Source organism: Capra hircus, chromosome 5 (assembly GCF_001704415.2).
Source record: "Capra hircus breed San Clemente chromosome 5, ASM170441v1, whole genome shotgun sequence".
NCBI lineage: Eukaryota > Metazoa > Chordata > Mammalia > Artiodactyla > Bovidae > Capra > Capra hircus.
The window spans coordinates 87,123,696-87,245,591 of NC_030812.1; the positions used below are offsets into that span (position 1 = coordinate 87,123,696).

The following is a 121,896-nucleotide window of genomic DNA, read 5'->3' on the forward strand; positions in this document are numbered from 1 at the left end:
CCCAATATGCAAGGGGCTATTTTCTCCCTAAAGGTTAAGGTGTACATTTTTCTTTGGAAAATTAGTAGTGTAATTCTGGTAGACTGAACTTTGGTACAGTAAGAATTGGGTCTTAAAATTATTACTTTTTTTTTTTTTTTAATATAAGCAGGCAGAAAGTTCAGAATTCCTCAAACCCAGAGTTTAGGATAGTTCCGAACTAGAATCCCCCACGATTTCACAAACCCACAGAAAGGGAAGAATTTCATAATGCCTGTAAGTCTGACACAGCAATTCTGTTTGCATCAAAATGGTTGAAAGGTAAAAGGTCAGATTTGAAGGCAAATGTTAGTCTCCGGGGGGAAGTGTATTGGAGTGAATTGTCATTGGAGCAGTTAGTGGATAACTTGCATCAAGGGTGAAATCTGAACCAAGAGAAGGAAAGATTTTTTTAAAAACCATGTCAGAGATAAATGCTTATCCTTCCCCCACCCCCAACAGTGGCTGTGTGGAGTGGAGTGAATGTGGCAGGCGTTTCTCTCCAGGACCTGAATCCAGAAATGGGAACAGACAGTGACAGTGAAAATTGGAAGGAAGTGCATAAGATGGTGGTGGAGAGGTAAACGGGGCGAGGGGGCTTGATTTAAGACAATTAATACCGTCTTGGACAAAATCGAGAACACTTTCTATGGCTGCCTATTCAGATAAACTTTTTCCAAAATTCTGTTTTCCTCTTTTTAAAAAAAATTTACTCTTTTTTTTGTTTGAGGGAGAGTGGTTTTTTTCCCTTTTTTTTTCATTTGTTAATTATTTTTTTCTTTCAGATAGACTCAGCATAGCAAATATGCAGCTATTATCGTCTTAAAAAGGCAAGACTGACTACACTGGTCAAACTTGCTATGCTAGTGCCCCTAGGGAAAACAAATATTTTTCCAGAGAAATTCTGTTGTAATAGGAGTGAAACATGGAATTCACCGATGACAAAGGTGGCTTATTTAGAAAAGTAAACCTAGGCACTGTTGTGTCATAATTGACTAAAATAATATTACTGATTGATTGTCAATAGTTTTCAAGCTATTAGCAATCAGTAGCTCGAACATTGATTCAGTGTCTCTCCACAGTCAACCGAGGATGTCCCCTTTCCCCTGTTTTTTAAAACTGCCTTTTGTGACTAACCATTCTCTCTATGGCCCTCATATTTGTCATAAAATAAAGTATCATTTTGGGCCAGAGTAAAGACTGTGGGATTAGATTGAAATTATGGGTCTTTTGACACTGTATAATATTGGGAAGCCATTTAACTTTTAAGCTGAATCTCAGTTTTCTCCTCTACAAAGTCTTAAGGTGTTTTTAAGTGTAACTGTTTTCTCAAATATGGAATCGTTTCATTTAGTTCAATTTTAAAGACTTTTTTTTCCCCCAAGAATTTGACCTGTATATGGAGAAAAAGGATCTTTAAAAAGTTGAAAGGGTTCTTAGGATTTCATTAAGATAAACCCAGTGTAACTCACCCAAGGTCTTTTAATTAGTGATAGATTGCATTAAATCCCATTTTTCTAGTACTCAGTTACTCCTGCTACCTAATTCTCAAGTACAAGTGCCTTTGTGGGTTCAGAGTGTATATAATTTGTGCTCAGATGTCTGCAAGGTTTTGACATCACTTTGCTCATAACTTAGTTGGTCATAGTATTTTAGGTGACAGTGATTAGTGGCCTCAAAAGGACCTGAAAATCAAGGTGAAATTTGTTCTTTGAATGTGAATATGAAGGTTCTTTTACTTTCATTGTTCCCTGATTTTATTAATATCTTTGGAAATATTTGTGTTTATAAATAAGATTGGTTGCAAAATGTACATGCTACCACTATGATTTTTAAAATGGCTATTTATACAATAAACTACTTAAATTTGTCAAAGCATTTACATAGTACCAACCATGTAGTTTTAAAGTTTTAAATATTTTACATATATATTAACTCATTTAACAAACTTATGAAGCAGATACCATTGTTACCCTTATTTTACAGAAGTGGACCCTGAGATAGGTAGTCTAAATAATGTTCTCAGGATGACAGAGTTAAGAGACAGCAGGAATCAAACCACCAAAGCATCTGGTCAATTATCTCCTTTATGATTTTTTTTTTCTCTTAGTGCCTATGAAGTCATCAAGCTGAAAGGATATACCAACTGGGCTATTGGATTAAGTGTGGCCGATCTTATTGAATCCATGTTGAAAAATCTATCCAGGATTCACCCAGTGTCAACAATGGTGAAGGTAAACTGTTACAAAATATTAGGTGGTTTCTCATTGAGTATTCCATAAGTAGATTAATTTTAAGAAGGATGAGATAATGTCTCAGTCCACAGTTATTTTTCATCTCAGAATTTTATGGAAACTTTACTCATTTCTATCAGAAGTTTAGGCCAAAAGAGCAAAAGTTTATAGAAGCTGAGACATCAGATGCGTTTTTATAATTCCCCTTTGTATAATGTGCCAAATTAAATATTAACTCTGAGTCTTATTCAGCATATTCTTAGATGATCGTTTGAATAAGTTTAATAATTTCATTTCAAGTTGGTGTATTATAAACTATAGCTTGGCTTGGATGTATGTAGCACTTATACCTTAGCAAATTTAGTTTAATTCAGAAGTTATGGAACAGTTAAGTAGGAATTGATTATTTTTAAATAAAACTGAGATAACTGACTCATTTTCTGCAAGTCAACAGCAGGAGTGAAAAAGTAAGGGAGAAAATGCAGTAGACTGAAAGAAACAGAAGAGGAAAATACAGAACTATTAGGGGATAAATCATGGTATCAGATGTTTTCAGGTGTTTTTTTTGTTATTGTTGTTTGGCTTTTGATAGTATAGCAAAAAAAAATAAAGCAAGTATGGCAAAATTGGATAATTGCCGAGTCCATATATAAAAATTTGTTTATTGCCCCCACTTTTGTGTATGTACAAAAACTTTCAGAGCTAATTTAAGAAAATATAAAACTCCCTTGATTAACATACTAAAATAATTGCGTAATTAAATTGATCCTGTGAGTAAATTACTTAATACAAACCAGTACAGTGTTTGGGGAATTGTGTTTTTTTTTTCCCCCACAGCAATTCTTGAGTATTCCAAGAATCTTGCCTTTGTGTGACTTCCAGTTACTTTCCTGGACCTTGTAGGTCAACTACTACCTAAAATCTTCTACTTAACTAAAGAATTTTCAGGATACTTAAAATTTCATGAAAAAAAGCTCAATAAGAACCATATTTGAATGTGATTCAATTTGAAGACATACAAGCAGAGAGGTGTCAATAAGTTTGATAGAGTACTTAAAAATTCTAGTTTTTTCATAGTGTCTATTTGTATATTCTATATATAAAATCAAATTTGAAATACAAATATTAAAGATAGATAGGCCTGTTGGTGATAAAAACTAAAGAAGGAGTTTATGCTTATCAAATTTCCTGCAAGTTGTCCTGTTCAACCCCAGGACCTGCGATTGGTCATTCTTACCCGTGGTTTCATTTCTTAATCTTAGTGCTTTTCTTGTTCTGGCAGGGCATGTATGGCATTGAGAATGAAGTCTTCCTGAGCCTTCCATGTATCCTGAATGCTCGAGGGTTAACCAGTGTTATCAACCAGAAGCTGAAGGATGAAGAGGTTGCCCAACTCAAGAAAAGTGCAGATACCCTCTGGGGCATCCAAAAGGACCTAAAGGACCTGTGACTTCTGGCTGCAAGGCTGTAGAAACTTAAAACTACAATTTGATTAACCACGAGCCTTTAGTTTGCGTCCATGTACATGGAGCACAGTTCGCTTTTGTCTTCCTAAGTCTGTGAATCTGGGCTCCCAGAATCAAAGCCCATGCTTGCTTTAATACTTGCAAGACGAGTCCTTGAACAAATAAAATAAACCACCTAGCGTAGTGTGCTCCTGTCTCTCGAATTCTTTAATTTCTAAAAGATTTCCATCTGTTTCTCTTTTTTAAATAGTTCTTCCCCCATATCATAAATTTTCCTTAAATTCTGTCATCTACATTTCATCCTGTACTTCTTCCATCAAATAGCACTACAATTCTTTGTCACAACATGTGCTGTGATTTTGTTGTCCTAAGAATATGTTACCACTTTTTTGTTTCAGTTATTTTAAATTTACTTGGCTGTGTCAGATCTTAACCATGACATGCAAGGTCATTATTGTGTCGTGCCGGATCTTTTGGTGCAGCACACAGACTCTAGTTGTGGCTCACGGGTTTAACTGCCCCGTAGCATGTGGATCTTAGTTCCCCCACCAGGGATTGAACCTTCATTCCCTATATTGTAAGGCAAATTCTTAACCATTGGACTGCCAGGGAAGTCTCAAGGATTTTTTTTTTTTTTTTTTTTTGGAGTTTGGTTTCACAGCAAAATTGATGCAGAGATTTCCTATTAACACTTGTCCTTGTGTTTATGGGAAATCTGTCTATGAATATATGTATATGAACACATTCATAGCTGCCCCTCTTATCAGCATCGCTCAGAGTGGTGTATTTGTTACAGTCAATGAACTAACATTGCTGTGACATCCAAAGCCCATCATTTACATTACGGTTCAGTCTTGGTATGCATTCTGTGGGCCTGGTCAAACATAAAGTGACATGTATCCAGTATTTTCACAGCCCTGAAAATACTGAGGGTACCATTTTAGGTTTACCACTGAAGAAAGAACCAATGGATGACATTTACAAAGAAGCCCATTTTATTTCTCAAAGGAAAAGCCTCTAAAACTGCTTTCTAAAATTGGGATTAACTTTGCTACAGTTGGTTCAGTTTGATAATGAAAAATGAAAGTGGGCTGAATTATTCACATCCAGGCTACTGGGAGACAGCTTAATAGAGGGGTCAGGAGGGAGCCTTAATGCAGACTTCCTTTAAAAAATAGTCTACATGTAATATCTAGGGGTCACTTTTTGTAGTGTTAAAAGCATGGAATTTGTTATCACGTAAACCTGGATTTCATTGATTAACTGCAGTTTGGGGCAAGTTATCTTCTTAACCACCCCTAAGCCTCAATTTTCTCACCTATGAAGTAGTGGTAATAATGGTACCTCTTCAATAAGATATATGAATTAAATGAGAAAATGTAAAACTTAAAGCACAATGCTTGAGTCTAATAGTATTTTAGTGCTTACTGTTATAAGTGAGTTCAGTTCAGTTCAGTCACTCGGTCTGTCCAACTCTTTGCAACCCTATGAACAGCACTCCAGGCCTCCCTGTCCAACTCCCAGAGTTCACCCAAACTCATGTCCGTTGAGTCGATGATGCCATCCAACCATCTCATCCTCTGTAGTACCCTTCTGCCTTCAGTCTTTCCCAGCATCAGGGTCTTCTCAAATGAGTCAGCTCTTGGCATTAGGCAGCCAAAGTGATTTACATATATATAACATGTATACAATATATATGATTTACATATATATTAATAACTCATTAAAGTCATCCTAAGCTGGCTTAAAACTCAACATTTGAAAAATGAAGATAATGGCATCAGGTCCCATCACTTCATGGCAAATAGATGGGGGAAAAATAGGAACAGTGACAGACTTCTTGGGGTGCAAAATCACTACGGATGGTCACTACAGCCATGAAATTAAAAGATGCTTGCTCCTTGGAAGAAAAACTATGGCAAACCTAGGCAGCATACTAAAAAGCAGAGACCTTAGTTTGCCAACAAATGTCCATCTAGTCAAAGCTATGGCTTTTCCAGTCATGTACAGATGTGAATTGGACCATAAAGCTGAGCTGAGAAGAATTGATGCTTTTGAACTCTGGTGTTGGAGAAGACTTGAGAGTCCCTTGGACTGAAAGGAGATCCAGCCAGTCCATCCTAAAGGAAATCAGTTCTGAATACTCATTGGAAGGACTGATGCTGAAGGTGAAGCTCGAATACTTTGGCCACCTGATGTGAAGAACTGACTCACTTGAAAAGACTCTGATGCTAGGAAAGATTGAAGGCAAGAGGAGAAGGGGACGACAGAGGATGAGATAGTTGGATGACATCACTGACTCGCTGGACATGAGTTTGAGTAACCTCTAGGAGTTGGTGATGGACAGGGATGCATGGCGTGCTGCAATCCATGAGGTTATAAAGAGTCAGACATGACTGAGCAGCTGAACTGAGCCATAAGGTAGTGTTTCTGCACCTTGGCACTATAATTTGGGGCTGGAATATTCTGTATTGTGGGAAAGTCTTCCCTGGTAGCTCATTCGGTAAAGAATCTGCCTGCAGTGCAGGAGACCTGGTTCCATCCCTGAGTAAGGAATATCCTCTGGAAAAGGAAAGGGCAAACCACTCCAGTATCCTTGCCTGGAAGATCCCATGGACAGAGAGCGTGGTGGGCTGCAGTCCATGGGTTGTAAAGAGTTGGGCACGAATGAGCAACTAACACACAGTGCATCATAGGATGTTTCCTAGCATCTGTGGCATCTACCCTCTTGATGCCAGTTACACACCCCTCTCCCCGGTTTTGTCAACCCAAAATGTCTGCAGACGTCAAATTTCTCCTGGGAGCAAAATCACCCCTGGTTGAGAACCACTGCTCTAAAGTATTTGATCCTCCTTTTACAGATAAACAGACACACAGAGAGTCACACAGCTGCTAAGTCGTTAAAGTTGTTGCTGAACCAAGAAAGACACCAGGATACTTAGTCTCCGGAGGAGAAGAATTCAAGCCGGGGCCAGAGACGAGGCTTGATTGCTCAGAGTTTGGTGTAATAGAGATTTATTAAAGTATAAAAGGGATAGAGAAAGCTTCTGACATAAAGATCAGAAAAGGGCAGAAAGACTACCTCCTAGCTAGTGTTAGCAATGGAGTTACATACTTTTTAATTACTTATTCAGTTCAGTTCAGTTCAGTCACTCAGTCGTGTCTGACTCTGCGACCCCAAGAATCCCAGCATACCAGGCGTCCCTATCCATCACCAACTCCTGGAGTCTACTCAAACTCATATCCATCGAGTCGGTCATATCATCCAGCCATCTCATCCTCTGGCGTCCCCTTCTCCTCCTGTCCCTAATCCCTCCCAGCATCAGGGTCTTTTCCATGAGTCAACCCTTCGTATCAGGTGGCCAAAGTATTGGAGTTTCAGCTTCAGCATCAGTCCTTCCAATGAACACCCAAGACTGATCTTTAGAATGGACTGGTTGGAGCTCCCTGCAGGCCAAAGAACTCTCAAGAGTTTTCTCCAACACCACAGTTCAAAAGCATCAATTCTTCAGCGGCTCAGCTTTCTTCACAGTCCAACTCTCACATCCATACATGACCACTGGAAAAACCATAGCCTTGACTAGACGGACCTTAGTCAGCAAAGTAATGTCTCTGCTTTTGAATATGCTATCTACATTGGTCATAACTTTCCTTCCAAGGAGTAAGCGTCTTTTAATTTCATGGCTGCAATCACCATCTGCAGTGATTTTTGGAGCCCCCAAAAAATAAAGTCTGACACTCCTTCCACTTTTTCCCCATCTATTTGCCATGAAGTGATGGGACCAGATGCCATGATCTTTGTTTTCTGAATGTTGAGTTTTAAGCCAACTTTTTCACTCTCCTCTTTCACTTTCATCAAGAGGCTCTTTAGTTCCTCTTCACTTTCTGCCATAAGGGTAGTATCATCTGCATATCTGAGGTTATTGAGATTTCTCCCAGCAATCTTGATTCCAGCTGTGCTTCTTCTAGCCCAGCGTTTCTCATGATGTACTCTGCAAAGAAGTTAAATAAGCAGGGTGACAATATACAGCCTTGACGTACTCCTTTTCCTATTTGGAACCAGTCTGTTGTTCCATGTCCAGTTCTAACTGTTGCTTCCTGGCCTGCATACAGATTTCTCAAGAGGCAGGTCAGGTGGTCTGGTATTCCCATCTCTTTCAGAATTTTCCACAGTTTATTGTGATCCACACAGTCAAAGGCTTCGGCATAGTCAAGAAAGCAGAAATAGATGTTTTTCTGGCACTCTCTTGCTTTTTCCATGATCCAGCAGATGTTGGCAATTTGATCTCTGGTTCCTCTGCCTTTTCTAAAACCAGCTTGAACATCTGGAAGTTCACGATTCACATATTGCTGAAGCCTGGCTTGGAGAATTTTGAGCATTACTTTACTAGCGTGTGAGATGAGTGCAATTGTGTGGTAGTTTGAGCATTCTTTGACATTGCCTTTCTTTGGGATTGGAATGAAAACTGACCTTTTCCAGTCCTGTGGCCACTGCTGAGTTTTCCAAATTTGCTGGCATATTGAGTACAGCAGTTTCGTCATCTTCCAGGATTTGAAATAGCTCAACTGGAAATCCATCACCTCCACTAGCTTTGTTCATAGTGATGCTTCCTAAGGCCCCCTTGACTTCACATTCCAGGATGTCTGGCTCTAGGTGAGTGATCACACCATCATGATTATCTTGGTCATGAAGCTCTTTTTTGTACAGTTCTTCTGTGTATTCTTGCCACCTCTTCTGAATATCTTCTGCTTCTGTTAGGTCCATACCATTTCTGTCCTTTATCGAGCCCATCTTTGCATAAAAATTTCCCTTGATATCTCTAATTTTCTTGACGAGATCTCTAATCTTTCCCATTCTGTTGTTTTCCTTTTTTTTTTTTTTGCATTGATCACTGCAGAAGGCTTTCTTATCTCTTCTTGCTATTCTTTGGAACTCTGCATTCAGATGCTTATATCTTTCCTTTTCTCCTTTGCTTTTCACTTCTCTTCTTTTCACAGCTATTTGTAAAGGCCTCCTCAGACAGCCATTTTGCTTTTTTGCATTTCTTTTCCATAGGGATGGTCTTGATCCCTGTCTGCTATACAATGTCACGAACCTCTGTCCATAGTTCATCAGGCACTCTGTCTATCAGATCTAGTCCTTTAAATCTATTTCTCACTTCCACTGTATAATCATAAGGGATTTGATTTAGGTCATACCTGAATGGTCTAGTGGTTTTCCCCACTTTCTTCAATTTAAGTCTGAATTTGGCAATAAGGATTTCATGATCTGAGCCACAGTCAGTTCCCAGTCTTGTTTTTGCTGACTGTATAGAGCTTCTCCGTCTTTGGCTGCAAAGAATATAATCAATCTGATTTCGGTGTTGACCATCTGGTGATATCCATGTGTAGAGTTATCTCTTGTGTTGTTGGAAGAGGGTTTTGCTATGACTAGTGCGTTCTCTTGGCAAAACTCTATTAGCTTTTGTCTGACTTCATTCCATATTCCAAGGCCAAATTTGCCTGTTATTCCAGGTGTTTCTTGACTTCCTACTTTTGCATTCCAGTTCTCTATAATGAAAAGGACATTTTGGGGGTATGTTATTTCTAAAAGGTCTTGTAGGTCTTCATAGAACCATTCAGCTTCTTCAGCATTACTGGTTGGTGTTGCAAGAGGGCATCAGAGGGCAGACACACTGAAACCATAATCACAGAAAACTAGCCAATCTGATCACATGGACCACAGCCTGTCTAACTTAATGAAACTAAGCCATGCCATGTGGGGCCACCCAAGATGGAAGGGTCATGGTGGAGAGGTCTGACAGAATGTGGTCCCCTGGACAAGGGAATGGCAAACCACTTCAGTATTCTTGCCTTGAGAACCCCATAAACAGTATGAAAAGGCAAAATGATAAGATACTGAAAGAGGAACTCCCCAGGTCAGTAGGTGCCCAATATGCTACTGGAGATCAGTGGAGAAATAACTCCAGAAAGAATGAAGGGATGGAGCCAAAGCAAAAACAATACCCAGCTGTGAATGGGACTGGTGATATAAGCTAGATCTGATGCTGTAAAAAAGCAATATTGCATAGGAACCTGGAATGTTAGGTCCATGAATCAAGGCAAATTGGAAGTGGTCAAACAGGAGATGGCAAGAGTGAATGTCAACATTCTAGGAATCAGTGAACTAAAATGGACTGGAATGGGTGAATTTAACTCAGATGACCATTAAATCTGCTACTGTGGGCAGGAATCCCTTAGAAGAAATGGAGTAGCCATCATGGTCAACAAGAGTCCAAAATGCAGTACTTGGATGCAATCTCAAAAACGACAGAATGATCTCTTAATTACTTATTACAGTGAATCAAAAGAATGTTTGGAGGTTGTAAAGACCGTGCTAGACCCACTCCCATAATTTACATTTTAAGATAACAGGATTAGCCAGGTTTTTTCCAGAAACTGTCCTCAAGAGTGATACATTATTGTTATATAATCCTAAGGAATGCAGAGGAAAAAAAAAAGGTTGTCCTTTCCTCCTCCTTGAGAATTCCAGACTCCTCTCTCCTTGGGGACTCCTGGACTTCTTATCAACCTGCCTAGGAATTGACTGTCTCAGTAGCAGAGTTGAGGTTCAGCCTAAGCACCACAGCTTCTTAATCTGTCCTGTGCTACTATTGTTATAAATATTAACACTTTTTGTTACATTTTTGTATCTTTAACATAAAATAATGTCAAAATCATTGTTTCATTTAATGTTCCAGCATACTATGAGGATGTTCCTTTTTTTTTTTAATTTGGTATAATATATTTACCAATTTGCATGTGTTCACTATTCTTGCATCCTAGGGATAACTCCAACTGACAATGTCTTTTTTGTTTTTTGTTTGTTTGTTTGTTTTTGTTTTGACTTTCAACATTAACATTTTATTATGCGGGGACATCAAATGTCACTTGTAATTTACATATATTTGAAGAAATTAACAGGTTATATGTATCTGTACCTGGATCAAGATACCAACCTTGAAACATAGCAGAATTTTTACAGAAAGGGAGTCTAAACCACAGGTACCAAGTATAATTCTCAGGTCACATTTTTTAAATGATTCAATTTTTAAATGACTCAATCTGCTGAACAGAACAGGATACTATACTCAACATTTTGCAATAATCTATAAAAGAAAAGAAACTGAAAAATACATACCTGAATTACTATGGTATATGAAGCTCAATGCAGTACTGTAAATCAACCATACTTCAATTTTTTAAAATGACAATCAGGATGATAATCATATCTAGCTAGATATAGGAGAAAGTTTATTTTAATTTGTAATTCATTGTTCCAATTTATTTGTGAATACTAAATTTACAGCAAGACAATGGTTCCCAAGCTTGCATTTCATAGACCAGTTTAAAATTTTGTAAACTTCGCCAGGGACAGAAATGAGTCTTTGTGTGGAGGGAGATCCAGGGCCTCAACATGGCCAGATAAAGACATGGAGGGGAAAAAAGACCATGTATTCTTACCATTATACAGAAGAACAGATATTTTAATGCCAAAAGAACGAAAACATCGCAATCAAATTTATCAGCTGTCCTGCACCATGAGCAGAAAAGCAAAACCCTTGCTTTGGAGGAGCCAAGAGCTGGAAGAAGTCTGGGTCTTTGGAGTTCATGGAGCTGCTGCTCTTCTGGCTACAGACTGCCTGCTTCCAACTTGCTTTTGCCTGAGGAAACAAACGCCTATTGCTGTTATTTTGGGTGTGTGTCTCAGCAGCCAAATTTAATTTAGTAACATATTCTGTAAGACTTTATTGGGAAAATCACCATAAGGCAAAGCACCTGCTAGCAAATAACTTTTAAAAAATCTATTTATTTATTTCTGGCAGCACTGGGTCTTCATTGCTGTGTGTGGGCTTTCTCCACTTGCAGCGAGCAGGGACTACTCTCTAGCTGCAGTGCTTGGCCTTCTCATCACTGTGGCCTCTCTTGTTGTGGAGCATGGGCTCTAGGCCTCGCAGCCATGAGTATTTGCGGTGCAGGGGCCCAGCTGCCCTGAGGCATTGGGAATCTTCCCAGAGCAGAGGTCAAACCCATGTCCTCTGCATCAGCAGGTGGACCCACAATCACTGGACCATCAGGAAAGTCCAGAAAATAACCTTGTATTTAATGGAAGAGATAGATATGAATGATAAATAGCAAAACAAGGTGCAATAAAATCAAGGAAAATAATTGAGTCTTCACTTGTGCAGTCAGAGCTCTTTGGTGGTTGTTTCTCTGGGGAAACAAAAATGGAATTGCTAAGATTCCTTAAGAATAGAGTAGATCACCAGTGAGCCCCTGACTAGTTAATATATAGACTAAGGAATACCCTGGTGCTGGGAAAGATTGAAGGCAGGAGGAGAAGGGGACGACAGAGGATGAGATGGTTGGGTAGCATCAACGACTCAATGGACATGAGTTTGAGTAAACTCCAAGAGTTGGTGATGGGCAGGGAGACCTGGCGTGCTGCAGTCCATGGGGTCGCAAAGAGTCGGACACAACTGAGCAACTGAACTGACCTAAACTGATTCCACAGGTCAGTATCCAAAATGTAAAACTCATGGACTGTTTGGGACTGACATTGATAATTTACCCAAAAAGCTAATTTTGTCTCATATAATGTTAACATTGGAAATGACCTTGGCTCAAGCATTTCTGAAGCCACTGAGACCCGTGTGCTAATCTGATTTACCTAAATGTGACCAAACTAGTTTATGGAGCTGATCGATCAGTTACTGATCTTTCAAACTAGCTAAAACAAAACAGAAAAGAGGGATGATTTATTGGTGCACCCAACTGAAAAGCGTAGAAGTGGAACTGACATTAAGCAAGATTATATTCAGAAACAAAAAAATGTTTCCAGAATATTCAAGGTTTTCTCCAACCCTCTAACTTTTCTCTCCTTAGTATATGTGTTTTGATTTTGAGATTCTGTGTGGTGGTAAAAGTTCAGTCTCATGTAATCTCCAATGAGATCTAGTTGGAAACTACCTACTGCCTTCCTAGAAACATCAGGAAATATCTCATTGTATCCTACTCTCACTGAGTCAAATGCACATCCCTGGGCCTATCTCCATGGCCTAGAAGATGCTGTGCTCACACTGACTAATGACTTTGTTTTTCTGGAACCAAAGCCCATGAAAGCTGAGAGTGATAGAGGGAAGTGTATGAGGAGAGATTTAAGATATTCTTACCAGACATTGAGGGAAAATAGATGGCAAATGATAAAAACAATAGATGTCAAATCTCAACACCTAATCTGTGATCTTTTCCAACACCCTATTTTATTGCCTAGTATTACTGTCCTCCTGGAGAAGGCAATGGCACCCCGCTCCAGTACTCTTGCTGGAAAACCCCATGGACGGAGGAGCCTGGTAGGCTGCAGTCCATGGGGTCGCTAAGAGTTGGACACGACTGAGCGACTTCACTTTCACTTTTCACTGTCATGCATTGGAGAAGGAAATGGCAACCCACTCCAATGTTCTTGCCTGGAGAACCCCAGGGACGGGGGAGCCTGGTGGGCTGCCGTCTATGGGATCGCACAGAGCTGGACACGACTGAAGCAACTTAGCAGCAGCGCTGTCCTCCAATAGCTAACGTGAGCTTCCCAGGTGATACTAGTGGTAAAGAATCACCAGTGCAGGAGACGTAAGAGACATGGGTTCAATCCCTGGGTCGGGAAGATCTCCTGGAGGAGGAAATGGCAACCTGCTCCTGTATTCTTGTCTGGAAAATTCCATGGGCAGAGGAGCCTGGTGTGCTAGAATCCATGGGGTCACAAATAGTCGGATATGACTGAGAGACTGAAGCAGCAATAGCCAATGTAAGAAGTGCTTTCAGTTATATCTGAATTCTGCCTTAGTGAGGGTTTTTTGTTTTGGTTTGGTTTTTGTTTTTTTTTTAGGTCAATGGCAGATCTTATAAGGTGAAACTACGACATTTTCCACTGTAATGTCTGACTCAACCTGGTTTCTATTTTTATTGGAGCTCCCACATAGAAACACTAGAGATTACTTTAGAAAACTGAAAGATCAAAGGAAAGTAGGAATTCTGCACTATTTTGGCACAAACAGGTCTATGTGAATAAAATTAAGGCAAAAATTAAAAGAAGAAGCCATACAACACTAACTTAGCCAAGAAACACATGTTTATTGAGTGTTTATTTAGCATACATAGCTTTTAGTTGTCATGGTGAAAGTCAAAAGACAAAGTCCACATCTAAGGGAAATGAAACATACAGAAGTGTAATGATTTGTGTGTTTAGTATAGTACACAGAAAATTACACTTGGGTCCAAATGTCACACTTGCAGAGGAAGTCTTGGCTCTTACTCAAGTCCATGTGATCACAATGTCATATTCTTCCATTTAAGTTGTAGTGAATAAGGACGTAAATGTAGGAAATGAGTCCCCCAAATTGTCAAAACCTACACATGTACATTATTATGATAAAGCCACAGTACAGTGGTAAAACCCCAAGTGCCGTGACAGTTCTTAAAAGTAAATCTCAGTGGACTAAGAGATACTTTATTTAGATAATAAGATTTAGATAACTGGAAAAAATGATGCAAAACTCAACAGCATGACTGGAAAAAATGTTATAAACATGCCCCACACCCTAAAACATGACAATCTGTAAATGAATCAAAGATTTAAATGCAGAAAGAAAAAAACATGTGTGGTCTAAAAGAAAATAGTACATTCCTTTATTACCTTGGCTTGGGAGGACCTTTCTAATTAAGTCTCCAAATCTAGAGTCATTTAAGAAAATATTGGTCCAATTCAACCACAGAATGAAAGAAAAACCTGATTGGAAATACAATGCAAACAAAGTCAAAAACCAACATGCTGGGGAAAAATATCAACTAAAGTCTCAGGCAAATGGTTAATATCTCTAATGTATGTGGACTTCTTAGAATTTGATGTGTTAAATGCCATAGGAAAAGAATCAAAGATAAGCGTGAACAGTACACAAAAAATTAAAAAATTACTATGAAATATGTGAAAACATTCTCAGCTTCATTTAAGAAGTTCAGATTAGGGACTTCCCTGGTGGTCCAGTGGTTAAGAATCAGCCTTCCAATGCAGGGGATGCAGGTTTGAGCCTTTGTCAGGGAATGAAGACCCCGCATGTCAGGGCAACTAAGCCTGAGCACTGCAGCGAGAGTCTGAACACTCTAGAGCCAGTGTCCCTAACAAGATGAGGCTCCCCACGAGGCTTAGCTAGAGTCTGAGCACTCTAGAGCCAGTGTCCCTAACAAGGTGAGGCTCCCTCACGAGGCTTAGCTAGAGAGAGCCGGTGCACCACAATGAAGACCCAGAACAGCCAAACATTTCTTTTAAAGAAGTGCGGGTTAAAAGTAAACTGATACACCACTTTTCACCTATGAGGAAAAATCCCAATGTTTGCTCACACTCTGTAATAATAACATGCCTATAGGGTGGGGAAGTGGACCTCATATACTGCTGGAAGGAGCATGAATTGATATAACACTTATGAAGGGCAATTGAGCAACGTCAATCAGGTTGTAAAAAGGAATGACTTTGATTCAGAAGGTCTGGTTTTAAACTTAATCCTGCTTGTTAGCACAAGAAGGACACAATGTATATGTTAGTTTACTCAGGCAACATTGTCTATTTTAGCAAAAGATGGGAAACAATTGAAGTATCTATCAATGGAGGACTATTAGAGTATACCCTTCCACTCAACGGAATATTATTCTACTGTGCAAATGAATCAGCATCCTCTCCACATATCAATACAAGAAGATGGATTGATAGGTGAAAATAGCTTGCAGAAAAATGGAGGGAACAAAAGGACATATTTGATATTGAGTATATGTACATTAAGAAACTGTAAGGGAGAGAGGTAAATTAGGAGTGTGGGATTAACATAAACACACTGCCATATATAAAATTGGTAAACCACAAGGACCTACTGTATAGCACAGGGAACTGTGATCACTATGTTGCAATAACCTAAACTGGAAAATAATCTGGAAAACAGTACATATAATGGAAGCACTTTACAGTACAGTTGGAACTAAGGCAGCATTTTTCAGTGTTTATTTATTTGGCTGCCTTCAGTCCTGGCTGTGGCACGAGGGCTCTTTCACAGCAGTGAATGGACTCTTTAGCTGTGGTGCACAGACTCAGTAGTTGGGGCTCCCAGGCTTAGTTTCTCCATGGCATGTGGGTTCTTAGTTCCCCAACCAGGGATCGAACCTGTGTCCCCTGCATTGCGAGGTGGATTCTTAACCACTGAACCACTACGGAAGTCCCAACATTGTAAATTAACTATACTTCAATTTTTAAAAAAGCTGTAAGGTTATTAAAAAATATCCTATGTATCTTTACAGTTAACTGGTAATGGTTGGGGATGGGGAGAGGGGCTGTGGTAAGACCTGGACATATGAAAGAGTATTTTATGGTATAATTTTTATACTTTCATGGCAAAGAGTCAGACACGACTGAGCGACTGAACTGAACTCAACTGATGGCTTTTGAACCAGATGAATGTATTGTTGATTAAAGTGAATTAAAGTTTTTAAAATAAAAAATGGTTAAAATTGGTTTCAATGTTAAAAAAATACAGCAAAGACATTAAAATCTTCAGAAATTTTTATAAATTAATGTTGTCTTATGTTTTCGTCTTTTCTCCAGCCTCCTACACTGTGGGAAAATAGCAAGAATAAGATCATATTTTTGTAAAACTTTTAATTTTGTATTACGGTGTAGTCAATTACAATTGGAGAAGGAAATGGCAACCCACTCCAGTACTCTTGCCTGGAAAATTCCATGGACAGAGCAGCCTGATAGGCTACAGTCCATGAGGTCGAAAACAGTCGGACACGATTGAGCGACTTCAATGTCAATGTCAATGTAGTCAATTAACCAAAAATGTTGTGATAGTTTCAGGGAAACAGAGAAAGGACTCAACCATACAGATACATGGATCCATTCTCTCCCAAACCCTCCTCCCACCCAGGCTGCCGCATAACTTGAGCAGAGTTCCATGGCTATACAGCAGGTCCTTGTTGGTTCTCCATTTTAAAGAAAGCAGTGTATACATGTCCCTCCAAGCTCCCTAACTATCCATTCCCCCTATCTCTGCCCCCAGCAAGCATAAACTCAAAGAACAATATGATCTTTTATTAAGTGTTCTTTACAAACATTCTGAGGTCTCTAGTGATTTTTTTTTCGTAGTGTTCTTGCCTAGTTCATAAAGTAAAACAAGCCATAACACTCAGGTCACTAGATTGTAGGAGCTGTTTGCTATTGTTTATAGAAGTCAGAGTTCACAAAGCTTTTTCTAGATCTGTCAATTTTCTTTGGGAAATTTTTGAGATTCTACAGAACATAAGGTATTTTAATTGTAAGACAAGTTATAAGCAGTGTTATAAGACAAATTCTGTGTCTCCTTTCAAGCCCATGGAACAGGCTCATTTTGAATAGACACTGTTTTTCAGAGTCTAGCGTTGAGACCCTTGTTTTCTTATTTCTAGATTAATAGAGCTAATGGTTAAAAGAACCACTGTTCTCTTTAAATATTCTGTATTACTTTATCTACGCTCAGATAATAAAGAACAAATTTTATCATCTTAAGTTAATAGATTTAACTGAATGATATGGAGGAAAAATGAATTCTAACATCCTTAGAAGACAGATTTAATTTAATTTGAAACAACCAAGAAATTTTACTATTTAGAGATCAGAGAAATAAAACATATATGTGTATATTGATATGACATTTTAATGTTTAGCCTAAGGCATACAACACTACATGTGTGTTCAAATGTTACACTTCCAAAGCCACGGATCTTCTACTTCACATCCATGTGATGAGGTTATTCTGAGATAAATCTGGTTTGGGGTGAAAGTAGCTTTCTAAGAAATATAGAAAATCCTGAGGTTTTTAGAAGGGTTAAATACACAGGGAGTTTTCCCTCCAAGGGAAAAAAAATTCAAACAGAAGGTGATGACAGCTCACTTTTCAGGTTATCTCTTGTTTATTCTACTGGCATGGTATTTGGCCGCCTGCTTTACCAAACATTCAAGGTTGCCGGGCACGTCCTCTTAGCCATGAGGAACTAGCTAGCTGGCTGACAATTATGACACCCACCTGATAGCAGGCAGCTGGTGCTTTCAATTCCTGTTGAAGACGTACGTGGTCATTTCTAATCAATTACATAATTCTAGAACAATGCAAGGATATTTTTAACAGTAGACAAAAATAACACACATATATTAGCCAAGGGCTTTACAAGGAAACATCATGAGCTTACTTAAAATTTAAAGATTTATTGCATTTTGTTTCTAGCTCTAAAAATAATGTGAGGGAGGGGAGATGGGAGAGGGGAGATGGGAGTGCTAAAAAATTTGTGCAAAAAGCTTTACACAAGCAGGATGAATGTTAGTTCACTTGTATATTTACAGGACAGATTTTTAGTTTAAAAGGCCTATTTTATACACAAATATTATATCTATGTCCATTCCATACAGATACATACAAGACATGTATGTTTTTTCTGTATGTTAATTTTGGACACCTTGCAAACTCAGTAATATATTTACATCTCAGCTTTAAATTCAGTTCCATTCAGTTCAGTTGCTCAGTCGAGTCCGATTCTTTACAACCCCATGGACTACAGCAAGTCAAGTTTCCCTGTCCATCACCAACTCCTGGAGCTTGCTCAAACTCATTTTAAAGTAGATGCCTATTAAATGGTTTCCTCCATGTTTCAACCGGAGAAGGCAATGGCACCCAACTCCAGTATTCTTGCCTGGAAAACCCCATGGATGGAGGAGCCTGGTAGGCTGCAGTCAGTCCATGGGGTCGCTAAGAGTCGGACACGACTGAGCGACTTCACTTTTGCTTTTCACTTTCATGCATTGAAGAAGGAAATGGCAACCCACTCCAGAGTTCTTGCCTGGAGAATCCCAGGGACGGGGGAGCCTGGTGGGCTGCCGTCTCTGGGGTCGCACAGAGTTGGACACGACTGAAGCGACTTAGCAGCAGCAGCAGCAGCATGTTTCAACCCATACACTAGTCAGATCTTTTAAACAGTCAGATCTTTAAAATTTTAATAGTAATAATGTCTTTGAATATTCTAAAGCATTTAAAAGAGAAAAAAATCTGCTAAGAAATTGGTTTTGCTTTTTATTTTGTAAGCATCAAGAATGGAATGAGAGATGATGCCTTGTTTTATGTGGACATATTTAAGGTTAAATTATACTGCAAGGAATTTTGTCTATGATAGTAGCCAGTTTTCACTTTAGTCCTGAATATCTTTTATCCTCATTCTTATTTTCTTTTCAATCCTACTTCAGAATTGTGCTACCTTCACACTATTGTATGGATCACTGTAAGCCATGTGAAAAAAGGTCTAAAAAACATGTCTAAACATGCCTAAAAACTGTATACTTTAAATAAGTCAAACTACACAAAGAACAGTAACAAGAAAAATCTTCAGACTTTTATTGACTGTCATGTTCCAGACATTGTGCTAGGGGCTGAGAATTAAAGGTGAAAACAGCACAATCCCACCTTTAACCATCTTATAAGAGAAGAAATAGAGGCAAACACGAAGCTGCTATAAAATACAATATGATAAAGTAGCCAGGGATACACAGGGCATTAAAGAAACAGCTGGACCAAGGCTTTCTGAAGCTTCACTTTCCTAAGTTTTCCTTAGATATTCTTCCTTAAGGGATATCTTGAGGTTACTCAGAGGTGCTGGCTGGGGGCCCAGAATGAGCAGCCCTCAGACTATTCCTGGCAAAGGGGACAGTAACTGCCCAGGGAGAGAATCAGGTCTGGGGGTTTTGAAATGCAGCCTGATAGCCCTGGAGCATCAGATTCTAGGTTGTGCGTGTTAGATGGTGAGGCTGGGGCAGGTGAGGGAAGGTGGCTATTTCACAGAGATTCCACTACTAAAAGTGGCCCCAAAACACGGCATCGACAGCTGGTGCTGACATTGTGGAGCCCTGTACCAAGGTCACAAGACAAAAGTCTCCAGCATTGATTGAGCCCCATAACAACCGTTGCCATGAGTCTCCTGATCTAAACCGGTCAGTTCCCTGACTTTAGCACCCTAACAAATCACTTACTGCCACCCTTCCAGCAGGCATTTTCTTTGTCTCGAGGCTATAAAAATTAGCTACCAGCCCTTGAAAAGTGTGGGTTCTCCCTTGAGCCAGCCCACTGTTTTAATGGCGTCTCCTGCTCTAATAAATTCTATTATCCTCTCATTCTGCTCATGTATGAAAATTTTTTTCCAACCCATGCATGGGCCACAATAGGCATTATTTAGAGCCTGAATAATTATGGACTTTTGGCCTTATTGGGTTTATGAATAATGTATCCATTAAACTCTAAATAAAGGTATTCATTGATTTACATGTATTTTTATAAGGAAAAGTCCATTCCTTAACCTGAGAATGGACTGCAAGTACACATGGAGACCCCAGACTAAAGTGAGAAACACATCATTTCCAAAGGAAGGATTTTCCAGGGGAGGCAGAGCTCCTGGTTCTTACCAAGTACTAATACTGTGTGCCAGTAGTGGCTTAGAAATATGAGTACATCTCTGCACTATCCTTTCCCCGCCTCTTTCCCTCATTCCCTTAATCCATTCCACATCTTCTATATTTTCCCTATTATTTTTAAAATTGTGCCATTTCAACATTTCACTCATACTTGATAACTGAAACTTTCCTGATTTTGCTTCTAGAAAGTGCCTAAATATGAAGAAATCAGCCTAGGCCTCCCTCCAGAAACAGATTTATACATTCACGAATCTAACCATTAATTTCAAATGAGTACTTACTTCCCTTGTGATTCAGCTGGTAAAGAATCCACCTGCAATGCGGGAGACCTGGGTCCGATCCCTGGGTTGGGAAGATCCCCTGGAGAAGGGAAAGACCACCCACTCCAGTATTCTGGCCGGGAGAATTCCATGGGCTGTATAGTCCGTGGGGTCACAGAGAGTTGGATGTGACAGCAAATTTCACTTTCACTTAGACTAGGATGGTGATGGCAGATAGAGAAGCTGGAGAATTTTGGAGATATTTACCAGGCTGCATTGACAAGGGCTTAAGAAAAACAAGCAGAGCAGCTTCTAGAGCCAGACTTCCTGATGTAAGTCAGGGTTCTAACACCTGTTAGCTGTGTGGTGTTTAACCAATCCATTAATCTTTGCCTCATTTTCCTCATGTGTAAAATGGGTAAAATATTGGTTCTTCCCACCCAGGGTTGTTGTGAGAACTAAATACTTAAGAGACATAAAGCACCTAGTCCATTGGCTGACACCAGAGCTCTAGAAATGTGTGATGCTCTCAGCCTAAATACAAAGTAGGTCAGGGGAGAAAAGCGAGGTGCCCTGGAGGCTACTCAGAAATACATTCAGTGCATTCAAATGTAACTTGAATTGGTTTAGGAGGAATCACAAAAGAACATGAAATTGTTAGCCTCTAAACTGGCAACAGTTTTGAGAAATGATCTGTGTTGTGCTCAAGAAGAGAAGGATTTTTTTTCAGTTCAGACCCCAAAGAGGAAATTACTCTCCCTTCAAAAAGTGCTTTAAAACAATAGAACTCGATTTCGCTGAGGAATGTTGAACATCAAAGAGAAAAATCACAAGTGGGTACCCTTATCACTTTGGGTAAGAAGGAATTAGCAACAACTTCCTTAGGAAGCTATTGACACAATCACCAACCCTTTTAGCAAATACTTCCGAGTGTGTGCAACATGTCAGGCAATTTGCGAGGTGCAGGACACAGGGTTATGTCTGTTACAACCCTGTTACAACAGATTAGTGAAGATTAGGGTGAAGATTAGTATGGAAGCACTAAGCAAATACAAGAAATTATTTTAAATAAAACACTATATCTGAAATTAACAAATTTAAAAAGGAAATAAAATTGATAAAGAAAATGAAGAAAAATAGGAAAAGTTACTAAACACAATAAGGGCTGTGTTTCACAGTTGAAGAGCAAACATTGTATTAAAATATTAATACTTAAATCAGTCTCATAAGAGTCACTGATAGACACTTGTCATGATTATTTGGCAATGCTTAGTATAGTCTAGCTCTTGCAATCAAAGAAAAATGAGATGTGCTATAAATATTAAGAAAGAAATACCATTTTGATATGATTGCCTTCCTAAAAATATTCAAGAAACACCATTAAAAACCTATCAGTGCTAATAACACAATGTAATATGGCAGATACAAGAAAATTGTAAACATCAACTACTTTTCTTTGTGCTAGAAGTTCAAACTTGAAATCCATTTCATATATCACACTAATGATAAAGAATTTAAAACGACACATGAAAGGATGCTCAACATCACTCATTATCAGAGAAATGCAAATTAAAACCACAATGAGGTATCAGGCTGGTTAGAATGGCTGCTATCAAAAAGTCTACAAACAATAAATGCGGGAGAGGGTGCAGAGAAAAAGGAAGCCTCTTACATTGTTGGTGGGAATGCAAACTAGTACAGCCACTAGGGAGGACTGTGTAGAGATTCCTTAAAAAATTGGAAATAGAACAGCCATCAGTTCAGTTCAGTTCATTTCAGTCGCTCAGTTGTGTCTGACTCCTGCGACCCCATGAATTGCAGCATGCCAGGCCTCCCTCTCCATCACCAACTCCCGGAGTTCACCCAAACTCATGTCCATCGAGTCAGTGATGCCATCCAGCCATCTCATCCTCTGTCGTCCCCTTCTCCTCCTGCCCCCAATCTCTCCTAGCATCAGGATCTTTTCCAATGAGTCAACTCTTCGCATGAGGTGGCCAAAGTATTGGAGTTTCAGCTTTAGCATCAGTCCTTCCAAAGAACACCCAGACTGATCTCCTTTAGAATGGACTGGTTGGATTTCCTTGCAGTTCAAGGGACTCTCATGAGTCTTCCCCAACACCACAGTTCAAAAGCATCAATTCTTCAGCACTCAGCTTTCTTCACAGTCCAACTCTCACATCCATACATGACCACTGGAAAAACCATAGCCTTGACTAGATGGACCTTTGCTGGCAAAGTAATGTCTCTGCTTTTCAATATGCTATCTAGGTTGGTCATAACTTTCCTTCCAAGGAGTAAGCGTCTTTTAATTTCATGGCTGCAGTCACCATCTGCAGTGATTTTGGAGCCCAAAAAATAAAGTCTGACACTGTTTCCACTGTTTCCCCATCTATTTCCCATGAAGTGATGGGACTGGATTCCATGATCTTACTTTTCTGAATGTTGAGTTTTAAGCCAACTTTTTTACTCTCCTCTTTCACTTTCATCAAGAGGCTCTTTAGTTCCTCTTCACTTTCTTCCATAAGGGTGGTGTCATCTGCATATCTGAGGTTATTGAGATTTCTCCCAGCAATCTTGATTCCAGCTTGTGCTTCATTCAGCCCACACTTTCTCATGATGTACTCTGCATGTAAGTTAAATAAGCAGAGTGACAATATACAACCTTGACAGACTCCTTTTCCTATTTGGAACCAGTCTGCTGTTCCATGTCCAGTTCTAACTGTTGCTTCCTGACCTGCATACAGATTTCTCAAGAGGCAGGTCAGGCGGTCTGGTATTCCCATCTCTTTCAGAATTTTCCACAGTTTGTTGTGATCCATACAGTCAAAGGCTTCGGCATAGTCAATAAAGCAGAAATAGATGTTTTTCTGGAACTCTCTTGCTTTTTCCATGATCCAGTGGATGTTGGCAATTTGATCTCTGGTTCCTCTGCCTTTTCTAAAACCAGCTTGAACACCTGGAAGTTCACGGTTCACATAATGCTGAAGCCTGGCTTGGAGAATTTTGAGCATTACTTTACTAGCATGTGAGATGAGTGCAATTGTGCAGTCGTTTGAGCATTCTTTGGCATTTTCTTTCTTTGGGATTGGAATGAAAACTGACCTTTTCCAGTCCTGTGGCCACTGCTGAATTTTCCAAATTTGCTCGCATATTGAGTGCAATACTTTCACAGCATCATCTTTCAGGATTTAAAATAGCTCAACTGGAATTCCATCACCTACACCAGCTTTGTTCATAGTGATGCTTCCTAAGGCACACTTGACTTCACATTCCAGGATGTCTGGCTCTAGGTGAGTGATCACACCATCATGATTATCTTGGTCGTGAAGATCTTTTTTGTACAGTTCTGTGTATTCTTGCCACCTCTTCTTAATATCTTCTGCTTCTGTTAGGTCCATACCATTTTTGTCCTTTATCGAGCCCATCTTTGTATGAAATGTTCCCTTGGTATCTCTAACTGCCATATGACCCAGCAATCCCACTGCTGGGCCTACACACTGAGGAAACCAGAACTGAAAGGGACATGTGTACCCCAGTGTTCATTGCAGCACTGTTTACAATAGCCAAGACATGGAAGCAACCTAGATGTCCATCAGCAGACAAATGGATAAGAAACCTGTGGAACATATACACATTGGAATACTACTCAGCTATTAAAAAGAATGCATTTGAATCAGTTCTACTGAGGTGGATGAAACTGGAGCCTATTATACAGAGTGAAGTAAGTCAGAAAGAAAAAACACCAATACAGTATATTAACACATATATTGGAGAAGGAAACGGCAACCCACTCCAGTATTCTTGCCTGGAGAATCCCAGGGATGGGGGAGCCTAGTGGGCTGCCGTCTATGGGGTTGCACAGAGCTGGACACGACTGAAGTGACTTAGCAGTAGCAGCAACACATATATATGTAATTTAGAAGGATGGTAATGATGACCCTATATAAGAGACAGCAAGAGAGACACAGATGTAAAGAACAGGCTTTTGGACTCTGTGGGAGAAGGCGAGGGTGGGATGATTTGAGAGAATAGCATTGAAACATGTATATTATCACATGTGAAATAGATTGCCAGTCCAGGTTCCTTGCATGAGACAGGGTGCTCAGGGCTGGTGCACTGGGATGACCCTGAGGGATGGGATGGGGAGGGAGAGGAAGGGGAATTCAGGATCCAGAACACGTGTACACCCATGGCTGATTCATGTCAATGTATGGCAAAAACCACTACAATATTGTAAAGTAATTACCCTCCAATTAAAATAAAAATAAAGAAAGAAAGAAAAGAAAACAATTTAAAATACCCATGAGTAAATTAAATGAAAAGGTGAAATAAAAGTAAAATCTTATATGATGAAAATTATAAAGTTACTAGTTATAAATTATAATAAAATAACATTATAATTGATAAAATTTATTAATGAAAAGATCTAATTTCAGAGAAATTTCTATTTCTGGGTGGAAAGACAGTATCTTAAATATATCCATCCTTAAGTTCAGTTCAGCCGCTCAGTTGTGTCTGACCCTTTGCAAACCCATGGACTGCAGCACACCAGGCTTTCCTGTCCATCACCAACTCCCAGAGCTTGTTCAAACTCATGTCCATCGAGTCAGTGATGCCATCCAACTATCTCGTCCTCAGTCATCCTCTTCTCCACCTGCCTTACCAATATAAAATCACTTGAATCCCAGGCAAAATCTGAATGAACTGATGTTTTGGTTTTTGGTTTGGTGGGGTGAGAGCTGTAAGGGGAGGGTGACTGTTTTGGTGGTGGTGGATTTGTCCAAATGCAATGGAATTAGATGATACATTTAAAGTAAGATAGTAATATGGTCATAGTTTTATGTTTAAATGGCCACTTTTACTGCTGAGTGGAAAATAGACTGTGTATATTTGTGGCAAGGAGGAGAGCTAGAGAAATGTAAGGGGCCTAGGTAGGAGGAGTAAGAAGGTCCTAGATGGAGGGGATATATGTACACATACAGCTGATTCACTTTGTTGTACTTCAGAAACTAACAGAATATTGTAATAAGATTATACACCAAAGAAGGCTAAGGCAGTTTAAGGGCTTCCCCAGGTGGGTGACTCGGTGGTAAAGAATCCTCCTGCAATGCTGGAGACGTGGGTTTGATCCCTGGGTTGGGAAAATACCCTGGAGAAGGAAATGGCAACCCACTCCAGTATCCTCACCTGGAAAATTTCATGGACAGAGAAGCCTGGCAGGCTACACTCCAAGGGGTGGCAAAGAGTTGGACACAATTTAGTGACTAAACAACAATAATAATAACAACAGCAGAAAGGCAGCTTAGAGGTTATAGTTAATGGCAGCATGTACTGAAGTGGTGGCCAAGGTAGAGGAGAGAAATGGACTCCTTTGATATATGAGAAAAAAATTGATGAGACGCAAGGTTTAAACTATGAACATTTTCAGATGCAGAATGAAAAGCTTGGAAATATTATTAATAATCAGGATCCTGACATGAGATAGTGATTTCTAATAGGAATGTCATGAAACAGACCAATTGCTAGGAAGCATTAGGGAAAGCCCACATGGACATCTCAAAAAGACTCAGAAATGATGAGAGACTCTGCTCTCATCTGAATCTAGCTAATGCTGGGCTTTCAGTGGCTGCACGGGCGCAGGAGGGCCGAGAGGAGCTACTCCACGTTCAAGGCCAGGAGGGGTGGCTATGAGGAGATATCCCTTGTTCAAGGTAAGGAGCACCAGCTGCACTTTGCTGGAGCAGCCCTGAAGAGATACCCCACGTCCAAGGTAAGAGAAATCCAAGTAGGACAGTAGGTGCTGCAAGAGGGGACCGGAGGGCAGACACACAAACCGTAATGACAGAAAACTAGTCAGTCTAATCACACAGACCACAGCCTTGTCTAACTCAATGAAACTAAGCCATGCCATGTGGGGCCACCCAAGACAGGCAGGTCATGGTGCAGCGGTCTGACAGAATGTGGTCCACTGGACAAGGGAATGGCAAACCACTTCAGTATTCTTGCCTTGAAAACTTCACAAACAGTATGAAAAGCCAAAATGATAGGATACTGAAAGAGAAACTCCCCAGGTTGGTACATGCCCAATATGCTACTGGAGATCAGAGGAGAAATAACTCCAGAAGAATGAAGGGATGGAGCCAAAGCAAAAACAATACCCAGTTGTGGATGTGACTGGTGATAGAAGCAATGTCCTATGCAGTAAAGAGCAATATTGCACAAGTACCTGGAATGTTAGGTCCATGAATCAAGGCAAATTGGAAGTGGTCAAACAGGAGATGGCAAGAGTGAATGTCGAATTTCTAGGTATCAGTGAACTAAAATGGACTGGAATGGGTGAATTTAACTCAGATGGCCATTATATCTACTACTGCGGGCAGGAATCCCTTAGAAGAAATGGAGTAGCCATCATGGTCAACAAAAGAGTCCGAAATGCAGTACTCGGATGCAGTCTCAAAACGACAGAATGATCTCTGTTCGTTTCCAAGGCAAACCATTCAATATCACAGTAATCCAAGTCTATGCCCCAACCAGTAATGGTGAAGAACTGAAGTTGAATGGTTCTATGAAGACCTACAAGACCTTTAAAAACTAACACCCAAAAAAGATGTCTTTTTCATTATCGGGGACTGGAATGCAAAAGTAGGAAGTCAAGAAACACCTGGAATAACAGGCAAATTTGGCTGTGGAGTATGGAATGAAGCAGTGCAGTTCAGTCACTCAGTCATGTCCAACTCTTTGGGACCCCATGAATCGTAGCACGCCAGGCCTCCCTGTCCATCACCATCTGCCGGAGTTCACACAGACTCACATCCATCGAGTCTGTGATGCCATCCAGCCATCTCATCCTCTGTCATCCCCTTCTCCTCCTGCCCCTAATCCCTCCCAGCATCAGAGGCTGTTCCAATGAGTCAACTCTTTGCATGAGGTGGCCAAAGTACTGGAGCTTCAGCTTTAGCATCATTCCTTCCAAGGAAATCCCAGGGTTGATCTTCAGAATGGACTAGTTGGATTCCCTTGCAGTCCAAGGGACCCTCAAGAGTCTTCTCCAACACCACAGTTCAAAAGCATGAATTCTTCGGTGCTCAGCCTTCTTCACAGTCCAACTCTCACATCCGTACATGACCATAGGAAAAACCATATCCTTGACTAGACAGACCTTAGTCGACAAAGTAATGTCTCTGATTTTGAATATGCTATCTCGGTTGGTCATAACTTTTCTTCCAAAGAGTAAGCGTCTTTTAATTTCATGGCTGCAGTCACCATCTGCAGCGATTTTGGAGCCCCCAAAAATAAAGTCTGACACTGTTTCCACTGTTTCCCCATCTATTTCCCATGAAGTAATGGGACCGGATGCCATGATCTTCATTTTCTGAATGTTGAGCTTTAAGCCAACTTTTTCCCTCTCCTCTTTCACTTTCATCAGGAAGCTTTTTAGCTCCTCTTCACTTTCTGCCATAAGGGTGGTGTCATCTGCATGTCTGAGGTTATTGAGATTTCTCCCGGCAATCTTGATTCCAGCTTGTGTTTCTTCCAGTCCAGCATTTCTCATGATGTACTCTGCATGTAAGTTAAATAAGCAGGGTGACAATATACAGCCTTGACGTACTCCTTTTCCTATTTGGAACCAGTCTGTTGTTCCATGTCGAGTTTTAACTGTTGCTTCCTGACCTGCATACAGATTTCTCAAGAGGCAGGTTAGGTGGAATTTTCTACCTCTTTCAGAATTTTCCACAGTTTATTGTGATCCACACAGTCAAAGGCTTCGGCATAGTCAACAAAGCAGAAATAGATGTTTTTCTGGAACTGTCTTGCTTTTTCCATGATCCAACGGGCAAAGGCTAATAGAGTTTTGCCAAGAGAACGCACTGGTCATAGCAAACACCCTCTTCCAACAACACAAGAGAAGACTCTACACATGGACATCACCAGATCGTCAACACCAGAATCATATTGATTATATTCTTTCAGCCAAAGATGGAGAAGCTCTATACAGTCAGCAAAAACAAGACCGGGAGCTGACTGTGGCTCAGATCATGAAATCCTTATTGCCAATTTCAGACTTAATTGAAGAAAGTAGGGAAAACCACTAAACCATTCAGATATGACCTAAATCAAATTCCTTATGATTATATAGTGGAAGTGAGAAATAGATTTAAGGGACTAGATCTGGTAGAGTGCCTGATGAACTATGGACAAAGGTTCGTGACATTGTACAGGAGACAGGGATCAAGACCATGCCCATGGAAAAGAAATGCAAAAAAGCAAAATGGCTATCTGAGCAGGCCTTACAGATAGCTGTGAAAAGAAGAGAAGTGAAAAGCAAAGGAGAAAAGGAAAGATATAAGCATCTGAATGCAGAGTTCCAAAGAATAGCAAGGAGAGATAAGAAGGCCTTCCTCAGCGATCAATGCAAAGAAATAAAGGAAAACAACAGAATGGGAAAGACTAGAGATCTCTTCAAGAAAATAAATACCAAGAGATACCAAAGGAACATTTCATGCAAAGATGGGCTCGATAAAGGACAGAAATGGTATGGACCTAACAGAAGCAGAAGATATTAAGAAGAGGTGGCAAGAATACATAGAAGAAATGTACAAAAAAGATCTTCATGACCAAGATAATCATGATGATGTGATCACTCATCTAGATCCAGACATCCTGGAATGTGAAGTCAAGTGGGCCTTAGAAAGCATCACTATGAACAAAGCTGGTGTAGGTGATGGAATTCCAGTTGAGCTATTTCAAATCCTGAAAGATGATGCTGTGAAAGTGCTGCACTCAATATGCCAGCAAATCTGGAAGACTCAGCAGTGGCCACAGGACTGGAAAAGGTCAGTTTTCATTCCAATCCCAAAGAAAGAAAATGCCGAAGAATGCTCAAACTACCACACAATTGCACTCATCTCACACACTAGTAAAGCAATGCTCAAAATTCTCCAAGCCCGGCTTCAGCAATATGTGAACCGTGAACTTCCAGATGTTCAAGCTGGTTTTAGAAAGGCAGAGGAACCAGAGATCAAATTGCCAACATCCGCTGGATCATCAAAAAAGCAAGTGAGTTCCAGAGAAACATCTACTTCTGCTTTATTGACTATGCCAAAGCCTTTGACTGTGTGGATCACAATAAACTGTGGAAAATTCTGAAAGAGATGGGAATCCCAGACCACCTGACCTGCCTCTTGAGAATCCTATATGCAGGTCAGGAAGCAACAGTTAAAATTGGACAGGGAACAACAGACTGGTTCCAAATAGGAAAAGGAGTACGTCAAGGCTGTATATTGTCACCCTGCTTATTTAACTTCTTTGCAGAGTACATCATGAGAAACGCTGGAATGGAAGAAACACAAGCTGGAATCAAGATTGCTGGGAGAAATCTCAATAACCTCAGATATGCAGATGACACCACCCTTATGGAAGAAAGTGAAGAGGAACTAAAAAGCCTCTTGATGAAAGTGAAAGAGGACAGTGAAAAAGTTGGCTTAAAACTCAACATTCAGAAACGAAGATCATGGCATCTGGTCCCATCACTTCATGGGAAATAGATGGGGAAACAGTGGAAACAGTGTCAGACTTTATTTTTTGGGCTCCAAAATCACTGCAGATGGTGACTGCAGCCATGAAATTAAAAGACGCTTACTTCTTGGAAGGAAAGCTAGACCAACCTGGATAGCATATTAAAAAGCAGAGACATTACTTTGCCAACAGAGGTCCGTCTAGTCAAGGTTATGGTTTTTCCAGTGGTCATGTATGGATGAGAGAGTTGGACTGTGAAGAAAGCTGAGTGCTGAAGAACTGATGCTTTTGAACTGTGGCCTTGGAGAAGGCTCATGAGAGTCCCTTGGACTGCAAGGATATCCAACCAGTCCATTATCAGTCCTGAGTGTTCTTTGGAAAGACTGATGCTAAAGCTGAAACTCCAATACTTTGGCCACCTCATGCGAAGAGTTGACTCATTGGAAAAGACTCTGATGCTGGGAGGGATTGGGGGCAGGAGGAGAATAGGACGACAGCGGATGAGATGGCTGGATGGCATCTCTGACTCTATGGAAGTGAGTTTGGGTGAACTCCGGGAGTTGGTGATGAACAGGGAGGCCTGGCGTGCTGAGATTCATGGGGTTGCAGAAGTCGGACACAACTGAGCTACTTAACTGAACTTAACTGAACTGCAAAGAGAAAACTAGAAGTTAATATTGGAACTTCATTTGTATCTGCTGCAAAGGTTATGCTGAAGTGTTTAAACCTTGTTCATTATATACTTGAATTCAGTCACAGTCTAATCCTGTTTTCTTCATAAAATCCTAAATAATGAAATCTTCCAGAGGCTAATACACATTAAATATTCGTTAGGTAGATGCCACATGAATTACACTCAAGCATCTACTATCCAGAGTAAGAAAACTGGGTGAGCAGTATTTCTCATAGAGTTTTCTTTTGCCAGGTCAAATTCCTGTATGCTGTGTTGATTTCAGAGAAGGAATTTTTTTCCCCAGGAAAGGATTAATTCCTTTCTCTTGACTTCTCAGGCAGGTTTAAGGAGGTCAATTCCCCATGAGAATGTTTTTTAAAAGTATCATTTTGGCAAATAATTGCCATCACAAATAAGAATTAAAACCTAGCCATAACAATCTTCTGAATCTCTTAAAAAAAAAAAAAGAGAGAAAGAAACAGATGCTTAGGACAGATAATAACTTTCTCTCCCTCTTATTCTAGAAATTGCTCTGCTCTCACTGAAAGAGGAAAATTTTTCATTTTAAATTATATATTTCGGTAGAGGTAAATTTTTAAAAGTCTGCACAATGCAGATAAAGTTCTTTTTTTTTTGTTTTACAATGAAGATAAAGTTCTTAACTTCACATACATACTCACAGACTGGTACACATGTCCCATGTTGTCTGCAAAGCTTATAATAGTGTTTGGATACCTTACAATTCCTAATTAAAACTTGTGTGATTTGAGACAAAATAAACCTTAAGAGCAAGAGTCAAGGTCTTTTTCTATTTTTCCACAAGTGATCTTGTAAAAACTGTGTGCTCTATTCCTGAATCCAGACTTTTTTTTTTTTTTTTGGCTGCTCTGGGGTTTTCACTGGGGGTGTGTGGGCTTTCTCTAGTTGGGTACACTAAGTTGTCCCACAGTATCTGGGATCTTTGTTCCCGGACCAGGGATTGAACTCATATTCCCTGCATTGGAAAGTGGGTTCTTAACCACTGGAGCACCAGAGAATCCCTCAAGGCCTAATTTTAATGAGGTGCAAAGATGAGAAAATAAATGCTTTCTGAACAAGAAGTATCTTTGAACTTTCATCCAGAAGTTTATCTGGCCTTGGACGGAAGGACTTAACATCAGTTTTTAATTGCAAAACTGCACCTAGTGCCAAATTGATTTTCTCATTCATTCTGGGAATTTGGCCACCTGACTGAGACATATTTCCCAGTTTTTCCAGAGACCAGTTATAGACTTGGAAGTAATTTTCCACCAAAGGAAAATTAACCTAGATCAAACCAGTCAATCCTGAAGGAAATCAGTCCTGACTATTCATTGGAAGGACTGATGCTGAAGATGAAGCTCCAATACTTCAGCCACCTGATGTGAAGAACTGACTCATTGGAAAAGACCCTGATGCTGGGAAAGATTGAAGGCAGGAGGAGAAGGAAAGATGAGATGGTTGGATGGCATCACCAACTGGATGGACATGAGTTTGAGAAGGCTCCAGGAGTTGGTGATGGACAGGGAAGCCTGGCATGCTGCTGTCCATGGGGTCGCAAAGAGTTGGACACAACTGAGTGACTGAACTGATACTGAACCTAGTGTATTTTGCTCATTTCTCCCCTGAAGGTAAGAACTGCTAGGCTAACTGCAAGAGATGATAAATTGCTTTTAATTTTAACTCTTCCTTGTTTATCTTAGAAGACATTGCTTGCTTATATTCATTCTGATTATTCATTTCCTGAGCCTACCTGAGCACTATCTACTTTGCATTGTAATTAACTTGTCTTCTCTGATTGGTTCATTATAAAATGTCATCCCTTACTATTCAGCTAATTATGATGCTATATGGTATATGTCCAAGAAGAAAACTTTTCATGAATTCTGGGATTTTCTAAAGTCTGGGACATAAATCAGTTCTGTTCACATTCCTTTGGTGGAAAATTTCTTCCATGTCTATACCTGGTCTCCAGAAAAACTGGGAAGTATGTCTCAGTCAGGTGGCCAAATTCCTAGAATGAATGGGAAAATCAATTCCGCACACAATCTAAAGAGTAAGCTATCCGAGAAATAAACTTTTGATTTTGCAAACCAAGCTAAAGTTTCTAAGTATTGTTGCAAAAGAAAAAAAAAAAGGAAAGAAAAATTTTTTTAAAAATCATAATAATGTTAACACATTCTGTGGATAGTAGAGACAACAGCATTACCTTTATCATTCACTTTCTTATTCATCTTTGATTTATTTATTCATATATGATTTTTAACTAGATAGCTATACATATGTTTGGTGAAATACCGACTTCATTTAAAACACCTGGGATCACGCATCAAAAAAAAAAAAAGGACAACCTCAAAAATCAAGCCCACGCTCTTAATCACTAAGATACCAATATGCTGAAGAATATATATGCCTGCAACAAAGCTTATCTTCATTGCCTTGCATTAGAAAGACCTCTGAAAACAAACACAGTACTTATTTGCCATGTGTGGAAACGTGGTACCTATGGATGGACTTAGAAAAAAAGTCTCTTAGCATCTTCTAATACCACTTTCCTCTTAAACTTTCAGTTTATACCAACATTAAACAGCTTTGTAATCGTATCAAGAAAGTGATTCCACGGTATTCCTTGGGAACATTTCTGGGTCACAAGAACAACTTTTTTTCTAGCTGAAGTGCACATGCAATTGCCAGCCACATAAAGTAATAAATACTGTTTCTCCTTCAAGTGCAGTGATTGAGAAATAGCCTGGTACTGATTTTGTGAAAGATATGATTAAAAAAAAAAACTTTCAATATAAACATATACATATATATGTTTAAAATCACTATGTAAAAAGTTGTGGCCATATTTTATTTCTTGATTTGGGTGAAGAATGTCAGAAAAGTAAGCCTGTCAATTATTTCTAACCTCTACACCAGTGGCCTTGCATCCAAGTAGAGCAGTCTAACCGGCAGCCAACCAGTGGTCTCCTAAGTGGAGACTGGGGCAGAGGCAACTTTGCATCTTGGCCAACCACAGGTCAACTTCATGCATCAAGATTGCAGCCCCTGGACTCTGAGCCAAAGCAGGATTTGACAGATCCTACGAGGGAGGTGCTTACATTCTCCTAAGTAATCCTCACAACCACCTCATGAGGTAAATGTTATTAACCCCATATCACAGACTGGTGAGTAGTCCAGTTCTCATGGAAACTAGCCTGACTCCAAAGCTCTTTTTATTTTTATTTTGTTTTTACTTATTTTATGCACCTTGAGGCATGTGGGATGTTAGTTCCCCGACCAGGGATAGAACCCTCGAAATCTGCATTGGAAGTACAGAGTCTTAACCACTGGACCACCAGGGAAGTCCACCAAAGTGCTCCCTTTTTTAAAAAAATTCCACTATACTACCTCTCCAGCAATCTGATACACGTACAGTCTCATCAGGCTTCGGTTTCTCCTCTTGGCAGATTTTGTCACCAACTTTACACACCTTTGCTTTGATTCTGATTTTTTAACTGATATTTTAAAAAAGTGGTTATATTGATCCTATTAAAATTGTAATAGGAAAAAAGAGGATGGGTACACATTGAAAAAAAAAATCACAAAATTCGATTGAACATCTCAGGGTGACTTCTGTCTCCCCAGAGAGAAATCCTCTCTGCCTTCTGTCTTCCCCCAAATCCCATTCTTTCAGCTCTTCATTCACAGGAGCTAAAGCTCCTCCTCCGAAACTCTTTATCTTGTATAGTAGACTCAGGAAAGAAGAGTTTAAAATAAAGCCAGAGAAGAGAGCACAGTGAAGCAAAAGTTCTATTTCTAAAACAAATTCTGGGTGTCTAAGCAAAACTCCATTTATGCTCCCCTAAAATCATCTCAGTGATCAAGGTCAAAAATCTTTCTCATTGTCACAATAAGCATAACAATGGGCATTGTCAACTTAGATTACAAGGTTAATCTTAGAATAACTTCTTTGTTTGACCATTTCCTGATCAGCAACTCCAAATGTGCACAATAAAAAATAAAATTAAAAGCCTAAGGTTCCTGTGTTTTTCAGGAGTCATTTACAGTTAACCTAAATGAGTAAAATAGCCCTGTGGAGACAAGGTAACTATGGTGACTGCTAAACTAAGACAGGTTGCTCCAGTTCCAGTGACTGGTGCTGTAAAGGTATGCAAATAGGATCTAGATTTTTCAGGAGAAAATAGAAATCCAAAGTTTTATGTTAAATTTCCCTGTTTTGAAAAATAATTACTCCTTTTATATAAGGACTAGGAATCTGCCTGCAATGTGAGAGACCCGGGTTCGATCCCAGGTCAGGAAGATCCTCTGGCAAAGAGAATGACTATCCTCTCGAGTATTCTTGCCAGGAGAATTCCGTGGACAGAAGAGCTTGGTGAACTCTAGTCCATGGGGTCGCAAGAAGTCAGACACAACCAAGCAACTGACACTTTCACTTTCATACCAAGTAAAATTCAGGGGACCGTATTGTGACTTCTGCCATAAAAGCGGAATTTTCTGGAGCTCTGTCTTAGCACTCTGCAGCCTCTCTTCCTGGAATCTTACTGTTCCCGCAAGCTCAGTTACCAGTTATGTCTGAGGTCAGTCCTCTGAGGTTCTGAGTAGGCAGTATATCTCACATGTTTTTGAACATCTGGATGGCATTTCAAACTCACCATGGTTAAAACTGATGTCAATCTAATCTCTCAAGTAAATCTACTCTTCCCCTCAGTGTTTCTTATTTTAGCACACTGCATGACCATATGCATAGATGCCAGGCTAGGCACCAAGCTACCCTTCTCCACTGCCAGAACTCCAGGTCTTGTGACCCTGTGAAATCTTTTACTTCTTTGCCAATTGTTTCTACTACTTATTTATTATTTATTTATACTGAAGTATAGTTGATTTCTCCTGGGTCCTGGCACACACAAGATTTTGTTTGTGCCCTCCAAGAGTGTTTCCCCAGTCCTGTGTAAATTCTGTAATTAAATCCCACTGGCCTCTAAAGTCAAATTCCCTGGAGGTTTTCAGTCCCTTTGCCAGATCCCCAGGTTGGGAGATCTGTTGAGGGTGCTAGAACTTTCTTAACAGTGCGAGCATTTCTTTGGTATAACTGTTCTGCAGTTTGTGGGTCGTCTGCTCTGTGGCTCTATGGTGGGGCTAATGGAGACCTCCTCCAAGAGAGCTTATGCCACATGCTGTGTGACCCAGGTCTGCTGCACCCAGAGCCCCTGCCCCTGCGTCAGGCCACTGCTGACCCGTACCTCTACAGGAGACACTCAAACATTCAAAGGCAGGTCTGGCTCAGTCTCTGTGGGGTCTCTGGGTCCTGGTGCACACAAGGTTTTGTTTGAGCCCTCTGAGCATCTCTGGTGGGTATGGAGTTTGATTCTAAATGTGATTTTGCCCCTCCTACTATCTTGCTGGGGCTTCTCCTTTGCCATTGGACATGGAGAATCTTTTTCTGATGGGATCTAAAATTCTCCTGTCGATGGTTGTTCACCAGCAAGTGGTAATTTTGGAATTCTCGCAGAAGAAGATGAGCACACATCCTTCTACCCTGCCATCCTGTCTCAAGCAGTAATGCTGAAGAAGCTGAAGTTGAATGGTTCTATGAAGACCTACAAGACCTTCTAGAACTAACACACTCCCAAAGATGTCCCTTTCATCATAGAGGACTGGAATGCAAAAGTAGCAAGTCAAAAGATACTGGAGTAACAGCCAAATTTGGCCTTGGTGCACAAAATAAAGCAGGGCAAAGGCAAACAGAGTTTTGCCAAGAGAACACACTGGTCATAGCAAACATCCTCTTCCAACAACACAAGAGAAGACTACACATGGACATCACCAGATGGTAAATACCGAAATCAGATTGATTATATTCTTTGCAGCCAAAGATGGAGAAGAGATGCACTATACAGTCAGCAAAAACAAGACTGGGAGCTAACAGTGGCTGAGATCATAAACTCCTTACTGTAAAATTTGGACTTGAAGAAAGTAGGGAAAACCACTAGACCATTCAGGTATGACCTAAATCAAATCCCTTACAATTATACAGTGGAAGTGACAAATAGATTCAAGGGATTAGATCTGATAGAATGCCTGAAGAACTATGGACAGAAGTTGGTGACATTGTACAGGAGGCAGGGATTAAGACCATCCCCAAGAAAAAGAAATGCAAAAAGGGAAAATGTGACTCTTTGCTACCCCATGGACTGTAGCCTACCAGGCTCCTCAGTCCATGGGATTTTCCAGGCAAGAATACTGGAGTGGGTTGCCATTTCCTTCTCCAGGGGATCTTCCTGACCCAGGGATTGAACCCAGGTCTCCTGCACTGTAAGCAGAAACTTTACCATCTGAGCTACCAGGGAAGCCCCGGTTATCTGAAGAGGCCTTACAAATAGCTGAGAAAAGAAGAGAAGCTAAAGGCAAAGGAGAAAAGGAAAGATATACCCATCTGAATGCAGAGTTTCAAAGAATGGCAAGGATAGATAAGAAAGCCTTCCTCAGTGATAAGTGCAAAGAAATAGAGGAAAACAATAGAATGGGAAAGACTAGAGATCTCTTCAAGAAAATGCTAAATACCTAGGGAACATTTCATGCAAAGATGGGCTCAATAAAGGATAGAAATGGTATAGACCTAACAGAAGCAGAAGATATTCAGAAGAGGTGACAGGAATACATAGAACTATATAAGAAAGATCTTCATGACCCAGATAGCCATGATGGTGTGATCACTCACCTAGAGCCAGACATCCTGGAGTGCAAAGTCAAGTGGGCCTTCAGAAGCATCACTATGAACAAAATGGAGGTGATGGAATTCCAGTTGAGCTACTTCAACTCCTAAAAGATGATGCCGTGCAAGTGCTCCACTCAATATGCCAGCAAATTTGGAAAACTCAGTAGTGGCCACAGGACTGGCAAAGGTCAGTTTTCATTCCAATCCCAAAGAAAGGCAATGCCAAAGAACGTTCAGACTACTCCACAATGGCACTGATCTCACATATTAGCAAAGTAATGCTCAAAATTCTCCAAGCCAGGCTTCAACAGTACCTGAACTGAGAGCTTCCAGATGTTCAAGCTGGATTTAGAAAATGCAGAGGAACCTGAGATCAAATTGCCAACATCTGTTGGATCATAGAAAAAGCAAGAGAGTTCCAGAAAAATATCTACTTCTTCTTTATTGACTATGCAAAAGCCTTTGACTGGTCGATCACACCAAACTTTGGAAAATTCTTAAAGAGATGGGAGTACAGACCACCTTTCCTGTCTCCTAAGAAACCTGTATGCAGGTCAAGAAGCAACAGTTAGAACTGTACATGGAACAACAGACAGGTTCCATATTGGGAAAGGATTGCCTCAAGGCTCTATATTGTCGCTCTGCTTATTTAATTTATATGCAGAGTACATCATGCAAAATGCCTGGCTGGATGAAGCACAAGCTGGAATCAAGATTGCTGGGAGAAATATCAATAACCTCAGATATGCAGATGACACCACCATTATGGGAGAAAGTGAAGAAGAATTAAAGAGTCTCTTGATGAAAGTGAAAGAGGAGAGTAAAAGACTTAAAAAAACTTAAAACTCAACATTCAAAAAACAAAGATCATGGCATCTGGTCCCATTACTTCATGGCAAATAGATGGGGATTCCCTGGTAGTTCAGATGGTAAAGCCTCTACCCGCAATATGGGAGACCAGAGTTCAATCCCTAGGTTGGAAAGATCCCCTGGAGAAGGAAATGACAACCCACTCGAGTAATCTTGCCTAGAACATTCCATGGACAGAGGAGCCTGGTGGGCTATAGTCCATGGGGTCACAAAGAGTCGGACATGACTGATCAACTTCACTTTCTTTCACAATGGAAAGAGTGACAGACTTTATATATGCAAAAGTAGCAAGTCAAAAGATACTTGGAGTAACAGGCAAATCTGGCCTTTGCTACTTCAAAATCACTGCAGATGGTGACTGCAGCCATGAAATTAAAAGATGCTTGCTCTCTGGAAGAAAAGCTATGACCAACCTAGACAGCATATTAAAAAGCGGAGACGTTACTTCGCCAACAAAGTCCATCTAATCAAAGCTATGGTTTTTCCAGTAGTCATGTATGGCTGTGAGAGTTGGACTATAAAGAAAGCTGAGAACCAAAGAATGGATGCTTTCCGACGGTGGTGTTGAAGAAGACTCTTGAGAGTCCCTTGGACTGCAAGCAGATTAAACCAGGCAATCCTAAAGGAAATCAGTCCTGAATATTCATAGGAAGGACTGATGTTGTAGCTGAAACTCCAATACTTTGGCCACCTGATTTGAAGAACTGACTCATTGGAAAAGACCCTGATGCAGGGAAAGGTTGAAGGCAGGAGGAAAAGGCGATGACAGAGGATGAGATGGTTGGATGCCATCACTGACTCAATGGACATGAGTTTGAGAAAGCTTCAGGAGTTGGTAATGGACAGGAAAGTCTGGCGTGCTGCAGTCCATGGTTTTGCAAAGACTTGGACACCACTGAGCGACTGACCTGAACTGATAGTTGCTTCACAGTGTTGTGTTAGCTTTAAATTTATATATATATATATGTATATATATATATATATTCTTTTCCAGATTCTTTTCCCTAATAGGTTATTACAAAATGTTGAGTATAGTTACCTGTGTTATACAGTAGGTTCTTGTTGATTATCTATTTTATATATCAGTCAATCAGTTCAGTTGCTCAGTCGTGTCCGACTCTTTGTGACTCCATGGACACACAGAGTAGTGTTATATGCTAATCCCAAACTAGTCCATCCCTCCCTCTCACTTTCCCATTTGGTAACCATCAGTTTATTTTCTATGTCTGTGGGCATGTTTCTGTTTTATAAATAAATTCATTTGTATCAGTTTTTATATTCCACATATAAGCCATATGACAAGATATTTGTCTTTGTCTGTCTGACTTGCATGACTTATTATGATAATTTCTAGGCCATGTTGCAAATGGCATTATTTCATTCTTTTTTTTTTTTTTTACAGCTGAGTAATGTTCCATTTTATGTCTGTACCACATCTTCTTTGTCAATTCTTAAACACATCCCACTATTCAGGTCTCTGAACTTTCATTGCTATCACTCTAATACAAATTACCACCGTCTCTTGCATAGATTTGGGCTTCCCTGGTGGCTCAGATAGTAAAGAATTTGTCCACAAGACAGGAGACCTGGGTTCGATCCCTAGGTCTGCAGGATCCCCTGCAGAAGGGCATGGCAACCCACTCCAGTATTCTTGCCTGGAGAATCCCCATGGACAGAAGAGCCGGGCGGGCTACAGTCCATAGAGTCACAAAGAGTCGGACGTGACTGAGTACTTGCATAGATTACAGTGGAGTCAATTTTCTTTTTTTAACTGAGATTGGATTTCCTAGTCAGCATATAAGTGGAACAACTAGGTCAAAATGTATGCGTCAACCCTCAGGCACATTACTGCAGTAGGAGTGATTAATACCTGTTTCACCTCACATAATTAATCTTGGTTATAGCATTCAGGATCTACTTCTCTATCAACATCACGTACGTAATAGCATTGCTAACTGTAATCATCATACTGTACATTTGACCCCCAGAACTTATTCATTTTGTAACTGGAAATTTGTACCCTTTGACCAACATCTCCCCATTTTTCCTAGCCCCTAGCCCCTGGCAATCACCAATCAACACTGTTTCTGTAAGTCTGGCTTTTTTTAGATTGCATATGTGGTAACTGTTTCTCTGTCTGACTTATTTCACTTAGCACGATGCCTTCAAGATCCATCCATGTTGTTAAAAATGGCAAATTTTCCTTCTTTCTCACAGTTAATATTCCATTGCACACACACACATACACACATATATATGACATTTTCTTTATCTATTCATCCATCAGTGAATACTAAGGTTGTTTTCACATCTTGGCTATGGTAAATAATGCTCCAAAGAACATGAGGATGCAGTTATCTTTTCCAGTTAGCATTTCTGTTTCCTTCAGATAAATACCCAGAGGGCAATTGCTGAATTATATGGTAGTTTTCAGTTTTTTGAACTGTTTTCCACAGTGACTACATTGATTTACATTCCCATCATCAGTGTCTGAGGATTTCGTTTTCTCCACATGCTCACCAGGGCTAGTCATTTTTGGTCCGTTTGATAATAGCTGTTCTAACAGGTGCCAGGTGGTGTCTCATAGTGGTTTTGACTTGCATTTCCCTGATGATTAGTGATGTTGAGTACATTCTCATGTACCTGATGGTCACCTGTATGTCCTTGAGAGAGTCATTTCCTAGGCAGGTTGATAAGAATTCTAGGGGTCCCCAAGGAGAGAAGGGTCTGGAATTCTCAAGGAGGAAGAAAGGACAAAATTCTTTGTCCCTCTACATTCCTTAGGATTATATAACAGTAATGTATCCTGCTTGAGGACAGTCTCTGGAAAAAACCTTCTGGCTAATCCTATTATCTTAAGATGTAAATTATGGCAGTAGGTCTAGTGAGGTCCTTACAACTTCCAGACATTCTTTTGATTTACTGTAATAACTGATTGGAGAGTATATAACTCCATTGCTAACACTAGCAAGGGGGTACTCTTTCTACCCCCTTCTGATGCCTATGTCAGAAGCTTTCTCTATCTCCTTTATACTTCAATAAATCTTTATTACACAAAGCTCTGAGTGATTAAGCCTCATCTCTGGCCCCAGATTGAATTCTTCTCCTCTGGAGGCCAAGAATCCTGGCATTTTATCCGTGGTTCAGCAACAACCTTTCATCCTCTTTGGAAAAATGTCTATTCAGATCCTCTGCCAATTTTTAAATCAGTTTTTTTTTTGGGGGGGGAGGTATTCAGTTATATGAGTCTCTTATATACTATCACATATATGATTTGCAAATATTTTCTGTCCTTCACAGTTTGCTTTTTTATTTTGTTGATGGTTTCCTCTTCTGTGAAGAAGCTTTTTAATTTGAAATAAACCCACTTGTTTATTTTTGCTTTTGTTGCCTTTGCTCTTATTGTTAAATCCAAAAAAACATTGTCAAGACTGATGTCAAGAAGCTTATTTATTATGCTTCTTCTAAGAGTTTTATGGTTTCAGGTCTTATATTTAGGTCTTTAATCCATTTGGGGTTAATGTTTGAGTAAGCTATGCAAGAGCAGCCTACTGTCATTCTTTTGCATGTGGCTGTCAGCTTTCTCAACACCATTTAAGACTGTCCTATCCCCATTGTTTATTCTTGGTTCCTTTGCCATAAATTTATTTCTGGATTCTATTCTTTCTGAAGCAATTGTCTTAAAAAATATTTATGTATTTATTTATTTGTCTGTGTTGGGCCTCAGTTGTGGCACTCTGGCTCCCCAGCTGTAGCACACAGGCCCCACAGTGCGCAGGCTCAGTAGTTGCACTGCGTGGGCCAAGTTGCTCTATGGCCCGTGGGATCCTAGTTCCCTGACCAGGAATTGAACCCAGGTCCCCTGCATTGATGGAGAAGGAAATGGCAACCCACTCCAGTACTCTTGCCTGGAAAATCCCATGGATGGAGGAGCCTGGTGGGCTGCCATCCATGAGGTCGCAAAGAGTCGGACACGACTGAAGTGACTTAGCAGCAGCTTAGCAGCCCCTGCATTGGAAGGTGGATTCAAAACCAGTGGACCACCAGGGAAGTCCCTTTCTGATGCAATTACAATTGGAATTGTTTTCTTAACTTCTCTTTCTCAGAGTTTATTATTAGTGTATAGAAATGCAACAGATTTTGGTATTGATTTTTTATCCTTCAGCTTTACTGAATTCATTTATTAGTTTTAACATATTTTTGTGGAGTTTTTAGGGTTTTCTGTATATAATATCATATCATCCTCAAATAGGGACAGTTTTACTTCTTTTCTGATTTCCTTCTGTTTCTCTTTCTTGGGAACTCATTCTCAATATCTAGTTGTGTTAATTCTACTGTTCAGTTCAGTCACTCAGTCATGTCCGACTCTTTGTGACCCCGTGAATCACAGCACGCCAGGCCTCCCTGTCCATCACCAACTCCCAGAGTTCACTCAGATTCACATGCATCGAGTCAGTGATGCCATCCAGCCATCTCCTCCTCTGTCGTCCCCTTCTCCTCCTGCCCACAGTCCCTCCCAGCATCAAAGTCTTTTCGAATGAGTCAACTCTTCGCATGAGGTGGCCAAAGTACTGGAGTTTCAGCTTTAGCATCATTCCTTTCAAAGTTTACAGCAGAAAGTGAAGAGGAACTAAAGAGCCTCTTGATGAAAGTGAAAGAGGAGAGTGAAAAAGTTGGCTTAAAGCTCAACATTCAGAAAATGAAGATCATGGCATCCAGTCCCATCACTTCATGGGAAATAGATGGGGAAACAGTGGAAACAGTGTCAGACTTTAATTTTGGGGGCTCCAAAATCACTGCAGATGGTGACTGCAGCCATGAAATTAAAAGACGCTTACTCCTTGGAAGAAAAAATTGACCAACCTAGATAGCATATTCAAAAGCAGAGACATTACTTTACCGACTAAGGTCCGTCTAGTCAAGGCTATGGTGTTACCTGTATTTAATTTATCACTTTCAAAGTCCTTTAGTTACTTGTTTCATACTGACTTTCCCTGCTAGAATGTAAACTTCATGAAGTCAAGGATTCTGTTCACAGTCCCTGAGACATTGCATTTAATTCTCTATTTTAATCTTATTTCTGTAGCGACAGCAGCAACCCATGCATAATAAGCTACAGAAGATAGACAAGTGAGAGTGTAGAAGTGAATTATAGAGAGATGCCACCTTGGAAAGGCACTCTCTATACTTTAAGAAGAAAAAGATCAAATGTTAATACCTTGTTGAGAAGAAAACAGGAGATTATCTATGGAAGGGGTAAAGTACTACATCCTAGAATCTGTAACTGATAGGAAAGCTTCATAACCTCAGATTCCAAGCCTCTTCTCTTGCCCTTCTCAATATTCCCTTTTTTTTTTCTTTCTTGTAGAGAAAACTGAGAAATCTATTCAGAGCATAAATAAGATCACATTGTTACCCTGCATAAAATCAGTTAATGATTTTCCAAATCAACAAAAATAAAAGTTTTCAACCAACATTTCTTTGATTTGTTCTCTACTTTTGTCTCTTTTTCCCCTTCAGACTTCTCATTCATTTCACTCTGGGCCCTAAGCACATTGGTCGTTCTGTTGCTGTGTGACTTAAAGGCATTACTCTCTCTTCTCCCAGATCTTCAAGTGCAGCTGCTTTTCATTATTTGTGTCTCAATTCATGTAACACTTCCTCAGAGTCATCTTCCTTGCCCTCTCCAGCTGAAGCACCCATTTCTATCAAATGGAACCCTCTACCATTGTGGTTTTTCTTCTTTGGAAACTTTGACTTACATGATTCAGTTCAGTTCAGTCGCTCAGTCGTGTCTGACTCTTTGTGACCCCACGAATTGCAGCACGCCAGGCCTCCCTGTCCATCACCAACTCCCGGAGTTCACTCAGACTCACACCCATCGAGTCAGTGATGCCATCCAGCCATCTCATCCTCTGTCGTCCCCTTCTCCTCCTGCCCCCAATCCCTCCCAGCATCAAAGTCTTTTCCAATGAGTCAACTCTTCGCATGAGGTGGCCAAAGTACTGGAGTTTCAGCTTTAGCATCATTCCTTCCAAAGAAATCCCAGGGTTGATCTTCAGAATGGACTGGTTGGATCTCCTTGCAGTCCAAGGGACTCTCAAGAGTCTTCTCCAACACCACAGTTCAAAAGCATCAATTCTTCAGCACTCAGCCATCTTCACAGTCCACCTCTCACATCCATACATGACTACTGGAAAAACCATAGCCTTGACTAGACAGACCTTAGTCAGCAAAGTAATGTCTCTGCTTTTGAATATGCTATCTAGGTTGGTCATAGCTTTTCTTCCAAGGAGTAAGTGTCTTTTAATTTCATGGCTGCAATCACCATCTGCAGTAATTTTGGAGCCCCCCAAAATAAAGTCTGACACTGTTTCCACTGTTTCCCCATCTATTTCCCATGGAGTGATGGGACCAGATGTCATGATCTTCATTTTCCGAATGTTGAGCTTTAAGCCCACTTTTTCACTCTTCTCTTTCACTTTCATCAAGAGGCTTTTTAGTTCCTCTTTACTTTCCGCCATAAGGGTGGTGTCATCTGCATATCTGAGGTTATTGAGATTTCTCCCAGCAATCTTGATTCCAGCTTGTGTTTCTTCCAGTCCAGCGTTTCTCATGATGTACTCTGCATATAAGTTAAATAAGCAGGGTGACAATACACAGCCTTGACATACTCCTTTTCCTATTTGGAACCAGTCTGTTGTTCCATGTCCAGTTCTAACTGTTGCTTCCTGACCTGCATACAGATTTCTCAAGAGGCAGGTTAGGTGGTCTGGTAGTCCCAATGTCTATCTATTCACACAGAGGCCAGAGAAGGCAATGGCACCCAACTCCAGTACTCTTGCCTGGAAAATCCGATGGACGGAGGAGACTGGTAGGCTGCAGTCCATGGGGTCGCGAAGAGTCAGAAACAACTGAGCGACTTCACTTTCACTTTTCACTTTCATGCATTGGAGAAAGAAATGGCAACCCACTCCAGTGTTCGTGCCTGGAGAATCCCAGGGACAGGGGAGCCTGGTGGGCTGCTGTCCATGGGGTCGCACAGAGTTGGACATTACTAAAACGACTTAGCTGCAGCAGCAGCAGCAGCAGCAGCAGCAGCAGCAGCAGCATCAACAGCAGCAGCAGCAGCAGCAGCATTCATACAGAGGCAGGGACTTGTCTACCATTTATAGAATATACCTTCAGCTCCTACAATAGTAGTACACAGAAGGTGCTCCATATATGTGTTAATAGAATCCTTCTGGACATGCAGGTGAGGGCTAATCAAGCCTTTGAAATCCTAAAGACTTCCAAGAAGATTGCAAAATTGCAAAGCAGATGTGTGGTTTTCTAAATGTATCTAGTGACCTCTGCTGGAATGCTTACCAAGGAAACCAGCTAGGAATCCTTTTTTATCCTCTTAATTTTCCTCTGACCTCTCTCTTTTTGGTTATCCTCACTGCTATGGTTTATTACAGGGAAAACACAGAGATTAAAATCAACCAAGAGAAGAACAGCATAAGACAGAGTCTAGGAAAATACTGTTAATAAATATGGAGCTCCCATTGTCTTCTCTCCATGGAATTTTGTACTTGTTATTTTCCTGGGATCTATGTGCAACACATGGAATATTGTCACTAGGGAAGCCCACCTGAGCCTTGTTTTTCGAAGTTCTTATTTGTTTAAACTCTTTTTAATTGAATGTATAGTTTTTTTTGTTTTTGTTTTTGCCACTCTACACGTAGCTGCAAGATCTTACTTCCCTGGTATTGTTTAGTTCCTAAGTCGTGTCTGACTCTTGTGACCCCATAGACTGTAGCCCACAAGTCTCCTCTCTCTATGGGATTTCCCAGGCAAGAATACTGAAGTGGGTTGCCATTTCCTTCTCCAGGGGTTCTTCCTGACCCAGGGATTGAACACATGTCCCCTGCATTGGCAGGCGGATTCTTTACCACTGAGCCACCGGAAAGCCCTCACTTCCCTGACCAGGGATCAAACCCCAGCCCCCTGCAGTGGAAGCACAGAGTATGACCACCAGGGAAGTCCTTGAAGAATAGGCAATTTACAATGTTGTGTTAGTTTCAGGTGAACAGCAAAGTGATTCATGTTATCTTTTTGAATCAGAGTTTTCTCCAGATATATGCCTGCTACTGCTACTGCTGCTAAGTCGCTTCAGTCGTGTCCGACTATATGCGACCCCATAGATGGCAGCCCACCAGGCTCCCCCATCCCTGGGATTCTCCAGGCAAGAACACTGGAGTGGGTTGCCATTTCTTTCTCCAATGCATGAAAGTGAAAAGTGAAAGTGAAGTCGCTTCAGCCGTGTCCGACTCTGTGCCACCCTGTAGACGGCAGCCCACTGGGCTCCTCCGTCCATGGGATTTTCCAAGCAAGAGTACTGGAGTGGGGTGCCGTAGGAGTGGAATTACAGAATTGTGGTAACGATTTGTAGCTTTTCAAGGAATCTCCATACTGTTCTGCATAGAGGCTGTGCCAGTCTACATTCCCACCAACAGTGTGGGAGTGTTGCCTTTTTTCCACACCCTCTCCAGTATTTATTTGTAGACTTTTTAAATGATGGACATTCTGATTAGTGTGAGATGATACCTCATTTTAGTCCTGGTTTGCATATCTCTAGTAATTATCAACTGAGCATCCTTTCATGTAGGGCTTCCCCAGGGGCTCAGCAGTAAAGAATCCACCTGCAATACAGGAACTGCAGGAGACATGAGTTCAGTCCCTGGGAGGGGAGGATCCTCAGGAGGAGGTTGTGGCAACCCCCTCCAGTATTCTTGCCTGGAGAATCCCATGGGCAGGGGAACCTGGTGGGCTACAGTCTACGGGATGGCAAAGAGTTGGATATGACTGAAGCGACTTAGCACACATATACATCCTTTCATGGACCTGTTGGCTGTCTGTATATCTTCTTTGGAGAAATGTCTGTTTAGGTCTTCCATCCATTTTTTTGATTGGTTTGTTTGGTTTTTAGATATTGAGGTGTATATCATCTCTTTTTACTGAATGATAAAATGTTGGTGTGAGTAAAATTAGAGCTCAGGAACTGTTGAGAGTCTTTGTCCTGTCTTGGAGAAATCCCATCTCCCCTTCTGTCTAGATATCTGTTCTTTTAGCTCCCAATTAATCAGTTTGTCCTTTTCACACAAATCTTAAAGGAGAGTATTCAGGAATATAGGAAACAGAGATCTTTCTCTGATTCTCTTCTAAATCTTGTTGCATAAATGATTGCATTCTTTTCATATATATCTGAAGGAAAGCAAATTTATCCAGATAAATGTGGATTGATAAAGGCATTTTCCATGGACATATTTCCATGGAAGTATGTCCATGGAAAATATATATATGTATTTTTCCTGAAAGAGTAAAAAGGAGCTGAGAATTCGGCCTTCCATTTGGAATTCTCTGGGAAGTCCATGAGATTTGTTTCTGCTGGTTTACCTCACATGAGAATCTACCAATGCCTATGATCTCCCAGCTCTGAACCTCTGCTTCCCTAACACGCACCACCCCTAGGATTACAGTTCACCGAGACAGGGACCGAAAGTTCCAGAGAACTGAAGGAAGAGTGCTTCGAGGTCGATTGCTATCTGTGACATCCCTAGGTGGGCTGCCTCAGTGGGAAAATATGGTTCATTTATTTCACTTCTGTTGACTCAGGGAGCAATTTTGAAAAAGACATTCACTGCTAAAAAGCAAAGAATTGACAAAGTGTGTCCTCGTGTCAGGAATAATAGGTTCAAGGGTTATATTACTTTGGGTTAGTATTTACAAGGGTTAGTTTACTTTGAGGGATTGTTAGGAAGTGAAGGGTTGTTGAGAGTGTTGGTATTTGAGGCAAAGCCCCAGGTGAAAGCAAGCCCCAGGTGAAAGCCAACCCCAGGAATTTAAAAAATCCAAAGTAATGAGAGTGAGAGTGAAATAATCAGGAGGTGATCTGATTGTACTTTCAAAAATCCTTTCCTTGTTCTGTGTATGGTATGACTATATGCACATGTGTTTATTGCAGAAAATTTGTAGGATAACAGTAAACAGAAAAGATCACCTAAATATTAATTGTCATCACTACCACCTAAAGAAAACCATTGTAAGAATTTTGTTTATATTTATTCCAATCTTTCCCATCCATTGAATTATTCTTTATCAATTTGATAACATTTGAGGTAAATTGACTGAAATTAATTTCTACAACCTCATTAAAATGATCTAAAGGTCATTGATCAAAATTACATTCTTTGTATATTATACCTAAAGACATCCTGGTATTTATACTTTTCCATAAGGAATTTTTTAAGAAAAGTAATCAAGGAAAGGGGATCCAAGATCAGTGTTTATCATCAAAATTCAATTTGTCAATGTGGAATAAAACAACTAGAAATAATGTTTTTATTGATCTAAAAATGGGAATCAAAAGAAAAAAAAACATTTAGGAAATCTAAAGAGATTTGAAGCTTAGAAACATGTCCCAATCAATTTTATATGTAACCTGCAATGATCTGCATACTTTATAAGTGGAATTGCTATTCTTGGATCACTTTGAAGGTGATGAAATAAGTACCAGTGACTGTGTGAGTCTAGGAGTTTGTTCTAGAGGACAGGGGTTAAAGGTCTGTGCTAACGTCACGTTGAGCCTGTAAAGATTCTGTTATCCTAAGAGTGTTTACCTAAGCCCTAAGCTGGTGGGTTTTACTTGTGATGCCCTGGGTTATTTGGGTAGATATCGATCAGAGATAGTGTCCTCACTGGACCTCCCCAGAAAGAGTGTAAAAGGAGCTGAGAATTCCGCTTTCCATTGGGAATTCTCTGGGAAGTCCACGAGATTTATTTCTGCTGGTTTACTTTATATGAGAAGCTATCAAACTCTGCCATCTCCCAGCTCTGAACCTCTGTGTCCCTAACACGCATCACCCCTAGGATAACAGGTCACCGAAAGAGAGACCAAAAGTGCCGGAGAACTGAAGGAAGAATGCTTCGAGGTCGGTCGCTATCTGTGACATCCCTAGGTGGGCTGCCTCGGTGGGAAGCCGGACTTCCTGTGGAGAATTTACTGCTCTTTGAAGTCTCTTGGGAAGTGACCAATAAAGGTTTGTACTGCCCCTGAGGCATCTATTTGCCAGATCACTGGAGAATGTAGATTAGGAATTCACAGAACGCACTCTAGTGAGAATGAACTGCCCTTGTGAGTGAGGAAAGTATTCAAACCTAATACAGGTTTAGACGAGGTTTAACCTTGTCTATTTCAACAGGCAATGAAAACTTACACTGCTCTACGTGTTGAAGGGAGAGACAACTGAAAATACCAGTCTTGGTCAGGAAATGCGCATTTAAATTAAAATTACAAATTCATGTTATGACAAAACAGAAATATAGAATTAATATTTACTTTTCGGGTTTCATGATTATTTTTTTCAGGAACAAAGTTCAGTTTTGTAGTTTATTTTAGGAAGAATTGCGCCTGATCTGGACTAATTAGAAATTTCAACCCCTGTTAAAAGGATCTGAAATACACATGTGCTCTGTTAGCAACTATGTGAAATATTTAATAACATTTCTAATAATTCAAGATTAGCTTGGAATTAAAGTTTTAACTTAGAAGAAGTTCTGAAGGTATAATATTGACCTCCTATTAAGAAGAATGCAGGTAGCTTTTTCTTCAATACTATATAAACATAGAAATTAGAAGATAAAGGAAATCAAATTAACAAAATTGGAACAATTTCCTAGTAAAATATAACCTCTTTTATTCTGGATTAGAGAAGGCAAGGCAGAGAACCGTGACCTAAACTTTTTTAATGATAAAGGTACCTGTAAAATTCTTAAAAAACAGTTCCTTGTGGATTGATAATGTCTAGTTTAAAAGTCTCAAGACTATTACTACTAATACTGAGGGAATATTGGTAGAGAAAAAGCAACAGTTGTGAAGGTTGAGTTTTTCAAGATCAAGGAAAACCAGCCCAAATGATTGCTGGATGAAGGCAGTGATAATGTGTGGAATTTAAAGGATCTGAAATGAAAAGATGTGATGTGATCTATTATATATTCAATTTGGGGGAAATTATATTTTTTGTTTTTGTTACTTATAACATGTTTATTGCAATAATTTAAAGGATCTGAAACATACATGAATGTGAAAATTACATCTTCCTTTTAGCTAATCAGAACCAGCAAAACCTCAAAATCAAAGAAAGTACATTTAGCATCTGTTGTGATTTTTACCTTATGCTATGTTCATTCTCACATGTATACATTCATAAAATTCATAAACTCATAAATAAAAATAAATTCTTCCTAGGTAGAAATGCACAGAATGAATGTAAGAGAACAAAGCACTGTCTTCGACTCTATAGTTTACTGAGGAACAGGCCAAGAGGACAGAAACCTTAATATGGAAAAGCGAAGTGTTTTTCAATCAGCTTGTTCCTAATGTTCTTTTTCCAGTCACAAGATTTTTAAATATGCCCAAAGCTCCTGGGAGCAGAGCCATCTTTACTACACGTAAATCCCAGACTGTGACTTGAAATAGAGATTTTCTCTGCCTAGCAAGCAGGCATTCAAGGATATAGCTTATTGGTGGAAAAGAAACGGGGTGGGGGGCCTCTTTTGCACCAGGAATCTGTTCCGAAGAGTGCTGTGTGGGTTCTTCTTTTTTGTTTGTTTTTAAGTAGTTATTTATTTGTTTATTTTTACTACTTTCAGCTGTGCCGGATCTTCACTGTTGCGCGGGATTTTCTCTAGTTGCAGAGGGGGGAAGCTACTCTCTAGTTGTGGTGCCTGGGCTTCTCTTGTTCCAGAGCACAGGCTTTAAGGAGCATAGGCTTCAGTAGCTGCGCCATGTGGGCTCAGTAGCTTTGGCTCCTGGGTTCTAGGGCAGAGGCTCAATAGTTGCAGTACACGGGCCAAGTTGCTCCGTGGCACGTGGGATCTTCCTGGATAAGGAATTGAACCCATGTCTCCTGCAATCTCTGCCACTGAGCCAACAGGGAAGCCCTTGTGTGGGTTCTTCTGAGCGGAATGCTTCCCCTTCCTTCCTCTTCTCTCCTTTTAGCAAATGTTAACAGGGTATGGTTTCCTGGTGCTGGGCACACAATGGTGACGCTGACTGTTCCCCATCCCCCGCCCTGAATCTTCTAGCCTGATGACATGCATGCTGCTCTCAGGGCCTGTAACAGCCTGGTGCATAGAAAATGCTCAATGGATATTTTTTCTTTAGAATGAAGGAATGAATACATTTATTTTTCAATTTCTAAGCTGCCTTTGATACTATTTTTCTTTCATTTCCCATGCAAGATAAAGGGAATTTTCTTGTCGAGAGGAAACCCATTAAAGTGATTTACCCTAGTTGATATTTTCTCCAACATAGCTTCAATATTTATTATAGTCTGATTTTATGACATTTTTATATAAATGGACAATTATTGTGTACATCTCTGACAAGACATTGACACTATAGTTTCTTCGAAAATTTTACTTTTGAGTTTTTATTTCCCTGCTGTTCATAGCAGTATAGGAGACATCTTCAAGATCATGAATCCAACTTCTCTATTTCATAGATGAAAAGATGCCTACAAGGATGCAGTAAATGGTCAAGCACATAGCAGGATTGGGACTAGCATTTTGGTCTCCTGAGTCCACTTCTCTTTTTTATTAGCATGCAAGAATTAAAAAAATTAAATGTCATTGTCTAATGAAATATCCTGTAGGTATAAGAACACAAAAGTTGCCATCCAAAAAGCTCAGGGTTTTCTGAGACTTAGAAAAAAATCCCTCAAACTGTCTGAACATCAGTTTCTTCATGATGAAATGTACATAGTACGTATGCTCCAGCCATCTTACAAATGTTTCATGACAAACAAGAAAACATACTTATATCCAAGAAAACAAAATATTTTTTAGAGAAGGGGAAAATTCCTTACTGACAGAATTTTGCCTGTAAACAATGGAAATGTGTAAAATATAACAAGTGAGAGAGCCATAGTTAAATTATTGGGTGTTAATTCTCAGACTTCAAAATAACCTTTTATACTTTAATAATTAACCTTGAAATATATTACTTTTATGCATTCATTCATTCTTATTCAATAAAGATTCATCAACTATCTACTGGATATCAGACACTGGGAAATGAAGGGCATAGAGTTCAACAACACAGAATCGATTCCCAATCTTTCAGAATTTAGACATTAAACATGCAATTGTAGTCGACTGTAATGAGTGTAAGAATGAGAACAAGGTGCTCTAGAACTGTACAGGCAGACCTGATTTTATTGTGTTTTACATTATTGTGCTTAGCCAATATTGCATTTTTTTGACAAGTTGAATGTTTGTGGCAATCTTGCATCAAGCAAGTCCATTTTTCCAATGGCGTTTAATCACTTTTTGTCTCTGTGTCAGAGTCTATTAATTCTCATGATATTTGAAACTTTTTCGTTATTAATGTATTTGTTACGGTGATCTGTGATCAACGATCTTTGACATTACTATTACAAAAAAGTTATAACTCACTGAAGGCTCATGTGGTGGTAGCCTTTTTAACAATAATATATTTTTACATTAAGGCAGGTACATTGTTTTTAGACAAAATACTATTGCATACTTAATAGACTGCATTATAGTACAAACACAACTTTTATATGCACTTGGGAAACCAAAAAATTCATGATTCACTTTATTGCAATTTCGTTTTGTTGGGATGATCTGGATAAGAACCTGTAATATCTCTAAGGTCAGCCTGTGCTTTAGTTGGGGGAGGGGAGGTTTCTGTCTAATTGGAGGCTTGGGAAAAACCTTTAACAGAGAGACATTTGAGCTGGTTCCTGAAGGATACATAGCTGTTGGGTAGAGATGAGGAGGTGGTGATAAAGACCAGACAGTGTTCAGTGTGTGGGAACTGTACATATTGAGATGCAGAAGTGAGAAATTGAACTCTGTTCAGGGATCTGAGGGAAGCTCAGAACGGGTAAGAGGAGCAGAGCCTGAGAGGAGATGGGAGACACCAACAGCGGCTGGACTGTGAAATGTAGGTGAGTTAATAGCCTTAAGGGTTTACATTTCCAACCAAGAAGCGTGGGAAGCCATCGAAGTTCCAGATAGTGGAAAGCGGTAAGGAGTGAGATGTGTCTTTTAATTTTTTATTTTTTGCTGAATGAAAGATTCTTTAAATTCTAGTGTGCTTTATAATTTTCAAGTCTCACACACATTATTTCATGTAATCCTACAATAACTTTCCCCCCTAGCCCTACATTGCTCCTCTTCCCCTCCCTCCTCCCACGAGCAACCACTAATTTGTTCTCTTTATCTGTGAGCCTGCTTCCTTTCTTTTTGTTCACTAGTTTGTTGTAGTTTTCAGATTCCACATATAAGTGGAATCATACAGTACAGAATTTGTCTTTCTTTGTCTGACTTAATTCACTTATCATGATGTCTTCCAAGTCCATCCATTTTGTTGCAAATGGCAAAATTTCTTTCTTTCTTTCCGGCTGAGTAATATTCCATCGCATATATTAATGCTGTGCTGTGCTGTCGCTCACTCATGTCTGACTCTTTGCAACCCCAAGGACTGTACCTGCTAGGCTCCTCTGTCTGTGGGGATTCTCCAGGCAAGAATACTGGAGTGGGTCGCCATTTCCTTCTCCAGGGGCTCGTCCCAACCCAGGGAACAAACCCCGGTCTGTCTCATTGCAGGTGGGTTCTTCACCGTCTGAGGCAGGAAGGAAGACTGTATATATTAATATACACCACAAAAAGCACTATAACTAGTTGGGGGACAAGTTAGCAAGAAAGTAACAGTAAGAGATTGTCCTGTGATTTAGGAAGGAGGTTTTGCCCAAACACTGAAATAAGCTTTACTTTCAACTTCTTTGCTACAACTGTTTCTTTTGTACAAACTTGCCTAAATCATTGAAAACTGTGGACCAATGATCATGTTGAGAATTTCTGGAGTCATTAAAAAGAGTTTAATGAATGTTGTCAAAAGTAATGTATGCTAATTTAATAAATGTGAACCATTCTGAAATGTAGTCACTAAACAGATGCTTCCCTCTTAAAACTGACTAAAAACAACTTGTTTTAGCCCTAAGTCAGTGTTGACTGAAAAAAAAATGCACAATCTAAAAGTTGAGAATTGTGTTTTATTAAGTGAACTTTCTGAGGACTATAGCTTGGGGTACAGCCTGTCAGATTGCTTCAAGGGACGGCTCCAAAGTGGTAAGAGAAGAGCCAAGATATATAGCAATTTTTGCTCATTATATATATGTGTTTTTTTCAGAGTCAAGATCTGAGTGATTTCATTATATTTCCAAAGGGCTCTATGATCAGTGTGAGAACTACTGCTCTGAAGTTCCCTTAACCAAAGTAAAAAAGCCATTTTCCATAAGTGTTGTTTTCCAGATGGGCCTTCTCTAAAGCAGAGTAGAAATTATTGCACCCTCTCCAAGACTTAAAGATTCTTGTTCTTGTGTGACCCTGCTCACTTTCTCCTTCTGTCCCTCCCACCACCACTTGCAAAGACTCATCAATATGTTGCTCCATAGAGTTAAAGGCAGCCCTCCATGTCCGTGGTTCCATATCTGGACTGAACCAACTCTGGATCACAAATAGTTGAAAAAAAATTCCAGAAAACTCCAAAAAGCAAAACTTTAACACACACCAGCAGACTGACCATACCCCATTTGCATTGTGTTAGATGTTACAAGTAACCTCAGTTCAGTTCAGTTCAGTTCAGTCACTCAGTCATGTCTGACTCTTTGTGACCCCATGAATTGCAGAACTCCAGGCCTCCCTGTCCATCACCAACTCCCAGAGTTCACCCAAACTCATGTCCATCAGGTCGGTGATGCCATCCAGCCATCCCATCCTCTGTCGTCCCCTTCTCCTCCTGCCCCTAATCACTCCCAGCATCAGGGTCTTTTCCAGTGAGTCAACTCTTTGCATGAGGTGGCCAAAGTATTGGAGTTTCAGCTTCAGCATCAGTCCTTTCAATGAACACCCAGGACTGATCTCCTTTAGGATGGACTGGTTGCATCTCTTTGCAGTCCAAGGGACTCTCAAGAGTCTTCTCCAACACCACAGTTCAAAAGCATCAATTCTTCGGCGCTCAGCTTTCTTCACAGTCCAACTCTCATCTCCATACATGACTACCGGAAAAACTATAGCCTTGACTAGATGGACGTTTGTTGGCAAAGTAATATCTCTGCTTTTCAATATACTATCTAGGTTGGTCATAACTTTTCTTCAAAGGAGTAAGAGTCTTTTAATTTCATGGCTGTAATCACCATCTGCAGTGATTTTGGAGCCCAGAAAAATAAAGTCTGACACTGTTTCCACTGTTTCTCCATCTATTTCCCATGAAGTGATGGGACCAGATGCCACAATCTTCGTTTTCTAAATGTTGAGCTTTAAGCCAACTGTTTCACTCTCCTCTTTCACTTTCATCAAGAGGCTTTTTAGTTCCTCTTCACTTTCTGCCATAAGGGTGGTCTCTTCTGCATATCTGAGGTTATTGATATTTCTCCTGGCAATCTTGATTCCAGCTTGTGCTTCTTCCAGCCCAGCGTTTCTCATGATGTACTCTAAAAGTTAAATAGCAGGGTGATAATATACAGACTTGACGTACTCCTTTTCCTATTTGGAACCAGTCTGTTTTTCCATGTCCAATTTTAACTGTTGCTTCCTGACCTGCATACAGATTTCTCAAGAGGAAGGTCAGGTGGTCTGGGACTCCCATCTCTTTCAGAATTTTCCACAGTTTATTGTGATCCACACAATCAAAGGCTTTGGCATAGTCAATAAAGCAGAAGTAGATGTTTTCTTAGAACTCTCTTGCTTTTTTGATGATCCAGCAGATGTTGGCAATTTGATCTCTGGGTCCTCTGCCTTTTCTAAATCCAGCTTGAACATCAGGAAGTTCACGGTTCACGTATTGCTGAAGCCTGGCTTGAGTATTACTTTCCTAGCATGTGAGAAGAGTGCAATTGTGCAGTAGTTTGAGCACCCTTTGGCATTGCCTTTCTTTGGGATTGGAATGAATGCTGACCTTTTCCAGTCCTGTGGCCACTGCTGAGTTTTTCAAATTTGCTTGCATATCGAGCGCAGCACTTTCACAGCATCATCTTTCAAGATTTGAAATAGCTCAACTGGAATTCCATCACCTCCACTAGCTTTGTTCATAGTGATGCTTTCTAAGGCCCACTTGACTTCACATTCCAGCATGTCTGGCTCTAGGTGAGTGATCACACCTAGATCACACATCGTGATTATCTGGGTTGTGAAGCTCTTTTATGTACAGTTCTTATGTGTATTCTTGCCACCTCTTCTTAATATCTTCTGCTTCTGTTAGGTCCATACCATTTCTGTCCTTTATCAAGCCCATCTTTGCATGAAGTGTTCCCTTGGTATCTCTACTTTTCTTGAAGAGATCTCTAGTCTTTCCCATTCCATTGTTTTCCTCTATTTCTTTGCATTGATCGCTGAGGAAGGCTTTCTTATCTTGCCTTGCTATTCTTTGGAACTCTACATTCAGATGCTTATATCTTTCATTTTCTCCTTTGCTTTTTGCTTCTCTTCTTTTCACAGCTATTTGTAAGGCTTCCCTAGACAGCCATTTTGCTTTTTTGCATTTCTTTTTCTTGGAGATGGTCTTGATCCTTGTTTCCTGTACAATGTCATGAACCTCCATCCATAGTTCATCAGGCACTCTGTCTGTCAGATCTAGGCCCTTAAATCTATTTCTCACTCCCACTGTATAATTATAAAGGATTTGATTTAGGTCATACCTGAATGGTCTAGTGGTTTTCTCCACTTTCTTCAATTTCAGTCTGAATTTGGCAATAAGGAGTTCATGATCTGAGCCACAGTCAGCTCCCGGTCTTGTTTTTGCTTTCTCTATAGAGCTTCTCCTTCTTTGGCTGCAAAGAATATAATCAATCTGATTTCGGTGTTGACCATCTGGTGATGTCCATGTGTAGAGTCTTCTCTTGTTTTGTTAGAAGAGAGTGTTATGACCAGTGCATTCTCTTGGCAAAACTCTATTAGCCTTTACAAGTAACCTAGAGATGATTTAAAGTATGTGGGAGGATGTGCATAAGTTATATGCAAATATTATGCCATTTTATATATAGGACTTGAGCATCTAGGATTTTGGTATCCAGAGTGGTAGCCAGGGAGTTGTGTCCCAAATCCAACCTGCTATGGATACCAAGGGACAAGTCTACTTACAATCCTGCTGTCTAAGGCTTGTAAGTCTGGAGTCAGACTGCCTGGATTGGAATCCCAGCTCTATCATTACATGTCTAATATTGGATCCATCTCACAGCCTCTATGTCTCAGTTTCCCCACCCAAAAAAAAAAAAAAGATAATAATAGTATCTTCCTTAACAATGTGGTGAAAACTAAAAGAAAATACCAACTGTAAATCACTTAGAACAGTGCCTATCCCTTACTATTAGCTTATTTTTATTTCTTACAAAATTTATTCATAAAATGGAGACCTTGAATCATTCATTTTCACACCAACTCTCAGTCTGAACAATTGCATGATTTTGTTCTTAAGTGCAAAAGCAGGAAAAAGGGAAGAAACACATGGATCAGGATTACTATAGTCATGAGCAGCACTAAAATTAGAGGCTGGTGTTGCTTTGCCTGCTGTGGATATGCGCAGCCATGTCATCTCAAAGGCACCCCAAGTCACACCACATGAAACACACAGTCTCTGTAAGAACTAGGTTTGGCACATACATAGGTTCAAGAAGAGCACTAGACTCCCCACTTTCCTTTCATTCAGATTGCCATGACTAAGCCCTTCTTGCATAAAGCATTCAGATCTGCCATTGCGGATAGAATCAGGGCGGTCATGCCTGTGGGCTTTCTCCAAGTCTGTCATCTCCCACTGCCCCGGACTACAGTTGCTCTGATTGGAGACGCAGACCTAGTTGATTGCCAGGCACACAAACATTTGGTGACCATCGTCACCAGTAGCATTTAGTCTCTTTCCCACCAGACCTGCTGCCTCAGAGAATGATGTCTAACTCTGTAATGACTGTCCCTGCTTCTGCAACTGTGTCTTTGGATAGGAGTCAGATGAGTAGCTATGCACACTGAAATCATAGACTTTTAAATTCTCTGACTTTTAATCACTTAGAAATAGTGAAGAGTCTCTTTATATACATACTTATATATTATTATATGTATCTCCTTTTTATGACTTTCCTGGTGGTTCATTGATAAAGAATCTGCCTGTCAATGCAGGAAATGAGGGTTCGATCCCTGGGTCAGGAAGGTTCCCTGGAGAAAGAAACCCACTCCAGTATTCTTGCCTGGGAAATCCCATGGAAAGAGGCATTTAGTGGGCTACACACAATCCATGGGGTCAGGAAAGAGTTGGCCATGCCTTAGCAACTCAACAAAAAATCCTTATTATGACTGGCTCCCACCTTCCATACTGCCTTGGAGTTCTGCTTTTAACAATATTGGCAGTACTTCTAGATGATGACTTGAGGTTTTAGCTACTTCATGGACACATATGTTTATGAGAGCTCATCTTTTCTTTCTTTACTTTGCCCTCACACGAGAAATAGCTCCCATGTTGTTTCAGCAAAGCAGAGATCAATAAAATGCAAAGTATATGTTTGAAGAGTCAGTCCAAATTCAATGACCCACACTGTGGGAAAACAATAATTCATTAAAAAATAGATTTTAGTGAACCCTTGGTCTATACTCCAAATTTAAAAATAGGAATGACCCTGTTTCTAGGCTATCATACTCATCTTTAATTAGTATGCTGGGTGGGGAGTTGGGTTAAAGATGGTAAATAGAGTGAGAACTAAGGAGAGTAGTTGGCATATAAATCTGGGAAGGGCAGAGAGGGCCTGAAATGAAGCTTCACAATTAGCAGTAAGAGCACCTCCTCACAGAAAGAGTGTAAGGGGAGAAGTCTGGGGGGTGGGGGGAAATTTATTTACAATCAGGTCTCAACCAATATGGGATGAAAAACATTTTCTTAGTTTTATGCTTCTGTTCCTAACAGACTGAAATAATATAGTCATAGTATTTATAAGCACTCTTAAGGCCATTTGGGGACTATTTTATTTCAAAACTGAAAGCCTCAAATGGGAAAAAGAAGCAGCAAATTAATTAATTGTGTTTATCTTTGCATTTCACTTCTCAAATCCTACCTTTTTTTGAAATAAAGAATTCCTCTTCTCCCGTATATCCTTTAAGAAATAAAAATTTTTTGTTTGCATTAACGCAATTGTATTTGAATTTGCAACACTACATAGTTGCAAATAAAAGAGAGTGCTCAAAGGACTTCCCTGGTGGTGCAGTGGTTAAGAATCCACCTGCCGATTCAGCAGACACAGGTTCAATCCCTGTTCCGGGAAGATTCCACATGCCGCGGGCCAACTAAGCCAGTGGACCACAACCCTGGAGCCCTTGCCCTAGAGCCGGTGTTCTGCAACAAGAGAAACCCCCACAATGAGAAGCTCCAACACCACAACGAAGAGTGGTCCCTGCTCCCCACAACTAGAAAAAGCCTGTGGGCAGCAGTGAAAATCAAGCACAGCCAAAAACAAATCAACTAATTAATTTTTTAAAAAGTTTGCCATTAAAAAAAAGATTGTCCCAGAATAGAAATGTAAGACATTTAAGAAGTGTATGCCATCAGAACTTTTACTCCCCTGGATTAGATACAAATGAAGGAAGTAGTAAGTCTACAAAGAGGAGCAATTATTTGAAGATTTTGAATTATTTTGATAGTGGGCTTGAATAAAGCTTATATAAATATATATATTTAAATATGTTGCTAAGACATGACTCAGACTTTAGAGAAAAGTTCTATTGCAAACTGTTTGTCTAATTTTTTTTTTTTCTCAACAAATGGTTTTGATTGTTCCCAAACTTTTCTGGAATTTGGCGAAGTGCGTAGGTGTCCTTGAGGTTGCCATCAATCAGATTCATCATTGAATGGTTAAGTGAACCCTGTCTGTTCTGATCCAGTCTGGAAGGCTCTGCTTGTAGATTTGCAGATCATCTTCTTGTGTCCCATGCTGCATTCATCAGCCAGTGGAAGCTGGGATTGATAATATCTTTATTATCAGACTCTGCTCAAGTGGCCACTTCAATTTCTTTTAGGTATGGTCAAAAAGTTTTTTCTTAAAGATCAACTTTCAAAGGACAATAAACATGTAGGCTTATATGAAAACTACATACAACATTTACATTTTGGAAGTTACATGAGCTCTTTTCTAAATTAGTGAACTTTGTTTTGTCATGTAGTAGTATTTATATTTGCCTTTTGTGTCTCACTTCTCAAAAAGCAACTTATCAACAAGTATGTTTTGAGTGGTTCAAGAAATTTGCAGATGGCAATTCTACCTTTTGGCTGTCAATTATGACTATTATTATAAGTCATATAATACAAGTAAAATATTACTTATGGTCTGAATGATTGAAATAAGAAATTTAAGAGATATAGTAGCTACCAAACTCCATACGCTGAAGAACTGAAATACATGATGAAAAACCATGATGAAAAATAAGACTTTTTCTTCTTCATGTACAAGTGACAAAGTTGTTCTTTGAAGTAGAGTTGATGATTAATGCCAGAATCTGTATTAGCTTGGGGGATTTTACATAGAATTTCTTGAGTCATTCCTTTGCCTATGGTTTATGGTCAAAGTACCACTTAAGAAACTGATTTAGACTGTTTTCATATTCTCATACTAGGCGATTGCTCTGAGCTAGCATAAGAATTATCCTGTGCAGTTTACTAAAGGTCTTCTTCGCCTTGACCTTCCCCATCCCTCCTACCTGTTCACCGAACTCTTCCTTTTGAATGCCTATGACTCTGCTGATACCCTCTGCTCCAAAAGTAGCGCCTTGGCTCTAACTGTTCCCTCCACCTAAAAAATTCTTCCTCATGAATCAACCTGCTCGATTTCCTTTTAAGTACTTACTTTAAATATCACCTTTTCAATGAGGCATAATTTTTAATACTGCTGCTCCAACCTGTCCTTTCTCCCCAGGTGAAGTATTGGGTCAGCCAAAAAGAGGTTTTGCATTGACGTTTTTCTGTTACATCTCAGGGACAAACCTGAAAAAACTTTTTGGCCAACTCAGTACTATTGTATCCCCCTTGAACAGGTGAGGTAATGGAGCCTCAGAGAGGTTAAATGAGTTAACTAGTTCGATTTAAGCTAGTTACAATTACCTTTATAATTCTTTAATAAATATCCTTGTGCATGCATATTAAGTCATTTTAGTCATGTCTGACCCTGTGCGACCCTATGGACTGTAGCCCGCCAGACTCCTCTGTCCATGGAATTATCCAGGCAAGAATACCGGAGTGGGTTGCCATTTCTTCCTCCAGGAGATCTTCCTGACCCAGGGATCGAACCTGGGTCTCCTGTATTGACAGGTGGATTCTATACCATCTGAGCCACCTGGAAAACCCAAATATCCTTAAACACATATCTTATTTTCCCGTCAGGATAATTTTCCAGATGTAGACATGCTGGCTATAACAGTAGGCATATTTTCCAAAAGTATAGTATTTTTTGGCTTTATATTTTAATAGTAGTGGCAGCAATGGCAGAGAGCTAAAATGAAGTACTATATGAAAACTTGAATGTTGGACCAAGCATCCCCCTTTAAGATCTGTCCTGTTTTCCCCCTTGTCAAAAGGTACTTGCTTAGTTCCTAGAAGGGAAGTGGTTCTTTATTCTGGGAGAAAGTAAAAAAAGTGGAAGTGTTAGTCACTCAGTCATGTCCAACTCTTTGCAACTATGAACTGTAGCCCACCAGGCTCCTTGGTCCATGGAATTCTCCAGGCAAGAATACTGGAGTGGGTTGCCATTCCCTTCTCCAGGGGATCTTCCCGACCTAGGGAAGTCTCCTGCATTGCAAGCAAGACCCTTTACCAACTGACCCATCAAATTTGCTCATAATTTGAGCAGTAGCTGATACTTGGTCTTATCTTATGCCCTTGGGCCACCGAAGGAAAAGAGGTGAAAGGTGATTACTACTGCTGAGGGCACATGCCTTGAAAATAGCTATTTGTCCCACCTTTGACACGTCCATGTAGATAGAGCTTTAAGCTGGGTACTGCTTTATCCCAGTTGTCTCTTCAGGTTTCCTTGAAATATTTGTGATTTGCTGCTGCCAATCTGCTGCTCTCTGGCAAAGTACCCAGCATGGAATTGAAACAAATACTAACTCTCTGATAGTATTCTTTAAAACCTTTCTTTTACAAAGCTAAATAAATCCTTGTGCTTGATTCTAGGTGCTAACTTAAAAATGAGGACTAACACAATATTGTAGACCAACTATACTTCAAAAAAAAGTTGGCTTGGACTTTCCTGGTGGTTCAGTGGTTAAGACTCCACCCTTCCAATGCAGGGATGCAGAGGGCATGGGTTCAATCCCTGGTCAAGGAAATAAGATCCCACATGCTGCATGGCACAGCAAAAAATATATGTTTACTTAAGCAACATAGAAAAATTGAGGACTTGTTTCCATTCCTTCATCACTTAACATGAGCTATTAACCTGAATGGTAATGGGACCTTTTTTTTTCAACAGTCGGTGGCATCTATACCGTGATTCAGACAAAGGCCAAAACAACAGCAGATGAATGGGGAGACAACTATTTTCTGATTGGTCCATATTTTGAGCATAATATGAAGACTCAGGTGGAACAGTGTGAACCTGTGAATGATGCTGTTAGAAGAGCCATGGATGCGATGAACAAACACGGCTGCCAGGTAAGAGACACTGTCTGATGCTTCCTTCAGCAAGTCTTAGTAAACTGTTGTGGAAACACACCACCCTTTACACGAACTCATGAGAAAAGACCACTCATCTTCTTAGGCCAAAGAAGTTGGTGTATGAGAAAGACGATGAACTTGATTTTAAATAGGTTACATCTGAGACACCTCATGAAAACCTAGTAGTATAGTAGGTTTGGAACTCAGCAGAGGGCATAGAATAGAGATGCTTGGGGAAAAGTCAGTTGTGTCTAAATTGTAGTTGACATTATGGGTGTTAATAACATTATTCAGTGGAAGATTATAGACTAAGAGGCAACATTTTGAGCCAAAACTTGGGCGATGTCAGTGTGTTAGAACATCCACATGAAAAGAAGTCACAGACTGAAAAAGCAGAAGCTCAGCTAATGGTTAGAACCAGAAGGGCTTTGTAGTTGTGACAGTGTTAAGGTTCTTGAGTTAGGAAGATTATCCCGGATTATCTGGGTGGATCCAAAGTAATCATAAGTTTCCTGATATTAGTAAGAGGGGGGCAGTAGAATTAGAATCAGAGAGGAGATATGGCAACGTGGGCAGAAATTGAAGTGATGAAAGCTTCGAGGTGGAGGAAAGGGGCCACAAGCCAAGGAATGCACATGGCCTCTGGAAACTGGGCAAGGCTAGAAGACAGATTCTCCCCGAGAGACTGCTAATGAAATGCACCTCTGCCAACATGTCAGTTTTAACTCATAAGACCCATTTCAGAGGGCTAACCCCTAAATCTGTAAGATAATAAATTGTGCCATTTTAAGCTACTAAATTTGCAGTAATTTTTGCCACCTCAATAGGAATAGAGATGTCAAGACAAGGAAGGAGAGAGTTTCAAGTACAAAGGAGGGATTGGATCAACTAAGGATTGAACCCAGGTCAGTTGGGTTGAGTAATACTGAGGTCATTTGTGATCATCTTGCTAATGACAACTTCAGAGGAGAAAGTGGGGTTAAAGCAGATTGCAGTAGCTTGAGGAATGAATGAGCAGTGAGGTAAAGGACACAGAAATGTGGCTGGGAGGTTTTTCTACGAAGAGGAAGGATAAAAGTCATTTCAAGTGATATGGTTCTGAGAATTCATGTTTTCTTAAATATGAGTGAGCATATTTATATTCCATAAAGAAGCATCCAGAGGACGGAGAGAAACTGAAAGTTTAGAAGGAATAGATGATGAGAGTAAGGTCACTGAGAACAGAAGAAGAAATGAGATCCAAAGCCCTGCTGAAAGGATTGTTCTTCATTCCTTTTGCTCAAACTGGAAACAAAGGATTAATGCAAACAGAAATGCGTTACTGAGGAATTCAAGATCATCTCACTCTGTGTTTTCAGTGATCTTAAGTGCTCAAGATAAAGTTCTGAGAGTTAGAAGGCAAGTATTAATATAAGAGTGTGAAGAAAGAGATTCTGGAAAAGTGTTTAAGGAATAGGGAAAAGAATTTCCGGACATCGCTAAGGTATGTGTGTGTGTTGGTCGATTAGTCATGTCTGACTCTTTGTGACCTCATGGACTGTAGCCCACCAGGCTCCTCTGTCCATGGAATTCTCCAGGCAAGAATACTGGAGTGGGTTGCCATTTCCAGAGGATCTTCCTGACCCTGGGATTGAACCCAGGTCTCCTGAATTGTAGGCAGATTCTTTACCAACTAAGTCACCAGAGAAGCCCCTCCTTAAGGTATAGTCGTGACTTTTTAATGGCACAAATATACACAACTGTGACTTTCTCCAGGAGTCTCCTACACATGAATGAGTTCTATTTTGAGAGCACATTCTCAGGTTCAATTGTTTGTTCACCAAAGTTAGCCTAGGTACCCAACTAACACAATTGGCTTTAGAGCACTGTCCTGCAACAGGTTTACAATACTTTTCACACAAACAATACATGAAAAATGAACACAAAAAGTAAAACATTTTTAACCTTACTGTACAGTGCCTTCAGCAGTACAGCAGTACCGTCCCATAGCTAGCATTCAAGGGCTGGCAGCAGGTGAACCGACAAGAAGATTTACTGACTGGAGGAGGGAGGTGGGAGATGGTAGAGCTGAAGGATCCTCAGCAATAGGAAAGAGAAGGTGAGCTGTAATTTCATGCATGCCTGATGTTGATGGCACAGGGTCTGGGGCCTGAAATAAAGTGCTATACTACTGTATTCTATGTAGTACTGTACAGTAAAGAACACAAAAGCATAACCACTTGTAGAAGATGCACATGTGGCAATGTATGCCACACATGTGAACTAATTTATGTGATTGGGCATGTGAATGCATGTTTGTATCTTTGAAAGTTCGCAGCTTGAAGGTTTATATGTAGAGGGGCTTTACTGCAGTCAGCAGCCCGAGTGAAAGTGTTAGAAGTTAAATAGTTGGAGATTCAATGTCGTTTAATTTCAGCAGGTGTGCAACAGGGCAAGGTGGCATAAGTCTTGGAGGTAACAGTACAATTGACTGAATTAATGGTTGAGTTGCTGGATGGTTGGGTCTGAAATGGACAGGAAAGGAAGCGATGAAAGGAAAAAAATGGTGATGATGTAGGACAAGAAGGAGGGTCCTAGAAACTGGAGATGCTGAAGAGGAAAATGAAAGAATACATACACTGGGAAAAACACATTGAGAGAAGTATGGAAGTTGTAGTTGAAGGATAAACATTTTAGAGGAGTAAGAGTTCAGCTATTGACAAGGATAAGATTGCAGCCTTGAGTCTGGGTGGCTGACATGCAGTGGACATGAAGTTCTTTAAAGTCAGTAAGGTCAAATAGCTATGAGGTAAGTGTGTAGGATACAATCCTGATTTTAAAACTTCCCAGAATAAGATAGAAAAGTACCCAAGAGATTCATAGAATAGGGAAAGGTAACATGTTTGAATAATGTAAATTTCAGAGATGTCTTTATATGCAAAAAAAGAATAAGGTTTTAAAAGTTTCAGTATGATGTAAAAAAAATCTTAACTTTCCTTTGCATTCACCTGAGGAATATACTTTCTAAGAGTGGAAAAATGAGTTTTCATTGAGATGTCGATGGGAGTGGTGATGTCTAGGAGGTTTAGGGTATAGAACACTTAGTTTAAAAGGGAAGCTGAAGTCCCAGAGGATATTTTGGAAGCATATCACAGTGAGAATGGTGTGGAGAATTAGAATAACAAAGGTTGCAGGTTATACTGTTGGGATAAAATGAGTGAGATGTTAGAAGGGGTTCACATTTGAAAGTGTGAAAGTGAAAGCCTATCAGTCATGTCTGACTCTTGGCGACCCCATGGACTATACAGTCCATGGAGTTCTCCAGGCCAGAATACTGCAATGGGTAGCCTTTTCCTTCTCCAGGGGATCTTCCCAACCCAGGGATCAAACCCAGGTCTCCCACATTGTAGGAGGCTTTTTTACCAGCTGAGCCACAAGGGAAGTCCAAGAATACTGGAGTGGGTAGCCTATCCCTTCTGCAGAGGACCTTCCCAACCCAGGAATCAAACTGGGGTCTCCTGCAATGCAGGCGGATTCTTTAGCAACTGAGCCATGAGGGAAGCCCCTCACATTTGAAGCTCTTGTGAAAGAAGAGGGAGATGAAAGTCATGATGAAACTGACTGCACTCAAGATTCCAAGTGGAGCTCTGATGTAAAGATGTTTCCTGTCATGAGCAAGAATGCACTGGAAGTCAAGGCAAGCTAGCTTACATTTTCTGTAGTTTCTACACTTCTCTGTGCTCTTAGCTCACTGCATCATACGCCACATATCAGGCAGCCAGTACCTATTTGTTAAATGAATGTATAAATCAATGAATGTCCCAGAAGAATCTATTGAAAAGTTCCTTGGAGCTCAGGAAAACTAAATCTGAAGAGGATATTATGCCATGATAAATACTGAATTGCAATGGATGCAGCTGACAAGTAATGAGGACCTTTCAGTGTTGACCAAGGCATGGGTGCGAGAAAGAAATCACCATGAATTCCTGAGTCCCAAGTAAGGGAATGGTGATCAAATGGGCTTTCACACTCTGGAAAATTCAGCCTTGAGAAGAGTCATAAGATCAATGCTGGCAAAGTAAATTCAGTTTACTAGAGAGGACTAGATGCCCAATGAGAGAGGCTCTTAGCTTCTGCCAACTTCAAAAAGGGTTTGAATTCATTTATGGAATTGCATTGTACATAATAGGAGAGGAAACGTAAAATAAAAAACATGAGTAAATTACTATAGTAAAGTAGATACCAAAATGAAAGTTAAAATTTAAACATACAAATGACTAGTTTTTAATTGGAAAAATTTGAAACAGCTACTACATTAAAACATCCACAAGGTAAAATATTTTGGAATAAATAATCAATTTGAAGAATATAATAGAATAGTTACCTTAAAGAGAAAATATGTCTTGCCTGTGTGCGTGAAGTCACTTCAGACGTATCCGACTGTGCAACCATATGGACCATAGCCCTCTAGGCTCCTCTGTCCATGGGATTCTCCAGTTAAGAATACTCAAGTGGGTTGCCATGCCTTCCTCCAGGGGATCTTCCTGATCCAGGGGTCGAACCCGTGTTTATGTCTCCTGCATTGGCAGGTAGGTTCTGTACCACTAGCACTGCCTGGGAAGCCCCCAAAATATGTCTTGGTCAATATATTTAGTTAAGACTTCTTGCAGTAACCATACTGGGAAACACTTATTGTCACTTTTTTTTTTTTTTTTGATAGGAGGAATAAGAGAAATCATATACCTTTGTCTAGAGAAACAACCTAAAACCATGAGCTCAAGGTCATGGGAAGGTAATGATAGACAGAAGAACAAAGATCACATGGTCTACATACTTCATTTTTGAATAACTAAATTTAATGAAAAGCAGGAACTTGGAGATTCTAGATGATTGGGTGCTGGCCCATTTCCTCTTCAGGCTCAAACATGAGATGCTCCGTGTTACCACGATTGTTTTCTATATGGTTTGTGTAATCTCCAGAGTTCTAAATACAGTTTCTATCAAGTACAGCTTCTAAGTACAAATACGTTTTCCTCCCCTGCATTGCCTAGCGTTACTCCATGGCTGTGTGTCCTTTCTATGGCAGGTGCGCTTTGGAAGATGGCTAATAGAAGGGAGTCCTTACGTGGTTCTCTTTGACATTGGCTATTCGGCTTGGAACCTGGACAAGTGGAAAGGAGACCTCTGGGAAGCATGCAACATTGGCATTCCTTATCACGACCAGGAAGCCAATGATATGCTGATCTTTGGGTCATTAACTGCCTGGTTCTTGAAAGAGGTACTGTTTACTGTAGAGCCCCACGATAGACGAGAAGCACATTGCTGTAGCCAGTAATGATCCTCTGGTTTTCAAGGTAGTTTTGAGATGGCACCATTATTAATTGTTTTATTGACATATCAAAGGAATCTGAGAAAATGCCTTCTTGTAGCTCAATGGGGATTCTCCAGGCAAGAATACTGGAGTGGGTTGCCATGCCCTGCTCCAGGGGATCTTCCCAACCCAGGGATCGAACCCAGGTCTCACACACTGCAGGCAGATTCTTTACAGTCTGAGCCACCAGGGAAGCCCTGTGACTGAATACCAGTCTTTGAAACATGGTGATAATCATGCTTATTAATATTCACCGTATGTCAGGTTTAACCAGAACAATGTGGGTAAAACACCCAATTATATTTCCTGCTACATAGGTAATATCCAGTATATATGCAAGAAAAATGCTCTACATCATGGACTAAGTACATGCGTTCCAGCATCAGGGGAGTAGAAAATGGCTTGAAATATTTGGTTTTGTTCATGCATGAGTGCTTGTGTGGCTGCAGTGGCTCTTAGATCTTTCAATCATTTACTAAAGGGTGAAGTGATCTCAGCAGTTGCTAAGAAGTCCACAGCAGTGAAATACTGTGTAGAAGCAAAACAACAATAAGAGCCTTGGAAATCAGTCTTTGTGAAATGAGCCAAGTCTGTACTCAATTCCTGAAAGGATGGCAGTAGGATTTCTTCACATTCCTTGCATTACCTCAAGATGATTATGCTTTGCTTAAAAATAAAAAAATTAAGAGCATCTCTGGCAAAGTGGGACTGTGTTCTAAGAATAAATCACAGAGCTGTATATTGGCTGTGTGTCCCCTTTACCAGCATAACTTCTTTCTGACGAAGCCAACAGCCATAAAGGGCGTGTAGGTTATTGCAAGATATAAAATACAGTTTGTGAATCTTTACTGCTTATCTACAGTACTGCTACTACAGTACTGCTTATCTACAGTACTGCTACTACAGTAGTTTATATACAGTACTGTGTATCTCTTAATCCCATACTCCTAATTTATCCCTACCCACCACTGTTTACCTTTTGGTAACTCTAAGTTTGTTTCTACGTGAGTGTGTTTCCATTTTGTAAACAAATTCATTTGTGAATTATATTTAAATTTCCCTTAGAAATGATACCTCTGTCTGATTTACTTCACTTAGTATGATCATCTCTACTGCAGCTATGTTGTTGCAAATGACAGTATTTCATTCTTTTTATGACTGAGTAATATTCCATTGTATATATATGCCATGTCTTTATCCATTCATTGGCTGATGGACATTTAGGTTGCGTCCAGGTCTTGGGTATTGTAAATAGTGCTGCTATGAACACTGGGGTGTGTGTATCCTTCCAAATTAGAGTTTTCATCTTTACCAGACATATGCCCAGGAGTGGGATTGCTGGAGTGTATGATAGCTCTGTTTGTAGTGAAACAAAGTAACTTTAAGGCTAAGAAATTGGTGCCTTGCCTAGTGTTAGAGTTAGACCTGGGATTAGATCTGGGTCCTCAGTGTGTTACTAAATTTCTATTTGACTCTAAGCAAATCTCTTTTTCCCCCAGTCCCATATTCTTAAAATAATAATATACAAATGGTGCTACTGCTAAGTCGCTTCAGTCGTGGCCAACTCTGTGCGACCCCATAGACGGCAGCCCACCAGGCTCCCCCATCCCTGGGATTTTCCAGGCAAGAACACTGGAGTGGGTTGCCATTTCCTTCTCCAATGCATGAAAGTGAATACAAATACAAATAAGATATATTAAAAATAATATTAATAATATAAAATAATGATGTATATAATAATAATATATCAGCTAAAATGTTTTTGGCTCTAAGTAGCAGAAAATCCAAGTAAGACTGACTCAAAACATGAAGTCATTACTTTTAATTTAAAAAAGAAGATTGTAAGTGGCTTGTCCCAATTGATTCAGCTGTTCAGTGAAACTTCTAAAACTTTGTTGCTATTAATCATTCATTCATTCAATGAATATTCATTGACCACCTACTGTACATTTATTCTAGGAGTCCCCTCTGTGAATGCAAAAATAAATCTGATCCATATTGAAAAAGAGGATTAAGCCATAAACATATATGGGCTTTATGAACAGGAAGCTAAATTCTAGAAAACCCTTATAGTTGCTAAATCTGCATGGTTTATATTCAGATTCCTTTTAATTGTACTAAAATTTACAAGCATAACAACTTTCCTTTTTCTGTGGACTATGAGTAAGATCAAACTTCATCCTGAACTTTTCTACAAGCTTCTTGTCTGACCTAGGTGACGGACCATGCTGATGGGAGACACGTCATTGTCCAGTTCCATGAATGGCAAGCTGGGATTGGACTGATCCTTTCTCGAGCTCGGAAACTGCCCATTGCTACAGTCTTTACCACCCACGCCACCCTGCTTGGGCGGTATCTCTGTGCAGCTAACATCGATTTCTACAACCACCTTGATAAGGTAATTAGCTCTACCACCCTCGCCACCTTTCTTTCCGACTCTTGAAGCTGAAGGATGGGAAGTATTGATCTTCACCTTTCATCTGTCATCCAGATGGCAGAAATGCCCTTTTGACCAATCAATATTCATGACACAGCTTCCCCTGAGCGGACTGAGAGCTCATAAAATTTAACTTTGTTCAGAGTGCAGCCGAGTGTAGCGGGGACAGGCCAGATGTCTGTCCACTTTGAAGTAACAGACCCAAGATCCAAAGGGGCCTGGAAGACGTCAGCCACTGCAGCCCTGAGGTTGGGCTGCTTGGGAAATAGCAATTAATAAAAACAACTAATAATATTGATCAGGTTTTATTAGTTGTTTTTTAAGGAACAAAATCATAATATATAGTTATATATCAATATTATAACTTTATCCTTTCAATAAAAAGTCAGTGTTCATATCACACTGTCTTCAAATATGATTGCATATCTCCCCAGCTTAAAGTAAAGAGCACTCTTTGTAAGCATAAGTAGCTTTTTGTTTCCGTGATGGGTTTAATAAAAATTTGTCACTTCTTTTCTCTGGTCATAAAATTCCACATAGCCGTAAGGAAAAACAGTGTGAGAAATATGTGATTTTGCTTTGCTTATGTAGAAGAATTGGTGTAAGCAAATGCCTATGTGTGTTTGTTTGTTTTGTTTTCACAGTTTAACATAGACAAAGAGGCTGGGGAAAGGCAGATTTATCACCGGTATTGCATGGAGCGCGCTTCCGTCCATTGTGCTCATGTTTTCACCACAGTTTCTGAAATTACAGCAATCGAGGCAGAACACATGCTGAAGAGAAAACCTGGTAATTATTATCCCTGAGTTTGTCATCGATCTGTGATAATTTTGAACAAAAATGCATAAAATAAGAGGAAAACTGCACTATCACTACTCAAATCTTTATACATATTTGAATTCTCATTTTCAGTAGCTTTGTTGAACACTAAGCTATATCTGGAACATAATAGTATACAATCTGTGCTTGTTGAATAGTCTATGTTTAAAATACTCTAATTGTGAGCTGGGTTGTCATGATGACTTCCTGAGTTTAAGCAAGCTGAGTTGACTTCTCTATTTTAAGAAAATGAATGTCAGGAAAATATCAGAAACATGTGTGAGAATTCACCAGTCCTACATCTTAGAACATTGCCTCATTGGGCCTGTTTAGTAGAAAACTGTTGTTTTACTTCTCCCAAGATTTTCTTGCAAGGTTTTCTGGGAACTAGCCCCAGACCCATCCCAAGGTTACAATGCCAAGAGGTATGTTCATAAAACATGACCCTGTCACCTGGCCACAGCTGGTTGGTCCAGAGGTGGATACCTGGTATAAGTTGGCTCAATCAGAATGGTTTCATAATGCGTCTAAACAGATGAGTTTGTTTGAATAGTCTTGTATAATAGAAGCTTGGAAGCTGTTGGTAGTGTCCACTTCCTATGTTGCATGAGATGCAAAGAAAGATAAGCTACAGTGAAGTAAATTAAGAAGCAGAAACAGATTGAGAGAACTCTAGATTCTCCACAGTGATTTAGACCATGGTTTAAATTAATTCCTGAGGCCCAGCTACATCTTTGCCATCAGACACTCCAGCATCCTAATAATAATTCCTTCTTGTAATAGTTAAATCCGTGTTAGTAGATTTCGCTTGTGCTGTGCTTAGTCACTCAGTCATGTCTGACTCTTTGAGACCCCATGGACTGTAGCCCGCCAGGCTCCTCTGTCCATGTGGATTCTCCAAGCAAGAATACTGGAGTGGGTTGACATGCCCTCTTCCAGGGGATCTTCCCAACCCAGGAATCAAATCAGGGTCTCCTGCATTGCAGGCGGTTTCTTTACCAGCTGAGCTACCAGGGAAGCCCAGATTTCTCTTACTTGCAACAAAACAGTCCTAATTAATACGTTTTCCATGCTTAATTCCTGTGGTCTTATCTCTAGTTAATTAATCTTTCTTTTGTATACCAGTTTAACACCTAGAGAAAGCATTAAAAAGTTCTACATAATTACAAAGGAAGAAGCAATCTAAATAGTGGCACCTGAAGATCCTGTACTGGTCTTTATTCTTTCCAAAGGTTCTCTTGAATCCACTTTGCTTCTCACACACGTGTCTCTTGCAGGAGTTTGCTTCAATATGCTCACTTGTTTCTTGGATGTTACTTTTTTTTCCTGTCATCAGTATCCTTTTCTGTGCTTACAAAAATGCTTTGTTTTTTCCTATTCTGAAATTTAAAAAAAAATTTCGCTTAAGACCACTACCCTCTTAGATGTCTGCATAATCTCATCTTTCCTCCTGCTATCAAGTATTTTACAAAAATAATCCATAGTTTTTCCACTTTTTAGAGCCTCTTCAACTTTAACTTCCGATCTCCAACACTTGATCTAAAATTGCTTTTTCAAAAATCACCAGGTTCACAATTCTGTAACTTTTTTCTTCCTTGACATTCTTTGGCAATTAAAGGTGGCAGATACCTCTGTCATTCCTTATTTGCATGACATTGCACATTCTGAGGTTTCTCAAATATTCTTTTCTAGTGTCTCAACAGTTTCTCTACTAACTTCTGTCTGTTGTTTTTGCTGCGTCTAAATACAATACCCATGAATTCAACTCAGTAGGTGATTTCCATCATGTATTCTGAGCAGTCTTTATCTTTCTTGGCATAGACCACTATTCTGAAAAACCAAAAACGTCTCCCTACCCAAGCAACAAAATCTTCTAGGCAGAAAGAATCAGTTATGTGTTGGAATAAAGGACTACTTTTCCAATATTCCTTATGGACAGAACACTCTTCACACATTTGACTAAAATAAAATGACAAGAGGTAGTTTAACATGGATGGACTTAGAGGCTGTCATATGGAGTGAAGTAAGTCAGAAAGAGAAAAACAAATACCATATATTAATGCACATATGTGGAGTCTAAACAAATTGGTATAGATAATTTTATTTAGGAAAGAGAAATAGAGACACAGACATAGAGAACAAACATATGGATACCAAGGGGGAAAGGAGAGGATAGGAACTGAGGGATTGGGATTGACATATTTATGCTACTGTGTATAAAACAGATGGACTTCCCAGGTAGTCCTAGTGGTAAAGAACCCACTGGCCAGTGCAGGAAACATTAGAGACCTGGGTTTGATCCCTGGGTCAGGAAGATGCCCTGGAGGAGGACATGGAAAACCACTCCAGTATTCTTGCCTGGAGAATCCCATGGACGGCGAGCCTGATGGGCTACTGTTCGCTGGATAGCAAAGAGCTGGACATGACTGAAGTGATTTAGCGCACATGCACGTATACAATAGATAACTAATGAGAACCTACATGAATTCTACTCAGTGATTCTATGTGGTGATCTAAATGGGAAAGAAATCCAAAAAACAGGGGAGATATATATATATATATATATATATATATATATAGCTGATTCACCTTGCCATACAGTAGAAACTAACACAACACTGTAAAGCCACTTTACACCAATAAAAATTAAAACAAAAAAGGAGTTCGTTTAGCACACAGCATAGTTAAGGGTAAAACAGGTGGAGACAGACAGCATGGCCTTTACCCATGTGTTCTGGAACAGATTCTGGAACAACTCTGTGTCTCAGTTTCTGCCTCTGAAATATCACTTTGCTCCACTGGTTGTTGCAGGGATTAAATGAGTTACATTACAAGGCATTTAGAGCAGTATCTAATGCATAGTAAGTGATCGGTAACTGAAAACCCTTAACAATGACTATTTTTGCTATTGGTCTATTACATAATACCCATTACTCAATGCTATTTCAGTCAGATCCTCCTGATTATCTATGTCAGCGATTCATTATGGATTTTTATAAACTTCCACTTCTATTATAGTCAGAAACTAGAAATGTTAATAGACACCTAACTTGTTATTGTTGTTGTTCAGTTGCTAAGTCGTGTCCAGCTCTTTGTGACCCCATGGACTGCAGCACTTTAGGCTTCCCTGTCCATTACCAGCTCCCGAAGCTTGCACAAACTCATATGCATCGAGTCGGTGATGCCATTCAACCATCTCATCCTCTGCCTCCTCCTTCTCTTTCTGTCTTCAATCTTTCCCAGCATCAGGGTCTTTTCTAGTGAGTGGGCTCTTCGCATCAGGCGGCCAAAGTATTGGAGCTTCAGCTTCAGCATCTGTCCTTCCCATTAATATTCAGGGCTGATTTCCTTCAGGAGTGATTGGTTTGGTTTCCTTGCTACCCAAGGGACTCTCAAGAGTCTTCTCTAGCAAAATACTGTTGTTTTGGCAGTGCTGCCCTCTCTCAAAAGAGACTTTTCATGAGGATTTTACTTTGCTTTTCCAGATGTAGTTACTCCAAATGGCTTGAACGTTAAGAAATTTTCAGCTGTACATGAGTTTCAAAATCTCCATGCTATGTACAAGGCCAGGATCCAAGAGTTTGTTCGAGGTCATTTCTATGGGTATGTTTTTCTATATTAAAAAAAAATTACCCTGTGATGTTAGGGATCTGGGGTATAGAGAAAACAGGGTTGTTAAAGTAAATGTTTATCTTTCCCAGTCCCCTTTGTACTTTAACAGAACTCCTGTGTACATTTTGTTGCTGTTGCTTTCTTTCATTGGAAACTGTTTTGTTTTGTTTTAGTCATCTGGACTTTGATCTTGAAAAAACGTTGTTCCTCTTCATTGCTGGGAGGTATGAGTTTTCAAACAAAGGAGCTGACATCTTCTTAGAATCCTTATCCAGGTTAAACTTCCTGCTGAGGGTAAGAATGCTCTAGAACACGAAACAGTGGTTTTGTAGAGAACTTTGTTCTGTGGAAAGTAAAGAACTTCCTGGCTTTTTAAAAAATATATGATTTTGAAGACTTAAAATGATAGCTTTATTTTAAAAATGCTTTTGGTCTTTCAATTATCATATTTAAAATGATAAATATGATCACCACACTCTTTGCTCATGTATTTGTCTAGGATGTCAGGTATTTTTTAAAGACAGCTACAAACTTATCATGTTATATTGGGTATATAGCCAATATAATAGTATGGTGTTTTTTTTTTTAAAGAATCATAGAAGCAAAATTTTATTGGAAATGCACCCCAAAGGACATTTTATGTTAATTTAAAATTTTTTCAAAATTCTACTGATATATAGTTAATTTACAATGCTGTGTTAGTTTCAGGGGTATGGCAAAGTGATACAGTTACGTGTGCTCTGTTGCTTCCGTCGTGTCCAACTCTTTGAGACCCTATGCACTGTAGCTCACCAGGCTCCTCTGTCCGTGGGATTCTCCAGGCAAGAACACTGGAGTGGGTTGCCATCCCCTTCTCTAGGGGATCTTCCTGATCCAGGGATCATCCCAGGACTCTTGTGCCTCCTGCATAGCCAGGCGTGTTCTTTACACTAGTGCCACCTGGGAAGCCCTGATTCAGTTATACATATATATAAATGTATATATTCATTTTTTACATTCTCTTCCTTTATATGTTATATATGTGCCATGTTTTAAGCTGACCACATAGCATCCTCTTTCCCACCTATCCCCCAAGAGTTTGTAGACAATTGAAAGATACAGAAAAATCAAGCAAACAGAAAGTAAAGAGAACAAAACTTTGTCTTTTTAAAAGTTGATAGATTTAATGCACTGTGGTGACCTGAATGGGAAGGAAGTCTAAAAGAGAGAAGATATTTGTATATGTATGGCTAATTCACTTTGCTATACAGTAGAAACTAACACAACATTGTAAAGCAACTGCTGCTGCTAAGTCGCTTCAGTTGTTTCCGACTCTGTGTGACTCCATAGACGGCAGCCCACCAGGCTCCCCCATCCCTGGGATTCTCCAGGCAAGAATACTGGAGTGGGTTTATAAAACAATTATACTCCAAAAAAAATTAATTTTAAAAAATACTATAATGGGAGATATGGCTTGGTTGCATGGCATAAATGGGCTTCCTAATATTGGGACTTGGTATTAAATTTTGTGGTATTAGACATCTGATCACAGACAGCCCTGGCCATTTCCATCCCTTCCAACCAGAAGCCTTCAGAAAAACATGTGCAACATGACTGACAGCCAAGCAGTTGTCCTCGTAGAATGGGGCAGACACACACAAACTCTGTTCCTCTCCGAACTTACTAGCCATGCCTCTACTCTGAGATCTGAAAGCCTCCAGCCATGAAGCTAGGAGAGGTCCCACCACACAGAAACACAGAGGAGTTTCCCACTCCCAAATACGGAATGATTGTTTGCTCAATAGGTTAGATTTGCTCAGAATCTTAAAATAGGTTGTGAACTGTTGTTGTGTGAGCATGTTCAGTCATGTCTGACTCTTTGTGACCCCATAGACTGTAGCCCACCAGGCTCCTTTGTCCATAGGATTTCCCAGGCCAGAATACTGGAGTGAGTTACTCTTTCCTTCTCCAAAGAATCTTCCCGACCCAGAGATCAAACTCATGTCTCTTGTGTTTCTTGCATTGGCAGGTGTATTCTTGTAATAGGTTCTGAACTAATCCAGCAATAAAACCTGTGCCAACGGAAGGACTGCATCATAGATACTGATGAAAGTTATTGGCTTTTATTCTCGTCCCATCATACAAAAATATAGAATACATAAGGAAAATAGAAGAGGTCAGTGTAGAAGTCTAATTTTATTGAGATGCTGAGGCAATCCAAAATTTCCTGAGCTCTGTATAACTTTCCCATTCAGTTTTTATTTCTTGGATGTAGATTTATCACTGTCTTAGCCCAGATATTCCTGGGTGGTTCAGAGAGTAAAGAATCTGCCTAAAACGCAGGAGAGACAGGAGTTGCAGGTTTGATCCCTGGGTCAGGAAGATCCCCTGGAGAAGGAACTGGCAATCCACTCCAGTATTCTTGCCTGGGAAATCCCATGAACAGAGGAACCTAGCAGTCTACAGTCCAAAGGGTGGCAAAGAACCAAACATGACTGAGAGGCTAAGCACATACACTGTACCAAGTATTTTAAGAGATTACTAAAATCACATTAGTAAACATCCATGCTTATAAAATAGGGTTGAAGACCAGAAAGATTATTTAAGAATAAACTGGAATAATCTTATTTCACAGTATTTTCTGATATGTATCTATTTAACAAGCTTTATAGATGGACTCACAGCTATATAAAAATGTCATGTCTAGAGACATTATTAATTTATCTTTACATTTATTAAATATTCGCTTTATTTTTAGATGTGAAGAAAAAGTGAATTTCTCTTATTCTAGACATGAAAGATAATTACAATCCTTGGAGAAATCAACATAAGACATTTTCTTTCCATATAGTACATTTAGTCTTTAATGAAAGCACACTGCCTACTCCTGGGGTGTTTCCTGTTCTATGGCTCCTGTAGATGTTTTAAATAGAATATAAGGTCCCAGAGGGCAGAGACCACAGATTAGATGATAGTGCCCCACATTCAAGAGTCAGTCATTTCAGAATATAAAAGCATTCATCAGTTCACAGTTTTAAGTAAGTTTACACTTTCATTCCCACAGCTCTTTGGCATGTCATTTCTTTCTGAGAAACTTCAGGTCAATAATATTTTGGAATAGGAAAAGTAAACAGATTGTAGAGTCAAAAAACACTAGTTTAAAAAAACAAAAGAAAGCATTAGTTTGACTCCCAGTTTTGCCAATAACCTGTGATAGGAGCTCAGAAGAAGAATCAAAAGTCTTGTGCCTCTCTTTTGAAATTAATGATGAGAGTGAGAGTTAGGCTTGGGTTAACTTATGTGTTTAAAGCACCCAACACAGTAACTGCTACACCAAAAGTTCTGAGTACCCATTCTGGTTCCTTTATGGTTGAAAAAAACAAAATGCAACATCATGAGAATCAAGACATTTAATGGAAAAATGTTAATAATCTGCTTGTGCAAATCCATGTAAATTAGCTATAAGACGTAGAGTAAACCCAAACGAAATCCTCATTAACTTTCCAATCTGGAATTTTAACATTTGTGTTATCTTTTATGTTATTTTTTAACCACAGAAAACCATAGTGCTATCAGTAGCAATTGCTATATATTTTAGATGATGGATGTGATGAAATTATTCTGTGTGGATTTTTAATTGTTAATTGTCAGATCTTAGTTGAATGTCATATTTAAATTTTCTGAAGAAGCTTAAGACAGTGATGTATAATTTCTTTGTCAGTCATAAATAAGTATTCTTATTCTCTCAAGATGTTTCAAAGCACTATTTGTCACAGTTTAAGGTCCAGCTGTCACATGGTTTATTTTATCTTTGATAGTTGACTCTGTTGTGTTTTCTAACCCCTCATTAGATGCATAAAAGTGACGTCACCGTGGTGGTGTTTTTCATTATGCCTGCCAAGACAAATAATTTCAATGTGGAAACCCTGAAAGGCCAGGCAGTGCGCAAACAGCTATGGTAACCTCATATCTTGTAAATATTCTCAAGCAATAGGTGTAAAGGGATTTTTTAAAGTGCATGATTTATGATCTATTTCCTTGAACTATTTTTTCCCCTTAAGATTATAATAGCTTACATACTACTCAGTTCTCTTCTCATTGGGTTCCTTTGTTAAATTTTGTCATGTCTATAAAACTGTGTTCATATAAAAATGTTGGAACGAGCTACTGTGGAAGGATCAGGCCTTTGTAGAAATCTTTAAAGATGGGTCAGATTTTTAAAAAATTTATTATGGAAATGTTAAAACATATGCCAAAATAACGAAATTAGTATCATGCTTCCCCTCTCCCCCGTAGGCCAGACTCAACAATGATAAATGTTGACTTAAAAAATAGTTGCAACCTAAAAATTGAGAGTTATGTTTTATTTGCTGGGAATATTTAAAACTTTGAGCCCGTGAGACAGCATCTCACGTAACCCTGAGAGAACTGCTCTGAGGAGGCCAGGAGAGGAGCCAGATTATATAGAAGTTTTGCAACAAAGGGCAGGTAGTCTGAACATCAAAAGATTATTGCTAATAAAAGAAAATCAGATATCTCCAGTTAAGGAACTTAGTGCTTTTCTTTGTATGGGAAGATGCAGGAGTCTGGACTCACTGAAAACATTCCTTTGATAGAAACCTCACCTATCTGAGGCTAGTATCCAGTGCTTTTCACATTCTGAGCTCCCTTGGGACTCACAGTAGGTAGTGACTGCAGTCTGATGGCTGCTAGATGGCAGGTATTATTCTCCTTCCTGAGTTTCCTTAGGGCTCACCATCTCACACTGGGGACTGCAAATTGCTGATGACTGTGACATCCTTGTTTACTGATATGGCAGGAAATACTCCATTTCTCATAAACAAATTCCTCATATTATATGGGTACCTACACACACTTCCTCTCCCTTCCCCCAACCTTCTCCTGATTATCATCAAGCCAAAGAAAGTTACACTCCCCGCACTGGTCAGGATGTTCAGTTGCCTCAGCTCTAGAGGTGTTAACTCAGGCTAAACTGGCAAAAAAGAAAAGAACAAAAGAGGTTATATAAAAGAGACCTGCAGTTTCAAAGAATGCATTGACAGAACACCATCGTGGCAAAGAAAGACGTAAAAGGGTGACATTGTTTGAGTTGTGTATCTTTCTGTTCATACAGGGACACTGCACATTCTGTGAAGGAAAAGTTTGGAAAGAAACTGTATGATGCATTATTAAGGTAGGAGCTTGGAACACTACACCGCTCAAACATTTAGGGCTTTACTACTGAGACAAGTATTTAGACACTATACTTATTTTGTTCCAAATATAAAAGAATTAATAGCCTTTGAAGATTCTTCAAGCCAGGCTTCAACAGTACCTGAACTGTGAACTTCCAGATGTTTAAGCTGGTTTTAGAAAAGGCACATGAACCAGAGATCAAATTGCCAACATCCGTTGGATCATAGAGAAAACGAGAGAGTTCCAGAAAAACATCTACTTTTGCTTTATTGACTACGCCAAAGCCTTTGACTGTGTGGATCACAACAAATTGTGAAAAATTCTTAGAGATGGGAAGAGCAGATCACCTTACCTGCCTCCTGAGACATCTGTATGCAGGTCAGGAAGCAACATTTAAAACTGGACGTGGAACAACAGACTGGTTCCAAATAGGGAAAGAAGTATGATAGGGCTGTATATCGTCATGCTGCTTATTTAACCTATATGCAGAGTACATCATGCAAAATGCCAGGCTGGATGAAGCACAAGCTGAAATCAAGATTGCCAGGAGAAATATCAATAACCTCAGATACGCAGATGACACCACACTTACGGCAGTGAGCAAAGAAGAGCCAAGAGCCTCTTGATGAAACTGAAAGAGGAGCGTGAAAAAGTTGGCTTAAAACTCAACATTCAGAAAACTAAGATCATGGCATCCAGTCCCATCACTTCATGGCAAATAGATGGAGAAACAGTGGAAATAGTGTCAGACTTTATTTTGGGGGGGCTCCAAAATCACTGCAGATGGTGACTGCAGCCATGAAATTAAAGACACTTGCTCCTTGGAAGAAAAGTTATGACCAACCTAGACAGCATATTAAAAAGCAGAGACATTACTTTGCCAACAAAGGTTCATCTAGTCAAGGCTATGGTTTTTCCAGTAGTCATGTATGGATGTGAGAGTTGAACTATAAAGAAAGCTGAGTGCAGAAGAATTGATATTTTTGAACTGTGGTGCTGAAGAAGACTCTTGAGAGTCCCTTGGACTGCAAGGAGATCCAACTAGTCCATCCTAAAGGAGATCAGTCCTGGGTGTTCATTGGAAGGACTGATGCTAAAACTGAAACTCCAATACTTTGGCCACCTGATGCGAGGAGACGACTCATTTGAAAAGACTCTGATGCTGGGTAAGATTGAGGGCAGGCGGAGAAGGGGACGACAGAGAATAAGATGGTTGGATGACATCACTGACGCAATGGACATGAGTTTGAGTAGGCTCTGGGAGTTGGTGATAGACAGGGAGACCTGGCATGCTGCAGTCCATGGGGTTGCAGAGTCAGACACGACTGAACAACTGAACTGAACTGAAGATATGTTGCATCATATGAGCAGGCTTTGTTTAATCCTTCATCTGACAAATATTTGTAGACAGTTGTACAAATGAGAACATAGTTAAATACGTGGGTAAGTTATCTGTGTGTGAACTCAGTCACTCGATCATGTCTGACTCTTTGCGACACTTTGGCCTGTAGCCCACCAGGCTCCTCTGTCCTGAAAACGGGAATTTTCAGGCAAGAATACTGGAGGAGGGTGCCATTTTCCCTTCTCAATCCAGGAATCGAACCCAAGTTTCCTGCATTGCAGACAGTTTCTTTACCTGCTAAGGCATTGAGAAAGCCAGCAGATAGGGTCTCCTTCAATGGAATTCTCATTGAGAGTTAATATGTCAGTTTGAAACAGTGGAAGATTTCAAGTCAAAATATATATTGACATATTAACATATATTTATTAATGAACATAGTAGTTAATGTGAAGTAACATTTACTTAAGTAATATACATTACCTAATGTATACTTAGTATACACTGAGAAGCTCACCACAATGAGAATCCCATGAACTGCTATTAGAGTAGCCGCCACTCGTTGAAATGAAGAGAAAAACCCGCACAGCAACAAAGACCCAGCACAGCCAAAAATAAATACACAATTTTTTAAAATATCAACTTACAGATGGAAAAGTTATGGCCACTGTAGAACATAGTACTCACTTCCTATAATTGTTAAAGCAGGCAAAATATTATGAAAGTATCCTCCTGGTCATCAACAGTAATGTTTTAAAAGTTAATTTCAATTTTCTTTTGTGCTAGCAAAGGTATTCTTTTATCAAACTTCTTTGCCCTTTGGAATTTGTCTGTGAGCTTCATCAGGAAACTATGTATGCTTTACATTTATTTTTAAATTGCTTGAAATGGTGTTTGATGCATAGGAAGCAGTTGGTTAGTGCTAGCTGTTTTATTTTGATTTTTAAAACTATTTTCCCCACAGAGGAGAAATTCCTGACATGAACAATATTTTGGATCGAGATGATCAGACAATTATGAAAAGAGCTATCTTTTCAACTCAGGTAATAAAGGAAAAAATTCCCATTACTTCCCATAATTGTTAAAGTCTATTTAGATCAATATCTTAATTTTTGAAATGGGCTAATTTGGGAAATTTTTAAACCTGAGAGCTAGAAAAGTCATCCTTAGGTATTTACCTAAAGGACACCTTTGTGGGTTCTTTTTCACCAGTGGTTTTTCAAGGCTCCTATAAACAAATCTCAAGGAACTCGTCTTCATATCTACTTTAAAAATTCATTTGGAACCTATATGCCAATTGAAAAACTATGTATATTGCAATGACAAAAAAGAAGTGCCTAAAGTTTTCAAAAAGCATAGACTTTGGAGGCAATCTAGAGAAAAGGTGAATGTTTCTCAGTCGAGTGGAATTGTTAAAAAGATAATTGTGTTAGCCATGTACAGCAATGCACAGGGAGGCACTGAAGAACAGCCTCCTGGTGGGAACCAGCAGAGTAGCTCACCTGGAGTTCCATTCTTATTCCAAATACAGTCAGTCCCCTACATATGAATGAGCTAATGTTCTGAGATGAAGTTAGTCGAGGTACCCAGCTAATATAATTGGCTATATTATACAGTACTGTAATAGGTTTATAGTACTTTTCACAGAAATAACACATAAAAACAAACACAAAAAATAAACATTTTGAATCTCACAATACAGTACCTTGAAAAGTACAGTAGGGCTGTCCAACAACAGCTGGCCTTTGGGGGCTGGCATCAAATGAACAGGCAAGAAGAGTTAGTGACTGGAGGAGGCAGAAGATGCGGGAGATGGTGGAACTGAAGGACCACCAGCAATAGGAGATGGAGGGCAAGCTGCAATTCCACACACATCTGATGCTGACGGAATGTGTTTTTGCATCTTTTTGAAAATTCCCAACTTGAAGGTTTGTATGTTGGGGACTTACTGTTAAGTCTCAGGAGGCTTCAAGAGTTCTAGGCTTTCCATAGAGTGGCTGCTAGTGAACAAAAGCATCGGGTGTTCAGAGTATGGAAGGAAGTTCTTTAACCTGTTGTCTTCCTATGAAATACACAGACAACCCCTCATCCACTTAAGTGGCATCTCAGACCATAAAGGCATAAAGATTGGATGACATATTGCCGATGACCTATTGTTGAAATTAGTCACACTTAGTAATTCTTTTCCTGCACTGCCATTTTCTTCCCTCTGCTCCTTCAGCGGCAGTCTTTGCCCCCAGTGACCACTCACAACATGATCGATGATTCCACCGATCCCATCCTCAGCACCATTAGACGCATTGGGCTCTTCAATAGCCGCACAGACAGAGTCAAGGTACAACTCGTTTACGCGGGACATTTCAAAATCACAGAGGACAGGTTTTTGAGAATTTATTAGAAGCATCCCTTGTTTGTTTTAACATCTACCGGAAATATTGTAAATGATACTTCTAAAGGAAAACTAATTCTGTTTCCTGTCTTGAGCAATTAAAAAGTGACTATGTTGGTATCATTCTTAAAAATAATTGAAGACTATTTATGGCTTTGAGTTGTAATGCAGCTTTCATTTTCATTGTAAAATACTGTCAGCAAGCATCAGGAAATGGCCTTATGTTTAATGAAACACATATGGTCTAAGAACTGTTTAATGAATGAATCTCGGAGATTAGCATAAATTGTCTTTGTTTCTTCCTCATAAAGTTCAATTTAAGTGCATAGTATGAGAAGATTCAAGTTTCAGAGAATGTGGGTAATGATGGTTTTGTATAATTTCCTATAGACTAATTTGTTCTTCTGACTCTTTGAGTTTCTCCAGTGATGAAGCACAGTGTTGAATAAGACCTGGTTTCTGCTGCAATGGAGCTTAATCTCCATGACGTTTACTGAGGGTGTGTTATGTTCTAGGCATGGGGTTAGGTGTGGGAGACAAGGGTAAATGTGTTAACAGATCATAGCTTATTCCTACTCACTTCCCTCCACCAGCATTCAAGATCAAGTTGTCACAAGAATTTACCAATCTTTTTGAAAGGAAGGTCCCAGTGTCCCTTCTTTCTTTTGCCTTTAGCAGATGATATGAATTCTAAATTCCTTCACAGTCCTTTCATACTGGCCTCACATCTAGATTTTGACTCATTCTTACTTTGTTTTCCTTCAGATTGTAAGAGTTTTTCTGGGACCTTATTTCCTCCCACATTCTTAGAAAATGCACCCTGTTTATCCTTTTCTATATTGTAGGCTTACTAGCTCTTTCCCTTGCTGTTTACAAATATTTCTGAAATTTTTCCACATGAAAAAACAAGCTTTGCCTTAACTCTACCCCCTCTTGATGTTTTTAAATGTTTTTCTACTCTTCTCTGTAAAGTCTCTTGGGAAAACACAATCTGTTCGTAAATGTATTTCTCATCCTGCACTCAATCATTGACATAGGCATCAGTGGATGTCATGGAGACAAGTTAAGGACCTACTGCAACAGTCCAGGTGAGAGATACCGAGGGCCACTACCAAAGGCCTTCTCAGAAGTTCTGGAGAGGATGGAACAATGGAAGAAATGGTTGCCTGAAGAAAAAGACCATACTTAAGTCACCAGTGGACACAGAGTGAGAAAGAGGCAGAAGGCAAGGCTTCAGTATGTAACCCACACTTTCTAGAACCTAAGGAAAAGCTTTAAAAGAAGTTGGCTTGAGGACTTCCCTAGTGGTCCAGTGGCTCAGAAACTGCATTCCCAATGCAGGGGGCCCAGGTTCACTGCCTGGTCAGGGAACTAGGTCCCACGTGCTGCAACTAAGAGTTCACATGCTGGAACTAAAGACCCAGTACAGGCAAATAAATATTAAAAAATAAAATAAAAGAAGTTGGTTTGAGGGTCATATCTCAAATGAAGTTCAGTTTTTCATAGATTGAGTTACATATGGGATATTCAAGTTAAGATGCTTAAGAGGTACCTAGAAAACATAGGCCTGGGGTTTAGCAGGACAGTTTCGAGGGGAGCTATTGGCATGTGGGCAGTAGTGAAGGCCAAGGAATGATAACCTTGACATATTGGAAGACTAGGTGGAATGAATGAAGTAAATATCGACCCAAGGAAACCTCAAGAGAGGATTAAAAGATGAACGATTAGGGAAAGAAAGAGGAAAATATATAAGAAATCAAGGCAGGAGAAACTGTAATAATAGTAGAAAGAGCTCATAGTACAGCATTAGATGATCCATGCTGTTTATAAAATGTTCCATATTGTGTTAACCCTCTCATTTCAAACAATCTACACATAGACCCACATATATGTGTATATTGCCCTGTGCTATAGAATTATGGGTGATTTTTAGTTTTTCATTTGTGTTTGTGAATTTCCAAATATTCAACACGTAGCACACATATAAGAGCCAGGCTGCACATTTTCCCCTGGAAATGTAGGAATATTGCTGCCAAGACTGCACCACTCTTTACATTTTTTCAGCAGGATTCTGTCCACAGAGTATGTCAACACACACTTGTCATCATTCTTACGTAGTTTACTCCAGACTGGTCCTTCTCAGTTTTTTGTATCTTGGAAAGAAAATAGTGGGAGCGAGAAAGCATGTTATTTCCCCTTTGATTTCTGTTTTTCTCAGAACCTTTCATGTCAAGGTTAAGTTCAGTCACTCAGTCATGTCTGACTCTTTGTGACCCCATAGACTGCAGCACACCAGGCTTCCCTGTCCATCACCATCTCCTGGAGTTTGCTCAAACTCATGTCCATTGAGTCGGTGATGCCATCCAAACATCTCATCCTCCGTCATCCCCTTCTCCTCCTGCCCTCAGTCTTTCCCAGCACCAGGGTCTTTTCCAATGAGTCAGTTCTTTGCATCAGGTGGCCAAAGTATTGGAGTTTCAGCTTCAGCATCAGTCCTTCCAATGAATATTCAGGACTGATTTCCTTTAGGATTGACTGGTTGGATCTTCTTGCAGTCCATGAGTCTTCTCCAGCACCACAGTTCAAAAGCATCAGTTCTTCAATACTCAGCTTTCCTTATCATCCAACTCTCATATCCATAAACGGCTACTGGAAAACCATAGCTTAGATTAGATGGGCCTTTGTTGGCAAAGTAACGTGTTTACTTTTTAATATGCTGTCTAGGTTGGTCATAGCTTTTTTTCAAAGAAACAAGTGTCTTTTAACTTCATGGCTGCTGTCACCATCTGCAGTGATTTTGGAGCCCTCCAAAATAAACTCTGTCACTGTTTCCATTGTTTCTCCATCTATTTGCTATGGAGTGATGGGACAGGATGCCATGATCTTAGTTTTTTGAATGCTGAGTTTTAAGCCAACTTTTTCCACTCTCCTCTTTCACTTTCATCAAGAGGCTTTTTAGTTCCTCTTCACTTTCTGTCATAAGGGTGGTGTCATCTGCATATCTGAGGTTATTGCTATTTATCCCGGCAGTCTTGATTCCAGCTTGTGCTTCATCCAGCCCAGCGTTTCTCATGATATACTCTGCATATAAGTTAAATAAGCAGGGTGACAATATACAACCTTGACGTACTCCCTTCGCAATTTGGAACCAGTCTGTTGTTCTATGTTCAGTTCTAACTGTTGCTTCTTGACCTGCATACAGATTTCTCAGGAGGCAGGTAAGGTGGTGTGGTATTCCCAGCTCTAAGAATTTTCCACAGTTTGTTGTGATCCACACAGTCAAAGGCTTTGGCATAGTCAGTAAAGCAGAAGTTGATGTTTTCCTGGAGCTCTCTACCTTTTCGTCTCTGGTTCCTCTGCCTTTTCTAAAACCAGCTTGAACATCTGGAAGTTCACACCTCACGTATTATTGAAGCCTGGCTTGGAGAATTTTGAGCATTACTATACTAATGTATGAGATGAGTGCAATTGTGGGGTAGTTTGAGTATTCTTTGGCATTACCTTTCTTTGGGATTGTAATGAAAACTGAACTTTTCCAGTCCTGTGGCCACTGCTGAGTTTTCCAAATTTGTTGGCATATTGAGTGCAGCACTTTCACAGCATCATCTTTTAGGATTTGAAATAGCTCAACTGGAATTCCATCACCTCCACTATCTTTGCTTGTAGTGATGCTCCCTAAGGTCCACATGACTTCACACTCCAGGATGTCTGGCTCTAGGTGAGTGATCACACCAATGTGGTTATCTGGGTCATAAAGATCTTTTTTGTATAGTTCTCTGCATTCTTGTCACCTCTTCTTAATATCTCCTGTTTCTGTTAGGTCCATATTGTTCTTGTCCTTTATTGTGCCCATCTTTGCATGAAATATTCCCTTGGTATCTCTAATTTTCTTGAAGAGATCTCTAGTCTTCCCCATTCTATTGTTTTCCTCTATTTTTTTGCATTGATCACTGAAAAAGGCTTTCTTATCTCTCCTTGCTATTCTTTGGAACTCTGCATTCAGATGGGTATATCTTTCCTTTTCTCCTTTGCCTTTAGCTTCTCTTCTTTTCTCAGCAATTTGTAAGGTCTTCTCAGACAACCATTTTGCCTTTTTGCATTTCTTTTTCTTGGGGATGGTCTTGATCAGTGCCTTCTGTACAATGTCACAAACCTCTGTCCATAGTCCTTCAGGCACTCTGTCTATCAAATCTAATCCCTTTAATCTATTTGTCACTTCCACTGTATAATCATAAGGGATATGATTTAGGTCAAATCTGAATGGTCTAGTGGTTTTCCCCACTTTCTTCAGTTTAAGTTTGAATTTGGCCATAAGGAGTTCATGATCTGAGCCACAGTCATCTCCTGGCCTTGATTTTGCTGAAAGGATAGAGCTTCTGCATCTTCAGCTTCAATGAATATAATCACTCTGACTTCAGTGTTGACCATCTGGTGAAGTCCATGTGTAGAGTTGTCTCTTGTGTTGTTGGAAGAGGGTGTTTGCTATGACCAATGTGTTCTCTTGGCAAAACTTCGTTCACCTTTGCCCTGCTTCATTTTGTACTCCAAGGCCAAAATCGCCTGTTACTCCAGGTATTTCTTGACTTCTTACTTTTGTATTCCAGTCCCCTATGATGATGGGGACATCTTTTTTTGGTGTTAGTTCTGCAAGATCTTGTAGGTCTTCATAGAACTGTTCAACTTCAACTTCTTCAGCGTTACTGGTTGGGGCATAGACTTGGATTACTGTAATATTGAATGGTTTGCCTTGGAAACGAACAGAGATAGTTCTGTCATTTTTAAGATTGCATCCAAGTTCTGCATTTAGGACTCTTTTGTTGACTAAGAGGTCTGCTCTATTGCTTCTAAGGGATTCTTGCCCACAGGAGTAGATATAATGGTCATCTGAATTAAATTCACCCATTCCAGTCCATTTTAGTTCACTGATTCCTAGAATGTCAGTTGTCACTCTTGCCATCTCCTATTTGACTGCTTCCAATTTACCTTGATTCATGGACCTAACATTCAGGTTCCTATGCAATATTCTTCTTTACAGCATTGGACTTTGCTTCCATCACCAGTCACATTCACAACTGGGTGTTCTCGCTTTGGCTCTGTCTCTTCCTTTTTTCTGGAGTTATTTCTCCACTCTTCTCCAGTAGCATATTTGGCACCTACAGACCTGGTGAGTTCATCTTTCAGTGTCCTATCTTTGTGCTTTTTCATAGTGTTCATGAGGTTCTCAGGCAAGAATACTGAAGTGGGTTGCCATTCCCTTCTCCAGTGGACCACGTTTTGTCGGGACTCTCCCCTATGACCTGTCTGTCTTGGGTGGCCCTACATGGCATGGCTCATAGTTTCATTGAGTTAGACAGGCTGCGGTCCATGTGATCAGTTTGGTCAATTTTTGTGATTGTGGTTTTCATTCTGTTTGCCCTCTGATGGATAAAGATAAGAGGTTTATGGGAGCTTTCTGATGGGAGAGACTGACTGTGGGGGAATCTGGGTCTTGTTCTGATGGATGGGGCCATGCTTGGTAAATCTTTATTCTAATTTTCTTTTGATGGGTGGGGCTGTGTTCCTTCCCCATTGTTTAACTGAGGCCAAACTATGGTAGGGGTAATGAAGACAATGGCAACCTCCTTCAAAAGGATTTGTGCACGCACTGTTGTATTCAGTGCCCTGACCCTGCAACGGGCCACTGTTGACCCACATCTCTGCCAAAGACTCCTGGACACTCACAGGCAAGTCTGGCTCAGTCTCTTGTGGAGACACTGTTCCTTTCTCCTGGCTGCTGATATGCACATGGTTTTGTTTGTGCCCTCCAAGAATCTGTTTCCCTGGTCCTGTGTAAGTGCGGTAATCAAATCCCACTGGCCTCCAAAATCAAATTCCCTGGGGGTATTTTTCTGGGAGGAAGCAAGATGGTGGAGTAGAAGGACGTGAGCTCATCTCCTCCTGTAAGAACTCCAACATTGCAACTTGCTGCTGAACAACCATCGACAGAAGAATGTTGGATCTCACCAAAAAAAGATACTCCACATCCAAAGGCAAAGGAGAAGCCCAGCACAATGGTAGGAGAGGTGAAATTGCATTTAGAATCAAACCCCATACCCGCCAGAGACTTTTGGAGGGCTCAAACAAAATCTTCTGCACATTGGGACCCAGAGACCCCATAGAGACTGAGCCAGACCTGCCTTTGAGTGTTTGAGTGTCTCCTGCAGAGGTATGAGTCAGCAGTGGCCTGCCGCAGAGGCAGGGGCTCTGGGTGCAGCAGACCTGGGTCACACAGCGTGTGGCATAAGCCCTCTTAGAGGAGGTCGCCATTAGCCCCACCATAGAGCCATAGAGCAGACGACCCACAAACTACAGAACAGTTATACCAAAGAAATGCTCGTACTGTTAAGAAATTTCTAAGACCCACAACAGAATTCCCAGCCTGGGGATCCAGCAAAGGGACTGAGAATCCCCAGGGACTTGACTTTGGAGGCCAGTGTGATTTGATTTCATGTCACATCCATATCTAAAATTTTGACTCTTCCTCTGACGACCTATCTGTGCTTGATGCTTATTATGTACAATAAATACAGACTGGTGTTTTTAGAAAAGTATGATAACAGTGAAGCAATTCCTAGGAATGGACAAGTAACTTATTTCGTAAACGTGTGAAACACTTTCATGTCTCTATGTAATTGCTGATATTTTTTCCCTCTGAAATAATCTTATTTCTGTTATTTGAACAATTCTTTTGGAATCTAACCTCAAAGTTATCTCTTTCTTACGCTTTTCCTTAATATACATTTACCTACTCCAGACAGAACAATCGCTTCCTTGTCTGTATCTTCTGCAATTATAGGAGTTATCACATTGAATTCTATATATTTTAATTTAATGTGTCCATTTCTCCAGAGACTGTGGCTTTTTTGAGCTGGTGATCACGTCTCATCTGTTTTCTCAATTTTTGTCCTCTGAAAAGCAGATACCGAGACAGAAGTAGTTATGAAAACTTATTGACAGAAATGCCTGTGAAGGATAAAGAAGTGGAAAGCAAGAGCAGGCAAGAGGTGCAGCCAGACACAAGGAAGAGAGAGCAAAATGGAAAGAAGAGATTGCTGTTTAGTCCCTCAGTTATGTCTGACTCTTTGCCACCCCATGAACTAGAGCCCCCTAGTCTCCTCTGTCCATGGGATTTCCCAGGCAAGAATAGTGAAGCGGTTGCCATTTCCTTCTGCAAGGAATCTTCCCAACCCAGGGAACGAATCCGTGTCTCCTCTATTGGCAGGCAGATTCTACTGTTAAGCCACCAGGAAGCCCTAAATAAATCATACGTACCCTGTTTAGCAGGCTTCTCAAAGAAATCGTGTTTATGCAGTTAAGCTCATGAATACTTTCAGATATTCACTGTTTAATATAAGACAAACACACGGAGAGGAAATAAAAAAATAGCCTCTTTTTACCTGTTTAAAATTTTTATTGCGGTATAGTTGATTTATAGTGTGGTGTTTATTTCTGCTGTACAGCAAACTGAATCTGTTATACATACACATATATCAGCTCCTTTTTAAAAACTTCTTTCCCATATAGGTCATTACAAAATATTGAGTAGAGTCCCTGTGCTACAGAGTAGATACTTACTTGTTATCTATTTTATATATGAAAGTGGAAGTGTCAGTTGCTCAGTTGTGTCCAACTCTTTGCCACCCCGTGGACTGTAGCCCTCGAGGCTCTTCTGTCCATGGGATTTTCCCGGCAAGAATACTGGAGTAGATTGCCATTCTCTTTTCCAGGGGATCTTCCCGATCCCGGGATCGAATCTGGGTCTCCTGCATTGCAGACAGATTGTTTGCCATTTGAGCTGTCAGGGAAGCCTATTTTTTATATAGTAGCGTGTATGTGTCAATCTACATCTCTAAATTTATCCCTCCCCGCCTGAGCTCCTGGTAACTGTAAGTTTGTTTTCTAAAGAATAGCTCTAACAATATACATTCAAAGCACTGAGATAAACTTTGGTCAATTCAGAATTAGGTATTTTATTTTATTAATAGTGCTCTTTAAAAGTATGACAGTATAAGTATCTATTGGATTACCTGAATGTTTATAGACAGCTATAGAGTGATTCTTAACTCTCCAACTGAATTGACAAGTTTTTTATATTAATGTGACCATTTGATTCAGGAAGCATTGCAGATAATTTTGAATCTGAATTTATCATTGATCCTGCCTCAGTTTTGAGGCATAGTGAGAAAAGTCTGGACTGCAGATTTCAGATCTGGACCCTGTGCTGCCCACTGTGAAAGCAAACCAATTTCCGGGGACCTTGCTTCCCTCCCAGAATAAATACAGCCTGACAAGTTTTTGTTGACTGATCCAGGTCTTGCTGTGAACCAGCTGCTCTGCTGGGGGGCTTTGCACACAGGATCTCATTTAATCCTCCCTGTGACCTTGGGCTGACCTCTAACATCCCTTCCTCTGCCCTGGGCTTCTGCCATTGGCTGTTTTAGGATGTAGAACAGCTGTGTTCTTATTTTAGTTGTGCTGTTATTCTCTTTGGCTGGGAACAAAACGAATGAGCCATGATGTTTTCATGTTTCAAAATGGGCTTTGAAGAGAACAAATTTTCCTAAGTTTGGAAATGCCAAAGCAGGCACAATGCCTTTCAAATCCCTCTTTGCTGCTGTTTGCCAGCTGAGTACAGTGGGATTCGGGCTTGTAGACATAGACACAGTCAAGAGTCTGTCTCTTTGGGTCTCTTTTCCTAGTGCAGTACTTTGCATGCATTAGGAATTAAAATTATGTTTTGTGGAAGAAAATACTTTATTCATTTTCTTTGCCAATTTGTAACTCTTATGATTGAATAAACCATCATTTATAGGTACTAGTTTGGGACGTTTTACCATTTCATTTCTTCTTTAGTGTTATATATCTCCTATTTATGGATCTATTGAGATATGCTTGCAAAGTCTTAGTTTCCTTATTTTTAAAACTAGAAATAAAAATAAGGACAATCAGAATGTCTACTCTCCTTATCACACAATGTTGCTAAAATTAAATGAGGTAATATATGTGAAACTGATTTATAATATATAAAGTATTAGACAACTATTGTCATCATTATTGCTGTATATCCCAAATTAGGGTTCTTTTTTCTTCAAAGTAATCTCTTTGGAAGAATATACACTTATTTCAATTGTTAATTTCAACCATACAGCAAAGTGTTTCAGCTATATATACATATATATTCTTTTTTAGTTTTTTCCAGTATAAGTTATTTGTATTATAAGATATGAGTCTCATTTCCTGTGCTATACAGTAGGACCTCATTGTTTCCTTATTTTATATACAGTAGTGTATATATGTTAATCCCAGACTTGTAGTTTATCTCTCTTCCCCTCTCCCTCACTGTTTCCTTTGGTGACCATAAGTTTGTTTTCTATGGCTATGAGTTTATTTCTATTTTGTAAATAAGGTCATTTGTACCATCTTTTAGATTCTGTGCATATGTGATATCATATGATATTTATCTTTATCTGACTTATTTCACTTAATATGATAATCTTTAGGTCCATCCATGTTGCTGCAAATGGCATTATTTCACTTTTTATGGAGTAATATTTCATATTTATCCATTTATCTATCAATGGACATTTAGGTTTCTTCCATGTCTTGGCTATTGTAAATAGTGCTGCTGTAAACACTGGGGTGCATGGTATTTTTCAAATTAGAGTTTTCTCCAGATACATACCCAGCAGTGGAATTGCAGGATCATATGGTTACTCTCGGAGAAGGCAATGGCACCCCACTCCAGTACTCTTGCCTGGAAAATCCCATGGACAGAGTAGGCTGCAGTCCATGGGGTCACTAAGAGTCAGACATGACTGAGCGACTTCACTTTCACTTTTCACTTTCATGCACTGGAGAAGGAAATGGCAACCCACTCCAGTGTTCTTGCCTGGAGAATCCCAGGGATGGGGGAGCCTGGTGGGCTGCCGTCTATGGGGTCACACAGAGTCAGACACGATGGAAGCGACTTAGCAGCAGCAGCAGCATGGTTGCTCTATTTTTAGTTTTTTAAGGGAGAATATTCTTGTTTGTAGGAAACACACATTAAGTATTTGTGGATGATGAGTATCTAGTCAGCAATTTATACTCATATGGAAAAATATTAATTCTCTTCACATTATACTTGCAACTTTTCTGTAAATTTGACATTATTTCAGGTTATATATAAACATGTTTACATATAAACAAATAAAAATATATAAAACATGCTAAATTCTATTTCCCCATTTTATTAAAATTCTCACCAAACCAATTTTAGGTTACTTATCAGCCTCCCCTCATAGCTAAGTAAGTTATGAAAATTAAATTCTAATAAATGAATTAGAAAAATCTGATTTTAAAGTGCTGTAGTAATATAATTTATATATTATAATTATATTAAATTTCATAAGTCATCATTTTAATAAGTAGGAGAAATAGAACTCATTTATCTAGGTTACCAGCTAAGTAGCTGTTCTAGTCATAGCTGTCCAAGTATAGCTGCAGTCTGGTCTCTGCCTTGGCAGAAAATTAAATGCTGCGGGGTTTCCTAGGTGGCGCTAGTGGAAACCCTCCTGCTAATACAGGAGATGTAAGAGATACAGATTTGATCCCTGGGTTGGGAAGATCCCCTGGAAGAGGGCATGGCAACTCACTTCAGTATTCTTGCCTGAAGAATCTCGTGGACAGTGGAGCATGGCAGGCGACACAGTCCATGGGGTCGCAAAGAGTCGGACACAACTGAAGTGACTAGTGCACACACACACAGGCTGTGCAGTCCAAGAAAAGGCTCATACAGTGCCCACGAGCCAATTGCTAACTGTTCAGAATGCTGTGCGCCAGTTTTAAACACAAGTGTTGTGTGAAATCAAATTGCATAAACTTAAAAAAAATCAATTATGCTAAAAGGAAAGGTAATGCTCAAACTCATTGCATCTTAGTTGTTTACTGCATTTTTCTATAACCTCTGCTCTGGAGGTTATTTTTGACCATTGTACTCACATGGTGAAAATATCCTATCAGGATGTCCTGCTCTTCTTCCTGTCTCCAGTTCAGGGACATTGCATTGGTAGCTTACAACTGGCCCTCAGTTCCATTTCACTTGGCGTGGAAGGGTAGCTCCCTTCTTTTCTGTTCCTGGTGGGAATAAATTGAAAAACAAGACAGGGGCCAGCAGTTAGAAAAGCAAATAAAATCTTTACTGTCAATAAAGGCTGGGTTGCATGAGAACAAAAATGGACACAACTCTATATCCTCCAATCTAGGCCTGGGAACTTGAGGGAAAATCAGTCCTCAGAGTAGATATTCACAGAGAATAGAGAGGGGAGAAAAAAACACCCAGACCTTTTCCTTTTTTCTTATCTCTCTTCCTTTCCCCTGAGTCTATAACACAAGGATTCTATAGTATCTAAATTCTGAAATAAAAAAACTTTAGGAGATTTTTTTGCTCTAATTTATTCTTTCTTTTCTCTTTTTTCTCATTAGATTTTTTTTTCCTCTTTCAGTTGATTTTGCACCCAGAGTTCCTGTCCTCCACCAGCCCCTTGCTACCCATGGATTATGAAGAGTTTGTCCGAGGTTGTCATCTTGGAGTATTTCCATCATACTATGAACCCTGGGGTTATACTCCAGGTATGTGACATGTATAGATTGTGAGATGCTTTAAATTGTATTAGAATATTATTCTACACATAAGTATGTAATATTCCAAGTTGATATGTCATTTCTACTAAGGTTCTGGTTTTGTTTGTTTGTTTGTTTGTTTGTTTTAAAAGTGATTTTGGTTGGATCTATTCCAGATCAGATTTACGCTTTGTTGCTTCTGACATAAGCATAAGGACACAATGCGTGTGTGCGTGCTAAGGTCACTTCAGTTGTGCCCAACTCTTTGCGACCCTATAGATTGTAGCTCGCCAGCCTCATCTGTCCATGAGATTCTCCAGGCAAGAATACTGGAGTGGGTGGTTGTGCCCTCCTTCAGGGTATCTTCCCAACCCAGGGATCAAACCCACCTCTCCTGTGTCTCTTGAATTGGCAGACAGGTTCTTTACGACTAGTGCCACCTGGGAAGCCTGAGGACATATTATGTAATCTTTTATATAATTGTAAGAGGTTGTGGTTGGGCATATTTTAGTATCTGAATTGTTGTTTCATTGCATTCCAAAGAAAAAGACTGCTTTATAAAGAATATATCTTTTTAGTTAAATTCACCAGTCTTATCCATTAATATGAAGGAGAAACTAACTACAAGGAAATTAATATGAGAAACGATTATTTCTGAAACTGTTAAAAAATTTATTTCAGAAGAATCCCTTTTTAAGTTAAGGATATATTTATCTTTTAATTGCGTAATGCATTCACATGGTTAAAGACACAAATAGTATAGAGAGATGTATGGTGAAAAGTCATCTTCACACCCTTGTCTCTCAAAAAAAGAGGTAAAGATAGCATGTCAGTTTGGTGGTAGGCATTATGCCAATGACGTAATTCCATTCAGACCCTACACCTGCCCACCCCACCTTTTTTTCCACAGGTGGTAGATTCTCAGATCCACTGTCTTTTTTTCTTTTCTGTATCCTACTAACTTGCTTGTCAATGGCATCAGGAGCTGGCAATTTGTATCTGTACTGAAATGCCTAATTAAAAAGGAAACAATTATTTTATATGCCAATGCAAAGAAGACATTGATGACTTTTCCATCTTCTTGGTAATCAGAGATTTTCCTCCCAGTACAGCTATACTTCTATTTATAACTGAAAATAAAAGGCTCAGAAAACATTTTTATTTATAATGAATACATTTTGCCTTCTGCATCTCAGTGTCATCATGGTCTAAGTAAGGGGCAGCAGCAATTAGGGTGAGAGCGGTCATAGGCTGAATTATGAGGAAGGTTTTTCTAATCTTACATTCTGACCCCAGAATTTAAGTATAGAATTTTAAAGTCTATATAAATAGGATACTATACTCTTTACAATAGGAGTGACAAGGCTCTGCATCTTTCGATAAAGTTCCTTTTATATTGTCTTAGGCTCCAGCAAGAATAATTTGCCAGCAGCTGTAAAACCATAAGAATGTTTGCGGAAAGATTAATAAAGAATTACCCATTCTTGAAACATGATATAGTAAAGTTACTAATCTGAATCATCCAGTTCTCTCTCTTGTAGTTCTAAAAGTTGTTTTTGGCACCAATTCCACTTTCGTGAAGGCAGTATTTTCTTACTTGCAAAATGCCCAAACAGTTATCTTAAATTGTTTTTAATGAAGTAACTATCTTTTGAGATACATTGAAACAATTCACTTGATGAACTGGCAACTTTGTTACTCCTATTCTTTCTAGTAAGGAATATAATTTTCAACTGTAAATACGGAGGACAAAAAAGGACAAAACCAAAACATGAGTGACAACGGGAAAGTGGGAAGTCATTTATACTGGATAAAGAGAAGGCTATCTAACTTATTTCCCACCAGAATATCATATTATAGGACAAAGGCAAACTTAACCTGAAGAGCTATATCTAACTTAAGATAAAGGCCAGCAAAGCTATTATAAAAGATAAATAGATGAAAAGGGGTGTGTGAGAAATCCATGCCAAATAGTGAATGAATCCTTCTCTGTTTTAAATGAACTAAAAGAAATTGGCCCCTTATTTCCTAACTTGAATTACAGAAATAGCAGAAACTTTGGTGGTATAGGTTTGGTATTAGCATATTAGATAATTTTTTAGAAAAATTGCTTTATGTGGTGCTAACTCTCACTCTGGAAAGTATTAAAATCTGTGTTTTATGTTTTGAGAAAACCCAGAGAAGATAAACACTGACTTCATTAATTTCATTCAGTGGACACATACGGTGTTTACAAAGGTGCCTGAAATTGTATTCAGTTCAGTTCAGTTCAGTTGCTCAGTCGTGTCCGACTCTTTGTGACCCCATGAATCGCAGCACGCCAGGCCTCCCTATCCATCACCAACTCCCGGAGTTCACTCAGACTCACGTCCATCGAGTCAGTGATGCCATCCAGCCATCTCATCCTCTGTCGTCCCCTTCTCCTCCTGCCCCCAATCCCTCCCAGCATCAGTCTTTTCCAATGAGTCAACTCTTCGCATGAGGTGGCCCAAGTACTGGAGTTTCAGCTTTAGCATCAGTCCTTCCAAAGAAATCCCAGGGCTGATCTCCTTCAGAATGGACTGGTTGGATCTCCTTGCAGTCCAAGGGACTCTCAAGAGTCTTCTCCAACACCACAGGTCAAAAGCATCAATTCTTCGGCGCTCAGCCTTCTTCACAGTCCAACTCTCACATCCATACATGACCACTGGAAAAACCATAGCCTTGACTAGACGGACTTTGTTGGCAAAGTAATGTCTCTGCTTTTCAATATGCTATCTAGGTTGGTCATAACTTTTCTTCCAAAAGTGTAAAAGAATATTTAATAAAACTAAGGATCTGTGAAGTTTCATAGGATTGTAGGCAAAATTTTTCTGGGGAGGAGTTCTAGGGTTTCATCACATTCTCAAATGAGTCATTAATCCCTAATTCAATTTCTTCTCCTCATCCATCTTCCCCCAGATTTGAAAACCACTACTCTCTGGAGCTAAACCAATAGGAAATACTTGCAGAACAGGAGTACATGGGTCATGAGGAAATTTTTTTATCCACCCATCCCCACTAATCAACCAAGAAAAATTCCATAATTGAATATAAATTTCATGTTAACAATTCAATCATCCTTGAGTGAGGTAACATCTGAGATTGTCTGGAGAAAAGGTTTTGATTAAAAGGTGATAGAGGATTGAAATAAACCATGGTTTCACTGAGCACCTGAGAAAGTCGAAGAGATTGGTGGCAAAAGAGACGAAAATGAGGGGAGGAACTGTTCTTGTCCATAATATATTTTGTTGTTCAGTCGCTCAGTCGTCTCCCGACTCTTTGTGACCCCATGGACTGCAGCATGCAAGGCTTCCTTGTTCTTCACCATCTCCTGGAGCCTGCTCAAACTCATGTCCATTGAGTTGGTAATGCCATCCTACCATCTCTTCCTGTCATCTGCTTCTCCTCCTGCTCTCAGTCTTTCTCGGCATCAGAGTCTTTTCCCAATGAGTTGGCTTACTGCATAAACTTGCCATATATTTAGAGACACAAGCTTTGAACAGAGCAAAAGAAAGGCAGCTGGAATGAGAGAAGCAGTGTAAGGTAGCAGTTCTGAGCAGCTCTGGGGCTGGGGACCTGGCTACAAATCCCAGCTCCACCACATTCCCTGGCTTTGTGAAGCTGGGAAAGCTATTTAAACTCCCTGGGCCTCAGTGTCTTCATCTATAAGATGGGGATAGTGATAGCATTACTTCACGGGCTGCTCAAGAAGATTAAATTTGTTCATGCATGTAAGGAGCTTAATTCTGTGCCTGGCACAAAACAAGCATTGCTGTTACTAGGACTGCAGCAATTTCCTTCTCTGGATGTATAACAGGGTATAATCGCTGGTCTGAAGCCAAGCTTTTTTCTGTTTCCCCTGGCAGCTGAATGCACTGTGATGGGCATCCCCAGTGTGACCACCAATCTCTCTGGCTTTGGCTGTTTCATGCAGGAGCATGTGGCTGACCCCACCGCATACGGTGAGGCTTTTCATCATGAACCCAACCAAGGAGAAGGGACCTCTCACCAAACAAAGCACAGAGTCTTTACAGAGCCCAACTCTAACACTATCCCGATGACGATTGTTTTATTTGTTGTTGTTTAGTTGCTAAGTTGTGTTGGACTCTGTGACTCCATAGACTGTAGCCTGCCAGGCTCCTCTGTCCATGGGATTTCCCAGGCAAGAATACTGGAGTGGACTCCCATGCCCTCCTCCAGGGGATTTTTCCTGATCCAGGGATCAAACCTGGGTCTCTTGCATTGCAGGCAGATTCTTTACTGCTGAGTCAGTAGGGAAACCCCAATTAATATTTATACTTCTTGGTTGATTAAAAGTAGATTACTTCTAAGGTCCATAGAAAAGATAAGGATGATATTAATATTGAATATATTGCTTAAAAGTCAAACTACAAAGTGTGAAAGTGAAAGTTTTAGTTGCTCAGTCGTGTCCAACTCTTTGCGACCCCAGTGACTGTACCCCACCAGGTTCCTCTGTCCATGAGATTCTCCAGGTAAAGATAGTGGAGTAGGTAGCCATCCCCTTCTCCAAAAGGAGTGCTAAACTTGGACAAATCTTGCCTTTGCACCTTTTCATTTTTCTGAACCGGTTTGGTCTTCCATTACCTGGAAGTAATATTATGATTACCATTGCTTTAGAGTACGTGTATTGGTCAGCATAATTAGTTTGTAAGTTCCAACTAGCGAGTTATCAAAATTTTCATTTAAGATGGCAGATGGTGTCACCATCTTTGTGTCCATGTTGCCTAGCAGCAAGAAAAATTAGAATGGGCTGGATGCTCTGCCTGGACATGCTGATCCTCTGGTCTTTTAGAGTCGCATTGTCAGCGTCATCTTTCCTTGGGTGATAGCTGTAGTCTCACCCCCATGGTGCACAGTGGGGACACTGGGGAACCTGAAAAGCACTGAGATTCAGTCTTTACTGTGGAGACTCTGGTTAGCCAGCAGCCCCAAGGATGACACTGATCTGGGGTAGTCCTGTTGGGCCAGGTTTTTTATGGCAACGTTCATTTGGTTGGCTGTGTGTTAGTGAGAGTTGTGAGCTATTAGAAGGAAATCACAGGAGAAATACAGTCTTGGAAGGGAAAGGATGAAGCAGAAGCAGTAGGGGAGTCAGGGAGTGGATAAGCATGCGGTCCATGATGGATCCTAAGGAACAGGAGTAGAAATGCTCCATGGTTAGCCTTACCTTTACTTGTACTCTCGCGTTTGTGTCCCTCAGGAATTTACATCGTTGACAGGCGGTTCCGCTCACCTGATGATTCTTGCAATCAACTGACTCAGTTTCTCTACGGATTTTGCAAACAGTCACGCCGCCAGAGGATTATTCAAAGGAATCGAACCGAGAGGCTCTCAGATCTTCTGGACTGGAGATACTTAGGCAGAGTAAGCAAGTCTGTGATCTACACAGAGGACCCCTTTAAAAATCCCCCCTGGACTATAAAAGATCTGATTTGAGTTGCCATCTATAAGGTCAATCTGTATCATCATTGTTAAGATCTCACTGATGTTCTCATGTACTTACTATGACTACTTTTAACTTGATGTGAGTTTGCAAAGTCCTAACTCCAATTCTGCATATTTAGTTTGAGACCAGAACAGCCAGTTCAGAGAGATCTAGCCATGATCTTACTAATTATTCTATTGCTAGGGCTTAACTTGATGCATTGCAGATATTGTTTCATGAATATGAGGAAAACATCAAGAAGAAAGTCCCTGTTTTGTTTCACTCTAAGAGATAATATGATCACATTTCTCAACTACAATGGGGAGTGGGAATAATCTTGTTTCTCCAAATGACAGGTACAGGAAATACCTCCATTCTATTCTGCAGTAAGCTTATAAATACTCAGATAGATGTTCATACATCTTGCTGCTGTTGCTGCTGCTAAGTCACTTCAGTCGTGTCTGACTTTGTGCGACCCCGTAGACAGCAACCCATCAGGCTCCCCCATCCCTGGAATTCTCCAGGCAAGAACATTGGAGAGGGTTGCCATTTCCTTCTCCAATGCATGAAAGTGAGAAATGAAAGTGAAGTCACTCGGTTGTGTCCAACTCTTAGTGACCTCATGGACTGCAGCCTACCAGGCTCCTCCGTCCATGGGATTTTCCAAGCAAGACTGGATAATTTAATAAAAACTAAATTGACTTTGCCTTCACATAATGTTGCTGCTTATATACTGCTGAACTCTGGCTGACAAATGACAGATGCAGCCATCAGCTGAGGATACACACACACTAATGCTGACAGTTATGCTTATTACCTGGAAGATTAATTTTACCGTCTTCATCTTATAATGAAAGCAGGATGATAAGGCACGTAAAAGTTATGTTTCTTTCTCAATATCTGAAGCACGATTTAAATCCAGTTTGTCTGATTATTCATGCCCCAACTTTTTTCCGCACCATACTGCTTCTCTGTAGAATAAAACCAGTGTTTTCAATCACCTTTGTGCTCAATTCAGAGTTCAAGTAAGAGTTCATTTACTTAGAAGGATGGCCTTCCCTTCAAATTTTTGGTAATATTACTTATTCACTGAAAAATAATAAACCTATAAATTACCATATTTTAAAAATTATTTTTAATTGGAGGATAATTGCTTTAGAATGTTGTGGTGCTTTCTGCCATAAAATGTGAATCAGCCGTAAGTAAACATATATCCCCTCCTCTCGACCTTCTTCCTACCCCCCCGTCTCATCCCTCTCGGTTGTCACAGAGAACCAGGCTGAGTTCCCAGTGTTACACAGCAATGTCATGGCTTTTTGATTCTTAAGTTTAGGATGAATAAAATCTGCCACTTTAAAATGTATATATTTATAAGTGGGATAATAAGATTTTTATATAATAATTTGGCCACTGAGATATAAATATATGTGTTTTTTTAACCATGGATTGATTTTCTATCACAGTATTACCAGCATGCCAGGCTCCTGACATTAAGTAGAGCCTTTCCAGAGAAATTCCACATGGAACCCACATCACCACCAACGGTAAATATGTATTTATGTATTGTTCATTTGTTTTGAAAGCTAAATGGTTTATGTGTAGTAAGTCCTTTTATTTGAAAGTAGCTAAATTCACAAATTATTATACTTTTTCATAGTGTCGCAACAAAACAAGTAGAGAAACTGACAAGTCAGACCATCTCTAAGCCCTCAATTCAGTTAGCTGATACCTAGGATCAGCAATCAGCCACTTCATGTCACTGGAGAAGCACGTTCAAATGAAAACTCTTGTGCTTTGGTGCCTGAAACTTCTCTGAGACATCTGTTCTTTCGAGAGCTGTCGAAAAGTAAAGTGGCTTCCTTTCATCAGAAGTGAATTTGCTATCCAAGGAGATGTTTAAATATTGGTTGATGACTCAGCAAGAATAATAGACTTCAAGCACCATAGAAGAAATTGGACTAGATGACCATTTCTATTCCATTCAGCCATGCCCACCAGGGAGTCTTCCTCTAAAGTCACCTTAGACATTTATATTCATGAGACTAGAGGCGACTACTTGTCATCACATTTATTTAGAAGGAAACACAGCTCTAAGTAGAGCAGTATCAGGCATTTCTCTTCAGTGGAATAAGTCCTTGCAGCAGTCTACACAGTGGTCCAAGAGCTAAACTTCTCTGTCCCCTCCCCACCAGGTGAACACTTAGGTGCAAAAAGATGAAAGCCCTGCCATTGATCCTGAGATCTATTTTAGCTTAGTAGTTCCACGCCCCACAAGAGGCAACATCTCATATAAATCTTCATTGATAAGCTTCTGTGGCCTCTGCAAGGATTGTGAGCAATTACAAGAGTCATCAAATTCAAGGATTTCTAAAAGCTAGAGATCTTCGTCAAGTATTTATAGATACTCCAAATGTAGATGTAGTTTTTCAATCAGGAGTCATTTTTACCATAAACAATTTCCCCCAAAACCTTATATTCACCTTTATTTGGTGTTTGAGGACCAGATCTAGAAAGCTAACCTGAGGTAAAATTTGCTAATAGAGAAAATGAAAGGGCTTCATAAATCCCTCAGTATATAAATTTCAGTTCCCATGTCCGTGATTGTTTCAGTTCCCATGTCCATGTCCTCAGAGTGACTTGCTTAGATTATTTAGAGGTGGTCACGGCCCTGAATGATAATTCAGCTCTATTCATCCATTTATTCAACTAATTCAACTAAATAAATATTGAACTCCTATGCTCAGCTCTTTTTTTTTTTTCTCTTGTTTTGTATTGCTTTCAGGTAAAGTATCAGAGTCTTGAAGTGATTCTATATATATGACATAATAGTGTCTAAAAATAGTTGAAATTCAGAATGACAAGTGCTGTTCCATCTGTTTTCCTGATTGATGAAGCCTCCTGTTTTTCATCTTTGTTTCCCCAGTGGTGTTAGGGTGTCTGTCCTACAGGTGGTGCTCAGTGTCTGTTTATCCAATGAGTTATCTCAGTGCATCTTAGGTAGAAGGGCAATTGATTAAAACCTAGTGATAAACGCTCACTAACTGAAATAAATGGAACTGGTGGAATTTTGAGGTCAACGAAGTGGCTTGGCTTTCAGGAATCTTTCTAGTGGTGGCTGTCCACGGATATCCAGGCTGCCAATGTTCTGCAGTTTGAGTGAGTAAATCTGAAGGATGAAACAGAGACTGTTTAATCTCAATAGGGTATCATGGCAGTAGATATTAAAGGCTCTCGGGCAGTCACAGCCAGATCATCCCAAAAATCATCGTAAAACTATTAGCAAAAAGAAAATATCCTACTTAATTATAATAAAGACAATGTCTCTGAGACACTGCTGAATGATTGTGGTTAAACATATTAATGCTTTCAGTTCAGTTCAGTCGCTCAGTCGTGTCTGACTCTTTGCAACCCCATGGACTGCAGCACGATGTTTTAAATGTAGTTAAACCTAAACTGACCCAAGAAAACCCCACATTCACCCATGGATTAGTTTTTTCCAAAATTGAGAATGTTGCACTTAGATCGCAGTGAACATCTTGACTGGCCTATTAGTTGGCCCAGGTCTGTAGAGCCTCTGAAAATATTCAGGTCTTCTGGAACCAATCTTTGCTCTACCATTTGCTGTATGACCTTGGGAAAATCATTTGGACCCTCTTGGACCCTCAATTTTCTTCTGTAAAAGGGAGGAACAGATTGGTTGGAGATTAAATACACTCACACATACACATAGCACCTGGCAGATTTCAGTGCTCGGTAAAATGAAGCTATTTATTTAATGAATCTTTCTTGAACTTGGTGGTACCAGAGTCAAATTAAGTAAAAATTAACAGACCCTGAACAGACCACAAAAAATATCCAACTGTGATTTTATTAAAGGCATGTCCCAAGTGTTTACCTCACTGAAAAATCAAGAAGTCGTTCTGATGTTTCGTGTCTTATTTTTGGCTTTGGCAGACAGAAGGGTTTAAGTATCCCAGGCCGCCCTCGGTACCACCTTCTCCGTCGGGATCTCAGGCCTCCAGTCCTCAGAGCAGTGATGCGGAGGATGACGATGAGGATGAGAGATACGACGAGGAGGAAGAGGCGGAAAGGGATCGGTTAAATATCAAGTCGCCCTTTTCTCTGAGTCACGTTCCTCGCGGAAAGAAGAAGCAGCACGGAGAATACAAGAACTGAACTCCGCTCTGGTCCGACAGGCTAACTTAGTGAGAACGTAAGAATGATTACGGATAGAAATGGAAATGCCACACGTTTCACTCTCTTCCTCTCAGTATTACAATGGGATTTATTCTTTGCCTAAAAAGTGGAGGAGGTTAAGTGAATGGCAATTTTGTAATTTATAATGAAATCCCAGTTATTTTCCCCAATTCCTTTTCTCCAGTCAGTTTAGGTCATGAGGAAGAATGTTAATTATAGGAGGGAGAGTGGAAGTGTTTTTTAAAATGGTTACTTTAAACGGTAAGAATTTTCATTTCCTAATGTTGATTTTTTTAATTATCATCACCATAACCCTTTGCTTAGTGTTTATAAAGGTTCATACCTGCCAAACAAGTCTGCCATCCCATCCCCAAAGGATCCTGACCTTAGCCATGAATGTGTTCTACCTTTATATTTCAAATAATTTGGCCTTTAGTGATTGTTTTTATTTTTCCCATGAGTCACAACCATGAATTTAAGCTTACTTTTACAGACAATCAAATTCCATAAGACAATAGCTATCCAAAATCCAGATCTTGCTATGTTAATGCATATGTACAAGGTTACTTCTCAAATTAATGGTGGGAGGATGTTATCATCTGTACTGTGCCACCTGAGTATATCAGTTTGTTCTATTGTGTAAAAGGAAAGTCTTTTTGAAAACTTGGTTAGTCTTCCATAGGGGATAAATTGTTAAATCCATATGAATAAATATATCAATATTTAAAGTTTAACTGCATTTATAATGTCTTGTTTAAAATTGTTTTAGTCATTTAAATGATATGTTCAAAAACACTTACTATAAAATAGTGCCTTATGAAGGATAACATTTAAAACTATCTTTAAAAAATACTAGCAAAAGAAAATAGAGAGTCTGTTATCATAAGGACAGTGTCTCTGAGACATTGTTGAATGGTTGTAGTTAAACATATTAATGTTTTGCATGTAGTTAAACCTAAATTGGCAACAAACAAACAAACCCCAAATTCACCTGTGGATTATTTTTCCATAACAGAGAATGCCTTGGTTGGCTTATTGGTTGGCCCAGGTCTGTAGAGGTTCTTTTTAGGTCTGCTCAATTTTGGGTTGTTGATGGCAATAAAAGAAAAGAAACGGACTTCTCTGGTGGTCCATGTTTGAGAATGGTTGAGAGTGGTTGAGAATCCTCTTGCCAATGCAGGGGACATGGGTTAGATCTCTGGTCTGGGAGATTCCACATGCCACGGCATAACTAAGCCCATGGGCCACAATTACTGAAGTCCAAGTGCCTAGAGCCCATGCTCCACAACAAAGGAAACCACTGCAGTGAGAAGTCCACGCTGCACAGAGAAGAGCAGTCTCCACTTGCTGCTACTAGAGGGAGCCAGTGTGCAGCAATCATGACCCAGCACAGTATAAATAAATAACCTGTAATTAAAAAAAAAAAAAAAAAAAGGAAAAGAAACAATGACAGTGTATCAGATCATACAGTTTAGTTCAGTTGCTCAGTCATGTCCAACTCTTTGTGACCTCATGGACTGCAGCACACCAGGCTTCCCTGTCCATCACCAACTCCCAGAGCTTACTCAAACTCATGTCCATCGAGTCAGTGATGCCATCCAACCATGTCATCCTCTGTTGACCCCTTCTCCTCCTGCCTTCAATCTTTCCCAGCATCAGGGTCTTTTCCAATGAGTCAGTTCTTTGCATCAGGTGGCCAAAGTATTGAAGTTTAAGCTTCAGCATCAGTCCTCCTTCCAATGAATATTCAGGACTGATTTCCTTTAGGATGGACTGGATCTCCTTGCAGTCCAAGGGACTCTCAAGAGTCTTCTCCAACACCACAGTTCAAAAGTATCAATTCTTCAGTGCTCAGCTTTCTTTATAGACCAACTCTCACATCCATACATGACTACTGGAAAAACCATAGCTTTGACTAGACGGACCTGTGTTGGTAAAGTAATGTCCCTGCTTTTTAATATGCTATCTAGGTTGATCATAACTTTTCTTCCAAGGAGCAAGTGTCTTTTAATTTCATGGCTGCAGTCACCATCGACAGTGATTTTGGAGCCCCAAAAGATAAAGTCTGTCACTGTTTCCATTGTTTACCCATCCATTTGCCATGAAATGATGTGACCAAGATGCCATGATCTTAGTTTTCTGAAAGCTGAACTTACGCCAACTTTCTCACTCTCCTCTTTCACTTTCATCAAGAGGCTCTTTAGTTCTTCACTTTCTGCCATAAGAGTGGTGTTATCTGCATCTCTAAAGTTATTGATATTTCTCCCAGCAATCTTGATTCCAGCTTGTGCTTCATCCAGCCCAGGATTTCTCATGATGTACTCTGCATATAAGTTAAAAAAGTTAAAAGAAGAACTTCCAGATGTTCAAGCTGGATTTAGAAAAGGAACCAGAGGAACCAGAGATCAAATTGCCAACATCCGTGGATCATCAAAAAAGCAAGAGAGTTCCAGAGAAACATCTACTTCTGCTTTATTGACTACACCAAAGCCTTTGACTGTGTGGATCACAACAAACTTAAATTCTTAAGAGAAATTATTAAAGAGATATTAAAGTGGAAAATTCTTAAAGCAATGGGAATACCAAACCATCTGACCTGCCTCCTGAGATATCTGTATGCAGGTCAAGAAGAAACAGTTAGAACTGGACGTGGAACAACAGACTGGTTCTAAATAGGCAAAGGAGTATGTCAAGGCTGTATATTGTCTCCCTGCTTATTTAACTTATATGCAGAGTACATCATGAGAAATGCTGGGCTGGATGAAGCGCAAGCTGGAATCAGATCATGCAAGACCAGTGGAAACTGAATTCCAGCTCTCCTGTTGCCCCATAATTAGAGGAGAGTAGAATGACAGACATTAGCAACATCTCAGACCAAAACGGAAGATCATGGCAACCTCCCTCACTTAGAGGTTTGTGGGGAAGGAAAGTAAGTTACCTAAAGCCTACTCCTTAAAAAATGCCCAGTGGATTCCAACTAACCCAGCATCTGCAGAGCAGTTTGGAAAGCTCTGCAGAGAAGATTAGAAAAACAAAATATGAAATAGATTTGTATTACAATTCAAATACCCATTTGCTGAAGCACCAGAAAGATCTCATGATAAAAATGGGTTTCACTCTTGCAACAACCGTGAAAATATATCCCGAGTAAAGTGATGTGATGTTGTGATGTGTGTATTCAAGTGATCCTCTTGATTGGTAAGTGGTTGAAAGCATGCACTCTATAGAAGCTATAACTTCTTAATATAAAACTTTAAAATTCAAGTTGTTTTTAAAATGAAAGAATAGTTTTCTGATTAGAAATGAGTACAGATGGTATAGGTCATGGGGAAAGACTGATTTGCAAATACTTGGCTTCCGGTGGCATGTGTAGGAATCAATTTCTACCCTGCATTTGGTCCTCTGTTCAGACAGCTGCTGCCATCTGACTCCAACCCCTTGCTCCAGGCACTTCGTTGTCATTTCCCCACAACTGACAAAGCTCAGTGTTTAGTTGTTCTTTCCCCAAGACTGACAAAGCTCAGTGTTTAGTTGTTCTTTCCCCAAGACTGACAAAACTGTGTTTAGTTGTCATTTTCCCAAGTTTGACAAAGCTCGGTGAGGAACAACCAATGGGATCATTAGATGACTCCGTGCCTATCATAGTGCCTTCTACACAATTTTAATGAAAGAAACAGAGATAAGAAAGTTGATGCTCTTAAAGAATGTATGTATAAAAAGAGAAAAAATAAAGAATGTATGGGATTTCCCTGGTGGTCCATTTGTTAAGACTCCATGCTTCCAATACAGCAGATGTGGGTTCAATCCCTGGCTAGGGAACAACATTCCCACATGCTGTGGAGCGAGGCCAAAAAAAGAAAAAAAAAATGTATGTATCCATAAACTGGAGGTCAGGAACTATAGAAAATTGTGTGCTTGGCCAGCTGACAGCAAGATTTTTTTTTTTTTAATGCATTGTACGACCCTTTCTTCTATGGTAGGAAGAAGGGTGAATAGAGCTGGCTTTACATATACAGATGGGAATATAAAATATTACAAGTGCTATTCAAATAGCTTTTCAGGAGGTCTCAGAAGAGGGATTGGTTAAGTGTATACTTGAAGATATTCAAAGAGACGTCTTAGGGGGAGACTAAATTTCTCTGAAATAATGTGGGAGACACAGTTGCCCATTTCACATTGTGGTTGTAAGGCTCAAATCAAATTGGAGATGAACATTTCCTTAAGGAATTTATAGTCCAGTAAGAGGAAGCCAGCAAGTTGCATTCCCAATTGCTCTTTCTCCTGAGGCCAAGGTAAAATAATGTAACTCAGGGTTGGTAGGATATAGACTTTTATTTCTCATCAGCAGGTAAAGAAGAAATGCTACTTGGAGGTAACCTGTTAGGACTTATCTCCTTCTCTCCTTGCTTAGGATGACCATGGTGATGTGGGGACTGGGGGAGAGAAGACATCCACTGGGGAAACCCAGGGGAAACAGAAGATAATTGAGAGCCACGTAGCCTGGTGGCCACAGAGCCACAGGGGAAGAAGGATATAGAGGCAAAGAGGGCGAGAGCAACTGGATGGTATGAAAGTGGCTGCAAGGCCAATCCAGAAGTGGGGTATTTTAGGACATGGATATGGATAGGAGGCAAATATTTCCCAATTTTAAGTACAAGCCATACAGACCTATTTGGAGGGCAGGAATAGAGACGCAGACGTAGCGAATGGACTTGTGGACATGAGGGGCAGGGGGAACGGGAGGGTGGAATGAATTGAAAGGTGAGATGAGTTACTCAAAGGGAGGTGGGATGAATTGAGAGTAGCACTCATGTATATACATTACCATATGCAAAATGGATAGCTAGTGTGAAGTTGCTATATGATGACCTAGAGGTGTGGGATGGGGGGGTGGTGGGAGGGAGGCTGAAGAGGGGGGATATAAGTATATATATAGCAGATTCACTTTGTTGTACAGCAGAAACTAACACAACATTATAAAGCAACTATGCATGCATGCGTGCTAAGTTGCTTCAGTTGTGTCCAACTCTTTGCAACCGTATGAACTGTCACCTTCTAGGCTCCTCTGTCCATGGGATTCTCCAGGCGAGAATACTGAAGTGGGTTGCCATACCCTTCTCCAGGGATAAAGCAACTATTCTCAAATTTTTTAAAAAGTAAAGCAGAGGGTTGAATAATTCTGAAAAATTGTAAATAAAATACAAGTCATACAATGTGAAAGATTTTCACCACTGATTACTTGATTCATTTCAGTTTTGAAAAGGCAGAAATGAAGAGAATTGCAAAGTCACTCCAGGAGAGATAGAAAGTTATAGCAAACCAGGCATAGGGGTCTTTATGCAACTACTGTGTTAATGAGCACATCTTTATAGCAGAAGAATATTCAGGAAATTCAAATACTTCTAATATTGGAGCCAATAATAGTATAACAGCTGTTGGCCATTTAGACAGCTTTTAAAAGCTCTGTTTTAGTGGGAAATGCTTGAGATTGTTCTAGGTGGAAGAATTACTTTGTAAGATAGACTTTAAATATATTCTGCAAATAGACATAATATTTAAGTAGTTCAAATGTGCAAGTCTATGTCAGGTGAGTAAATAATTCTCAATAGACTGGACATTTATACTGTCTAGAAAATCCACTTTAAAATAAAATAATAATTAATGACAGGCGTCTATTATAATGCCACAAAGAATTTTTTAATGTTAGCATATTGTTTTTGGCAGAGATCTGTGTTACATTAACTTGAAAACAGTTTCATTATTCAATTATGAAATGAGATACAGACAAATCTTACATATAGGGTTTTGTTTACTTAATACAGTAAAACTGTAATTCCAAGTTACAGAGACATTCATATAATGATATTCTTTACCTACTCACTAATAGCTTATATACTGATGATAATAAGAATGACAATGCTTTCCACTTATGACAATTATCAGTAACAACTTTCAATTCATTAAGTCAGAAATAATTAACATGCTGGTCATATTGTAATTCCAAATAAATATACCATATGCTTGCTGTAGGTAGTGCATATTTTATTTTTCAGACAGTACTGAAAAACTGCTGACTTTATAGTTGACTTTAAAAACTGAATAAACTAGGCATAGTATCATGCACTTACATTCTCGGGGTGCCTTTATGTTATGTTTTAATGCAAATAAAATCTAGTGTGTGCTCGGTCTCTCAGTCATGTCTGACTCTTTGCAACCCTGTGAACTGCAGCATGCCAAGCTCCTCTGTCCTTGAGATTTCTCAGGCAAGAACACTGAAGTGGGTTGCTATTTCCTCCTCCAGGGGCAAATAAAGCCTAAAGTTCTAGACAGTTAGAGGAAGCAATCTTTGAATCTGCTTAGCCAAGGAAAATGGCTCTAAAAAAATGATTCATTTCTTTTGCGCAATATATCCAGGAGTGGAGTATGTTTCCATCTTATTTTCCAGTAACTTTTAGATCCTCATTTCTAAACTGAATTCAGGGAAATCCCCAGAGAGCACATGGGGAGCACCCCACTGTAGAACCTTCCACTGGTTCCTGCCTCACCAAGGGTCCCCTCCCTCAGCAACCAGAGTGTCGTGTCTGATCACAGGGCTTCTTCCCAGTCATCCCCACTGCTTCCCTTCCTGACAACTCACCTCTTCTGGATACTGACAATCAAATTTCACTCTTTCCCATCCTCCCATGCTTCCCACCTCTCTCTCCTTGGAGGTGAGGAAAGGGGGGAAAGGAGAGGAGATTCACTGTTGAGTGCTAAGACAATGCAAGTGGGTAATAAAATGGGAAAAAAAAACACACCCAACTATGAATGATTAAATTAAGATGGGTATTGTAACAAAAAGAAGGAACACTCTAAAGAGTCTTCAACCTAATAACTATAAATGGGTTAAATTCAAGAGTAAGACACCAGGTGATCTAAATAGGACCTGAAGTCATGGAGAAAGCAGTGATGTTCTAAGAACGCAGCATCACTTTAGCTTCTGGAAGAATAAAACTGGCTGCACATGTTCCTAAGATTACAAATGAAGGAAAAAGGGTCCACAGGCTTTATTCACATGGCTCATGCTTTCAACAAGAATAGAATGATAATTGAACGGAATCTGGTATATTTTCACCAGTTTAGCAGACTGTTTTCTAGGAATCTGGTTTGATCCAAGTTTTCTTCTCCAGCTGTAAGGGAAAAAAAAATACATAACATAAACACATCCTGTTTTTTACAAGAAGAAGACACAAGATGAAGAGAACTTCAGGAAGTAAACATTTGATTTGCCCCCTTACATTATGTCAACTCATGCCCTCTGCTACGGAATGCCCCCTAATTGGATTCTGATTGATTCTGTTAAAAAATTTCCTCCCTCAGCTTGGGATCCATCAGAGAATTCATATCTAACATGTGGGTCGCCACAGTGAATGAATTTACATGGTGTGTTTAGTAGAAATCAAAAATGGCCACATGTCTTTCTCTAAATATGCCTCGTGTCTAAAATATTCACTAGTAGAACCATGCACTTGCATCAACGTATTGTTTTTATGCGTGCATGCATGCTAAGTTGCTTTAGTCATGTCTGACTCTGTGCAACCCTATGGCCTGTAGCCTGCCAGGCTCCTCTGTCCATGGGATTCTCCAGGCAAGAATACTGGAGTTGGTTGCCATGACTTCCTCCAGGGGATCTTCTGATCCAGGGATCAAACCTGAGTCTCTTACATCTGCACTGGCTGGCAGATTCTTTACCACTAGCACCACCTGAAAAGTCCCACTGTTTCTATATTTCCTATTAAAATGCACTTTGGTTGGGAAAGATGCCAAAGGAACACATATTCTCTTATTAGCTGAACTAGAGGCCTGGGGTGGAAGGAAGACAAAAAGAAGGGACATTTATTAGTTGGATGGGATTGCAAAACTTCAGAGCAGGAGGAATCACCTCTTGTGTGGGAACAGACAGAGAGGACACTAAGTTCCTAGAATTAAAACTGGGTTTAAGGGCTGAAACTGACAGTGGGGAAGGGAGAGGAAGTCACCAGAGGCAAAATTTCACTGTTCATTTTGTCTAAGGTCATCTCTAGAGAAAACCACTTTCCTCTAATTAGTAACATTATAGTTGGAATATCTGAGTTAATTTAACCTGAATTGCTACCAAACTTCAAAGTACTACAGATAATCAGCTACTCTATTTATTTTTTAAATGAAAACATTAAAAAAATTTATTATAGTGTTAGTTTCTGCTGTATAGCAAAGTGAAACAGTTACACATATACATGTATCCACTTCTTTTCCCATATAGGTCATTACAGAGTATTGAATAGAGTTCTCTGTGCTATACAGTAGGTCTTATTAGTTATCTCTTTTATATAGGGTAGTGTGTATTTAAAGGAAAGGAAAAAAAAAAACAAGAAAGGAATCATCCCTTTATATCCTCCATTAAAGTAATAATCCACTACTTAAAATAAGAGCTTCCCTTGTGGCTCATCTGGTAAAGAATCTGCCTGCAATACGGGAGACCTGGGTTTGATCTCTGGGTTGGGAAGATCCCCTGGAAAAGGGAAAGTCTATCTACTCCAGTATTCTGGCCTGAAGAATTCCCATGGGGTCGCAAAGAGTCAGTCCAAATCATATCTAGGGACTTCAGAATAAAAATATAAAGGTGAACACTGATTAATCTATCATGTAAGAATCCAAAATTTCCCATCAATTTAGATAAATTTGTTTTCTAATTTCATCATCAGAGACAAGCCACTTCAGAAACTTAAAGAACTACAATTTTGAATGTATTTTTCCAAAAGACTTGAAATGGAGACCTAGAGTCAAATCCTTCTGTGGTTTCTAATGAAGATCCTTCTCCTCTTTATTTTTTTAAAAATATTTATTTATTTATTTATTTGGCTGTGCTAGGTCTGAGTTGTGGCACATGGGATCTAGTTCTCTGACCAGAGGCCCCCTGCCTTGGGAGCTCAATGTCTTAGACATTGGACTGTCAGGGAAGTTTACTTTCTCTTTCTCTTTAAAACGAGCCCTCCTTTCTCCGTTCCAGCTCACTTTCCTTTCTGGCTCCGCAAATCTTCCCAGCAATGAAATCTCAGACTTCATGATCCCCTCGTCTCTACTTTGCTGTCCTCCTACTGACTTCAAAAATCACTAAGAATGCCAAATGTTGGATGCAGCCTCTTCTACCCATGACTCAACAATTTCTCATCTTTTCATTGCAAGAATTCTGAAGGCCATGCCAGCAAGCGCCCACTTTCTCTTAACTCTGCAGTCTAATTTCCTTTCCCATATTCCCTCCAAACAAACTTTCAGAATGGGCATAGCAGCAGTAAATCATACCATTGGGCAGGGCGAGGGAAAGATTTGTGAACTGCAATTTATTATCATTTAATTGAAAAAAAATTAAATTGGAGGATAACTGCTTTACAATGGTGTGTTAGTTTCTGCTGTACAGTGTGAATCAGTTATAAGTATACATATATCCCTTCCCTCTTGAGCCTCCCTCCCACGCCTCCATCCCACTCCTCTTTAATGACCCTTCCTACCCAACACAATCTTCCTCCTCCTTTGATTTCTGTACTCTTACTAAGCATTCTGCTATATTTGATAGTTCCCTGTGCTATACAGTAAGACCTGGTTGCTTATCCATTCTGTTTTATGCTTTTAGCAAATAGTTACCTTGTGTTATCTGCTCTCTTTGTGGTATGCCTCAGCATAGAGCCTCCATTCCTGCTGACCTCATGACTCCACTCCCAAATGACTGCCTTAGTTTCTCATTGACTCCCCTCTCCAGCCTTCCTCTTATCACCATCCATTTGAGAGATGGCAAGAGTTACAGATGCCCACAGCCCTGAGTTAAACTCCCCAAATCACTTCTTACTAACCACGTGGCCTTAGGAAAGGATATACACCCCAGGAAGGTTCAGTTTTCTGAGTTACAAGGATGACATTAAAATCTGACACACGGTAGATGTTCTCATATTGTAGCTATTGTTCCTGCTCTGATGGTTACCCTATAAGCCATAACCAGTTACATCTTCCTTTACCATGTTCCCTCTCTGTTAAAAATCCATAGACCATGTGATTAATTCTCTGATGAAGAATCAGCTACCTTCTATTTCTCAGCCCAGTTCTAGTATGTCCCTGCCTCCTGAGAGTGGGCAAGCTACTCAATCTTTCTGTGCTTCTATCTCCTCATCTGTAAAGTATGGATGATAATAGTGGGTAATCTTAGGAGGTAATTCACTTAGTATGGATAAATCAATTATTAATAAATGTATTGGGCTTCCCAGGTGGTGCTAGTGGTAAAGAATCTGCCTGCCAATGCAGGAGATGCTGTCTTAACCACTGGACCACTACATAGTCCTTCTCATTTTTGCTTTTTTATTTAACCTGCTTTTTTCTCTATCTGCCACAGTGCCTGGCACCTAGCAGACATCAATGCAGATTTGCTGAATTCAGTAGCATAACCTCCTCCATGCAACCAAGTCAACTCCCACCTTGCTCTGTGTTCAAAAGACTTCTTTACCCCTGACTCTTCAATTTGCTTCTTGTAGGGTTGTTTTTGTTTTGTTTTTCCACAACAAAGCCATAAGTTTGAAGCCAGAAAGAACCTCCTGCTGTCTTCCTTTCCCAGACATTGCCCATCCAATACCAGGTAGTGAGCACAGGGTTTTCTTGTCAGAGCAGCAGGCCAGCAGTTTGTGCTCTGACCCACCAGAGAGAGCTTTCCAGGTGGCTCAGTGGTAAAGAATCCACCTGCCAATTCAGGAGATGCCAGTTTGATCCCTCAGTCAGGAAGATCCCTGGGAGGAAGAAATGGCAATGCACTCTAGTATTCTTGCCTGGGAAATCACATGGACAGAGGAGTCTGGTCAGCTACAGTCCATGGGGTCTCAGAGTCAGGCACGACTGAGCACACACTACTCACTCTATTTTTTTGATACATTTTATCATTTAAATCATATCATAAATATGGCATCATTACAGTTTTTGAGAGCAAAACGTCTAGGTCTATTTATTATGCTTTGATGACCTCTATTGTTAATACTAATAAAAAATTACATACTTTGTTTCATTTAGCTCTTACAGCAACCCTGCCGGTGGATGTCATTATTCCTTTTTATCAATAATGACACTAAGGCCACCCAGACAGGAAAACAGTCAGGCCAGGATTTGAACCCAGTCCTGTTATATTCCAAAGTCCAGGCTAATGTGTTACAAGATGCCTTAATGCAAATAGTGGTTTTAATGCCACAGGGACAGAGACTCTCTGTTTGAAGATCACACCTAATCCTGGCATGCAAGCAGCTGTATGTATGCATGCTCAGTTGCTCAGTCAGGTCCAACTCTTTGCGACCCCGTGGACCGTAGCCCATCAGGTTCCTCTGTCCATGGGAGCTTTCAGGAAAGAATACTGGAGTGGGTTGCCATTTTCCTCTTACAGAGGATCTTCCCAACCCAGAGATCAAACCTGAGTCTCCTTGTGTCTCCTGCACTGCAGACAGATTCTTTAACCACTGAGCCATTGGGAAAATCCAAGAAGTTGAATAGTGAAACACAAATCACACAAGTTTAGCACTTAGCATCAGAACTAGCCCATATCTCTTAGGGTGAACCGTAAGAAACTGCCCTGTTTATAAGTTAAAAATGAATGATTTTCAGCTATTTCATTCGCTTCAAATTTTCATAGCAAGTAATTGGATTTGTGATTACTCAGCCTCAGTTTTTTCAAATATAAAATAATAAAGTTGGAGTCTCTAGGGTTCTAAGAGAAATAAAAGATCCAAAAGGCTATGGATTATGGAGTTAACATGAAATCCCACCATCTCATCAAGGAAATGTTTTTACATTCTTGGGACTCACTATAATGAGAAATATGGTAGTCTGTAAATAATAAACATCTCTGTGAATTTCTGATGGCCTGGGCAACTGTTAATTATTTTTAAAAATCTAAATAAATAAAAGCAACTTTGTTGTACTCAACACAGAATCTCCAAAGCACTCAAATCTTCTCTGTCCTGTAGTTAAAAGAGTTCACTATGCTTGTACCTTCTTGTGGTTTCTGCAAAAAAGCCAATAATACAGCTGCTGCCTCTGGAAGAGTTAGTTGTTGGGAATTTGGGCTTCGTCTTTCTGGAGAAATGAAAAAACATATACAGGTTCTATTAGCGTTTAAGCATTCATATAGTAACTGTTAGTTGCTCAGTTGTGTCCAACTCCACAACCTCATGGAGCCCACCAGGCTCCTCTATCCATGGGATTCCCCAGGCAAGAATACTGGAGTGGGTTGCCATTCCCTTCTCCAGGGCATCTTCCCGACCCTAGGACAAAATCCTGGTCTCCTGCAGTGCAGGCAGATTCTTTACCATCTGTCACCAGGGAATCCTAAATACTCATAGAGATAAGTCTTATTCCACTATGCTATAATACTAGACAAATCTCTGTGAAATAGCTTTTTGATTGCTCAGCAAAGAGCCCCTTCATAGACTGGTTTTTACAAGTTGAAACATTTCACACTTCCCTTGGACATTACTTACAGTTGGTTATATTGTGTATGACAGGGAATGAAAGAAAATTTAAACTATATACTACAGCAAATTTCACTAAAGCAAGGAGGATAAGATAAAGAGCCCAGGAGGAATTTTCCCCCTCAGAGGTTAAAATGGGAGGCCTGAGTGGAAAAGTTTAGAGGGCACTCTGCGTGGAGTCTGATCCCTGGGTCAAGAAGATCCCCTGGAGGAGGAAATGGCAACTCACTCAGTATTTCTGCCAGGAGAATTCCATGGAGAGAGGAGCCTGGTGGGGTTGCAAGAGTCAAACACTGAACGACTAACACACACACACACGCACACACACACACACAGAGCCTGGAGTCTAGTTCTTTCTTACTCCTTCCAAAGCAGTTTGAGAAAATAATCTACCTTCTTGGCCACATTTAAGGCAGTTATTTGACTGAAAGAGAATCTGAAAAATATTCAAAACTATTTCAAACCTAAGTTGATGGAAGACAACCCGTCCTGATTCAACACAAACCACGATTTTTGGGGATCTACAGAAGTGGGAAAACTAAACCTTACCCTCCTACAGTAAATAAGGTGCCAGCTTGAAGAAGGTAAATCAAAATTTGATAAGCACCTACTACGTGCTCAAAACAGTGTTTGGTATTTTTCAAAACGAGTAGACTTGGTAATTCTCAGCAATCTTGAAGGTTTATCAAAATGAATGATATTGCTATTTTTTAATCCAACGGCGTGGAAAGTTTATCATGAAAGAGTCTCCGGCTCCATCCTTAAAGTCCCCCCACTTCTTCACTATTTCTGGCTTTGAAACTTTTGATAGTTCTTTACAGTAATAAAATAGAGGCGTCTGAAATTTTTAGGCAAATCACTATTTTAATAATGACTATGATGATAACTGGTAACAACAGCGTTTAAAGGAAATCTTGCGTTAAACGGGAGGCACATTTCTAGGGGCAGGCGCACAGTTCTCATACCTATCGTGACCTCTCCGCGCTGCCCCCCGCCTCGCCACTCCCCCCCATCCCCGGCTGTCTGGAGCGGAACCCCGGCTCCCGCCACCGGATCTCTATCCTTAAGGTCAGCCGGGCCGCGCGCGGCCGGCTCTCCCTTGGGCGGCCCCGGAGCCCGCCTTCCCGGGGGCGGAGTGCGCCCTCCCGACCCGCGCGGCCTCCTGGCTCCCGCGCACTCACCGAACGGCGGCCGGTCGGAGAGGTCCTTCCTCCGGCTCTGGTCGGAAAGGAAGCGGCGCCCCTCTGCCAAGGCGAGACAAGGGCTCAGCGCCCGCCCGGCCCGGCCGATCGGAGTTTCTGGACCAGGAGCGGGCGAGCCGGGGCGGCGAGGCCGGTGCTCCCACCCGGGGCGCGCGGGGCTGCGGGCCTCCCGGCCCCCGGCGCGGAAGGGGGAGGAGACCACCGGGAAAGCCGCGCACCTCCCCCAGCGCTTTGGAAGGAGCGGCGATCTCGCTCACCAGCCGGGGCGGTGTACCTGGGAAACCCCAATCTTCCTTTGAGCAAGAGCCAGCTACCTTCCGGTTTTGGTTGGAGGATTTCTGATTATCCTCCCCACCTCACCCCTATCTCCACCCTCGACCTTTCTCCTTGATTAACTGAGACTAGGATGACCTCAGTTATTTATGGGGGCAAACTCGATAGGATTCTCTCCCCGCACCGTCTGTCCCACGGATTCATGCGGCCCTAAGGCTCTTTACCACTGTCAGAAGAGCAAAGTGTTTGGAACATACGTGCACCCTTCAGGTAGAGCATAGCTTGAGGAGTCCAGTTCCTTCTCTCCAAGAGTCTCTACAACCCAAGAAGAGGAAAGCAGTTAGGCGTTGCTGCCGAGCCCAGCATTCGAAATAAACGAGAAGGGAGGGGAGAGAACAAAGGAAAGGGAAGGGAAGGAAGGAGAAGAAAGAAGGAAAAGGAGGGAAGAAATAAAGGGGAGGGGAGAAGGAAGGAAGGACGTACTCAGCGCATAGAGGAGCCCCAATTTTTGCTTGTGATTACCTGCGGAGCACTGTTGCAATTTCCCATGAGAGAAAACACCAGGAAGAGGGTCAAGGTCATTACCACCAGACTTTTGAATCCCTGCATGAAAAGATCAAAGTCATTTCTGTGCCTATAGAATCTTCTACTTTTTTCCTTCGCTCCTGGACAATTACACCCCCCCCCCCGCTTTTTTTTTTTTTTTTTTTGCTATATTCTGTTTTAGCCCTCAGAGTGTAGGGGAGAAGGGAGTTTCCCAGTTTATCATCTAGTTAATTCACAAAGCGATCTTAAAAAAAATTATTTAGAAATATTTTATTTTAATTATTTAACCCAAACGAGGATTTAAGAGAATAAGTGAATTTTTTTCTTTGTAAAATCAAATGAATCTGATATTTTAAGGGCATAATGTTTGACTCTGAAACACATTAAACATGAAAGAGTTAAAAAAACTATACAGCTTTTTATAAAATAGCTTAAAAGTCTCAAATAAAACTTTTCCTTACCTTCATGTTCCGCACCTTTCCAGAAGCTGCGATAACTAGAACTTAGCCTGTGAGTTTTCTAAATCTTGTTCTGAGAGTGGTGCTTTTAAATCTTAAGTGTCAAGGATCCCTCCTGATGTTGCATAGAGTTGGTGTCTGCAGGGACTTCCTGTCAATCTTCCAGATTGAGAGCATCTGATGACTCCTCCAGGGAGATTCAGTTGCAGGAAGTGGAAAAATGATTGATGGGTGAACATCATTTACTGCCCACATCAGCCAGGAGATATTCTGAGTATATCAGCATCATAACCTTTGGTTTTCTTACTAGATTTTCAAAGCATTATTATTATTATTAAAGAGAATTTTAATAACTCCAGGCAGAATCAAAAGTAAATGAACAAAAGTAAATGATAGCTAGTTGTCTTAGATAACTAGTTATCAAGCTACCACCAGTGAGTAAAGATGAGTCATTTGGATAGGAATGAAAAGGTTAGGGAATCTCAGTGGAATATGACATCAGTCATTCACTTAATTATCAATTCAATTATTTAACAAATATTTATGGAATGCCTACTGTGTATCAGACATCCCACAGGACACAAACACGAATCAAAAAGACAAGTTTCTGCTAGTTTAGGGAAGGTAAAAATCAAAAGGGATCTGGAAGGATAAGGTGGAGTCAGATGGGATAAGCTGGCATGGATTTAGTACTGCTGACATTCTAGGCAGAAGAAAAATGCAAAATCTTGGGATGGCAAAGAGCTTGGCTTGTCTGAAGAACAGGAAGGTGATCAATGGAGCAAAGTTGTGTGGGGGTCTGGAAAGGGTGCTATGAATTGAGGATGGAGAGGAAGAAATGGGCCAGTTCAAATGTCAGTTTGGGAATAAGCAAAAGATGATGATGGCTTAGACTAGGGGAGTGCTAGTAGGGAATGGAGAGCTGTAATGAATTTGGGCAGTAGAAAATATGGACTTGTAGATAAATGGGATATGAGAGTTTAAGAAAAATAAATCAAGGATGACTCTAAGATTTTTGACTTAAACACTAGATGAATGATGAAACCCTTTATTGAAATTGGAGGGACTTCATAAGGAACCAATTTAGAGAGGGAAATTAAGAGTTCTCTTTGGACATATTAAAATTAAAATATGTGTTAGACATACATGAAGAAGTACAAAGTAAGCAGTTGCAGATGCAAAACTCTAGAGCTGAGCAAACAAGTCTGTAGATTTTTTTCTAAAGGCAAGAATTATCAGATTTGAGAATTTTAAGCCAGGAAAAAATTGAAATGGAAAGAATACTTAGGGAGGGAATGGCGTTAGAGAGGAAGAGATAGAGCTCTGAAAACAAATATACAGAGATCGAGCAGAGGGAAATTCAGCAAAGGAAGCTGAGCTGAAGCA

The 121,896-nt window shown here is 40.0% G+C and overlaps 3 protein-coding genes across 4 annotated transcripts in view; 2 read left to right on the forward strand and 1 right to left on the reverse strand.

Moving 5' to 3' along the window:
- Nucleotides 1–3,906, forward strand: part of LDHB (lactate dehydrogenase B) — an 18,382-nt gene extending 14,476 nt beyond the window's left edge. Inside the window, exons 6-8 of the mRNA XM_005680785.3 lie at nt 481–598; nt 2,129–2,252; nt 3,535–3,906. Of these exons, the coding sequence (XP_005680842.2) occupies nt 481–598; nt 2,129–2,252; nt 3,535–3,702 (410 nt within the window). The 3' untranslated portion in view covers nt 3,703–3,906. The remainder of the gene's footprint in view (nt 1–480; nt 599–2,128; nt 2,253–3,534) is intronic.
- GYS2 (glycogen synthase 2) lies at nt 49,067–106,678 on the forward strand. Its single transcript, XM_005680786.3, has 16 exons — nt 49,067–49,421; nt 62,910–63,091; nt 68,160–68,351; nt 70,660–70,842; nt 71,526–71,670; nt 75,186–75,303; nt 75,486–75,606; nt 79,143–79,249; nt 80,426–80,485; nt 82,791–82,869; nt 84,048–84,161; nt 95,738–95,864; nt 99,743–99,838; nt 101,098–101,261; nt 102,786–102,866; nt 105,277–106,678. The coding sequence occupies exons 1-16, from the start codon at nt 49,304–49,306 to the stop codon at nt 105,496–105,498; spliced, it is 2,109 nt and encodes a 702-aa protein (XP_005680843.2). The 5' UTR covers nt 49,067–49,303; the 3' UTR covers nt 105,499–106,678.
- SPX (spexin hormone) lies at nt 111,195–120,115 on the reverse strand. 2 transcript variants are annotated; one of them, XM_018048411.1, is made up of 5 exons: nt 120,029–120,115; nt 119,764–119,821; nt 119,213–119,275; nt 117,553–117,636; nt 111,195–112,688 (listed from the first exon to the last, which is right to left on the reverse strand). In XM_018048411.1, exons 1-5 carry the CDS (start codon nt 120,113–120,115, stop codon nt 112,630–112,632), a joined length of 351 nt encoding a protein of 116 aa, XP_017903900.1. In that variant the 3' UTR covers nt 111,195–112,629. The 2 variants fall into 2 exon arrangements, with proteins under 2 accessions (XP_017903900.1, XP_017903899.1); XM_018048410.1 differs by having other exon boundaries at nt 119,213–119,507; nt 120,029–120,110.

Excerpts from the sequence above, each read along its gene's own strand:
- GYS2 (XM_005680786.3), top strand. The coding sequence starts at position 49,304 with ATGCTTCGAGGTCGGTCGCTATCTGTGACATCCCTAGGTGGGCTGCCT. Across the intron at positions 80,486-82,790 it reads CTGTATGATGCATTATTAAG|AGGAGAAATTCCTGACATGA; the intron begins GTAGGAGCTTGG and ends TTTTCCCCACAG. Across the intron at positions 101,262-102,785 it reads ACTGGAGATACTTAGGCAGA|TATTACCAGCATGCCAGGCT; the intron begins GTAAGCAAGTCT and ends TTTCTATCACAG.
- SPX (XM_018048410.1), bottom strand. The coding sequence starts at position 120,088 with ATGACCTTGACCCTCTTCCTGGTGTTTTCTCTCATGGGAAATTGCAAC. Across the intron at positions 119,822-120,028 it reads ATTGCAACAGTGCTCCGCAG|AGACTCTTGGAGAGAAGGAA; the intron begins GTAATCACAAGC and ends CTTGGGTTGTAG. Across the intron at positions 119,508-119,763 it reads GCTCTACCTGAAGGGTGCAC|GTACACCGCCCCGGCTGGTG; the intron begins GTATGTTCCAAA and ends GGGGTTTCCCAG.